We start from the raw sequence: 144,179 nt of genomic DNA, 5'->3' as shown, positions 1-144,179 counted from the left end.
GAAGGAGCAGCAAGCACCCCTACCCCAGGGAGGAGCCGCTGGTGGGCATCACGGCCCCTGCCACCCTGGCCTGCCCCCAAGGAGCAGCTTTCAGACAGCGTGGCCCCTGCAGCCCGGGGGAGAAGCCAGCAGGTAGGCCATGTAGCCCCACCACTCTAGGCTAAATGCTGCAGGTTGCCTCCACTCCTCCCCTAAACCTCCTTGCCCTGCACATCTCCCAACCCTCTTCCCTGACTCCTGTATCCCAAACCTGAGCCCTGCTCCCCCAACCCTGATTCCTACACCGCCACACTCCCAGGCTCTAGCCCTGAGCCCCCCAAACCCTCAGACTCCTGCCTTGAAGGACCTGAGCAACACCATGTAAGTCTTCTAGTTAATAATAATTAAAATAATGAAAACAACAAAGAACCCAGATATATGAATGATAGATTTGTTCTGCCACCACTTCTCCATCTGTCTGGGAGAAGTCTTCACCAATTCCACAGTGCTTTGCCCATTTATTAAGGCCAAAGCATGCACAAAGCACAGGGCCAAAGTATTGGAAACATGTACAGTTAGTCAAAAATTAGTGTGAATATGTTCAGGATTGATTGCATCTCTTTGGAAAACTATGTATAGAAAAAACAGCAATAAAGCAGATACAAAAAAACTGGAGTATTTTACAATAATTATGGTTGACAAAATTAAGAAACCAGAACCAGGGGATCTGTCACAATATTGGTGCATATGAATAAGCCACATTACAATTTTAATTGAAATTAAACATTTGCACAGGCAAAAAGAGAACAGATCCCAGTAAGTGAACCTGTAGTGAAGTAAGTGCAACTCAGTCATTTTTGTAATCAATGGCAATGCTTTTAATGTCCTATGTTGTCTCTGTCAGGTATATTTTAATTTCAGTTCTTGGTTTTGTCATCATTGGTTAAGCCAATGGCTACTGGTAGCATTTACTTTAAATATCCAAAGTATGAATGAGGACATATTTATTCTTCCAAATCTATTTTATAAATGACAATGTAACCTTGACCTTGATTCCACCACAGATAAAATGCTAGTAAGTGCACAGTTGCTCCAGATTTTAAGCCGTTGAATAGAAGTAGGAAAGTAGTTAGAAAGTGTTTCATAAACACACCCATTTCTCCTCCACAGCTCAGAAACTGAAGTTCCACTAACCCATTGGACTGGTTCTGCTCTCTGATGTTGTCTTATGGTGTAATTTCATTGAGAAGCAAAATTACTCCACATTTATACCAGAGTAAATCAAAACAGAATCAGGCCTATCTTCTGCAGGTCCAACAAGAATAGAAGCTGGACAGATTTTATTCAGAATCCAATAGTGTTCAAAAGTCAAGTTTATACTAAAATAAATATGAGGTGGTGAGTTGAAATGTCTTTCACTTTCACAATGTCTAAACTTATTTACTAGCTGTCTATGATTCTGTTTATGGTATTTTCACAATTATTTGTGTTCAGTAATCAAATATGTGACTTACCACTGGTTGGCTTCCTATTTAAGTTGCTGTTTAGTACTCAGGAAGGGTACCAAGAATGGAACCATCCTTCTTACCACCACATCAAATATACCTGCTCTTTCATTCTTGGGCTTCTCTAGGAAGACTGCTAACAAGGATGTCCAATGCTCATTACGCTAGTGATTTTTGTGACGTGAATACACATCTTCTAGATACTGAATCAGGACTACTGAGTCATTTTATATAACCAACTGGATAGGTACCTGATAATATTTTCTGATCTAAATTAGATTTTAACAATCACCTAGAGTTAAAAATCTGAGTATCATATTTAAAAAAATATACTTAGGTACAAATAAAGAAGTTAGGGTGGATTTTTTTAAATTTTCTAAGGACTTAATCAGTTTCTTCTCTCGCCTCCTCTAGTAGATAATAAATAATATGTGTGTCTCCTTCCAGACACATAATCTTTTAGGACAATGAAATAACACATTTCATGTTATGATGTTGTTTTTGCTTTCTCAAGACTAAGCTGGTGGCGTTGGCTTCAGATTCAGGTAATTTAAAATTCCAAATGTTTCCTTAATGTGGGACAAAATGTGACATTTTGAATACTACAGTTTTCAGCTTTTCTTTCACACTGAAAACTAGTGCAACGATGACAAAAGAATGCTTATCTAGAGCCAAAAGACCCATAGCTGAGAAACTGAGAGCAAGGAGTAAAATTGCTAACAATGCTGGGAGGGTATCTTAATCCATGAGCTGACTTGACACTAGTAACGGTAACAGAATCTGACTTTACATGAATCTGTATGAGAAGATTATATGACCCCATAACCATAGTATTTGAGCAACTCACCATATTTAATGTATTTGAGGTAGAGAAATATTATATACCCCATTTTGGAGATGGGTAACTGAGGCACAAAGAGATTGTGCACTTGTCCTGTGTTCATTGCACTGTTAATACAAGTCCTATTCAAGAAAAACACCTTACCTCTAGTGGGTGGTGCTTTTTAACAGGAGTTGGTAGTTTGTTGGGGTATAGCAAACAGGATCTAGTTATCACAACCCATCAACAGGTAACATAACTACTTGTGCTTCTTTTATTTTGCAGTGTGACTACATTAACTCTGCAGTGAGAAACATAGCCCAAGTGATATGCCCAAGTTCAGGTAGTCTGTGTGGACCAGGAGTTTGAACCTGGGTCACACCATTCCCAAGCTAGAATCTTAGTAATCTTTCTTTTTCTTCCTTGTGAATAAACCAAGGACCTCCGCAAACTGGATAGTAGTAAGTCTTATATAAATGGAAGTTTGTATTCAGAACAAGACTTGAATGTTGCCCTGTGTTTAGCAATTATCCTATTTTTTGGTGGCTTGTTTGTTTGTTTTTACCAGCTTTCCTATTTTAAAATGTAATTTTAATGAGTGTAATAGCAGATGTTTTTCCTGAGGAATAAGAGATATCAGTCTTAAAAGCAGAGACATCTGTACCTCCAGGACATTTATAACACTGAATCTGCTGCTAGTGACACTTAGAGACTAGACAGCAGGAAGTCTAGTGTAGATTTTATCCACTTCATCTGTTTTATCAGTTGCATTAGCTGATTTCTAGAGGACTGACATGATAGACTGGGACGCAAATTCATGCAGATGTTATTTTAATACGCGTTTTCTTATTGCCAATTCCAGCCTTCATTTTTTATTATAGTATCTTCCTGTATAGTTCTAGAAATGGCTAGTTGTCTCTGTGCAATCAGTGTGTGTGTCTGTCCCTCTTACAGTGGCTCGGCATCTTATTTTTTACATGAATTCAAGCAACCTGCCTTGAATAAAAACACACTCAGAAGCATCCTTACTATTATTTGAATGTAGAGTCCCAATAAATAAATATTAACTGTTTGGTAAACCAGTTATTTAAAGGCTTTAAGCCAACAGGATAGAACCTAACAAGGAAAACACCACTTTTAAGAAAGTGCTAGAAGATTTAGTTATGAGGAATTAATCTTCTTTCTTTTTTGCTTTGCTTCCTCTAAAATGAGCAAATATGTCTCTTCTGAATTTTGCCTGAATATGGAAGATTTTTTTTTTTAAATATCCTCTATTTGATATAAGCATCTCCATGTTGTAAGTGTAAGGGGACTGTTAGCCCCATACTAAAACTCTGTGGGAGTTTTTGGTTCTCCAGCTCCCAGTATCAAAAGGGGAAGGGTCCATGAGAAATCAGGGCCCTGAGACTGACAGACCCCAGAGACAATAGAAAGCAGCCAACACTCCAGCTCGGCCTGATTGACAGGTTGGACAGGCCAGTGAGGAAGGGGAGAGGCCAGGCCCCGTCCTCCCTGTGAGCTGGGATTGTTCTGGGTCTCTCTGAGCAAGGAGAGAGCTGAGAGACTGCTAAGAGGAGCAAGCTGTGTGGAGAAGAAGTCCTGCAGCAACAGAGCCAGGCACAGACAGCCCAAGGAGTGCAAGCTGTGCTGAGGGGCAGTTTTGCAGCAACAGAGCCAGGCACAGACAGCCCAAGGAGTGCAAGCTGTGCTGAGGGGCAGGTTTGCAGCAACAGAGCCAGGCACAGACAGCCCAAGGAGTGCAAGCTGTGCTGAGGGGCAGTTTTGCAGGAACACAGCCAGGCACACACAGCTCAAGGACCGCAGACCCTGTGCTGAGCAGCAGACTGGCAATGCTAAGAGAGCCAAAAGGGATAGAGAAGCAATGCAAGGAGCTGGAGACTGGCAAAGCAGTACAGCCTGCAGCTGGGTGTGGTGAGCAGCTGGAACCAGCAAAGTGTGGGGAGAGGCTCTGGGCAGGGAGATATCACCAGCCAAGAGGCCCAGCAGGCCAGACTGGGAGAGGGGTCTGGCCACTTAGAGCTTGAGGCTGTGTGGTCACTGCCAGAGCAAGCGTGTCCAGCCTGCAGCCCCCCTGCAGCACATCCAGGGCCTCTAAGGGGCCTATAAGGAAGAGACTGTGGACTGTCCTTACACTCTGCAGGCTGCTGTTTTGATGTCCCTGTGCTACAGAGCAGGGCTGTGTGTTCTCATTTAACCATTCTCATTTTTTCTTATTCTTTTCTCTTTAATCAGTTGATGTTTAATAAATTGTATTTGCTTTGAACCTTATGCATTGATCATTGGGCCAAGAAAGCCTGCAGTGTGAAGAGAGCACCCCGGAGTGGGGACACCCTAACTCCTGCCCCTAGTGACTATAAGGTCGGGGATTAAGCCCCAGGAAACCTGGGCCCAGCCTTGTTGGGGTTTTGAGGACTCTGCTACTCAGGAGAGTGGAGTGGGAGCCCTCAGGATCAGGGCTAGGAAGTGGGGTAAAGGAAGTGGGAGCAGGGACTCAGATCCTTTCGCTGGTCCATTTCACCGGGGTGGTATAGAAGCCAGGAAAGTTCCCCACAATAGCGGGACCATTCCCCCACTTACATACGGTATTCTGAGCTCATTCTCCAGCAAAGATGCCCCTAAGTACAATGTTGGGACAAAAAGGCAACAGGTGGTTTGAGAGAGACACAGGGGGTTTTCACCTGAGAGCAAATAATCAAATCAAATAGGTTACCTACATTTCATTTTAAGATACTTAAAAATGAAATGTAGGTAAGCTGCAGTCCCTAAAGCCCCTGTGTGCTGCATTCCAGGCCGTCTTTTCCTGGTGGGGAGGTGGCTCTGCATACTGCCATTCCTCCTCCGCCCACCCTGCCCCCCAGAGCTGCATCACCACAACAAACGCCACACTGTGAAGCTCTGTCCCAGCACTGCCCTCACTAGGGATGTTAGATAGCAATGAATTGAATAGTCATGTAGCCACACAAAATGTTATCGGTTCCATGACTATTCAATAGTCCCCAGGGGCAGGGGCAGGGGCAGGGCCAGTAGCCAGTGCACTCTCAGCACCACTCCCACACTGCTGCCTCTGTATTAGAAGTATTGGCAGGTGGGAGTCAGTCTGCAAGGGGAGCCGGTTTAAAAGGCAGAGGCAGCAATGTGGGCGACAACATCTCCTGTCCATGAGGTCTGAGCTCCCTGTGGACACATGCTGTGCTGGCATCCCATGGAGCAGGCTCTGTTCATTGCACGCCTGGGCCCACCGCAGACAGAGGCTGTTCTGCAGCAGCCTCCCGTGGCCCCCTCCCTCCCTCTCCCCACTGCCTCTGATAGAGGGAGCAGTGGGCAGGAGGGCAAATGGCTCACATGAGCTGATATGTGTGGGGAGCTGGCTTGAAATCCAGTTTCTCATGTGTACCGGCTCCTGCCTGCCCTTTCACACTCCGCACTGCTGCCTCTTTATGAGAGGCAGCCATGCTGGGGGGGCAGGCAGCTCTGGTGGTCCGGTGTTCGTGGGAAACTAGATTAAATGCAAGCTCCCCTCAGCACTGGCTCCTGCTCCTCCCCTTGCTGCCTCTGATACAGAGGCAACAGGGAGGGGAGTGTGTAGTTGATAAGCTTAACCAATAAGCCTAAGCTTATTGGTTAATCATGTAATCGACTACACATTGGCATCCCTAGCCCTCAACTTCAGGATCTGCCCCCCAGCTCACATTGGCCACAATTCTTGGCCAATGTGAGCTGCAGGGAGCAGTGCCTGCAAGTAAGCACAGACTGCACAAAGCCACCTGTCCCCACCATCACCACCACCACCAAAAGGGAGCTGCCCCAGGAAAGCACTCTTACTTCAACCCTGTACTGCCAACTCCTCCTAACCCCTAGCTCCTTCTAAGCCCAACCCTGAGCTCCCTCCCACACCCAAAGGACTGCCCATACCCAGGATCCCCACTGCAACCTCTTGCCCTGAGCCCCCGTCCACACTCCAAAGCCCTTGACTGGAGCCCCCTCCTGCACCCCAAGCCTCTTCCACATTCAGATCCTTGAGTTCTTCAGTCCACTTTCCTAACTAATTCTGTTATTTTTTTAAGTTAGCTCTTTTGAAATCAAGAACTTTTCTGGTAGATTTATTTTTGTTTATCTTTCCATTTAGTTAACACTGAATTAGCTTATGCTCACTTTAACTAAGGTCCCTTACAAGATCCTTACTACTCACCAATATCAAATCAAAAATACCAAAATCAAAATCACCTCATGTTGGTGCAGTAACTATTTCAGAAGAAATCTGTTAGTTATCACATCCAAGCAAATCTGGACCCTGTTATTGATAGCACTTGTCCTGGGACATTAAATTCTCTCATAATCAAACAATTCCTAGTGGTATCTATTTCATTAAAAAACATTAGAGGTCTCTATCCATGTCCAAATAGGATCCTGATGGTCTTTAGCACACACCCCAGCACCATATCAAGGAAACCTCTAATAGATTTCTAGTCGTTCACCATGTTGAGCAGGAGCCTCAATTAGAAGATGAATATATGACGGAAATATATGAAGATCAGGGTGAAGAACCTAGAGATATCCCTTGAAATAATTCAGGAAAGATCACACAAATAATTTGACATTTTACATCCAGACACTCACGGCCAGTTGACTAGGCTAATCAATGCAAGTATTCTCAGATCTGCTAAATATGTATGGCAAACCCCTAAATCAATTTCAGCAACATATGAGAGAGCAGACTGCAACTACCTAGTTCACCTCAAGGGATTCAAATATTTCATTTCACATGCAGCACTGGAGTCTCTAGTGGTAGCAACTGCTTACAGTCCAAGCAACTCAGTCTTCCAAGTCCACAACCCAGGAAATAAAAACAAAATGGATGTATCTTCAGGGAGGAAAGATATATTCTTTTGTGAGCCTTCAGTTGTAGATAAGCAATTAACAAATTCCAATGGCTAAGTGTGTATTCCTTCACTGGGATATATTCTTGCACCTAAGGCCATGTCTACAGTAGGAAATTATTTTGAAATTATTAAATTCAACTTAACTCCTAATTTAACAAATTCGAATGATCGTGTCCTCTCTAGAGGGAAGCCTTCTAATGAGTCCAAAACAGCTGTGGCCAACCTGCGGCTTGCAAGATGCATGCAGGTCTTCTCCCCTCCCCCACAGGGTGCAGAGCTCACAAAGCCGCCCCCACAGCTCATGAGGCAGCCCTTGCACTCCTGAAAACGACCCCCGCCTTCCAGCTCCCTGTGCTCACCAGGGCAGGAGAGCCGTCCAGTGTGGCCATTAAAAATGGCGTCTTCAAGATGGTGTCACAGCCATTGGAAGCCTGATGTGGTCAAAAAGCCTCTAAATGTGTTTTTTAAAGGAGCAGGCCTTTTTTTTTCCGCTATATTCACAACTATTTTGGCTCTTTGCCTGTAACGGGTTGGCCACCTCTGGTCCAAAATAACACGTCCACATTCAATGTAGTCTACCTCAGATTTAGAGCCCCCAGTAGCACTATGGGGAGACTGCCAGGAGGGTAGGTACTTCCTGTGGCTGCTTGGCATTGCAAGCTGCGATGCATGCTTACAGGGGCTCCTCTCTACCACTGCATCTCACCAGTCACTGCTCCACTGCCTCCTCTCTCATGGGACACAAAAGGAACGCAGTGGGCATGCACCTTCTTATGCTCTGGTTTCCTGCATGGATGCCACAGCACTGACACCATGGATTCAGAACTGCTGCAAAGCAGTGCCAGGCTCATGGGCCTCGTACTGCACCGTGAGGTGCAGTACTTCCAGCCTACCCAGCAGAATGAGAATGAGGACAAGGAGGACTAGCCCCAGCATGGCCCACAGGCCTTTCTCACCCAGGTCCTGCTGCTCCTGCTGCTGTGCATGCCCCTCAATCCCCTGCATACCATGGAATGCCACTTCTGGCTGAGGGGGAAAAGCTCGTACTAGAGAGACCACATTGTCCTGCAGGGATAAGACGATCAGCTATGGCTGAACAACTTCCATATGTGTAAGGCCATTTTCCTGGAGCTCTGTGAGTGGCTCACCCCTGCCCTCAAATGACAGGATACATGCATGAGACCCACTATTCCCATGCAGAAGTGCGTGGCCATTACCCTGTGGAAGCTTACCACACCAGACAGCTACCACACTATTGGGAACCAGTTCGGCCTGAGGAAATCCACAGTGCTCATGCAGGTAGCCATGGCCATCAACCTTGTGCTGCTATGGAGGGTCATCACTCTGGGAAATATGGACACCATATCTATAGCTTTTCTGCCAGGAGCTTCCCCAACTGCAGTGGGGGCCATAGATGGCACACATGTCCCCATCCTGGCTCCTGACCACCATGCCTCGGAGTTTATCAGCTGAACAGAGTTTTTCTCCATGGTGCTGCAGGCCTTTGTGGATCACAAGGGACACTTCACCAACATTAACATTAGATGGTCAGGAAAGGCACACAATGCCCACATCTTCTGGAATGCCTGCCTCTTCCAAAAGTTGCACGCTGGCATTTTTTTCCCTGACTGTACCATCAAAATCAGAGAAGCAGACATGCCCATAGTGATCCCGGGCAAGGCAACCTACCCTTTGCTCTCCTGGCTCATGAAGCCCTACATGGGCAGCCTGGGCCGCCCAGAAAGGAGGAGTTCAACACCAGGCTGGGCAGGTGCTGAATGGTCATGGAATAAACATTCAGGCATTTAAGGGGGAGGCTCAGGAGACTCCTCACCCATCTGGACCTCATCAAGTGCAACATCCCCTTCATTGTAGTGGCCTGTTTTGTGCTCCACAACTTGTGTGGAAGCAAGGGGGATACTTTTCTGCCAGGGATGAGAATGAGGCTGAACATCTGGCCAGGGAGTTCAAGCAGCCGGACACCAGTGCTGGGAACCTTGGAGGGGAAGCCAGAAGGTGGGTGGGGAAGTGGCTGGTGGCCCACTCCATGCATAATGTCATGCACTCCATCACTGAGGTGAGGGTGGAGAACATGGCCACATGCTGGCATGTCAGCTCTTCCTAGGTAGTCTCTCTGTGCTCCCAGTCAGCCCGGTGCGTCTCCCAGTCAGCGACCCACTCCTGGCACTTTTCCTTGACTTCTTGTATGAGGTAGTTCAGGCAGACCATCTGCTACCTTGTCATCTCCTCTTAGGTGCATTTCTGCCTATGGATCCACTGAGTCGGGTAGATAGAGTAGGAAGATGGAGATGCACCGAGCTCACAGCTACACCAGCTGTGAAGAAAGGTTAAAAGGGCAGTCACCTCAGGAGACACTGTGTATGAAGCCTAGCCCTAATCTCTGAAAGGTTTCAGTTCAGATGATGGCAATGTGCTTCGAGCAAGACTGTATGTTGCCTAGAAAGCCGGCACTTTCCAGCAGAGGCACAGATGTCCCAGGGGAGCATCACAATACTGATGGCCTGGGGACAAGCAGGCACACACCAGGTCCAGCTCTGGTAGTTTCCTGCAGAAAGAGAACTTCTATCCCTGCCTGCTGGAGGAGGGCGAGTTGGGGGAGGTGTGCGAGAGTGGCAGATGCTGCTTGTCAAGAGAGAGTGCTAATGAGTTCCCCTTCTCTTCCTCCTCCTGGCAGATTCCCATGCACAATATCTCGTCCATATCACTGCGCTTGACTGGGAACAAATGTTGCCTAAGTTTGATTATGACCACGGGCCATGTGCAGCACTGCTGTGTGGTTAACTGACCCCAGACTTAGTGGTGGCTTGGCATGGGAAGGTTTCTCACCATGGAGGCTGGTATAAGGCAGACCTCTCCAGGAATCTTGTGAGAAGGACCGAGAGGTTCCTGTATGAGAGTGTCATAGGGCTGAGTTCTCTGGACTGGTGCTCCATTTGCACACATGTGAATAAATGGTTGTGGGACCCCCCCCCCCCAGGCTGCAAGAACAGCGCACAGCCCCTCACAGTCTGTCACCTGCCCTCACTTCTAGATAGGGAAAGGTAAAGAACTCACCTGAAATGCTGTTCTCGGATTCCTCGGAAGCCTCGGAGATGTTCTGGGATGGAGGGGACTGACTCCAAGGTGAGAAGCAGCTCCTGGTTGGCAGCAGGCATAGTTGCCTGACTGGCCGCCTCCTCCTCCTCCTCCACCTTCCTGCAGGCAGGCACTGGGCATTGAGCCACCGGACTCAATGATGGCGGGGGTGGTGACCAACCCCCCCACCGCAGAATGATATTGAGCTCGTCATAGTAGCAGCAGGTGTGCAATGCCACCCTAGAGTGTCTGCTCTGCTCTGTGGCTTTCTGGTAAGCCTATCGCAGCTCTTTGATTTTAATGCAACCCTGTTTGAGAGTCCTGGTGTGCCCTTTCTTGGCCAGGCTGGTGGCGATTCTGCCATATATGTCTGCATTCCTCTTCTTGTTGTGGAGATCCTGGCGATTTGTGGATGCTCCACTTATAAATTCGACCTTGGGGCGGTTATTTTGAAATAAAGTCCTAGTGTAGACCTGGGCTGAGTTCCTCAAAGTATTAGGGTATGTCTACACTAGCCCCCTAGTTTGAACTAGGGAGGCTAATGTAGGCAACTGGAGTTGCAAATCAAGCCTGGGATTTAAATATCCTGCGCTTGATTTGCATATTCCTGGCCAGTCGCCATTTTTGAAATTTACAAGCCTGAACTAACTGCCCACATTTACACGCAGCAGGGAAACGAGCATTCGAAATAAAGCCCTAAATCAAACCACCTGTTATTCCTCCTGCAAGGAGGGTTAGTTGGGTGAGTATGAAACTAGAGACAAGACAATTGCTACAGAATTTGCGATTCCCAGAACATTGTGACTGCAGTTGACAGGAATTCCCAAGAGGGCCAACCCACAACTGAAAACCTGCCTTTTGAAGTCCATGATCTTTTCACATCCCAGATAGATGAGGCATTGTATCCTTTGGAGGGTTCAAGAAGGAACTTTCAATCTCCTCTGTATTCCATTATAGAAGAGAAAGCAGTCAATGGGCTTGTCTATGTTGTGGGGTAATGTGAATTGTGAGGCTATGATTTTTAAAAGATACTAACGTTTGGGCATTAATTGGCCCAGGTAGCCTGTGTCTGAATGCACTTTAATATAGTGCTGTTTCAAACAGCTCTACATTAAAACTGAACAGGGGAATTCTGTATGCACCAGCAGGGTCTATATGTATCATTTAGGGTATGTCTAGACTACATGGCAACAGAGGCATGTAGTCTAGACAGTCCCTTAATGTGCAACATGTCAGTATACCTTAGAAATCACACCACCCCATAGTGTATATTGTTTCACAGTGTAGGTAAGTCCTAAGTCTCCATCTTTCCTCTGGTGTCTTCTTAGAACAGTGGTTCTCACACTGAGGTCTCTGGACCACGACTGGGCGGCAGCCACCTAGCAGGTGGGCCGTGGCTCGAGGCTCAGCCACTCCCCCCAGCAGGGAGCCCACACTGGTGCTCTAGCCCTGCCCCCCCTTCACAAGGTTGGAATGCCAGTTCAGGCTTCCTACGGGGGGGGGGGAGACTCCCCAAACCTCATCACTGATCCGGTTTGCGGGGGGAACAAGCTGCTCTCCCCACACTCCGCTGCCTCTCCCCCTGGCTGGGGAAATGGCAGCATACACAGCTCACTCCTGCATCCTTCCTCCCAGCCAAACCTTGCAACCTCTCCCCCTCCTGTACCCAAATTCCTGGCCAGATCCCCACTCCCAGCTTGCTCCAGCACCCTACCTCACCTGGACCCCGTACACCATCCCTATCCCACTCTCTGGCAGCCCCCACACACACACAAACACACATCGAGCCTCTCATTTTGGCCACACCCCAGAATATAGGGGGCTCACAAATCGACTAACCCTGGGACCCCAGAAGAGTTAATTCATCTTGTGGGAAGCTGTGAACCTTAGTTCTCCATGCCTTCTTTCTTCCTCCTCCCCCACAACCACCACCACCACTGTGGGGCTGGAGCACCAGGGGAGTGAAATGTCTCAGTTGGAGGCCACATCAGTGAGGGCTGGGGTTGGGAGGGTGCCTCTCACTTTTGTGTGACCCCTGACTGATTTTTTTGTGAATCCGTGGCCTCCAACCCAAAACAGTTTCTCCAACCCTACCATAAATTAAGACAGTGTTGAAACCTTTTGGTTTGGACATACATTAGTATCTTACTTTATTTAAAATGAAGTTTGGTAAACAAACATGATAAAGTTAAAGCACTTAATCTGTTTAATTATTTTGATTGTTGTTAATAATATTTCCTTTCTTACCAATAATATGCACTCTCTCGTGTTTTAGCTGTGAATGTATGTTTTTATGCTCCAGTAGCTGAATATGTATAATTTAGTATTTAAGGTATTTAGAGATAAGCAAAAGCATTTTGTCATCATGGGTGGTTGGCTGGTGATCTGCGGAAAGGTTTGTGTTTAGCAGGGTGGGCTACAGGCCAAAAAGTTTAAGAACCACTAGCTTAGAATATTCTCCGAGGGCTCCTGATGCTTAGAGAAAGAGGCTTTGTTTCCAATATAAGAGAAATGTTTCTTCTTTTGCAAACAGTACTCGTTCATTGTTGGGCTAGCTAGTAGCTGCACGTTTGATGCTGCAGTCAGACAACAGAATAGTGGGGCTCGTCTACATTGGCCCCTTTTCCGAAAGGGGCATGTTAATTTCAGAGATCGTAATAGGGAAATCCGCGGGGGATTTAAATGTCCCCCGCAGCATTTAAATAAAAATGTCCGCCGCTTTTTTCCGGCTTTTAGAAAAGCCGGAAAAGAGCGTCTACACTGGCCCCGATCCTCCGGAAAAAGCGCCCTTTTCCGGAGGATCTTATTCCTACTTCAAAGTAGGATATTTAAATCCCCCGCAGATTTCCCTATTACGATCTCTGAAATTACCATGCCCCTTTCGGAAAAGGGGCCAATGTAGACGTAGCCGTGGTGTACTATTCGGATAAGGAAATAGTCTTATTCCTTGAAGAACACCCATGAGTAAGAATTCAGGGAAGCAAGCAGCAGAGTGAACCCAGGCAGCATGATTCTTGTAAGGTTTTATGATGGAAGGTGCATTGGGGAGAACTGGGAGTCCAAACAGAGAGCTGGGACCCTCCACAAACCTGCTGAAGACTCCCAGGAATCTGCTGGCATCTATCCCTCCATGAAGTAATAGCAAGGAAACTCTGTATTCAGAATGGTAGTGCTAGCTTTCCTATGACTTTAGGGGATAATAGTGGCCTGTACATTAAATTGCCCAGAGGAAAAGAAATGAAGAAGCAGCAGTAGAGAGAACCTCTGATCCCTTCAGTCTCGCTGCCACCATTTCAAAAATTAACACACAGCTAGTGCAATGGTCTAGGGATAGCTCAGGGAAGAATTTAGCTCATTATGTGAACTGTTGTTAGAGGGCGTTTACCTACTTGCAGACCTTTTGCTACAGGAGATTATAATAATTTCAAATTCTAGGAAGACAGTCTCCTCTCACCAGCAACAGAAAATATTAATATGGAGTGCATATTTTTTCTTTAATATCATACTGAAGGTAAAATCCGGGCCAAGATTTTTTTTATGTTCAATTGAATCAACAAAGAAACAAGCAAAAGCCAGTGCCAAGCGTCCACTTCCCTCAAAAAGATCTTCGTGACTTGAATTTCATTACTGTGTGACAAATGAAAAGATTACGTGCAATGCCACATTTGAAACAATTCAACAACTGACCTTTTGGCAGCTTAAAAAGAAAAGGCACTGTAAGCAGACGAGAAAAATTGTAAGAGCACATGAGTGAAACTAATTAATTATAATGATGAATTATCAGAGCATATTCTTCATACTTCTGGTGGCAAATTGTGTAATAAACATTAGTCAACATCCAGGATATCATCCAAACTTTTAATGTACTTACATTTTAAGTTACAGCTCCCAACAGTACATACCCCTTACTCTACCCAGAAACACACCTCACTCCTAGCACAATACACTTCAGAGAACACATCACAACCTTAAATTTATCTCATTATGGAGGCCTGCCTTCTAATCACCCCCTTTCCTAAATTTTCATCTTCCACTTCCATGACAAATAAGCCACATTGCTCTCTGTGCTGTTTCTTCTACACAGTTCTGTGATGGGATGGGGGTGGTATTTTATGTGCAGAGCAAACCTGCCTGCCACAAAACACAGTGTATTTGTGTATTATTTTTTCAGGTTTCCCAGATTGGATCTTCAACAAAACCTTGACTCTTTTTTCATAAAACAGAACTGACACTGCTCAGGAGCTCCTGGCACGACTGAGTGCTTTCATGAAGACTGTAATCTTCATTAAAGCAACTGTCGTTATGTTAAAAATTGTGATTTCATGAAACCAGATGGTAGAAGAGCAAGCTGAACAATTCGACCAGAATTGTAATCTTCAGCAAGTCAACAGATCCTCTGCTGGAGATTCTGAACCAACTGTATCATAATACAACTGCTGCTTATTTGTACCAGACCAGGGTTTATGTGAAACTGTTAAGTTTGCTCTTTGATGACTGAAAAGTTGACAGAATACGAATTCTCTTTCACTAGCCTAATCCATTCCCCAGGCATCATGTTAACCCATAGGTCCCAACTTAAGGGCTGTGTCTACACTGGCATGAATTTCTGGAAATGCTTAAAACGGAACAGTTTTCCATTATAAGTATTTCTGGAAAAAGAGCATCTACGCTGGGGCTATGTCTACACTGGCCACTTATTCCGGAAAATCAGCCGCTTTTCCGGAATAACTTGCCAGCTGTCTACACTGGCCCCTTGAATTTCCGGAAAAGCACTGACGATCTACTGTAAAATCATCAGTGCTTTTCCGGAAAAACTATGCTGCTCCCATTCGGGCAAAAGTCCTTTTCCGGAACAGTTTTCCGGAAAAGGGCCAGTGTAGATAGCACAGATTTCTTTTCCGCAAAAAAGCCCCGATCGCGAAAATGACCATCGGGGCTTTTTTGCGGAAAAGCGCGTCTACATTGGCACGGATGCTTTTCCGGAAAAAGTGCTTTTCCGGAAAAGCATCCTGCCAATGTAGACGCGCTTTTTCCGAAAATACTTATAACGGAAAACTGTTCCATTTTAAGCATTTCCGGAAAATCATGCCAGTGTAGATGTAGCCTGGCATGCTGCTTTTCCGGAAAAAAGCTCCGATCGTCATTTTTTCGATCGAGGCTTTTTTCTGGAAAAGACTACTGTGCTGTCTACACTGGCCCTTTTCCAGAACAGTTTTCCGGAAAAAGGACTTTTGCCCAAGTGGGAGCAGCATAGTTTTTCCGGAAAAGCAGCTGATTTCTTACAGTAAATCGTCACTGCTTTTCCAGAAATTCAAGGGGCCAGTGTAGACAGCTCGCAGCTTATTCCGGAAAAGCGGCTGCTTTTCCAGAATAAGTGGCCCAGCGTAGACACAGCCAGGATGTTTGGAAACATTATTGAGAGTATTTCCAAAGTTAGTTTTATACTCCTTGTCTAAACAGAAAACATTAAGTTTAGTTTAGAAAAGAAAAGACTGAGGGGGGGACATGTTAGCCATTTTCAGGTATCTAAAAGGGTGTCAAAAGGAGGAGGGAGAAAACTTGTTCATCTTGGCCTCTGTGGATAGAACAAGAAGCAATGGACTTAAACTGCAGCAAGGGAGGTTTAGGTTGGACATTAGGAAAAAGTTCCTAACTGTCAGGGTAGTCAAACACTGGAATAAATTGCGCAGGGAGGATGTGGAATCCCAATCTCTGGAAATAAATGTCTATCAGGTATGGTCTAGACAGTATTTGGTCCTGCCATGGGAGCAGGGGACTGGACTCAATGACCTCTCGAGGTCCCTTCCAGTCCTAGTATTCTATGATTCTATGATAAACTATTGAAAGATTTTGCATTCCACATCAGTGAATGGAAAAAGGAAATGCAGAAAATGTTCTCCAGAGGCTAACAACAGCATATAAAACTAAGTTGTGACAAATGTCACGCTCATTGGTTAATTTAAAACACATAATGTCATAACCCCAGAGAGCCAACCAACCCTCACGATGTATACTTTGCTTACTTTCAACAGTGACAGAGGTCCCAAAATCATTTTAATTACACCAGGCCTGACTCTTCATTTTCAAAGTCCTTGAGGTTTATGTGATGGCATCATGCACAGACCCAACCTAATTTTCTTGATATTGCACCATGATATATTGTTCCATAATTTGAAGAAATTAATCCTCATTTTTTTCTTATTGGGAAGAAAATGTACTTCTTTCTCTTAATAAACCCTGGAAACTTAGGTCACTTGCTTGTTACTGTTCGTCATCCAATCACTTGTTGCCCCCTACAAGAAGAGATTATTCTTCAGTATACCATTAGAACAACTATTTATACTTTGCTGTAAGTATATGAGTCAGACCATTTTACCTGATCTAGCTGATCTTCCTAATGTCTGATTTAATGGAGTCTAATCATATCAGACATTTTAAGTCTACTCTGTTTGGGAAAATGATAAGCAAATAACCTTTTGTACCAATTTAAAAGATCACAACACAAGCAGCATTTTATCCCTTTTACATTCTCAGTCTGTTCAGTCTAATGTGTCATCCAACTATGCTAATTTTCTACAACGGTCATGGATACACTTCTTGCATACTTGAAAAATGTCAACACTCAGTTTTATAGCATTTGATTTCACACTTTTTAGGGCACTAAACCTTTCAGAATATGCAGCCATCATTCAGGAATGTGTGAAATGCAGAACTGAAGCAGCAATCAAAGTAAAAGGTCAACCTGCAAGACTGATAAACCCATATTATCAACAAAGAGTACATACTTTAAAAAATTAAGAAGCACAATAGTTGCTTACTTCTAACATCCTGTAGTATCATTAATAATTCTAGTACATAGAATCTTTCATGTTGAAACGACTATACGTTGGGTTAAATGCTTTACAAACAGTTGACAGTACTCGCCCCCCAGAATAAAGAATTTACAAAGTAGACAAGATAGACACACAGTAAAAGAAAGGGATAATTGCACACACAGATAATAGTCTCCTTTAGGAGAGTATGGCGACCGTGGTGACATGGACTCCAGCTGTCTACCTCCTATACAGAAGACCAGTATGCTGTTCCCAGTAAAAGACCAGTAAAGCTGCTATTCTCAGCCAAAACTGTCTTTAACTCAGATCGCTATTGAAAGGAGACATACAGTCTTTATGTTTGCAGTGAGATTAGATTTATTATCAATTACATTAAACAAGAATTTGGAGGGATGGAAATTGCAATTCTGAAATTGCAAACATGAATATGGTATTGCCAGGGAGCTGGAGGACAGAGATTCTGGGAAGTCATTTTCTTCTGCAAATTATTTCAATTTTGCTCTTTCACGTTGTGTTTTGGAGTCTGTGAAGCAAGTGAGCACTTCTGTATTCAATGTACTTAGCTTGACTTTTTTGGCTTCTACTGTCTCAAGTAAGATTGATTTAGGCAAGTGCTTAAGGATGTTCCTGAATTAGGCCATAAATTAGGGGGGAGTATTTCAAGATAAGAACATAAAAATGGCCTTACTGGACTGGACCAGTTGTCATGAAGTCAGGTAATTGCTTACCTTCTGACAGATGTCTCAGAAGGAATGAACATTATAAGCGACACTTTGTTGACTGATCCACACCCATTCATCTAGTCCCACCTTCTAGCAATAAGATGTTTAGGGACATCAAGAGCATGGGGTTGCATCCTTAACCATCCTGGCTAATAGCCTTAAATAAACCACTCCTCCATGAACTTATATAGTTCTGTTTTGAACCAGTTATACTTTGGCCTTTGTATCATCCCCTAGCAATGAGTTCCACAGGTTGATGGCATTGTATGAAAAGTGCTTCCTTATATTTTAAACCTTCTGTGTATTGTTTTCCTTGGGTGATCCCTTGTCCATGTCTTATGTGAAAAGGTAAATAACACTTCCCTATTCACACTATTCTCCACACTACTCATGATTTTACTGACTGGTATTAAAGCTCCCTTCTGTCGTCTCTTCTAGCTGAGCAGTCACTTTTTAATCTCTCCTCAAAGAGAAGCTATTACATACCCCTAATCATTTTTGTTGCCCCTCTCTGTATTTTTTCCTATTCTAATTGTCTTTTCTGAGACAGCGTGACCACAACTGCACGAAGTATTCAAGATGTGTATTTTCAATGGAGTTATGTCCTGGCCTTCTAATATTTTCTGTTTTATTCTCTACCCATTTCCTAATGTTCTGTTAGCTTTTTTTGACTGCTGCTGCACACTGACCCAATGTTTTCAGAGAGCTATCCTCACTGACTCCACACTCTCTTGCTTGAGTTCTAACAGCTAACTTAGACCCCACCATATTGTATGTATGTTTGATTGTAACAGGGTGCACAGCCAGTCCCTCTCCCTCTGGGCCTGGCTGCTCTTCCAGCTATGTCCAAGGAGGTTTTAGTGCTGTGCAACACCCATGTCTTTTATTCTTTAAGCATTTTCCCTCCACCCTGTGTCCAACTACATACAGACTTTACAGGTTTTTCATCCTCCGCAGTCTGGGTCAATAAACAGCTAGAAGGCTTCCACCCCTCTCTCTCTGGCTGTCCCTCTCCTTCTGGCCCCTTCCCGGTCTTAGTATCTTCTGGCTCATCAGGCTGGCAGATGTTGCCAATCATCTGGCAGAAGTAAGGGTTTTCATTCGGCCTCATTTAGCCCCCTTGATTGAGGCTGACATGACAGGGACGGATTAGGTGTGTTTGCAGCAGCATCCTGCTACATTTAGATGAACTTTCCAATTGTTTCAGAGGTAGCTGAGTTAGTCTGTAACAGGAAAAACTTAAAAAGCAACAAATAGTCTAGTTAAAGACTAACAGAACATGTAAATGGTATCGTGAGTTTTCATGGGCGCAACCCACTTCTTCAGATGACTGGAGTATTAGAAGTCCAGATCCAAGAAACCAATGTGTTACTTTGCATTTACCAGCATTGAATTTCATCTGCCATTTTCTTCCCCAGTCATAGAGCTTTGTGAGATCCCTTTGTAAGTCTTCACCATCTGCTTTGGACCTAACTATCTTATGTAATTTAATAGCAGCAGCAAACACTGCTCCCTCACTGTTTATCCCCTTTCTCAAGTTATTTATGAATGTGTTGGACAGGACAAGACCTAGTACAAATCCCTGGAGGATCCTGCTATTTACCTCTCTCTACTCTGACAACTGATCATTTATTCCTACACTTTGTTTCCTATATTTTAATATTTTGATCCATAAGAGGCCCTTCCCTCTTATCCCATGACTGCCTACTCTGCTTAAAAATTTTTGGTGATGGACCTCGTCACAAGCTTTAAAAATTAAGTACTTCCTCTGGTTCTTTCTGGTAAACTGGAGGGCTGTGTCTACACTGGCAAGAATTTCCGGAACTGCTTAAAACAGAATACTATTCCGTTTTCAGTTTTTCCAGAAAAGGAGCGTCTACATTTGCAGGCTGCTTTTCTGGAAAAGCCGTTTTTCCGGAAAAGCATCTGTGGCCAATGTAGACGCGCTTTTCCGGAAAAGAGCCCCGATCACCATTTTCGCGATCGGGGCTTTTTTCCGGAAAAGACTACTGGGCTGTCTACACTGGCCCTTTTCCGGAACAGTGTTCCAGAATAAGGACTTATGCCCGAGCGGGAGCAGAATAGTTTTTCCGGAATTGCGGCTGATTTTGTACAGTAGAGCGTAGTTGCTTTTCCGGAAATTCAAGGGCCAGTGTAGACAGCTCGCACTTATTCCGGAAAAGCGGCTGATTTTCCAGAATAAGTGGCCCAGTGTAGACACAGCCCACGAGAGACAGAGGGGATTTGGATTTCTTTCTCACCTTGTGATTCAGGGATTTTCTCACTAGCATGTCTATACTGAGTTAAAGACCCTAACTAATTAGGTTTAAAAGTGAGTTGCATATTTGGCAGAAGAAGCATTTAATCTGCTGTAGAAACAAATAACAGAATTATAGCCACATTCCTGATCCACACAGAGATTAGAGTGGCAAGCTTTTTCATAGGATAGTACTATGAATGGATTAAAACAGTTTTGAAAGTGTTTCCAGTAGTGTAGTTTTCTAAAACAGTTTATAGCTGACATGGCGCTGGCTTAATAGAGCCAGTCAGCTGCGGGTATATGGAGAGAAGCAATTTATAAAATGCTTCCAGTGAAAGGAAATGAAATTTAAAATAAATCACTGGAGCTCTCAAAATAATAAATCCTGGTATGAAAAAAGGCTCAAAACAGTAAATCCAACAAAGGCATTCAGATCCAGAGCTGATACTGTTGTTGAAAAAAAGATGGTTGAAAGTATTAAAGCAGCAGGAAGCCTGACTTGATTTTTTTTTAATTGTATAGTGCAAGGTAAGATTGGCAGGTACATTATATACTGGAAACTCCCTGCTGTGAACTTCGGAGAAATGTCTTTTTATAAACTATCCTTTGACATCTCTCAAGTCATTGATAAGATAAGGTTACTTCCAACTACGGTGAATTTCAATTAGGGTTGGCCATTGAGTGGGGTTTTAAAGGAAGAACCCAATCCATCCTTACATCAAATCAGCTCTTGTCAGGAAGAGATTTAACCTTTCCAAGTGTAAAAAAGCTAATTACAACTTAAAAGTTTAAACTGATAAAGATGGAAGATATTTTAAACTCTTAGGGTATGTCTACACTACAAAGTTAGTTCGAACTAACGAATGTTAGTTCGAACTAACTTTCATAGGCGCTACACTAGCGCTCCGTTAGTTCGAATTTAATTTAATTCGAACTAACGGAGCGCTTAGTTCGAACTAGGTAATCCTCATTCCACGAGGATTAAGCCTAGTTCGAACTTACTAGTTCGAATTAAGGTCTGTGTAGACCCTTAATTCAAACTAGTGGGAGGCTAGCCCTCCCCAGGTTTCCCTGGTGGCCACTCTGGCCAGCACCAGGGAAACTCGTCTGCCCCCTTCCCGGCCCCGGACCTCTTAAAGGGGCACGGGCTGGCTACGGTGCCCGTGCCAGGTGCAAACCTGCCAGCACCCAGCCAGCAGACCCTGCACCTGGCACGGATCAAGCCACTCACCCGATGCCCCCCAGCCCTCCCCCTCTTCCTGGGACCAGGCTGGTGGCTCCTGGGAGCTTGCCCGGGACCGCAAGAGGCGGGCACCCGCCTGGGCTAGTGCGGACATCGTGGACCTCGTCCACAATCTCCGCACTAGGCACAGGAAGGTGTCCGGCTAGGGCAGGAGAGCTGCCAGCCTGGCCAGGAGCAGGAGTGCATGAAAATCAAGGGGGTCCACTGAGACCCCCGACCCTGAGCCCTGAGCTTACAATGGCCGTACTGGGTCAGACCAAAGGTCCATCTAGCCCAGTAGCCTGTCTGCTGACAGCGGCCAACCCTAGGGACCCTGGAGGGGATGTACCGAAGACAGTGACCAAGCAATTTGTCTCATGCCATCCCTCTCCAGCCTTCAACAAACCTTGGGCAGGGAAACCACTCCTACCCCCTGACTAATACCACTCCATGGACCCAACCTCCATGACTTGATCTCACTTCCCTTTAAACTCTGTTCTAGTTCTAGCCTTCACAGCCTCCTGCAGCAAGGAGTTCCACAGGTTGACTCTTTGCTTTGTGAAGAACAACTTTCTGTTACTAGTTTGAAGCCTGCTACCCATTCCTTTCCTTTGATGTCCTCTAGTCCTTCTTTATGGGAACTAATGAAGAACTTTTCTGTATGCACCCTCTCCACCCAACTCCTGCTTTTAGAGAGCTCTATCTTGTCCCCCCTCCGTCTCCTCTTTTCTAAGCTGAAAAGTCCCAGTCTCTTTAGCCTCTCTTCATATGGGACCTGTTCCCAACCCCTGATCATTTTAGTTGCCCTCCCCTCTCCCAGCCTCCCAGTCTCCCCCAGTTTTGTTCAATAAAGACAGATTCCATTTTGGAAGAAACGTTATCTTCATTTTGTACATCAAGAAGAGGGGCTAGGGAAGGGTAAGTGGAAGGAGGTGAGGGAGGAATGGGGCACGAGCCCCCGATGGGGAGGACTGGGCTGGCTCTGCGGGATTCTGGGGGTGGAAGCTCTCCTGCAGCTCCCCAATTGCCCCCTCTCCCCAGATGGCAGCCTGCGGCAAGTGCAGCTGGTCTGATGGCCGAGTGCTGTGATGTGCCCAGTGTGGGTAGTCCGGGCACTCCAAGCCAGGACTGCTTTGCAAGTGGGGCACCCCTGAGAACTGTCTGTCCGGGGTGGGGGTCGGGACCCTTTAAGCACAGCCCTCGGCTAGCCTGAGACAGCATCTCCACCCTCTAAGTCCTCCTCTGATGCCCTGCCAGCACTGCTTCCGGCCATCCTTAAGCCTGGTTCAGGGTCCACTTAATGTGGACATGCTAGTTCGAATTAGCAAAACGCTAATTCGAACTAGTTTTTTAGTCTGGATCCGTTAGTTCGAATTAGCTTAGTTCGAATTAACTAATTCGAACTAAGTTAGTTCGAATTAGCGCTGTAGTGTAGATATACCCTTAGTGTTTAAAAATCAAGTTTCCAGATTATTAAAAATAAGAAGAAACCTTGGGCAGTCTATGAACAACACAAATCTACAAGGGTATGTCTACACTGCAAAGTTAATTCGAAATAACAGCCATTATTTTGAATTAACTTTAATAGAGTCTATACATGCAAACCATTATTTCAAATTTAATTTGAAATAGTGGAGCCCTTAATTCGAATTTGGTAAACCTCATTCTACAAGGAGTAACGCCAAATTCGAAATAGCTATTTCTAATTAAGTGCTGTGTTGACACTTAATTTGAAATAGGAGGTTTCCAGCCCTTTCCAGGGAGTGCTGTTGGCCACTCTGGGCGCAACCAGGAAAACTTACTCTCCTCTCCCCCAACCCCGGAGCCATTAAAGGAGTAGACCCTGGCCACAGTGCCTGTCCCAGCTCCAAGCCTGTCAGCCCAGAGCCAGCAGTGGCCACTGGGGCCCCTGACCCAGTGGCCCCAAAACATGAGCCAGCAAGCCACTGGCAGCCAGCCCTCCACCGCTCCCCAGGAGCAGTCTGCCAGCTCCCAGGAGCCTGACAGGGGCTGGAGAAGGTGGGCGCCTTTGTGGTCCAGGGTGGAGATCATGGACCTTATTCAGGTTTGGGGGGGCCGGCCACAACGTCCATGATCTCCGCACTAGATGGAGGAATGCGGTCGTCTATGGCAGGAGAGCTGCCAGCCTGGCCACCAAAGAACACATGCGAACCTAGGAGCAGGTTTGCATGAAAATCAAGTTGGTCCGGCAAGACCCCCAACCCTGGGCCCTGAGCTTCCCCTCCCCCTTCTTTCCCTTGCTTCCCCCTTCCAGCTCCCTCCTCCCAGGTTTCCCCCTTCGCTCTCCCACCCTCTCTCTTCCCCTCTCCCACCTATTTTTCCCAGTCTCCCCAGAGGTTAATCCCCCCCCCCCCAGTTTTGTTCAATTAACCCAGTTTCTATTTTTGAACATATGTGTCTTTTATTTGACATCAGGAAGGGGGGCTAGGGAGGGGTAAGTGAAAGGATGTGAGGGAGGAATGGGGCATGAGCCCCCATTGGGGAGGACCGGGGAGGCTCTGAGGGCTCCTTGGGGTGGACGCTCTCCCTCAAGGCCTCCTGGATCCTGACAGCCCCCCGATGGACTGCCCAGATGGCAGCCTGCAGCAAGTGCAGCCGGGCTGGTGGCAATGACCCCACGAGATACATTGGCATGCCCAAGGGCAGCTCTGGCTCCATGTGGCCGAGTGCTGTGGTGTCCCGAGTTTGGGCACTCTGGGCACTCCAAGACAGAACTGCTTAGCTGCCCCTCATCAGGTATACAAGCAAGCGGGAAACCCAGAGAACTGTTTGTCCGGAGTAGGGGTAGCGTCCCTTTAAGCACGGAGCTCAGTTAGCCTCAGGCAGCAGCCCCACACACTAAGTTCTAACCTGATGCCCTGCCGGCACTGGTTCCGGCCAGCCTTAACTTCGGTTCAGGGTCCACTCAGTGCGGATGTGCTATTTCGAAATAGTTTTTGTGTATAGATGCATTATTTCGAATTAGCTTAATTAAGTAAATTCGAAATAGCGCTGTTGTGTAGACATACCCTAATTCATTATCAGAACATTTTTTCATTATGTTTCTTCTCACAAACTTCCATGTTCTTTGTCCCACAAGTAACAGTATTTTATACGCACAATGGGCTACAATGGCACTACAAGCACAATTTTGAACCCACTAGAATATTGCAGGCTCTACATTTTTCATGTAACTCAATTTTCTCTGATAAGGTGTGTTTAATGCTCCACCTTTTAATCACATTCACATACTAGCCAGCTTACTAATGAACCTTCTCACATACATAAAGAGGAAAGCCATGTCTGACCCAAAGCTCCCATGAGAAATGAAGTAGATAACCCTGCCTGATATGCAAATAATTCAACTTTATACAATGCCTTTCATCAAGGTTTAAAAAGTAATTTGAAAGTTTGATAGGTAGTAATATCCCCATAGATGGAGAAATCAAGACACTAAGGCGACATCTAGACTGCCCTCTCTTGCGCAAAAAAATATGCAAATGAGGCAAAGCGTGGCATATCACCGGACCTAATTTGCATAATTAATTAGGATCCATTTTTGCACAAGAGGTTTTTGTGCAAAAAGGAGCTGTCTACACAGCTCCTTTTTCCGCGAAAAAACCCTCTTGTGCGAGAGCCATTTTTCCTCTTTTTTTCAGGAAGAACGGCTCTTGAGCAAAAGCCTCTTGCACAAAAATGGAGTCTCATCAATAATGCAAATGGGGTACAGTGATATTCCATGCTTCACCTTATTTGCATATTTTTTTTGCAAAAGAACTGGCAGTCCAGATGTAGCCTAAGAGTATGTCTACGCAGCAGTGTTATTCCGAAATAATAAAGAGAGCGTCTACACTACAAGCCTTTATTTCAAAATAATGTCGATCTGGAAGACTTCTTACTCCAACTCGTGTAACTCTCATTTTATGAGGAGTAAGGGAAGTTGAAGGCAGAGTGTTCTTCCTTCGACTTCCTGCTGTGTAGCCAGTGCCTAAAGCCGAGTTAAGCTATTTTGAGTTAAGCTATTTCAACTTAAGCTACGCAATTGACGTAGCTGAAGTTACATAGCTTAATTTGACTTTAGCCCTGCTGTTTAGACGTGCCTTAAGAGATTTACAAAGAACAATGAGAAACCAGAAGATTCAAAAGTGGTGCAGGGAAGGAGGGATGTTGTCTGAACAGTAGTAAGGAACGAAGAAAAAAATCACTTCATCTACCAAGGATAAATCACCAGGTAGAGTGGCTATGGTAGCTGTGCAACACTGCACAATAAGAACACAACTATTATGACAGGAAGGAAAAAGGAATAACTTATTCAGTGGAAAATGTGGATATTTACTGTACCTGTTGTTATCCATGATCAATTGTTTACGGCGAGGCCCTAAGATACAACTGGATTTGCTCCAGTCCCACGGACAAACACCTACAGGATCTCTATCAGGCATTCTTAAAACTTAAATACCCACCTGGGTAAGTGAAAAACAGATCAGATTGACAGAGCCAGATGAGTACCCAGCATCAGCTTCTTCAAGCTAGGCCCAACAAACAAAATAACAGAACACCACTTGTCATCACCTACAGCCCTACAATTTAAACCACTCCAGCGCATCATTAACAATCTACAACCTATTCTAGAAAATAATCTCCCACTCTCACAGGCCTTGGGGAACAGGCCAGTCTTTTCCTATAGACCTCAACCTGAAGTAAATCTTTTCCAGCAATCACATAGCACAACTCAAACATACTCATCCAGGAACCCACCCCTGCAATAAACCATTGCCAACTCTGTCCACACATCTATACAAGCAACATCATCACAGGACCTAACCACATCAGCCACCACATCACAGGGTCACGCAACTGTACATCCTCCAATGTGATCTATGCTATCAAATGCCAGCAATGCCCTCTCTCCCATGTATATTAGCCAAACTGTACAGTCTCTATGACAAAGGTTTAATGGACACAAATCAGATGGTAACACACAGAAACCTGTGGGGGAACATTTTAACCTGCCTGAGCACTCATTAATGGATTTCAAAGTAGCCATTCTTTTGCAAAATAATTTCAGGAACTGACTACAGAGAGAGACTGCAGAACTGGCCTTCCTATGACTACAAGTGGTCAGTCCTCATTTTTACCATATCTTCATGGTGTTTCCTCAATACCACACTGCTCTTCTAACATTGTACTGGGTAATTGGTTTGCCACGTGTTTAGGGGGGAAGAGTTCCATCCTTTGCACCATCAATACCACTTCCTTCACTATCTACGGGCTCTGGGTTTTTTTTTTCCATCCAAATAGTGATAGATTCCAGTGATAGATGCATTCCAGAGTAAGGGGGCAAATGATCAGCAAAAATATTAATATTGGGAAGTACAAAGGTGTGGAGGTACAAAGGTGTGAAGAGAAGACCCTCTCACCCAGACCCGTGTCCTCACACATTTCAGGACTGGAAACAGAAGATTATTATGCCTCTTTTCCACACCAGTCACAGGACTTTTATCCCTTCCCTCATGATTCATTTGGTGTTGTGTATTATTTGTATTCCTGTAGCACACAGAGTCCTTAATCAGGGATCAGGACTCTTTTGTGTTAGGGTTTGTACACAGTTTGAATTTCTATTGTTGGGTCATCAATGAAACAAAGACATTTCAGCAAGACACTCTAAATTTGCCTTTACGTTTACATCCTCAAAGGATGCTGGGGCATTTTCTTGCCTCCACACCGGATTTCTGGTTAGCCACTATCTTCAGTTCCTGGGCATGAATATACAATGATTTGTACTCTGTACTCATTTACACTTGTACAGATTGGGTGGAAAATGTTACTATTAAGATTTGATAGCACTTTTAACCCATTGTGCACAGGTATGAATTAGAGCATTGTGCAAAGCAGTGGAGAATCCTACCTGGAAGAAAAGAAAGAGGTCTTGTGTCTTTGGAATATTTACATATTTCTTCCATTATATTCCCATCTGTTGTCACTGTAATGTGGCCATTCTTGATCCCAGTCACAAAGACAGATTGCTGTACAAAAGGACAAAGAGAAGTCATCTGTGACTTTGCATTTTAGTATTCTGAATAATTCTTCTTAACTAGTTGTGATTTTTCTCTCTGCAGTTAATTTTTATACTGTCCTGCTCTATAATTTCCATTCATTATTTTTCTGGGGATTTTTTTTTTAAATTTCTTTGCTTCATTGTTGGGGATGGTACTCTGTCAGATTAATAGGTACAAAGTTGTGTAATGTATATTTTCCTCTTGATATATGTGCTGAATCCACTAGGAACTGTTTTTCTCAAAATCGTAATTTTCAAACAAATAACTGTACACAGAAACATGCAATGTTAATGTTCAGTTAGAACATGGCACATGTTACCAATGCAAAGACTTTGTTTATTAAAGAGAAAAAGATTAAGTTCATTGCATATTATCTAGCACGGATGATACTCCTTACTCTCCTACTCATTTATACAAGCAATCTGATAATTAATTAGAGAGAAGATCTTCAAGCTCAATTGAAGGTTTCCAGGAAGATTTCAGAAAAGGATTATTGCTTTTTTAATTAGCTGAGCTCCATAATAACATATTAAAACTATTGAAAGCGGGTTCCTCAGTGCTGCACAAACCAAAGCAATTCAGTATCTCATTTACATTCCTCTCTCAGTCTCTGCAGCAGCTCTATAAATAGAACAGACTATACACAGAAATTTATTACTGCAGCTGATAGCAATTTTCTTTTTTAAAGGTGTCTGGAGGCATTATTCAGGAGGACTCTTCTGGTAGATTTTCCAGCTGAGATTCTCCCTCTCCTGGAACTGTGGGTGGTCAGTTTTGAAGCACACTAATGAACTGTTAAAAACAAAGACTGTCAGCAGAGTTATTTATCATCTTCGGTTAATAAATGCTGGAGTTCTCTCTGCTCTAGATTATTTCCTTTAATCTGATTGTCTGCATTTTGTAAGCAGTGAACATATTTTGTAAAGTCACATTCCTTTGACTTTTTATCACTTAACTTTCTAAGGATTAGGTTATTATCAGGAAAAACATAATGACTGTGGTTTGCCATGGCTCATATCAAGTCTTCTGAAATCAGACCCGTAGGCATGTTTGACCTTATCAAGTGCAGAACAGATGTGTTGGTAACTGCAGTACATTAAGAAATTGTAACAATCATGTAAACCAACCTGTCTTGTTGTCAACTTTATTCCTATTATAAATCAAGAAAAAACAAAATTTTTAATGACAGTGATTTTAATAATACATGATAACCTGAGATTAATGACATACCTTTCTGTGCTTAATATAGCATCTTAGCCACATGCTGGTCTGTCTATTTATGTGCTTATATCACATCCACCATCCTGGTATGTATGTGCCTTACAAATAATGTAGATGAATAGCCTAGCTCAATTACCCAATGTTTGTTTTCCTCCCCCATTCAAAAGCAAATAAGACTGGCTAGAACGTAATTTTTCTCTTATCTTTTTGAATTAATTTCTCCATACATTTCTCAGAAGTTTGCAGGAAGACATGTTGCTTTTCAATATTCTGTTTCAATTTAAATTTCTGTCTTCTTTTGTCAAAGGCTATTTCAGCTATTTCTGTAAATAAGCATGGATTTACATCTCTCTCTCCTTTTAAGACATTAGTATTTTTAATAGTTATTTTAAGCTTTGTTTCTGAAGGTAGGCCCTCAAATACTTAATGAGAAGTTCTGGGAAAAAACCCTGCATACTGTGAAATGAATAGTGAGATAAATTAAAAATATAGCCCGAGTTGCTGGAAGTAAAGTCTTTTAAGTCAAGTAAACTATAAAGCAGTTATTCATTTTCCATGTAAGGCATATTAGCTGGAAAAATGCTTATACCTGAAGCACAAACTAAGAGAAAAGAGTGCTTCAGTAATAAATCTGAGATTATTTGGATTATTATGGAAGTAACAAAAATATTTCCTTTTAATAACATTTTGATATTTATGTTTTTATTTAAATCTATCAGTGATACAGAAAACTGGTTCTGTGAGTGCCCTGGACTCTACTCTGGAAAACTTTGTCAGCTGACAACTTGTGATGAGAATCCATGTGGGAACGGTGCTACTTGTTTTCCAAAATCCAGCCAAGATGTTGTTTGTCTTTGTCCTTATGGAAAAACTGGAATCTTCTGCAATGATGGTAAGAATGATATAATATTTAACAAGTGTTTTGACGTGAATCAGTGAACAGGAACAGGAGGATAGATAGGAATTATTAATGTTAATTAAGTAGATTGGCTTGATTCATATTAAAGATGACAAAGTTTCCACTCTTTATCTTCACCTTTTAAAATCATACAAGGTTAGATCAATACCTGTTCCTGAGATTCACTGTCCATACCGATGCTACTTGTACTTAGGAATTAGGCATTAAAGAAGAATTATCTGTTCTCTACAAATAAAAGCTGCTTATCATATTACAATGGATCTCAAACATTATTATAGACTCATAGACTCATAGACTTTAAGGTCAGAAGGGACCATTATGATCATCTAGTCTGACCCCCTGCACAGTGCAGGCCACAAAATCTCACCCTCCCCTCCTAGAATAATCCTCTCACCTATATCTCAGATATTGAAGACTTCAAATACTTTGAAGACCCCAAGATGCAGAGAATCCTCCAGCTGTGATCTGGACCCCATGCTACAGAGGAAGGCGAAAAACCTCCAGGGCCTCTGCCAATCTACCCTGGAGGAAAATTCCTTCCCGACCCCAAATATGGCGATCAGCTAAACCCTGAGCATGTGGGCAAGACTCATCAGCCAGACACCCAGAAAGTTCTCTATAGTAACTCCTATCATCCCTCCACTGACCTATTTCCCACTGATAATGAATGGTCAATTAGTTACCAAGATCATGTTATCTCATCAAACCATCCCCTTCATAAACCCATCTAGTTTAATCTTGAAACCAGATAGATCTTTTTCCAGATAGATTATTGAAAGGGGATATACTGCCCATTTAAGGCCAGAGATGGAACATTGAGAAGCCAGGCTACCCCTATTCCAGGAATTCTGGAGCAAACAAAGGCATATAGGGAGAAGGGAAATGGTCCTGGGGTAATAGCCTACAAGAAATCTTGCAGTTGGGACAAGACTCCCCTCTTCCTCAGCCAAACTAACCATGATCAACTCTGGAAAAGAAGTCTCAGAGGAGTAGCCATGTTAGTCTGTAACTTTAAAAATGAGCAGTCCTGTGGCACCTTAGAGAATAACAAAAATATATATAGTATCATGTGCTTCTGGAAAAGAAGGCAGCATATACTGTGCTTCTTCCCTCATAATGGGAATGACATTAGCAGGGAAAGGACTGATTGTCTGCTGGTCTGTCCCATCACAGGGGAGAAATGACTGGTGGTGTGATCTGGTCTCCAAGTAGGGGAGGAAGGCTGCACCCCAACAGAGATGCCTGGGTGTTAAAGACTTTTATCAAGAAGGTTTTGTTTTGCATTCTTTTGAAAGACATTGGTGCTAGCATGAGTGGAACTCACTGAGAGCAATTTAAAAGGGCCAACTAAGAGAAGTCACCTTTGGAGCCTTAGTCAGCTACAATTGCATTTAAGGAATACACAAGCCTTCAATTGATCATTTACATTGTAGGGGTTTATGGCTACTATTGTCAATCTGGATGATTAAAGGAAACAATAATTCAGGGATAGAAATGAACTGAGCCTGGACTGAGTCTCAGTAATTCTTATCCATGTCAAAACTCTGTGACATCAGAGTTGTAGGTTACAGTGAGAGCAGGATAAGTCTCATTACCTAATCCAGTAAAAGTGACCATGAACCGTAAATTGACCTCACAAGAAAAATAACTACCTATTTTATTACATCATGGATGCAGGGTTCCAACCCTGAGGAAACTATAAAAGTTACTGCAGAGACTGCAAATTATGCTATTAATTATTTCAGTAAATAATTTGAATAAAATGTCACACATTGTCACAAAATGTGGCAGCTGTGATGTTGTGTAATGGGAGGGGGGATCGTAATAAGAGAAGACAAAAATCCTGATTTCTGTTGTGACCAATTCAGCATGCTTGATTTTCTAGTCTCTTAAAGACACACACCCAACAGCCTGCTAAGGATTCTGGGTAGTATAGCCCAACAAGCATTTTCCCTGTACCACGCTATGCTATTATTAGAATGACCAACCTGGCCTATTTTACCCTCTACAAGATGAATTCAACTTCTAAGAATTTAGTGGTAGTTTCATACTTCTGACACCAGAATTGAAACCTATGTTAACAGTCTTGTGAATTACAACTAGTCTCTGTCTTAAACAAAAGTGCAGCTAATTCTAGGATAGAAACCAGCAACCATGTCATTGTTCTCATCAACACTACACACTAGTTTGTAATAAAAAGTAAAGAATACTTTATCCAGTTTAAAACAGATACAATTACTCAAATATGTATTTGGCCATATAACTAGGTATTTCATGAAAGCAAGGCCATGGATTGTAATGGTTTTAAATTGTTAAAGGCCTCAGCATAGAATAATAGAAGTTAAGAATCATTGAAGGTTAGGGTTGGAAGAGACCTCAGAAGGTCATCTAGACTAACCTTCTGCTCAAAGCAGGACCAACTCCAACTAAATTAAGGCCAGCCAGGACCATCAGATCATTCAGTCTGACCTCCTGTATATCACAGGCCATTAACATCAGCCAGTACCTGTTCACTGAAAGTAGAACAAAGTGTTATAGTAACTCAGGGTATGTCTAGACTACATGCCTCTGTCGCCAGAGGCATGTAAATTAGACTACCCAGCATAGTCAATGAAGCAGGAATTTAAATATCCCCGGCTTCATTAAAATAAAAATGGCCGCTGCGCTGTGCCGGCTCAGCTGCTGGGGGCTGCCCTTTGAGTGAGCCCTTCGGTGCAGACCAAGAACGAGAGTGTGTGTGTAAAGGTGGAGGTTTTGTGTGATATAATATAATTTATATCGCATTGTTAAAGTGTTTCTTAAAGTGTGTTCCTCGGCACACCAGTGTGCCACAAAGCAGTCAGAGATGTGCCACAGAGCTATGGTGACCGTATGTCCTTTTTTTTGCCGGACCGTTGCAGATTTAAAGATACCCAATGCTAGCACGGTGCAGCAGCAACGCCTTGCCTCTACCCAGCACCTAAGCGGCTCCCTTGGTGCTTTACTCAGCAGCCAGGGCCGCTGCTGGTGGCACGCAGAGTCCAAAGCTCTGAGCTTCCATGCAGAGTGCGCCAATGTCTGTCAACCCCCTCCCCCCCACACACACACACCCCGCATGCCCCTTCCCTCCTGTACGGCTGCCAGCCCAGCCTCCTCCATCCACAGGCAGCCGCCACCACTGCCGGAGGGGGAGGGTGCTGGTTGGGGTTCAAACCTTGCAAGCCGCTCCTGGGAGCTGCTGTTGGAATTCTGGCAGGGAGTGCGCAGAGCCCGGCTGGAGTGCTGCAGAGTGGGGAACATTCAGTCTCTGTGCACAGCCCTTTCTCCCCCCGCCCCTTCCCACACTGCTGGGGAAGCAGCAGTGCACAGACCCGCTTGCTCTGCCACGCTCTGCAAGCTGGGTCTGGCGGGGTGGGGGGTTTCTCCCCTTCCCCCTGCACTCTTCCTATGGGAGCCAAAGCTGGTGCACAGACTGGACTGCACTAAAATTAGCACTGTGAGCAGCCAGCTCCAGGTCCAGCAAGTGGTCCTGCCCTGGAAGCAGCTGCGGCCAGGGCTGCAGGAACTTTTGGGGCCTGACCACAGACTCCAGCCCTGCAAACTGGTAGGCAAAAGGTGGGGGAGGAGCACAAAGAGAACTAGGGGGAAGGAAGGTGGGAGAGGAAGGGGCTTGTGCTGGGGGGAGGCAGGAGAAAAAAGGGAAAGGCACCAAGGGACTGAGTGGAGGAGAGACAAATGCCAGGGGGCCGAGTGGAGACAATGAGGGAAGGTGTCAGTGGGGGTGGGAGGGTGGAGGGGACAGAGTGATGTTGGAAGAGGAAAGGAGAGGAGAGGGGAGGGATATTGGGGGCAAGAGGGAGGAAGGGAGGGGGAAGGATGGGAGGATGGCTGAAAGGAGGGGTGGGCATGAGGAAGGAGGGGATGGAGCAAGTCATGTATGAGGGCACAGAGGGGCATGAGAGGAACTGGGGAAGAAGGTAGTGAAGGGATGGGCATCAGGGAGAAAGAGGGCAAGGGGATCAGGGACAGTGAGGGAAAGAGGGAGCACCAGGAGGGTGCAGAGGTAAAGGAAGTTGGAGATGCCAGAGGATTCTGGGGGTGAAGCAGAAGGGCAGACACATGCAGGGGAGGGACCAGCACCAGAGGAGAGAGACAATGCAGGTGTGTAGAGGGAGGTGTTAGGAGAGGAGATGGGTAGTTACACATGATCAGAGTGGTGCTACTGGAGGAGTGGGCACAGGGGAGAGAGAAGGGCTGGTGCAGGTCCCATGAGGGCTAAGGGCAGTGAGAAGAGCAGGAGTCAGGACAGCAGAGAAAGGTGAGGGGTTGTGGGAGGGGCAGCAGGCACCAGGGAAGCTGATGGAGTAAGGGGAGGAGACATGGCAGCAGAGAGAAAAGGTAAAGGTTTATAAAATATGTATTAATAACTTGGGTGCCACAGTGGCACATCCAAACAAGCTACATGAACTCAATACTAGTGCACAACACAAAATTCATTCAGCTCATAGGAGGAAAATCTTAGAGGGAACACTTCCCCCAGCCTTTTCCCCCCTCCCTCCAAGTTAATGTGATACAAATTGGGTTAATGCAATTGCAGGATAGTTGCATGAGGGGGGTACGGTGGGGGCCAAACTCATCCCTATTGGTAGGAGGATTATGGGAAAAGTTCTTGGGGGGTTCACACAACACCTTTTACTTCTGGTCATGTGTCCATCTTGACCCGAAGGGTCAGGGGTATGGTTAACAGAGGTCAGGGGATGTGACTAATGTGTCTCTAAATTTGGTTCAGAAAATATGGTCACCATACGTGGATGGAACAGAGTTCAAATGGCTGCCCTTAAAGGGGCAAGCCTTTTGTTTGTTTGGTTTTTTGTTTGTTTGTTTGTTTGTTTTTTTGCTCAACAAAAAAATCCTTTGTGTTTCCCATAACAAAAATTGTTTGGTGTTTCTCAGTCTTAAAAAGTTTAAGAAACACTGTATTATTGAGTGTGTGTTTGTGTGTGCTAGTGAGAGCAGCGCACTGTTGGTTGTGTGGTGGCCTATTCAGCCCATAGGGAGGACAAGGGAGGGTTCTTGGTAAGACAAAGTTCCCCTTACCTACCCACACTGAAGCTCAAGGAAGGGTTGTGTTTGTTCTCTTTTTTTATTATGTGTTTTGGCACAGTTGGGGTGGCTAAGGGGGAGGGTTCAGATAGCATTGTGGCTCTTGTGACAGGTAGGGGAAGATATGGCAGAAAGATCCAGACTGTCCAGCTAAGGGGAACGAGGTTTAGACAGTTATGTGCTATTCCTTGTTCCAGTCCTGTTCCTAGCCTCAATAACACTGGGAATCTTAATACCTGGCCATCAGCCCTGAGGGTGCTGGTGCTGAATGCCAGGTTGGTATCCCACAAGACAGCTCTCATCTATCATTTAATCCTGGATGAAGGGGCTGACCTGGCTTGTATCACTGAGATCTGGCTGGGAGTGGAGGGAAGTGTTGACCTTTCCCAATAGTGCTCAGTTGGGTTCTCGATATAGTACCAGCCACAGCTCGATGGTCCGGGAAGTGGGGTGATGATTGTCTATCAAGATGCCATCTTGGTCCAACAAAGTTTTAGATTCCAATGTTTGTGCCTGATTTTGGGTGGCCAGGAGAGGTTGGGTGTTTTACTTGTATACCATCCACCCCATGGTACAGAAGATGCTCTTCTTTAGCTGGCTGAGGTGGTCTTGGACTTGGCATTGAGCACCCCCGAGGCTTCTGGTCTTGGGGAACTTGAATATTCCTGCCAAGGCTGTCCTATCTGGTCCGGCCCGAGATTTTATGGATTCCATGACGACCCTAGGACTATCCCAAGAAATAACTGCCCCCACACATGTTGCAGGTCATACTCTCGATCTCGTGTTTTGGACTAAGGGTGATAGAGTTCTTGGTATAAGGGATGTGGTTACACTCCCTTTGACATGGACTGATCACTACCTGGTCAAGTTTAGACTATCTGCTGACCTTCCTCTCCACAGAGGCGGGGGACCAATTAAGATGGTCTGCCCTCAGAGGCTCATGGATCCGGAGGGCTTCCTGAGGTCCCTGAGGGATTGTTCACCCATTATGGCAAATGGTCCTGTCGATGTTTTAGTCGATATATGGAACATCGAAGTAGCCCAGGCAGTTGACATGATTGCACCTAAGCACCCTCTTCGGGCTAGTCAAGCCAAGTTTGCTCCCTGATTTTCTGGGGAGCTGATGGCAGCAAAACGGTATGTGCAATGGCTAGAATGCCTCTGGAGAAGAACTAGAGCTGAGTCCGATCGATTGCGGGTTAGAGCTGAATTGCGAGCTTACTCTGTGGCGGTGCTGACAATGAAGAAATGCTCCTTTTCCACCTGTATCGCAGCCGCACAATGCCATCCAGCGGAACTGTTTCAAGTGGTGCAGGGCTTGTTACAGTCTGGCACTCATGGTGAAATGGAGGAGCTCTTGGTGCCCCGCTGTGATCTGATTGCGAAGCACTTTGCAGATAAGATTGCTCACATCCGGTCTGACTTGAACTGTGGCTGCTATGTAAGTGGGGCACAGAATGTGCTCAGCACCCTGCCCAGTCATTTTTCTTTGGAACACTTTCAGCTATTGCAGACTGAGGATGTGGACAAGGTGCTTGGAGGATGTGACCGACCCCTGCCCTTCATGGCTTATTTAATCTAACTGGGAAGGGATGACTGACTAGGTCCAGGGGATTAGTACTGCTTCTTTTAGATCCGGTATGGTTCCCGCCACCTTGAAAGAAGCAGTGATAAAACCGCTACTTAAGAAGCCTTTCCTGGACCCACATGATTTGAATAACTATCGCCCGGTTGCTAATACTCCCTTCTTGGGCAAGGTACTTGAGCAGGCAGCGGCATTGCAGCTCTATGCTTTCTTGAAAGAAACAGATTATTTAGATCCATTTCAGTCTGGCTTTAGTATGGATTTTGGAACTGAAACCGCCTTGGTCACCCTGGTAGATGACCTATGCCAGGAGATAGATTCTCTTGGACCTCTCAGCAGCTTTTGACACCATCAACCATGGTATCCTTCTGGAATGCATAGTGGAGTTGGGTATTGGAGGCACTGTTCTGCAGCGGTTCTGGTCTTACCTGTGGCGATGTTTTCAGAAGATGGAGCTAAGGGGCTTCTATTCAAACCCAGGGCGATTGTGCTATGGGGTCCTGCAAGGCCCCACCTTGTCCCCTGTGTGGTTTAACATCTATATGAAGCCACTAGGGGTATGTCTACACTACAGCACTAATTCGAACTAACTTAATTCGAATTATTTAATTCAAACTAAGCTAATTCGAACTAGTGCATCTAGACCTAAAAACTAGTTCGAATTACCATTTTGCTAATTCGAACTAGCATGTCCACATTGAGTGGACCCTGAACCGAGGTTAAGGATGGCCGGAAGCAGTGCCGGCAGGGCATCAGATTAGGACTTAGAGTGTGGAGCTGCTGTCTCAGGCTAGCCGAGGGCTGTGCTTAAAGGGACCCGACCCCCACCCCGGACAGACAGTTCTCAGGGGTTTCCCGCTCACTTGTCTAACTCGATGAGGGACAGCAAAGCAGTCCTGGCTTAGAGTGCCCTGAATGCCCACACTCAGTACATCACAGCACTCAGCCATCCGCCCAGCTGCACTTGCTGCCATCCGGGGGGAGGGTCAATCGGGAGGCTGCAGGAGAGCTTCCATCCCGAGGAGCCCGCAGAGCCACCTAAGTCCTCCCTATCGGGGGCTCGTACCCCATTCCTCTCTCACCTCCTTCCACTTACCCCTCCCTAGCCCCCCTTCCTGATGTACAAAATAAAGGACACGTGTGTTCAAAAATAGAAACTCTCTTTATTGAGCAAAACTCGGGGAGACTGGGAAAAGGAGGTGGGAGAGGGGAAGAGAGAGGGTGGGAGAGGGGAGGAGGAAACCTGGCAGGAGGGAGCTGGAAGGGGGAAGCCAGGGGAAGAAGGAGGAGGGGAAGTATAAAACTATGGTATGCCATATCTTCAGTATTGTGTACAGATGTGATCTCCTCATCCCAGAAAAGATATTGTGGCCTTGGAAAAGGTTTAGAAAAGGGCAACTAAAATGATCAGGGGTTTGGAACAGGTCCCATATGAAGAGAGGCTAAAGAGACTGGCACTTTTCAGCTTAGAAAAGAGGAGACTGAAGGGGGATATGATAGAGGTCTATAAAAGCATGAGTGGTGTGGAGAGGGTACATAAAGAAAAGTTCTTCATTAGTTTCTATAATAGAAGGACTAGAGGACACCAAATGAAATGAATGGGTAGCAGGCTTCAAACTAATAACAGAAAGTTCTTCTTCACAAAGCAAATAGTCAACCTGTAGAACTTCTTGCTGTAGGAGGCTGTGAAGGCTAGAACTATAACAGAGTTTAAAGAGAAGTTAAATAAAGTCATGGAGGTTGGGTCCATGGAGTGGTATTAGCCAGGGAGTAGAAATGGTGTCCCTGGCCTCTGTTTGTGGAAGGCTGGAGATGGATGGCACGAGACAAATGGCTTGGTCATTGTCCTCAGTCCAGCCCCTCCTGGGTACCTAGTGTTGGCCGCTGTCGGCAGACAGGCTACTGATCTAGATGGACCTTTGGTCTGACCCAGTACGGCCATTCTTATGTTTTTATGTTCTAAGCTCAGGGCTCAGGGTTGGGGTCTCACTCGACCACCTTGATTTGCATGCAGACCTGCTCCTGGGTGGCCAGGCTGGCAGCTCTCCTGCCCTAGATGGCCACTTTCCTGTGCCTAGTGCAGAGGTAGTGGGCGTTGGAGGCTTCCCCCCAAAACTCGATGAGGTCCACGATGTCCGCACTAGACTAGGTGGGCGCCCACCTCTTGCGGCCCAGGGCAGGCTCCTGGGAGCAGCCAGCCTGGTCCCGGGAAGAGGTGGAGGGCTGGGTGGCAGCGGGTGGCTGGCTCATGCCGTGCCAGGTGCAGGGTCTGCTGGCTGGGTGCTGGCAGGCTTGCACCTGGCACGTGCACCATAGCCAGACTGTGCCCCTTTAAGGGCTCCAGGGCTGGGAGGGGGGCAGACGAGTTTCCCTGGTAGTGGCCACCAGGGAAAGCTGGGGAGGGCTAGCCTCCCACTAGTTCGAATTAAGTGGCTACACAGCCCTTAATTCGAACTACTTAATTCGAACTAGGCGTTAGTCCTAGTAGAATGAGGTTTACCTAGTTCGAATTAAGCGCTCCGCTAGTTCAAATTAAGTTCGAACTAGCGGTTTGCCTGTGTAACGCCTATGAAAGTTAATTTGAACTAACGGCTGTTAGTTCGAAATAACTTTGTAGTGTAGACGTAGCCTAGGAGAGGTCAAAAGGAGTTTTGGAGGACAGTGCCATCAATATGGAGGACACCCAACTCTATTTCCCTGTGACATCAGAACCAGATGTTGTGGTGACTGATCTAAACTGGTGTCTGGAAGTGGTGATGGACGGGATAAAGTGAAATGAGCTGAAGTTTAATCCAGATAAGACTGAGGTCCTGTGGATTAGGAGGCCATCTGTTCAGGAATGTAGCATGGTACCTATTCTAAACAGGGTTATCCTCCCCTGAAAGAACAGGTACGCAGCTTGGGAGTCCTCCTGGACCCTTTTTTAACATTTGAGAACCAGATTTCTTCGGTGGCCAGGAGTGCCATTGGGCAACTACATCTGATCCGCCAGCTGCAAACTTTCTTGAACAAGCATGACTTGGCCACAGTGATCCATGCTCTTGCTATATCCTGACTGGATTACTATAATACACTTTATGTGGGGTTGCCTCTAACGAGCCTTCAGAGACTTCAGCTGGTCCAGAATTCAGCTGCTCAAATTTTAATTAATACTCGTTATATGGAGCACACTATGCCAGTGCTCTCATAGCTACACTGGCTTCCGCTATGTTTCTGGCACAATTTAAGATTTTGGTTATGACCTATAAAGCCGTAAATGGGTTGGGTCCAGGGTATGTGAAGGACTGCCTTCTCCCATATGAACCTGCCTGGGGATTGAGGTCAGCTGGGGAGGCTCTGCTCAGTGTTCCCCCACTTATGGAGATAAGATTAACATCTACGTGGAACAGGGCCTTCTCAACTTTTGCTCCAAGGCTGTGCAATTCTCTTCCTCGGGATATTCGCCTGGCACCAGTGTTAGCATTGTTTTGATATCAGGCTAAAGCCACCCTTTTTACTCGTGCTTTTAGTGGTGTTTGAGTTTATATGTGTGTGTTCCTCTTCTCGAGACGTTTTTAGCAGGTTTTATGTCCCTCTGGGGTCTCGTATTTTTACATTTTTATATATATTTTTATTGTGTTTTAAATAATTTTGTAAGCCACCTCAAATATTTTAAATAGAGAGGTGGGGTAAAACATATTTTAAATAAATAATAAATACATAATAAGCAAATGTGCAAATAAAATGTTACCAGTCCATCAAACATTTGTGAATGGGTTTGCAAGTCCGTGGCATGAAAAAGATTGGGGACAACTTCCGTAGAAGACTAAACTATTATGTATTATAAGCAGAGGAGCCTCCCTTCTTCCCCTGGCATTCTCAGAGCCTGTCTCTGGCAGCTGAGCCTATGTAGGTAGCAGGCTGCCTCTACCACCCAGCCAGGTTCTCTTTGGGAAGAAGCAGTTCTATCATGCTGCCTAATGTGCACAGAGGAGCTTCAGGGAGAGAATAACAGAGCTCCCTCTCCCTGAAGGTAATGTGGGGTGGGGTGGGGAGAATGTGGTGGCCAGACTGGACACAGAATGGAGAGTGTCACTGAGCAGTAGAACATGGGGCAATCATGTGCCCTCCCCCTTTTAATTGTGAACCCCCCAGTATGGATACTGCTCCAAATTCACACAGAGAAATGGCAAAGTCTCTAGGGGTATGTCTACACTACAGTGCTAATTCAAACTAACTTAGTTCGAATTAGTTAATTCGAACTAAGCTAATTCAAATTAGTGCAGCTAGACTTAAAAACTACAGGCAGTCCCCGAGTTACGCGGATCCGACTTACGTAGGATCCGCAGTTACGAACGGGGCACTTCCTCTCCCTGGTCTCTAGCAGACCAGGGAGAGGAAGCAAAGCGGCGGGGGAACGCGCGGCCAGCTGACAGCCCAGACACGTCTGGGCTGTCAGCTGGCCGCGTGCTCCGCTCTGCTCCCCCCCCCTCTGCAGACCAGGGGGAGGGGGAGCAGAGCGGAGCACGCAGCCAGCTGACAGCCCAGACGCGTCTGGGCTGTCAGCTGGCCGCGCGTTCCGCCGCTCTGCTGTGCTCCGCTCTGCTCCCCCTCCCCCTGATCTGCAAACTATGGGGGGGGGGGGAAGCAGAGCGGAGCGCGCGGCCAGCTGACAGCCCAGACGTGCGTTCCGCCTTTCTGCTCTACTCTGCTCCCCCTCCCCCTGGTCTGCAGACCTGGGGGACGGGGAGCAGAGCAGAGCAAAGCCGCGGAGCCCGAGGGCAGCAGGATAGCCACGCGCGTCTGGGCTGTCCCGCTGCCCGCGTGTTCCGCCGCTTTGCTCCCCGTCCCCCTGGTCTGTAGACCAGGGGGACGGGGAGCAAAGCAGAGCAAAGCCACGGAGCCCGAGGGCAGCAGGACAGCCACGGCGCGTCTGGGCTGTCCCGCTGCCCCCGTGCTCCGCGGCTTTGCTCCGGACGCCTGTGGTACAGCAGCTGGGGCGCTGCCGGTTGGTCCCGTAGCGCCGCTCTGGGTGCCACTGGACCAACCCAGCAGCACCCCAGCTGCTCTGTCCCAGGTGTCCCCTAGTCAGCAGCTGCTGAAAATGACCAGTGGCTGACTACAGGAAGCCCCTGCCCCGGGCTTCCTGGAATCAGCCGCTGATCAGTTTCAGCAGCAGCTGACTTGGGGATGCCTGGGGTTCTTAAGTTGAATCTGTATGTAAGTCAGAACTGGTGTCCAGATTCAGCCACTGTTGAAACTGATCAGTTTCAGCAGCGGCTGAATCTGGACGCCAGTTCCGACTTACATACAGATTCAACTTAAGAACAAACCTACAGTTCCTATCTTGTACGTAACCCGGGGACTGCCTGTAGTTCGAATTAGCGTTTTGCTAATTCGAACTAGCATGTCCATACAGAGTGGACCCTGAACCGGGGTTAAGGATGGCCGGAAGCAGTGCTGGCAGGGCATCAGATTAGGACTTAGAGCATGGAGCTGCTGTCTCAGGCTAGCCGAGGGCTGTGCTTAAAGGGACCCAACCCCCACCCCAGACAGACAGTTCTCAGGGTTCCCCGCTTGCAAAGCAGTCCTGGCTTGCAGTGCCCTGAGTGCCCGCACGTGGAACATCACAGCACTCGGCCATCAGACCGGCTGCACTTGCCGCAGGCTGCCATCCGGGGGGAGGAGGCAATCGGGGGGCTGCAGGAGAACTTCTACCCCGAGAAGCCCGCAGAGCCAGCCCAGTCCTCCCCATCGGGGGCGCGTACCCCATTCCTCTCTCACCTCCTTCCACTTACCCTTCCCTAGCCCCCCTTCCTGATGTACAAAATAAAGAAAACGTGGGTTCAAAAATAGAATCTCTCTTTATTGAACAAAACTGGGGGAGACTGGGAAAAAGAGGTGGGAGAGGGGAAGAGAGAGGCAGGGAGAGGGGAGGGCAACTAAAATGACCAGGGGTTTGGAACAGGTCCCATATGAAGAGAGGCTAAAGAGACTGGCACTTTTCAGCTTAGAGAAGAGGAGACGGAAGGGGGATATGATAGAGGTCTATAAAAGCAAGAGTGGTGTGGAGAGGGTGCATAAAGAAAAGTTCTCCATTAGTTCCCATAATAGAAGGACTAGAGGACACCAAAGGAAAGTAATGGGTAGCAGGCTTCAAACTAGTAACAGAAAGTTCTTCTTCACAAAGCAAAGAGTCAACCTGTGGAACTCCTTGCTGCAGGAGGCTGTGAAGGCTAGAACTAGAACAGAGTTTAAAGAGAAGTTAGATCAAGTCATGGAGGTTGGGTCCATGGAGTTGTATTAGCTAGGGGGTAGAAATGGTGTCCCTGCCCAAAGTTTGTGGAAGGCTGGAGATGGATGGTACGAGACAAATGGCTTGGTCACTGTCTTTGGTCCATCCCATCCAGGGTACTTAGGGTCGGCTGCTGTCGGCAGACAGGCTACTGGACTAGATGGACCTTTGGTCTGACCCAGTACTGCCATTCTAAGCTCAGGGCTCAGGGTCGGGGGTCTCAGTGGACCACCTTGATTTTCATGCAAACCTGCTCCTGGGTGGCCAGGCTGGCAGCTCTCCTGCCCTAGACGGCCACTTTCCTGTGCCTAGTGCGGAGTTCGTGGATGAGGTCCACGATGTCTGCACTAGACCAGGTGGGTGCCCGCCTCTTGCGGTCCTGGCCAGGCTCCCGATAGCCACCAGCCTGGTCCCGGGAAAAGGCGGAGGGCTGTGGGGCATCGGGTTGCTGGCTCATGGCGTGCCAGGTGCAGGGTCTGCTGGCTGGGTGCTAGCAGGCTTGCACCTGACACGGGCACCGTTGCCAGCCTGTGCCCCTTTAAGGAGTCCGGGGCCGGGAGGGGGGCATATGAGTTTCCCTGGTGGTGCCCAGAGTGGCCACCAGGGAAAGCTGGGGAGGGCTAGCCTCCCACTAGTTTGAATTAAGGGGCTACACAGCCCTTAATTCGAACTAGTAAGTTCAAACTAGGCTTAGTCCTCGTAAAATGAGGTTTACCTAGTTTGAACTAAGCGCTCCGCTAGTTCAAATTAAGTTCGAACTAGCGGAGCGCTAGTGTAGCGCCTATCAAAGTTAATTCGAACTAACGTCTGTTAGTGCGAATTAACTTTGTAGTGTAGACATACCCTAAGGTACCAGACCAGTAAGAAAAAGATCTGTAAACCTAAGAAACTTGGATACATAGAGAACTAGATGATTTGTCCAACATTTGCTCAGGTCCTTTTTTTTTTTTTTGTCTTTTGAAAAATACAATGAAAATGGACATGCTTTATTTGAATCATTGCTCAGGGGGGCTGAGAATGAGGGGTTCAGTATGCAGGCTGCCACAGGACTACCTCAGCCCTCTGTCACTGCAGCTACTTAAGGCCAGGTGAGAAATGCCTCTCCATGTATGCTGCAACTTCAGCAGGCACAGCTGGGAGAAGGGTGTATGTCCCCTGGCTGGGGCAGGTCCTGCTTCGTCTACCTCCTGTGTTCCCCAGGCAGAGTGAAGAATACAGCAAACTGCATTTTCCTCTCACTCCGTAATGAAGGGAAACAACCATGGATGTTCCCATAAGAATCATGGGGGAACTTCACCCCCTCACACACACACACAGTATTCCCTCTAAGCCTGGCAGCAGCACAGTTTCACAGATGATTAATCAGTCCCACCCATTTTCCATGCCCTGACTGAGTAGGTGGAGCTGATTCATCTCCTGTGAAGCTATGCAGCCACGCCCCTTAGAGGGAACACTGCCCTTCCTAAAGTAGTTGCACCCCTAGCCAGCTCCTTTCACCTGCCTAGTCTCTTTTCTGTATGGTTTTATGAGAAGCAATCCCATTCCAAGCACATCCCCTTTTCCTGGCACAACCAAATCCTTACCTTGCTTTAAGCTATGGTAAGAGGAAGCTGAATGCTAAATTTGGTGGTCCTCGCTATTACCAGTTAGGAAGAGCTCTTGAACAAACAGACAGATGGATAGACACGCACAAACTTTCTCAAATATATAAGTGTATACTTCCATTCTGGGAGTTCAATAACTAAATAGACCACTTTCCTCTCACTTTCAGTATTTGTGTGTTCACTAGAACCTTGTAACAGAATTACAAGTTTATATTTCCCTCTTGTCTATTATTTATAACTACTATCTATTTAATTAGCTTCATAAAAATAACATTGTATTTTTGAAGATACAGTCATTTAAATGAAGCATTCACATTTTCCTTTAATTTTCCAAAACAAACCAAAAAAAAAAAAAGAATTGAGTTAAGGACCCAGGCAATGCCAGATAAATGTGCTGGTGATATTCTATGTATTGAAACACAGGAATAAAAGCGCCATCCCTCCGAGTGGTCTGTCATCTATGCATATATTACTAACAATACCTATTTGAAATTACATTTTCTGGTAATATTTGCTATTCTGAAGGCGCCGTATATTTTTAATGTGAAATATATGCCCCCTCCTTCAATGTACTATTCGAACTTTAAAATTGTGAAATGAGAATACAAGCTCCAAGTTACAAAGTTTTGTGGAACAAATCTCTGCAATTGAATTGCTCATATGTAGCTATGTTTGTTATACAATGTCACCTTCAGTAGTGCAAGTCTACAGTCTAAATGTAGCATTTTGTTGACAGTAGATCCCCCAGGGGAATTTCCTTAGGTAGAAAGCTACATAATTGCCAGGTTGAGAGAGACTGTTGGATGATAATCAGAGTTGCTATTCCTTTTATTCAGAGAATTTTTTCCCCCGGCTCATATGCTGTCAGCCCAGTCCTACTGTGCTATCCACTCCATAAAATGTAAAGAGAACACAGTACAAACTTAACAGGTATATCATTAAGGAAGTGGCTAGCATTAAAGGCCCCAGAACAGTTTTTCAAGTAGGGAGAAGGTCTTCAAAGGAAGAACAGAAAAGCAGTTTCCTGCTTTTCCAACTCTCTTTACAGCAGCTCAGCATAAAACCAGCCCATTATTTATAAAATATTTTTTATCAAGATCAGAATCAGGCCTAAGCAATGTACTGAGCTATGGTTAAAGACAGAGGGGCAGATTCTGAATGTTCTTATACTTAGAATGACTAAAGGGACAGTTCCATACTTAAGCTGTCCTGCAGGTATCCCGACTTTCTCTTTAAAAAGGGCAAATTGTCCCATATTCATGGCACTCACCACAGTGATTGGGGGGTTGATGATGGGGGTGAGTGTGCAAGGCTGGTAGAGGGGTGAAGATGCAGCCTACAGGACTGGACACTATCCCTGTTGGTTTACCAGCACAGCCCATGCTGCATACCAGTTCTTGGCCTGCAGGGCACCACCCTCAACTCATTTCTGGTCAGCACTGGCTGCATGTTTCATGCTGTGAGCTGCAGGACTACTGTGTTCAGGCAGTCACCAGACAGCAGCTAGTTACATGTGACCTCTGCTGCCCACCCATTCACCTTTTATGTGTTTTATGCTCTCACTGTCCTCTCTCTGCTTTGCCTCTCCCAGCCCTGTTGCTTCTCAATATCCCCCCTCCAGCAGGGTGCATGCCACTCACGAACAGCCTAGCCAGCAAGCTCCTTTCTTTCCCCACCACCTCTGGCTGGGCCAGCACCCTGAGAAAGCCCAAGACCCTCCAATCCAGGGTGAGAGCTAGGGGGTGCCATGCTCTGCACAATGCTAGAATGGGGAAGCTTCTCTGCCTCTCAGCTAAGCTGTGGTGTGGCAGGGGAAAGCGATTTTCATCATGGTTATGTGCTGAACTTGCAGATGTCACAGCAGCTCCTAAGCAGGGGCTTATCAGATTCTTCAGCTGCATCTTCCTCCTCTCCTGCCCCCTTCTCCACCCACCACACACCACCACCAACCTCGGTCCTGCTCCCAGCTCCTGTTCCTTCCCTCCCACACAGAGATGAAAGGCTGCTGCTGGCCACATTCTGATGAGGATCTTGGCAGAAATCTGGGAGGGGGCATGTGGGCATATCTTGGGGATACACAGCACCAGATGCCAGGAGAGGCAGGTCTGACCTAGGGGCCAGCCAGGCATGGAAGGCAGTCACACACACAGAGACGCACACAGACACACGGGGGAGGAGGGGGGTCTAGGCACGTGTCACACCTCCTTATATGAAGCCTAAGGCCTTAAAGATAAGAATATAAATAAAAAGAATCCAGCTACATAATATGTTTTTTTATCAGGGGGTCAATCAACTTGTCAGGGCCATCCCTGGGGAGCACAGGGTTTGGGGCAACTGCTCCCCAGTTCTTCAGGCGTGTGGCCCACAGCAAACCCCCACTGCAGGCTGTGCCCCCACCCCACTTCTGCTCCTCCCCCACTCCACTCCTTCAGTGTTGGGCCTAGTATTGTTGACCCACATTACACAACTCCAGGTACAGGAATAACGTATTATTCACGTTGCTGGAATTGCACAATTCAGATCAGCTTAGTGCAATGTCTACATCATGCTGAGTCAATGGAAGACACTCTCCTGTCCACTTACATTATTCTGCTCATTAGGGGTCTACCGGAGAGCTATTTTGGTCAATTAGGTGGGTCTTCACTAGACCTGCTAAATCACCCACCAGTGCATTGATCATCTGACATCAATCTGGCTGTAGTGTGGTTGTAGGCCCTGATTCTGAGCTCACACCAGTGTATGTCAAAATAGAATCTAACCCAGTATATCTAGAGCAGTACTTGGGTTGTGATTATAGTCTCTTCCTTTCTCACTTACACAAATACACACCTAAAATAAAGATTCTGGGAACAATCCATTCTTTCAGGTGTCCTCAAAGTAGCTGTCATGCCTACAGCAACTCTCAAGTTATATGTAATATGTTGACAATCTCAGAAGTACATTCCTCAATGTGGTCTTCTTTTTGTGAACAATTCTGTTCCAAAACATGTCACTTCTGTCTAAGATATTTCTATGCTGTTCCTCACAGTAGTGTCACTAAGCTTCTAGAGTGATGTCTCTAAGAATGATTTTAAAGCTATTTGATAGTGTCCATCAAATTCAATTGTGAAGCAGATATCAAAATACGTGACATACCTGCAGTCTCAGAATGTTCCCATCTATATTTAGAAGTGCATTGTATTTTTGTTGAAGCTGTTTAGCCCATCTGTGTTATTTATTTGTTTATACATTGTTAGATAGCTCCACCTTGAGTTTGAGCTTCTAAATCTCTATCTAACCTCTTTCCTAAAGCACCTCCCAAATATAGAATTATAAGGAATACTAGTAAAGGGTGAGTGATGACAATAAATTCTAAACAGTTAACTCTACATGTTATATTTCTATGAGACAGAGCTGGTATTAATCCTCATTTTTCATTTACCAAAAACAATGTAAACTATTTTGCAATTTTGTCAAAAGATTTTTACCAGCTCTGGATCAAACACATATCTAAAATGTACCTTCATGTAGTATCTGGTCAATCATATGTATTTGCCTTGTGCAGTGAAGGCAGTCTATTGGCATACATTGTGCTTTCAACATGCAGACCTCTGCAGTCTGGCTTGCACATACACAAATAAATGAATAATGCCCAGACTTTCTTTCTCATATATGTCCCTAAGGCCGTGTCCAGACTCAGGGGTTTTTTCGGGAAAAGTAGCCTTTTCCCGAAAAAACTTCCCCTGCGTCCAGACTCAAGCCGCGTTCTTTCGAAATTATTTCGAAAGAACGCGGCTTTTCTTTCGATGGCGGTAAACCTCGTTTCACGAGGAAGAACGCCTTCTTTCGAAAGTTCCTCTTTCGAAAGAAGGTGTTCTTCAATGTAAAGAGGCTGTCTTCGAAAGAGAGCATCCAGACTCGCTGGGTGCTCTCTTTCGAAAAAGTGGATTTCTCTTTCGAAAGATCCGCCTGCAGTCTAGACGTGATCTTTCGAAAGAGGCTCTTTCGAAAGAGCCTCTTTTGAAAGAAGCCTGCAGTCTAGACATAGCCTAAGTAACAAAGGAAGGTTAGGAGAGTGGGGGTTATTAAAACATATCGCCTAAGAAATGCAGTATAAATACATTCTGAAACTCCCTTACATTTAAATCTTGTCCTACTTCTTACTTGACGAAAGTCAATGCTTGGTCGAAGGCTGTTGTGGTTTTTTGTTTGTTTTTTGTTTCCCTTGTCATGCTCTCACAAAGAAATCAATAAGTACTTCATAGGGGCAGAGAGGAGGAGAGATGTGTCAGTATATCTTTTTCCCATTTTTCCTCATCAAAATGGAAAACCAAAATAATTTAATTTGAGTGAAATAAAATATTTAGAATGTCAGTTCAAAACATAAAGTATCCATACCCAGAGACTTACTCACTGTGGTAAATGATAGAATTTTGGGTATATTTGTTGCCTTTGTGTCAAATAGTTCAGTTGATTCAACACCTCAATATTCAGACAACAGAACAAACTAATCTCTTGAACTGTTTCCTTTTGGGTTCAGTTCAACTTACTACAAACCTAGTCTCCTATTACTTCTTTTTTATTAATTCATAGCCTTCTGCAACACCTTCCTGGGTCCACTCTTATTCATATTTGTGTAACAGAGACTGTTGCTTAACGGAAGAATTTCCTTTATGGCCTTTCTTTTGTTTTTCAGCGTTAAGTAGCAAATTATGTAGCTTGTTCCTAGATACAAGTCAAACCTTCCTGGAACCAGCAGATGGCACCAATGGCCAATAAATCAGTTGTAAAATAGCTCCATTTACAAAGGCTAAATAATAAAGTGGTTAGAGGAATTCAGGTAAAAGGAAGTAGGGTGGTGTGTGTGTGTGTCTGTCTGTCTGTCTATCTTACTAGTATTTATTAGCTTTCAAGATACTAAAATGGATTTCTACACATTCTTGTAAAAATATTTGGTAGATTTCTAATAACACTTCATTTCTTTGTTTATTATGCAGCTATTAATATTACCGAGCCCAGTTTCAGTGGCACTAATGTCTTTGGCTATACATCATTCCTAGCCTATTCAGCAATCCCAAATATCAGCTTCTACTATGAATTCCGCCTGAAATTTCAATTGGCAAACCACAACTCAGCAATACGAGATAATCTGATATTTTTCACTGGACAGAAAGGCCAAGGTAAGTAATGTCTCTTCCAGAATTATAATACAGAATATTCATATATAAATCTGCAAAAGGAAAAAAGTTACTTTAATATTAGTATTTATGTTAAGAAGAATTCCAAATCTTATGCAATAAATAGGAGGGAAATAGGAAAATATTTCTCATTGTGTTTTCTAGCCATGTTTGGGATTAAACACGAGCAGCTACAGTTTGAGATAAAGAGCCTTGAATATACAGGTGCTGGCTGTAACAAGTCAGATCCTCTACGCAGTAGGTGACTAGTAATATGCACCCACCGAAGGATTACACATTGAAATAATGTCATTTTAAAACTTACTCACCATAAAACATTAGGCCCTATTCATACTGCAGTTAGAGTGGTACTAGTGGCTACATCTACACTACAAGGTTTTTGTGTAAAAACCCATGGAGCATCCAAACCTCAAGCACACTTTTGTGCAAGAAAATCTACAGTCAATTGACAGAACAGAGGGCTTTTTGTGGTATAGATAAACCTCCTTCTATGAAGCATAACTCCTTTTTGCGCCACAGCTCTTGTGCAAAAAGGCAAGTGTGGATACTCCATAGGAGTTTCCTGAGTAAAAAGAGCGTATCCAAAAAAGCACAAGTGCTCTGATGGCCATTCTGTGAATGGCCATCAGAGCTTTCTTGTGCAAGAGCATCCATGCAGTGTGGATGCTCTCTTGTGCAAAAGCACATCACAAAAGCGATGCGCTTTGAGATGTGGACGCGCTTTTGCATAAGAAGTTTTTGCGAAAGATCTCTTCTTGTGAAAAAACCCTGCAGTATAGATGTAGCCAGAGTGATTTGATAACTCAGTTATAAAAATCAAAAATGTATGTCAATGTGAATCAGAGAAACCATGCAGGAACTCTGTTAGCAGCAGCCATGCTTTTAAGTATGGTTGTAACTAGCTTTGTGACTTTGTCTCCATTAGTTTCATTTGGGAATTCTCCCATAGTTCTACCACAAAATAACGAGAATGTTAGAGTAAGAAGACATGAGCATTCCTTCTATTTTTAACTCTGGAATACGTAGGTTCTGATCAGGTTAGACAACAAAATTGATGGTGCCCTGGATTTCGCCATTTCCAACCAGCTGGGGACCTGCTACAGCAGCAACAAAAAAGCAAGAAAATTCCTATAGAAAGTCAACGTAGACACAGCCAGAGTTTAGAATTATTAGTTTACAGGAAATACATTATTTATTCCTCGAATACGCTGCAGCATTCATTTCTGAAATTGGAGTTGACCCTAATTTTTGTGCTTTGGTTTTTATGTGTGGTCTTTTTCAGCAACGTATCTTCAGATTTAACCCACTAATTTCAGTCCAGGCCTACACAATTGCTGCTTACTGGTATAACTCTGTACCAACAAAAGAATAGACACATTTATACTGGAAAAGTTCAATTTTCCCTCTATAAAATATACTTGCAAGGGTGCGTCTAGACTACAGGGTTTGTTTTTTTTTAAAGTGGCCTTTTTTAAAAAAAGACTTCACCTGCATCTAGACTGTTTCTGTGTTCTTTTGAAATTACATCGAAAGAATGTGGTAGTTTTTTCGACCGCAGAAAACCTAATTTTACGAGGAATAATGCCTTTTCGAAATTGTTCTTTTGAAAAAAGGCACTATTGAATGCAAACAGTGCTCTTTCGGAAAAGCGGCTCTCTTTTTCAAAAATACTGGGTCAAACTGAGCCACAAGCTCCAACAATCCCAAGAAATTTCCATTCTGCAATGATCTAAATGTGTCATTTGATCCCTGGAAAGGCAGATCACATTCAGCTAACGTTTGAATAACAGCTATAACACTCTGCAAGACATGTTGCCAGTATTCATGCTCCCCTTTAATTTGTTCTTCCAATTTTTGTGTCAATCCAAAGCCCTGTCTTCAATTTAAATATGTCAACATTGAATCTCTGTGAGTAGTGCTATTTTCATGTTGTTCCATTAAAACAGTATTTCGCCAATCACTAAATCCATCTGTAGCAAACCGGGCTGTTGAATGTTTATATGCAAAAAATTTGCAAACAAAACAGTACACAGACCCTGTTGATGGTGAATACAGTAGCCATTCTTGAATGTATTTCTCACCATTTGCTTTCAAGCTGAAAAATATTTTTTGTGGACAATATCTTGCTTGTTTGCCATTGGTAAAAGTCTGACGTGATTTCTCAAATGGCCCAGTGTGGTGGTGACAGTCATTTGGTCCATGATCTATCCAGTAAGCTACATCATCGGTACTGAAATCAACCCACATACCAGGATCTTTTCTCCTATTATTTACAGCATGAGCAGGTTCAGTCTCTGACACATCCACACCTTCTAGAACAATGTCTATTTTACCACCAGGAGTAGGATGATCAGTTGCAGTCTCTGACACATCCACGTGTTCTGGAATGGTGTTTGTTTCACCAAGGGTCAGTCTCTGAAACACCTACAGGTTTTGGAACGATGTCTATACTACTGAGAGAAGATGTTGCTTCTGATGGATTCGCTTTGAAAAATGATGTAAGCTTTGGAAGATTTTGGAAAATTTCACTCATTTTTTGTTTCTTTTCTTCCGCCAGTTTACATTTCTGTGCTCCATTCAGTTGGTTACATTTCATCCTGCCCCTTATCTCAGTTATCTGAATGTAAAAACAACCAAATTACACAACGTACACTCTTTCTATGTATATATATAAGAAAGAAAAAAACCGAATCGAGTACGTATAACTCAGAAGAATCTATCAATAATAAAACATAAATTTATTGTGATACATGAAAGGATCTGATATCCTTGCATTATTTTGATCTACGGTAGTAGCTAGTTTAGGTGGGGATAAGTAATAAAAAGAGAACAGAAAAACAGGGGAAGAGTGTGTAGTGGAGTGTAAGGAAGTCTAACAAAGTTCTGATTTTTCCCATGATGACTATTTGGGTGCTTTTTTTGAAATATCAAATATCAATTTTTTTCAAAACAAAACTTCTTTTTTTTGTTGCCCCTGCTTTGCTGGTGCCCTAAGCACGTGCTTAGTCAGCCTATTGGGTAATCCAGCCCTGCTTAGAATATAGTCCTTGAGCCAGCTTTCAATTCACATGATTTTTCAGACTCTGGCCAATTTGATTTAATCTTTGATGCTGAAGTTTCAGACATGAACAAATGTTTTTCTAATGTTCTTATTCCCCTCCCCTTCTCCCAGTAATTTTGCAATTCTATCAGAAAAGCCATCCAAAGTATCTTAACACATCATTTAAATTTAATATCGCATTGAGCCTATTAACACTATATATGACTTCACAGCTCTTTTGTGCTTTTTTTCTTTTAATGACCTTTCATTTCCTTTATAAAATGTAATTTAATATCAGATGCCTGTGTTAAAGCCCATTTGCTAACAACAATCCACTAATTTTATCATTTCTTGAGGACATTATTCTCAATGGGATGGGGTTCTTGAAACAAAACAAAACAAAACAAAAACACCCAGATGTTGCCTATGTTTATCTATAGTGTGTAGTACAGTGTCCTGAGATAATTGTGTTCAGGTTTCCTAGAAGTGAAGTACAGTACATCCCGGAACAAAAAGAAGTGTGTCATTTCTGGATAATTACAGTGTTCTTTATCCGTTCTTTGCATTTATAATATTACAAAGCTTGGAACATTCCAATTTGAGAGATCACCTTTCTCCCAGTGTGATTCTGCAGTAGTTGTAATCAGCGTAGATGTTTGCACGAATCTTGGGGGTAGGGGAGAGACTATGGGCAGAATGTGCTCCCTGAGGAGCGTTTGCCTTTCCAATTCACTCCACCCTTGCTCCAGAATAGACCAAATGTGCTGACCTTCATAGCAGACTGCAAAGCCTATTTATCAGCCGAGGCTTCTAGGGAGAGGGGTGAGGAGAGGAGCTGTTGGTGAGCACAGAGAATTTTAACCTTTAATCATCTGGTTTGTAATCCCCTGTGTATGTGGTTTAGGATAGGTGGATATATTTAATACTTTTTGTATGGATTGTTTAAAAACATGTTTGAGAAGCAGCTGCAGCTTGGGTTAAATGCTTTTTAATTTGTATATAAATAAAACCAAATGAAATGCACAGAGATGCCATTTTCATTATAAAGTCAGCAGTTGCAAAAAGGCATTGTCTAGAGGTGGGCAATTATTTTTGTGGAGACCACTCCAAGATTTTGGAAAGTGGTGAAGGGCAGCACTTTTCTGTGGAGGGGGTATGAACTCTAAGTGGAGTCTAGGTGCAGACATGCACAGGGGGTAAGAGATTGGGGTGCAGGAGACAGGTTGAGGTCTGAGAGGGAGTTTGAGCAAAGGAGGGGGTTGTGACCTGGATCAGGGTAATGGGGTGCAGGATCAGGGAGAGGGTATGGGTGCAGGAGAGGATCCTGGCCTGCGGGAGGGAAGTAGGAGGGAGTACAGGATCTGGGAGGGAGTTGTGACCTAGGGCAGGGGGGTGCAGAGTGTTTGGATGGTGACCTGGGGAGGCAGCTGAGGTGCAGGGCTGCCAGAGGTAGGCTGTAGCTGGGAGGGGCTTATCTAAGCATATCCTGGCCAGCAGCCCTGTAGCAACCCCCAACTCAGGCTGGGCTCCCTGCCTGCTGTAGCCCCAGATTGCTTGAAAATTCAGTCTGCTCCCTTCATGTGGCTCTCACCTCCAGGAGGGGGAGAGGCTTGCACTGCCCCTGTCCCCCAGGCCAATCTCTCACCTCCTATTGGTTGGTTGTTTCCAGCCAATAGGACCTGAGAGATTGGCTGGGGTCAATTCCTATTAGTCAGTTGTTTCTGGCTAATAGGCTCTGAGGATTGGGCTGTGAGTGGGAGATCACACAAAGCCTCCCGCTCCCTCCAGATCAGAGAGGCACATGGAGCAGCCCTGCACTTAAAATCGCAGGAGTGTCCACAGGCTGGAGAGCCTGTGGCTTGGCGGGCTGGATGTGGCCCGCGAGACATATCTTGCCCACCCCTGATCTATGTAATCCCATGAATCTGGGGGAACGGGGTCATTGTTCTTAATTAGATCCATAAGGTCATAGATAACAGGCTCAACTATCTGTACCAAACAGAACAGGCCCTCTCCAGCTTTTTTTTTCAGAATAGCAGATTATGAATAGCATACATATTGATTACAATATAATAGATATATATTTATCTTATGTTGTCAGTAATCCTTTAATGTTTTTAAAATAATTTATTCTTATTTAACATATGGAATTGTGTTATGAAATAAATATTAAATTAGTGTGTGCCTTTTCCCATGTATGTTTTAAGATGGCTGTGCAGGGCAAATGGACACACGTTTCTTTTGAACACATCTTTAAATCAAAATAATGTATTTTTCTTAGTAATTTTCAGTGCTTCTTAGTGGCTGAAATAAAAAAAACTTTAATTATTTAAAACAGCTCCTTCTCTTACCTGGAATATACAAATGTAGCTGCAATGGATTAAATGAAGTTGCCTAAAACTGGCTGTAACAAAGTATAAGGGTGCAAGGTCCTGTTCTGCCAGCACTTACATACTGTAATTAATTCTATTATCTTGCTATCACTTAGATTGGGCTGATGGAAGTAAACAATATTAGACAGGTGCAATGATTATAGCCTGGAAGAAGAAAGCTACATTATTTAATTGATTGAGAAAGAAATTAATCTCAGAAAATGATGAAGTCATTGGTATAAAGGCAAGTACATGTAATAAAGTGTGAGTTTTGTCTAGATCTGATGTTTGCATCTCAAGCATGAGATTATTTGAATATACTCAGACCAAACATTTGCTCTCAACATAGTTTTTAAAGGAGGTAATGAGAGTCAAGATATAGAAAATCTAAAGCATTGTGTGTTTAAAAGTGACATGGCTAAAAAATAAAAGAGTATGACTTTTCTAGCCAGAAAACTTATATTAACAAGTATACTAAAGGCCAAATCTATGACCAGTATTTAGGGATAGCACCAGAAAATTATTGGAAAATTCAGCCTCTTAGAAATCCATCTTGTGTACATATATCAGTATGTATTCTACTGAATAATAGTCTGACAGATGGCAATATTTAACCCACTGTATTAGTCATTATATTTACAAACTCTAAAAACATTAAATGTGAAATCATTTGCATCTGAGTTCCTCTTTTTAATATCAATGTAAATGAGAAGTAACTCCAAAAAAGTCAGTGGCATTATACCAGTGCAAAAATGGATATGGAAGTAGATAAGACCCTTGTTTGTTTAAGCATTTGTTCAGTAACTAAGGGCATGTCTTCACTATCCATTGTGTTGATGAGCACCCATCGAGCCAGCAAGGAGACAATCAGCTGTCGACTTAGTGCTGTGAAGATACTGCAGAAAGCAGATCTAAGTAAGTTGATTTCAGCTTTTCTACACTATTCATGTCGCAAAAGTTACATAACTTAGGTTGACAGCCCACAGTAGGATAGACAATGCCTTTGAGAAGTAAAAGTGAATTGAAATGGCTTGGTTACCTGGAATCTTATCTGGAAATGTATGTTACTTTAATTTCATTTCAGGTGGGGAAAGAAAAATAAAGTCTGTGTGCTACAAGAGCCAGTAAAATCTCATTGACCTCTGCAGACACATAATAAACATTATCTTTGCCGTCAGCCATTTCATAACATGTGTCATTTCACAAATAGCAGTTGTGTCCCATGCTGCATTTTCTTATAACAAAGAAAACCATCCATCATTGCCTTTGACAGAATGACTAAAACTAGAGTTAGACATAACTGTGCCATAAAAATACAAGTCAGTAAAGCACATTGCTGGGTGAAGTTCATGAGAAAAATTAGTAAGAAGAACTAATGTACTCTGAGATGTCACATTGTTGCTTGTGATAAGTAGCATACAATATGAAATGCCATAATGCCACAGTTTGCATAATTGGAAAATATTAATGTTTCTGACACCAGTAGGATTATAAAACTTTGAACTTGGCTTCGACAGAAAGCAAATTGATTAGGGCGGTTATAGGTGCCTAATTCCCTTTAATATCAATGGGTGTTAGGTGTCTAAATGCATCTGAGGACCTGGGCCAAAATGCATTGTAGGTATTTGTTGGGATTCCCTCTGAGTCTATTTTCAACTCAGCTCCCCAGGAGCTCAGTTTGACTCCAGACTTTGTCATTCAAATATCTTTCTCTAGAATATAGCAGTGCTATGCTGACTTGATCAAATTCAAATGAAGGAGGGATGGATACAGAATAGATCACAACTCCATAGTTCACTGAAACCGTCTCCTTTTATGTACATTACCAAGGTTGTTGCATTTGTTATCTATTGCATCACACATATTTTGATTGGTTTGGTTAAATTGCAGGAATTAATCCTTGTGCAGCATGCACGGTCCACGATGCATGGTTCACCTTCCTCTTTTCCTTTCTCTACAGCAGCGTTTCTTAAACTGTGTGCCATGGCACACCGGTGTGCCGTGATGCAGTTGGAGGTGTGCTGCTGAGATATGGTGACCATACATCCCTTTTTTCCCAGGACTTTCCCGGATTTAAAGACACCCAGCACTTGTGCTGTGCAGCAGCAACTCCCCCCTCCACCCAAGATGTACGCTGCTCCCTTGGTGCTTTGCGCAGGCAGCCAGGGCCGCTGCCGGTGGCGCACAGCGTCCAGAGCTCCGAGCTCCCATGCAGCATGCGCCACTGTCCAGCAAGCCCCTCCCCTCACTGCGTGGCCCTTCCCTCCTGCTGTTGAACAGCCTCTGCCGTGTGCTGCCAGCCTGGCCTCCTCTATCCACAGGCAGCAGCCACTGCTTCCGGAGTGGGAGGGGCGCTGGTTGGAGTCCGTGACCTGTTACTGGGAGCTGCCACCAGAGTCCTGGCAGAGCCCAACTGGAGTGCTGCAGAGCGGGGTACGTTTGGGCTCTGCTGGTGTGCTCTGTGCATGGACCTTTCTCCCCTCCCCCTCCCACCTTTCCACTCCACTAGGGGAGCAGCAGAGCATGGACCCGCTCACTCTGCCATGCTTCGCAAGCCAGATCTAGGAGGATGGCTCCTAATGGGAGCCAAAGCTGGTGCGGGGACTGGAATGCAGCACTAACATTCGCACCACGGGTGGCCCAGCTCCAGGCCCAGCAAGCGGTCCTGCCTTGAAAGCATCTGGGGCCAGGGCTGAGGGGAGGTGGACAGGGCAGGAGAAGAATGGGGAAGGCACCAAGGGACAGGGTGGAGGAGAGATAAGTACCAGGGAGCCAAGTGGAGACAATGAGAAAAAGAGCAGGAGGAGGGGGGGAAGTGTCAGTAGGGGTGAGAGGGTGGGGGGGACAGGGTGAAGGGATTAGGGCAAGAGGAAGCAAGGGGAGAGAGAGGTACTGGGAGAAGAGTTGAAAGAAGGGGTTGGCATGAGGAAGGAGGGGATGGAGCAAGTCATTTGTGAGGGCAGAGAGGGGCATGAGAGGAACTGGGGAAAAAGGTAGTGAAGGGATGGGCATCAGGGAAAAAGAGGGCAAGGGGAGCAGGGGCAGTGAGGGAAGGAGGAAGCACCAGGAGGGTGCAGGGGTAATGGAAGGTGAAGTTTCCAGGAGATTCAGAAGTGAAGACACCTGCAGGGGAGAGACCAGCAGTAAAGGAAAGAGGGTTCGGTGGGGGCCAAACTCATCCCCTGTGGGTAGGAGGATGGTGGAAAATGTTCTTAGAGGGGGTTACTTTTACTTCTGGTCACGTGTCCATCTTTACCCTGATGGACCCAGCTGTCTTTAAAAAGGGGCAAGCTTCCTTTTTTTTTTTTTTGCTTAACAAAAATCCTTGGTGCTCCCCATAAAAAAAAATAATTGTTTGGTGTTCCTCAGTCTTAAAAAGTTTAAGAAACACTGCTCTACAATCTTAATTTATTTGCCACTTATCTTCTAGTTCATTGTAAATAGTTCCCTGGGTGTTCACCCCCTTATCTTAGCTGGCTCAGATATTTTGTTTTCTTGGCCTACTGACCTACTTACTTATATTATTGAGCACAAACATTCTGTTTTCAACCTGATGATCAATTTACCTCCCTTACTCTGTCTTTCAAAAGATGAGGCTTCCCTCCATGTGCAAATTACTCATGTCAGGCTAGACCTCAGCAACAGTGCTACAGTAAATAATGATAATAAATGTTTCCTTCAGTGACCGTTCTGGTACCCTTTTACCTTCAGTGGGGATGCATAGCCATAAATGATGGCAATGAGGTTAAAAACATGATCATTAACAATTCTATCAAGGATCGCGAACCATAAAATAAACCATTTTGCCCTCCAAGTTCTGAGTTATTTCTCAGGGCTAAGGTTAATAACACTATTATCTCTTTTCTTTTTAATATGTTAAACAAGCTGTTATGACTGGAAATACAGGAGGAGCAAATTTGCTGAATGTCAACCTGCCATTTTTACAGCAGCAGTTTTCACTTTCATGAGTGCACTGTTCCTCCATTGACATACGTGTGAGTTTTCCCACAAGCTTCAGCTGAAGAAAGGGAAGTCTCTAAAAAGCCATTTGTCAGTCACCCTGATTTCAGTTATTACACCATGTGGTTCAAAAGACTAGGAGCCTTAAAAGCACATTTTCTATTAATGTTTGCCCCTCAAAATAATGTTTGACTAGACATGGTCTCCAGCCTTTTTAAGCACAAGATCACTTTTTGAATTTAAATGCAATCCAGGATCTCTCTCAAACCCAGGTATCCTTGTCCCACCTCCTTTTACACCTCTTCTCCAAGGCCCTGCCTCTTGTCACGCTGTCCTCCCTCCCCCATCCCTCCTCTCTTCCACCAGGCAGGGGCAGAGGGTTGGGGCACAGGCTCTGGTCTTGGGCTAAGGGATTTGGAGTGTGATAGGGACTAAGCCTGGGGCACGGAGTTGGGGTGCAGGAGGGGGTTCAGGGTACAGGCTCTGTAAGGGAATTTGGATCCACTGGGCTCAGGGCTAGGACAGGGGTTTGGAGTGTAAGAGGTGGTTCATGACTGGGTCAGGGGTTTAGAGCTGGCTCTAGCTGAACCCTGCTTATCTTAGATGGCTCCTGGTTGGTGGTGCAGTGGGGCTAAGGCAGGCTAACTCCACCCTGGCCCCGCACCACTCTCAAAAGCACCCAGCAAACTCCATCCCAACCCCTGTTGTGGCCTCTCTCTGCTCTGTGGAGATACAATAGAGGTTGGAAGAGGGGGCACCCTGACATTATCACTCCCTTCTTCTCCCTACCCTGCCTTGCACAGCAAGCAGGAGGCTCCTGGGGGGGGGGGGCGGTGAGGGGGAAGAGGCAGCTCCAAGGCAAAGAGTAGGAGATGCACAGCAGCAGGGGGAGGGGCAGCTGAAGTGCTGGCACTTGGTAGCCTCTTGGCCAAACCAGTGAGGATCACCTTTCAGAGGCTCCAAGATCTACCAGTAGATCCCAGTCTACTGGTTGGTGACCACTGGACTAGAGCAATGTGGTGTGAGTGACTATCTGAACTCAGTGTTAATTTGTCCTTTAAGTAGTGTGCTAATAAATCACTGAAGAGTCTTATAGTAAGAACATGTCACTTGTGTATGTACAGAGCAACTAATGTAATCTTTTGTAATTTAACTCTTACATTGCAGTTTCATCCTGATTTTTATTTGTAAAAGAATTTTTGAAAGCTTTAAATAGCTATGTGAAACACTGGGCTTAATTATACCTCTCCAATTAAATATAAAAAACGTGAACCGCCTCTTCACTGACATCAGTGAGGCCACACTGTCTCATAGTACCTTAGGTTCTTATTTCTCAATTGTACCAATTATATCAATTATAAGCTAGAGTTTCATTTTTCATAATAAGTTTAATTAAACAGTAATCATGCATGTCATATAACCAGTGACTGTGACAAATTCTATTATTAAGCCACATTCTGAGGTACATAGTCTCAGGTGCAAACTGATTAAATTGGTTTGAAATTGCTGCCAACATTAAACTGCTAACTACCAGTTTGAATAGGTATTGAATAAAAAAGTATGAAAATAAATAGTAATCTGCTATTCCAAGGAAATAACACTCTTCCATGAGCAATGCAATTTTCTACAGTACTTTCCTTCTGTTCCCCCAGCCTCCCACCATAGATGAAGGGTGGGAGAAAGGAAGGACTATTCTGATTTTACTGATGGAGAACAGAGAGACTAACTTTTACAAATCAGGAAATAAGGGAAGCATTGGATGACCCCATCTGCCCCGAATCCTCAGCCAAAAAAAAAAATCTGCAGTTTTTAGAAGTTCCTATGTATCAACTCACAGGGCCAGGGCCCAACAGGATTATTGATTCACTTCAAGACAGAGTCAATTAGGGATAGTTGCTTCTGTTAATCTCACTATGTCACTATTATTACAGGCTTAATACTGCCAGATGATTACACACAGTGCTTTTTTGTGATGGTACTGCCTAGAATGGAGTACCGTCACCTATTTTCCCAGCCCACAGAAAAGGAATGGGATTTTCCCCACGTGTACCGGCACCTGTTTTCCCGGGGGCAGCTCAGCTCTTGATGGAAGCCTGTTCGGGACCCATGGCATCTTTTTTTCCAGCTCCCGGTGTGGCACTGTGGCTCTTAAAGGGGCCGCAACCACATTTTGGCCCCCAGTGCGGTTCTTTTGTTTGGGGTTTTTTTTTTTTTTTTTGCTGAACAAGTTTGCCCCAGAGTACCAGCACCTTTTTTCTTACAAAAAAAGCACTGGTTACACAGCTACTGCAAAATAATACATCAATAAGCACAAGCAGAGCAATGCATAAAAGAGCAACAAGCACTTGGAAATGCTTACATCCCTTCAGTCTATGGGGAGTCCCAGTCCTGTCACCTTGCACCAGGCCACAGTGGATGTGGCTCCAGCTGGGGGAATCCAGGGCACCCTCCGAGGTCTAGGTTACTGGTGAGGCTCACCGGACACGGGATTCCCTACACTAGTTATACTACAGTTGTTTACTGAGTGTGCGCATACTGACCCAATGCCATTCTCAACATTCCCACAGGGCTGAGAACTGCAGTCATGTTATTTATCCCATACTTGGCTCTCAGCTAGCAAGCGTAGGGAGTTGCAGCTGATGAAAGCCGTCTAATAAAGAACATCTAGGCTACATCTACACTGGCCAGTCTTCCACAAGAACATATGCAAATGAGGCACAGCGATGAATATCGCTGCACCTGATTTGCATACTTGATTAGATGCCATTTTGTGCAAAGGGCTTTTGCGCAAGAAAGAACAGTCTACACTGCTCCTTCTTGTGCAAAAACCCCTCTTGCACAAGAGCCATTCTGCCACTTATTTTCAGGCAGAACAGTTCTTGCGCAAGAGGGGGATTTTGTATAAGAAAGTATATTTATGATGGAGAAAAATGCACTGGTAAGTCTTTAGTGCTGTACCGATCACCATACTTGCCTGTTGTGCCTCATCAGTGTAATCACTGCAATACAATGTGAACAAAACATATTTGAAAAATGTCTCAGAGGAGCAGCATGTTATTCTGTAACCTTAAAACAAGGAATGGTCCTGTGACACCTTAGGACACTGGGTTTTATAGAATCATGAGCTTTTGTGGGTAAAACCCAGTTCATCAAATAAGTTGCAATGGACATATATGAGTTACACTGAAACTAAACCTAACTATCTTTTAACAAAGTTTGAGTCCCTAAAACGTAAAAAAAAAAAAACCCACTTCGTCCACCGCTGAAGGGTCAGATAGCACAGTAAAAAAACCAGTGCAGAGTACAGTTTTCTGGTTAATTATTAGCACATTTTCAGTTCACAAGACCACAGAAATTCCTAGATTCTAAGGCTAGAAGTAACTATTCTGGTCATCTCTTGTACAAAACAGGTCATAGGACGTTCCCGAAATAATTCCTAGAGTGTATTATTTTAAAAAGGCATACAATCCAATCTTGATTTAAAAATTGTCATTGATGGAGAATTATCCACAACCCTTGGCAGACTGCTCCAAGGGTTAATTACTCTGATCATTTTATGTCTTATTTCCAGACAGAAGGGCTACATCTAGACTGGCATAATTTTCCACAAATGCTTTTAACGGAAAAGTTTTCCGTTAAAAGCATTTGCGGAAAAGAGCGTCTACATTGGCATGGACGCTTTTCCGCAAAAGCACTTTTGAGCAAAAGCGTCCGTGGCCAATCTAGACACGCTTTTGCGCAAAAAAGCCCCGATCGCCATTTTCGCGATCGGGGCTTTTTTGCGCAAAACAAATCTGAGCTCTCTACACTGGCCCTTTTGCGCAAAAGCTTTTGCGCAAAAGGACTTTTGTCCAAACAGGAGCAGCATAGTATTTCCGCAAGAAGCACTGATTTCTTACATGAGATCGTCAGTGTTCTTGCAGGAATTCAAGCAGCCAGTGTAGACAGCTGGCAAGTTTTTCCACAAAAGCAGGAAAACTTTTGCGGAAAAACTTGCCAGTCTAGACGCAGCCCATGTGACCAGCTTCAACTGCCAGCCTTTGGATATTATAACTTTCTCTGCTAGACCAAGAAGCCCATCATATATATAGTAGCCCAGTGTCTGTGACTCTGTAACGCTGAAATGCTGGCTGTTCCCTCTGGGCGGCGCTGTTGCCTCCCTGGCTGTTCCCTATGGGCGGCGCTGTTGCCTGAGTCACATCCTTCGCCTCCCGCCATGGCACTCGGCTGACTTCTGCGCCATTCAGCCAGGCCGTTGTGGGGGAGCAAGCGATGTAAGTAGCCATTTGGGCGCTGTGGTCCCCATGCAGCAGGAGACGAAGGGGGCAGGGAAGTGATGTACACAGCCAAGGGGCGGGGCCTGGACGAGCATGCATCCCCAATGGAGACAGAGAGGAGAGTGGAGGAGATAGAGAGGAGAACAGAGAAAAGCGGAGAGAGAGTGAGAGGCAGGAGGAGGAGAAGAGAAAGAGAGAGGCAGGAGGGGGAGGAGAGCTGAGGGGGAGGGGAGGCAGTCAGAGGCAGAGAAAGAGAGAGAGAGAGAGAGAGAGAGAGTGAGAGACAGGAGGCTCAGGACAGAAGATCGAGATAGAAAGGGAATAGGACGTGGAGGATTGACCTGAAAATCCCGTCTTACGACAGGCTAATTGGCTAGTTATTAAATATTGGTTCCTCATGTAGGTACAATAATCAAGTCCCTCCTTAATCTTCCATTTGTTAAACTACATTTTTGAGCTCCTTGAGTCTATCGCTACAGCAGTGGCTCTCAAACTGCAATCTTCAGACCACTGATGTTCCACGGCTGCCTTGTACATGGGCCCTGGCTCAAGGCTCAGCTCTTCCATCCCTCTGCAGTAGGGAGCCTGTGCTGGTGCTCCAATCCCACAACTCCCACCAGTGCCGGCTTTCTGCTGGGGAAGAGAAACCCTGAGTCTCACTGCAGAATGTGATTCACGGGGGGAGGGTAGGAGGGAGCGAAGCAGTCTGCACGTTGCCACTCCCCCACCTCCAGGCTGGCTGTTGCTCCCATTGGCCAGAATCGCAACCAATGGGAGCAGCTGGAGGTCACAGCCAATGGGAGCAGCACCTGTGAGTTGCGGAGGATACAAAGCCAGGTAAATGCTCTCCCATCCTTCTAATTCCAGAACTGGCATCCCCATCCCCTTCATGCATCCCAATCCACTGAGACCCTGCACCCCAAGTCCACTCCTGCACCTCCCTCCTGGCCAGACACCCTACCACCAGCCCACTCTTGCACCCCTCCTGGCCAGATACCCTACCCCCAGCCCACTCCTGAATCCTTCCCCCTGGCCAGACACTGCACCCTTCCTTGCTCCTGCACACTCCCTCCCTTCCAGATGCACCACCCACAGGCCTCTCATGAATTCTCCCTCCCAGCCAGACCTCACACCCCCTCACTTCCTACTGCACTCTCCATCCCTATCCCACTCCCTGGCAGCCCCCTCCCACACACTGAATCCCTCATTTTTGGCCTCACCCCAGAACTATGGAGGGCTCACAAAATCTACTAACTCTGGGACCCCAAAAGAACTAATTTGGCCTGTGGAAAGCCTTGAGCCTCTCTTCCCGCTTCCTACCTCCTGTGGGGCTGGAGCACAAGGAGAGTGAGGTGTCTGTTGGTAGGCCATATCAGTGAATGTTGGGGGGGCTTGCCTCTCACTTTTGTGTGGCTCCTAACTGATTTTTCTGTGGATCAATGACCGCCCAGCCCAAAAAAGTTTCCCCAACCCTGATAAATAAAGACAAATTGAAACCTTTTGTTATGAACATTAATTAATATTTTACTTTATTTAAAATAAAGTTTTGATGAACAAACATGATAAAATTAAAGCACTTAATCTGCATAATTATTTGATTTTGAGTAATATTTCCTTTCTTGCCAGTTATATTCCCCTCCTTAAGCTATAGCTCCAGTAGCCTAATATGAATGATTTAATATTTAAGATATTTAGAGATAAGCAAAGGCATTTGGTCATACATAGGAACATAAGAATGGTCGTACTGGGTCAGACCAAAGGTCCATCTAGCCCAGTAGCCTGTCTGCCAACAGTGGCCAGTGCCAAGTGCCCCAAAGGGGGTGGACCGAAGACAATGATCAAGCAATTTGTCTCCTGCCATCTATCTCCAGTCTTTGACAAACAGAGGCCAGGGACACCATTCCTACCCCCTGGCTAATAGCCTGTTATGGACCTAACCGCCATGAATTTATCTAGCTTCTCTTTAAACTCTGTTATAGTTCTAGCCTTCACAGCCTCCTGTGGCAAAGAGTTCCACAGGTTGACTGCTTTGTGAAGAAGAACTTTCTTTTATTAGTTTGAAGCCTGCTACCCATTCATTTCATCTGGTGTACTCTAGTCCTTATATTATGGGAACTAATGAAGAACTTTTCTTTATTCACCCTCTCCACACCACTCATGATTTTATAGACCTCTATCATATCTCCCCTTAGTCTCCTCTTTTCTAAGCTGAAAAGTCCCAGTCTCTTTAGCCTCTCTTCATATGGGACCTGTCCCAAACCCCTAATCATTTGTGTTGCCCTTTTCTGAACTCTTTTCAAGGCCAAAATATCTTTTTTGAGGTGAGGAGACCACATCTGTACACAGTAATCAAGATGTGGGCGTATCATAGTTTTATACAAGGGCAGTAAGATATTCTGGGTCTTATTTTCTATCCCTTTCTTAATAATTCCTAACATTCTATTCACCTTTTTGACCGCCGCAGCACAGTGTGGGGACGTTTTCAGAGAACTGTCCACGGTAACTCCAAGATCGCTTTCCTGATTTGTCGTATCATTTCCAATGTTCCGATATGATTTGTCCCGATTTCTTATGTTCTTATGGAAATGCATAAGAGACTCACTGTAAGTGTCTAATGGCTCAGAACTTCTGAGTCATGGGAGTATTTAACATGCTCACATACTAGGGGCACCAACTCAAGTGTGACAATCCACCTAGGCTATGTCTACACTAAGTTATTTTTGCAGAAGAGGCAATGCAAATGAAGTGCTCATTAGCATTTTCTCATGCTTCATTTGAATAAGCTCTTCCAATGCTTTTTGTGCAAGAGGTTTTTGTGCAAAACCAAGCAGTGTGGACATGTTTACAGGCGTAAGTGTCTTGCACAAAACAGACACGTTTGGAAGAGATTAGGCAAATTAAGTGCAAGAAAATGCTAATGAGTACTTCATTTGCATTGCCTCTTCCGCAAAAAATGTAGTGTAGACATAGCCTGAAAGGGAGCTTTTTAGAAATGGATTGTATAACACAAAGAAAAGCCGCAACAAAATCTCTTTTGTACAAACACTGAAGTACAAATATCTTTCAAAGTCATTTCAAGTAAGTCTGTACAATATGAGATCATATCCCTCTTTGAAAGATCTATATAAATTACTCTTTTTATATGCTTGACCTTAATATTCATCACTGAAAGACATCTTTTTTAGAGCTCTTTAACAACAACATTTGATTGGTCAGAGGGCTCACTCACTACAAAGCAAAGCATATTGAGGCAGTTTGGTCCCTACAAGACTCTGCTGAAAGTAGGAAAGGACCAGTCACAGAAGCTGAGTCTAGCTTCTTTATAAGATAATGCCCTGCAGAGCATTATTCAAAAGGTCCCAGACCCTTATTCATGCAAAAGAGTTAATCTCCAATGACCTGATGGGATATAAAATGGTCTGAAAGGAAGAACTTAATAAAAACATTTTATATTTTTAATATTGTTTCAATTTGCGAGCCCTTCCCCTTGAGCTTTGTCGTTTTTAATTTTTTATCGACATAATCCTAATTTAGGATTTCCCCTTCAAGACAGTTCAAACATAAAAGACATGTAAAAATAAGATGCCCTCCATTAATAGTATGGAATTGTGTTAAGAATAGGCCGTATCACATATACAATTCTAGTAATGGAGTCAGGGAATGCAATTGATGACATCTTATTTTTAATCTAATAATCGGCCTTGAAATACTAGAGGTGCTCTGCTTGGCAGTTTTTCAAACTGTTTTGCTTTTTTCCCCCCACTGAGGCACTTAAAAACATTAATTTTACCAACACTCTACATTTCTCCTGTCCCGAAGAGGTAGGGAAAGCTTTTGCCACTGTTTTTAAAAACAAAATAAAAATAGAGCCACAGTTTACATTGTTCAATTAGATGATCAGATTAACAGTATCAAGACAGTAATCATGGGTAGTCAACAGAAAGGTTTGCCTTGAGCGAATTGGGTCATGGGCCAAAGAGTTTGAGAACCATGGGTGTAGACTAGGCCTCGGATTTCTCCTTGTGTCCCTTGTCTTCACTTATCAATGTTCTATAATTATTAATTACTGATTTTTAGTCATTATTACTACCTTTCTTTTTAATTTATATTTTACAGCTGCCACCGTCCTTCTAAACCAAGTTGTATTTGTTTTCCTTAATTGTGGGATTGTGACATTTTGGGTAATAATAGTCTGTTCTTAAATTATTCCCAATTATTGTTCACGTTTCTAATTTAATTCAACTGCTTTTGGGACTGCCCCTGTTAAGGAACCAAGTTATATACAGGTCTGGACATTATTCTGCTTGAATATTGTAAATGTGATCAAGTCATAATCTCTTGTACCTAAGGTACCTTGACTTTTAGTTCTGTGATCAGTTCCTCCCGAGTATCTATGGAGCACCTTAACCATAAGACTATCTTTCCTCTGAATTGTGTGGACACTCTGGGGCCAAGTCTACATTGCACAGTCTTGCGCAAGAAGATATGTAAATGAGATCAACGATGAATATTGCTGTGCCTCATTTGCATACCTAATGAGCCACCATTTTTGCATAAGGGACTTTTGCGCAAGAAGGAACAGTCTACACTTGCAAGACAGACCTTTCAGTTCTTCTCTGCAGACAGACATTTCAGTTTCATACTGTTTGTTGAAATAGGATTTAAAGTTTAAGGAAACTTGGGAATTCACTCTTGGTTACAGGTGCAGTGAATCAACAACAGTGACTGTTACATCTGCCAGATTTAGTAGGGCATGTAGGCTTTATCAGTCTGCCCTTCAGGCAGAAGGACCTTCCTTTTAAAAAGTTTTAAAGAGACTTCAGAAGATTTGACATTTCTACTATAAGGCACCAAAAATAGTACTGTTAATTAGATTAAATTAAGAGTTAAATCTTTTTAGATACATCATCTTCCTCTCTTGATATATTTCCAATTAATTTGTGGAAATATGCTTTGTATGTCTTTGTCCACATTTAACAAATATGTGTATTTATTCTAATGATTGTCATGATAATACAGTCATGAGATAGGGGCAACAGGTCTCATCATTCATGTGCATTCTAGCCAAGCTCATCTGCCTTTTTGGGGGTTTCCTAAGCAAGGTTTTAGCAATGAAGAATTGGTGCTGTGGTGCACTTACTATAACCCTGCTTAAAGGCACAAGGATTCCAAATTCCCTCTTCAGGATTCAAAACCCCTTGGGTAAATAGCAATGCTGTTCATGTCTTTCCAGGTCTTAATGAGGATGATTTCCTGGTGGTAGGCTTGTGGAATGGCAGTGTGGTGTACAGCTACAACCTGGGCTCTGGCACAGCCACTCTCATTAGTCAGCCACTTGATCTGACACTCAGCACTCATGTGATCCATCTTGGTAGATCTCTCCGAACAGGCTGGTTGAAGGTAAGGCAACATACCTATTTTTGAAAGACAACTATTGAATTGAAAGGGTTTGGTTTTATTTTCCCTAAAGTACAGTATGATCTCTGTCATACCATCAAAAGAAACTGTTAAATAGCTACAGGAAAATAAAAGTTTTAAAAATTGGTTTATTCCTCTGTTTCTTTTTCTATTAATATAATTGGGAATCTTTTGTTGAAACACACCCATTCGGAATAATTTCTTTTGTTGTAAATTGTGTAAATGTTTTTATTGAAAGGTGGACGATCACAAGAATAAATCTGTCACAGCTCCTGGAAAGTTGGTTGGGCTCAATGTCTTCAGTCAATTTTATGTAGGTGGTTACATTGAATACACACCTGAACTCCTCCCAAATGGATCCAAATTTGAGAATGGCTTTCTAGGTAAGGACCTTTTTTAAAAAAAAACCCAACTTGCTAATACCATTTGCATCATAATATTTTAATTTCTATAAAATAATTGTGTAAAATCATTTTTAAAAAGTTTCTTCATATTATATATATTTATTTTCATTTTGTACAGATTACTAAGAAGCATGATGCTCGTAGAATGTTCCCAGTGCTACTAGTATTTTGGTCACGATTAACTGTTATATTTGTTTTAGTAAATTGGAATACACATACAAGTTACATATGTGCCTATAATGTAGAAGCATATGGCTCCTTCAGATCCTAACGTGCCATTTGCACCACTATAAATTTAATTCAGAATGGAGTGAGATATATCCAGTCAAAAGAAACCAGTCTTCTCAAGAACCTGCCTATTTTATTACCTACTATGAATATATTGTAGCGGGTTCGACTCACTTTCCGCACGGCTCTTCCCTCAGGGTGGCTTTGGGGAAGTAGCTAGCTGCTCTGACGCGCCCCTTTTGGGTGTGGTGTTCTCTTCGGGGCACTGCCCTCCGGCAGTGACCACTCGGTCTTGGTCTGCGCCCCCTTCTGGGGGGAGGGGTGGGAGTCATTGTTCTTCCTCCGCTCCTCCTCCAGGGTCCTCCATACTTCCTAGGACCCCCAGTTCTTCTCCCATTCTGCCTGCCCGGCTGCCTCCTGCAACCCTGCCTGGCGGACTTATGGCCTGGGGCTTCCCTGACTCAAACTCCCCAGCCTACCTCAGCTGCCTCCTTGCAGCCCGGACTTTTAGGGCTGCCTCCATGCGAGCCCCGCTCTCCGTGACTGCCTCCTTGCAGCCCTGGTCCTCAGGCCGGGTAGCCTGGGTTTGCTAGGCCAAAGACTCTCTCATTACAGGCAGGTCTCCCTCCTCCTCCCAGGAGCTGCTCTATATGGCCTCCAGCTGGGCCCTCATTAGCTGCCTCAGCTAGGCTTCCTACTGCCTCTAGATCTCAGCCCCTTAAAGGGCCAGTACAGGGCAATGCCCTGCCACAATATGTATTTGGTGATCCTGGCAGCCACCACTTAAAGAAACACCAGGAGACAGCAAAACATGTCACTTGTGCAGCATCTTTATCTTCCCGGTAGAACACAAATCATTTTAGACAGTGCAAGTGCTGAGGTGTTGTTTTGCCATGCAATATCAGAAAACAGGATTCCAATCCTGTTTGCTGACCATTTCACAATATTTATCAAGATGATGTACCCAATTCAGCAACTGAAAAATAGTTGTCCTCTGGAAGAATAAAAAATCATATTTCACATCAATGCTCTGCCTTTGAGGCACAGAATTTTTGGAGTGAATTATGCCAGATTGAGATCTTTCTCTGTTTTGGAGCTTCAGGGGGTAGCCGAGTTAGTCTGTTACCGAAAAAAACAGCAAATGGTCATCTACATGTTTTGTTAGTCTTTAAAATGCTACCAGACCATTTGTAGTTTTTTTCTCTGTTTTGTTGGTTGAAAGTAACGAGACTGTCAGTGACAGGAGAACTAAATCAAGATTCAATGTTTGGTGAAGCTACAAGAATTCTGAAAAATAATTTTCTTTCAAAGGCTGCTACACTGAAAATACCCAAAACCTTTTTGACTTCCTGAATAGAGCTCTTGTCGACGTCTACGTTTTCTTGAAAAATGCTATTGGATTTCTCTCTGACTTGCGAAGCGCAAAGGTTAGGAAATACGATTCTTAGTTAACTTTCCATGTGTGTCATATGTACTGCACTTAGCAAAGGCTGCTGTCAGAGGCCTTCTCAGGTCCGTGGAAGACATTTTGACAGGCAATCTTTGCTACTTCTTTGGCAGTGTAAAGGAAAAGGAGCATTGTGAATGCAAGAATGGTGCAGAGCAGATGATCAGTCCTTGATGAAACAAGGTAAAACTAAATGACCTCATCTTCAATATGTTCTTTGGTGCAGTAACTGGTGGGAATTGCTTCCGGCTTATTTCAACAACTCTGAAAATAAAAAGCAGAGTACAAAGTATAAGAGAAAAGGATATGCAGTTCCTTTTATTCTTCCATGGTGTGCAGCATATGCTGATTTCTTTCAGTCAGAAGTTTCCAGGATGGTCAATCTGTGGGAGAAGAACATGGTTGTGGGTTTGCTTGTTTGTTTTCCTGAGAATTCTCCTGAATAAAGACAGAGTCAGTGAACAAGACTGCATGCAGACACCACCCAGCCTGAGTTTCAGAAAAACACCATAGGAGAGATAGCAAATTGGTTTCAAGTCCAAACACTTCATTTCAGCTAATCTCAAGTGGACTGTCCTGAACTAGAAGGATTTTATCAGGGAGGCAGGAAATTCTATTCTGCAGCAGTAGATAAATCACTAAAGAAACTGCTGCTGAAGGACAAATTGTTACAAGGTATGAGTGGGGTTGCTTCATCCTTTAAACAAAGAGACTCGATATTAGAATACTGTTCTCTGACTGAATAGTTACCCTATTTTGATCCCTCAGATGAGGAAAAAAAGAAGATTTGCAATCAATCGGCCAGATATCATGTAGATTTCAATTTACCTGAGGCTAAACCAAGATAAAGCAAATCAGAGGTTTGATGAGGCAATCACTGCTTTGAAAAGAGATGGCTCACAAAGACAGAGATACTCACTGCTTCCTAAGGTTATCATGGCTTTTCTAAGTCTACTATGGGATCATGTCAGCACTGACATAAAAATAAATCTTTAACCTAAATCTTCTTGGTTGCAGCCCATTACAATCTACAACCCATCTTGGAAAATGATCCCCCAGAGACCTTAGGAGAAAAACCTATTTCTGCTTACAGACAGCCCCCTAACCTGAAACACATTCTTTCCGATAACCATGCCACACAACCACATCATAAGCCTCCAGGAACCCAGCTGTGCAACCAAAAAAGATGCCAACTCTGGCCACATATCTACACTGACAAATTCATCACTGGAGCAAACAACATAAATCAAAAGGTAATTTGACTGCACATCTAGTAATTTGATCTATGCCATCAAATGCCAGCAGTGCCCCACTGCTATATATATTGGACAAACTGGACAGTCTCTATGGGAAAGAATCAATGGACACAAATCGGATATACGTAAAGGGAACACACAAAAGCCTGTTGGTGAACATTTCTGCTTACCTAACCATACTTTAACAGACCTGCAGGTGGCTGTCTTGTCACAGACCAGCTCCACAAGCCAAATACATAGGGATGGATTAGAATCTCACTTCATGCAGAAATTCAATTCACATGCTAATGGACTCAATCGTGATATGGGCTGGTTAGGACACTACCTACTTCATAACCACTGAAGGTGCTAACAGCTCTGTGAGTGGTATCCTTCCTGTCTTAGCATCTATCTATCTACTTTGATCTGCTTAGGTTTAAGTACCCATTCTCCAGATACTTAATGATGCTCTGTCTCATACCCCCCTTCCTTTTTCTCTCCCCTCTCCTATTTATTTCGAGTTTTCATATCCCCTACTCATAACTCCAGTCAGCTGAAGAAGTGGGCTGTGCCCACAAAAGCTCATGATACCATCTACATGTTTTGTTAGTCTATGAAGTACTACCATACCATTTGTTGTTTTTTTTTCAAGTTATAACAGACCTTAACATATCATATGTTATCAGGTCCTCTGCCCTAAGTCTTCTTTATTCAAGACAAACTAGTTTTTTTAAAATCTTCTCTCATAGATTAGGTTTTCTAAACCTTTTATCATTTTCATTGCTATCCTCTGGACTCCAAATTTGTCCACATCTTTTCCAACATGTCCCAACCAAAATTGGACATAGAATCGTAGAACAGGGAAGGACTTCAAGAGGTCATCAAATCCACTCCTCTGCACTCATGGCAGGCCCAAGCAGACCATCCCTGACAAATATTTGTCTAACAGGCTCTTAATAATCTCCAATGATGAAGATTCCACAACCTCCCTAGCAATTTATTACAGTGCTTAAGCACCTTGACAGTTAAGAAATTTTTCCTATTCTCCAAGCTTCCTTGCTTCAATTTAAGTCCATTGTTTATTGTCCTATCATCAGAAGTTAAGGAGAACAATTTTTTTCTCCTCCTTATAACAACCTATTATTTCCCAAAAACTGTCCCTCTTGATATTCTCTCTTCCAGACTAAATAACCTCAGTTCCTCAATCTTTCCTCATAGGTCATGTTTTCTAGACCTTTAATCGCTTTTGTTGCTCTTCTCTGGACTTTTTTCAATTTGTTCACACCTTTCCTGAAATGTCATGCCCAGAACTGGACACAATACTCCAGTTGAGGCCTAATCAGCACAGAGTAGAGTGGAAGAATTACTCTGCATTTTTACTTACTCCTGCTAATCCTTAGTCCTACTGAGGTCTCACCACTGCCAAGTGCAGTCAGACAATTACTTTCCATGTTTTACATACAACACTCCTCTTAATACACCCCAAAATGATATTAGCCAAGGGGTCGACAACCTTTGGCACATGGGCCATCAGGATAATCTATTGGCAGGTCACAAGAAATTTTGTTTACACTTATTGTCTGCAAGTGCTCCCCCTCCCAGCTCCTAGTGGCTGTGGTTTATCATTCCCAGCCAATGGGAGCTGCAGGAAGTGACCCAGGCTTCAGAGGTGAGCTGGCCACTACTTCCCGCAGTTTCATTGTCTTGAAATGGCCACTGGGAGCTGCAGGGATCCATGTCTGAAGATAGTTAATGTCTCGTGGCCCATCACTGATCACCTTGATAGGCCACATGCCAAAGGTTGCCAATCCCTATATTACCCTTATTTGCAACTGCATCATATTTTTTATTCAGTTTCAATTTATGATCCACTAGAACCCCTCAGATCTTTTTAAGCAGTTCTAATGCTTAAATCATTTACTCACCATTTTATAGCTCTGCGTTTGATTTTTCTATCCTAAGTGATGCTCTTTGAACTTGTCTTAAATGCATTTCATCCTGTTGATGCTAGACTAATTTTCTGATTTCTCAAGGTCATTTTGAATTCTATCTGTGACCTCCATAGTGCTTGCAATCCTTCCCAGCTTGGGGTCCTCTACAAATTTTATAGTTTCTATTCACTTGGGAAGGGGTCCAAAGTCTTATTAAAACTAAGATATATCACATCTACTGGTTCCTGCCTATCCACTAGGCCAGTAACCCTGTTAAAGAAGAAATTAATTTGGGTTGACATTTTTTCTTGACAAATCCATGATGCTATTACCATCTAGGTGCTTATAAATTCATCATTTAATAACTTGTTCCAATATCTTTCTCGATAATGTTGTTAAGCTGATTAGGCTACAAGGGCTATTTGTTCCCCTTTTTAAAGAAAGATACCATGTTTGCCTTTTTCCATTACTTTGGGACCTCACCCATCTCCAAGACTTTTCAAGGATACTTACTAACTGTTCCAAGATTGCTTAAACTAGTTCTTTAAGTATTCTAGGATTAATTTAATCAGGTCCTAACATCATCAACAAATCTAATTTATCCATAGACTTTTTCAAATCATCTCTCTCTATTTTGGCTTGTGTTGCTTCCATCTTGTTAATTTTAATTGTGTGAAGTTGTCTTTTCTAGTGAAGACTAGAGCAAGATAGAAATTAAACACCCCAGCCTTCTTTATGTTGTCAGTTATTAGCTCTCCTTTCCTAGGAAGTAGGTGACCTACACTTTCCTTCATCTTTCTCTTGCTCCTCGTGTATTTAAAAAACCTCTTACTGCTGTGACATTACTGGATTCTAATAAGAAAATGCAGATCATTATTGCACCCACTATTGTGTGTTTGCCCCAAATTCTGTGCAAAGTGAGTTATGGGAAGTGCATAATGAAAGCTTGTGTGTTAGATTAAACTACAGATTCAGAGCAGACTATCAGGGATAGCTCTCTGGAACAGCTAGCTTATAGCTGTGCTCATCCGCTCAGGGATGGTATTTAAAGGTGCGGATACCCCAAACAGTATCTAATCACCTGTTTGTGATCTCTCAGGGAAATGGTCGCTTAAATAAAGACTTAAATTAAATAAGGTTTAAAACCACAAGACTATATTATACTAACAACAAATTTAGATAACAAAACACATATACATCGAATGAACATGGGAGGGCAGTCCCCTCAATGTTCCTTATACAAATACCAGAATCTTCGATGCAGCGACGATGGTGGGGTTGCTGGTGACCTATAAGCCGTTGGCTAATGTAAAGCCTCGGGCAAGGAACAACCAGGCGTCCCTCGACAGATGTCTCGATGCTGGCGACCTGCAAGCCTTGGGCTAATGTAAAGCCTAGGGCGAGGAACAGCCAAGCATCCCACGAAGGCAGGTTGAGTGCGAAGACGGCTGGTTCGCCTTCCGCGAAGTCGTCACATCTCCAGGTCCTCTTCCCGCGCTTTGGTGCAGCTGGATGTCGATTGATGCTAACCCTCTGGACTAACCTAATCTTAACTAAAATAAAACCCTACCTAATCCCCGATGCGCCCGCCATACAGACACGAAGATGGCCGATAAGCGAACCACGACGCAGCCTGACGGACACACACGATGACAATAACTAAAACTATACTAAATACTAAACTACACTAACTAAACCTAATCTCACCTAAAAGAAGCAGGATAAAACTATAGGCCTTCCGCCCAGTTTTGCACCTGGAATCTAAATTAATTCATTCACACTTCGAATACCAAGGATCAAGACTAGACCTACACACACACATCTAAGCTAACCTAGAACTTAAGCCCGACGCTACAGGAGCCCGACGAACCCAACGCAACAGAAGCTGCTGTGTTGCACAAACTTATATACCCTAGGTTTATGAATATTCATTAAGGTTCCAAGTTTGAACTGATTGGCTAATCAAAGATGCCATTCCGGCATACTTTAAAATGATTGGCTAACTTAGTCATAACAAATGCATCTAATTAAGTTTAAATCCCAACAGGTATGCATCTCATTACCTCTGAATCTCAACAGGTATACATATGAAACGTGTGCTACGTGCCATTCTTACATACAGTAATGGAGTCTCTGATTGACATATGAAGCAGACATTTTGGTTAACATATATGGATGATATACATATTGATTAACACATTAGTCATATACAGATATACATAAACAGTCACAGTTCTGTTACAAGCATTTACAACAGGCTCATTTTAACAAGATAGTTACATTTTCATTCAAGTATAATTACATTAAAAATTGATACATGCACTACAATTCTGGATACATTTCAATTCTGTTACATGTGCTTTTCTGATTTTGTTTGTGCTGCTCATATGCATGTATAACTTTTGTATATAAAGTTATGAATATGGACTCTGTACTTGTATTTTAAATATTTTCTGTCTAGGAGACAGCAGCAAGTGTTGATCACTTTTTGTGAGCTATTCAGTGAATAGCTATACTGCATGGACAATGGCCCTTAAGTATTGCCAATAAACACTTGAGGACTTATGCTGGGAACCTGCAGACCAGCAGGGACCCCATGTCTATTTGCATGGTACAGGTTAGTTGAGCATGTGATAAGATCCATTTTTGTAGGTACTATCACTCAGGAGAACAGTGGATTTCCCTGTGAACGGGCAAGATTATAAAAGGATCCGGGGGGTTTCCTCCATCTTTGTCTTTAATACTGCTTTTGACTTCAGAAGCATCCTGCTATGAACAGAGAGCCCAGAAGGATCTGTTGACCCTTCCTAACAAAAGATGCACTCCAGAAACATTTAAGCTAGCAGTTTATTATATCTGATAAGAGCCTGCAACAAGAACTTTGTGATTGATGTATGTAATGTGCTTTCTTTAACCATTCTACTCTCAATCTTTTCTTTCTTTTACTAATAAAGTCATCATTTAGATTTTAGAAGCTAAGGGATTGGTACAGCAGACTCTTTTGAGTAAGATGTGAGATATAAATTGACCTGGGACTGTGGCTAATCCTTTCCTTCTTTTGGTGGGGCCATCATCCTAACTCCCCTTTGTGCCAGATGGGTGTCATACCTCCCCCAAGTGACTAGTGCTATTTCTTCCTAGTACATGTCCAGATCATAAAAGACCTAATTCAGCCCTAAGCAATGGAGCAGTTGTATATGTATAGTTACAATACAGTGACTGACACTTACACTTCAGATAGGTTTGTGTAGACTGCAAGCTCTTTGGGGCAGAAAATTATATTTCCCATATGTTTTACAGCACTGAACAAACCAACGGTGCTGAATAACAACTACATGATAGCACCCGAGTGAGGTTCTAAACAATGGCTGTTTCTAGAGAGACTTTTGCTTCCTGTGTACTTGTGTGCTTGGCCAGTCGGGATGCTTGGAAAGTTGAGCTGAGTAGGCCGGGAGAGAGGCCATTCAATGGTCTTGGTAGAACACATATTACATCACCAACAAAGAACTAAGCAGCACTGCACAGCACAATACACTGTGATACATGTGGTCCTATACTCATGAAGGTCATAACTACATACCTCAATTCTCAGCTCTGTTGATTGCAGTTTTTGGTAGTCCTGCCTGATAATACATGGATTTTTTCAGTCATTTGAGTTCCAGTTAGGGTAAAGGCTGTTAGAGCTCACCAGCTGCTGAAACAAAAGTGAGCACGTTTTCTGACAGAACATTTGTATAATAAGTATATTGGGAGATGATAAATACCTACTTTAATTCTAAGAATATCACAAAATCATATTCTGAAGACTTTTTCTTTGCTGTTTTCTTATTAATATAACCAACGCTGAAGTATTCAAGAGAAAGGAGATAAAGATAAAGGAGGCCAAAAAATGAGGGAAGCTAAGAAGAAAATACCACCATAAACAAATAAAAGCTGCATCTTTTTTCCAAAGAAGATGGAAAGTAACCAAACAAATAAAGCTAAGCTAAGGACTAAGAGGGCAAGTTGCCTAAGTAAGGCCTATCCCTCATTTTGGGGTGTTTTGCAGCCACACTAAGCCCAAAAGAACTTGGGGAGTACCCTTTCAGGGTATAAAATGTCTCCTTTGGAGCATGGTCATTGCAATTTTTCTAATCCCTTATGGGGTACTATCTAAGCTTTGAACCTGTGTAAAGGCTGGGCTTATATATCACAATTTATGGGGTAGGGGTTGAAAATTCAGAGACTAAGAAGAGTCTGGAGATAAAAATAAATAAATAAATAAATAAATAATAAATAGAAAAGGGAATATATGACCACTAGGATACATGCTACATTTATGTCCCAGTTTTTGATCTCAGGGGATTTCAAATGGTTTACTTTAATTTGATCCCAGAGGTCAGATACTGATCTGTGATCGGGGCTTAGATGGTTTCATTTTAGTCCTTATCTTGTCCTGTCCAAACTTGTCTGCAAACTGCCCCACAATTCAGCTCAGTCGGTAGCCTCTGCTCAAAAGAGGTCAGAACTGAGTGAGCAAGGGAAATGCACATCAGAACTGAGCGCATTCATTAGCAAAGGTCCCTGAGCGAGTTTACACAGCACTTGCCCCCACTGTTCCTGGCTCAAATTGTTATTGTTAGTACCTTATCAACACCAAATTGATTTTCTTAAAAAATAGGAAAATCTAAACAAGAATTCAGTTGAAATCATGAGGCCAAGCAAAGGACTCCCTGGCATACCTAGCAACTGCTTTATTTACATTTGTTCTGGAAGCTGTTTCTAAATTGGATGTTTCCCAGGTAACTATACAGTTAAACCATAGGTCACCAGGAGTGCTTCCTTATTTTCCATGATGAACTTATCAGATCTTCAGAACTCATTGTGCTTTCCTTAAGTGTGTACCGTTTACATACATCTCAGGGAGGGGTTTAGTTGGTATTCTAGCAGGATCTGAGGGAACAGAACATGCTTTATCTGTTGCTGACAAATAGCAGAAACATTAATTAGGCTTGTCTTGAACTGGTGTTGAGCAAAAAATAACAGGATTAAAAATATTCCAAACAGTCATCAAACTAGGGTAAATTTAAATTATCTATCATTCTAAAATTACATATTAGGTGGAAATATTAACAAAACTGCGAAAAATCTTCCCCTAAGAAAACACAGGGGAAAGGTGTATATAAAAAAAATTATTAGTTCATCTTTCCAAAAAGCTTAAGCAAGGATTATATTGTTCAATACCAATACTTCATTCTAGATACAAATTTTTGTTACACTATCGCAAAATTAAAGGAAAAAGTTTTACTTTGGTGTTTAAGGTTAGGTACCTATGTAAGCCTATATTTAGATATCTACCGGTAAATGAAAAAAAATCTGATTTTTCAGAAATGCTAAATATCTGCAACTCCAATGATTTCAGTGGTGGTTGAGAATGCTCAGCATGTTTTCAAGTCAAGTCATTTATTTATATGTCCATCTTGTAGGCACCCAAGTTTGAACATTCTGGCCATAATCATTCCGCTGTCAGAATGTCCCATTTTGTTAGCAGTGCAGTATGACTGCATCCTTGCTATGTGGATCACTTGGAACTTGAATGGGTAGGGGCAAATGATCTGGATCACCCTCCTCTCATGCCCAGCTGTGAACTTTGAACCCTTTGGAATGATAGTGGCAAAATCAAGATCAGAGTGGCTGATGATTTTCATCAAAACTCCACTGTCATGCCTGCCTTTTCTGGTACTCACTCAATTTAATTAAATTCACTTAAAGCCGGCACCTAACACCTGAGAAATGATCACAATCCATACAGCTTTTGCAGTCTGGCACAAAGTTTTGAGAATGTCTAAGATGACACACGCCCTACTCTGCACTCTTATTTATATAGGCCCCCTCATCACCCAACTACTCAACAATATGAAGAACTAGATGTGAAAATTCTACACAAGTTGTAATTCATTACAAAACATGGTCCTAATATCCTCATAGCACACATCAGTAGATATCTGAGAATCTGGCAAATCAATAAGGGGGAAAGCTAACTGTAGCACTTAGAGTGCCTGTCTTTCACTTACTAAATGCCAGCAATTGCCTGTGTCACTGGAGTATGGAAAGATCCTGTGCTCTGTCAGTTCTTAGTAGATAAATAATCTGGACCAATGGAGAAATCTAAGACTATACAAAGTAAAATATCCTGATCATGAATGGGTGCATATATTCAACCAAATCAAAAGTATATTTATACATTTTAAACATATAGAAATTCCACTGTATTCCCAGCAAAGGCATGAGGCCTGCATGGATGCATGCAATACCTATAATGATGATGATAAATACCAGGCTGAGGCAGACAGTGGAAATATTTAGCATGTTCTCTATAACTTTTCAAAGTGCACAAATTCTAGCAGCTGGATAAAACTCCTTGACATCCGTCATGTCTTTTCGTTGTAAATTTCCTTCCTCCATGATTTCAACAAATCATGCACAATTTAAGATAGGGCCTAATCCCTGCAGTCTTGATCACCTACCATTTCAGTGAATGCAAAGGGTGTTCAGTATCTCTCACACTTAAGTGCTACAAGCCAGGTTGAAAAAGGGATGCGTGCCTGCACAAAGTTAAACTTATTAACTACAGCAATTTAAAATTGGACCTGTAGTTTAAATCACTATATGTATAGGAGTAGATCAGAGGTAACATTTTCAAAAGTGTCCCAGGCCCAGATTTCTAAAGGTACTTAGGACCTGCTCTGATCATCACTCCATGTCCTAAACTGATATACACAGATAATGCCCATTTGGAAAAGTGACATGGGCTGCGATCACAAATGTAGTTAGGTGCCTAAGTTCCAATGAAATTTAGGTGCGCTAAATACCTTTGAAGATCAGGACTTCAGGTGCTTGGGGCTAGATCCACAAAGGTACTTGTTTCTTTAGGTGCGTATCTCCAACATCATGCAGAAAGGTCCTCTCATGGATCTGTAATCAATTCAATAACAGGGGAAAAATAGTAGCAATAAACGGTCAGTTTTCAGATTGGAAAGAAGTAAATAGTGATCCCTCTAGGAGATGTACTAGGACCAGTTCTGTTCAACAGATTCATAAATGGACTGGAGAAAGGGTAAAAAGTGAGGTGGCAAAATTTGCAGACAATACAAAATTACTCAAAATAATTAAGTTCAAAGCAGGATGAGAAGAGTTATGATGGGATCTAGTGACTTGGCAACAAAATGACAAATGTAATTCAAATAAAAACAAATAAAAGTAAGTAATTCTTCCTACAATGAACAACCATTGGAACTCACTGTCAGGGGATGCAGTAAAAGCCAAATTTATAAAGAACTAGATAACTTCATAGAGGCTAAGTCCATCAGTGGCTATTAACCAAGTTGGGCAAGGATGCCACCCATGCTCTGAATGTCTCTAGCCTCTGGTTGCCAGAAGCTGTCGGTTCATGACAAAGGTTGAATGAGTCAGCGATTGCTACTTCTGCTCATTCCCTCTGAAGCACCTGGCATTGGTCACTATTAAAATAGGATCCTGAGCTAAATGACCTCTATTCTGACCCACTATGACTGTTCTTATATTCTTATTAAAGGGCCACTGACATTCTCATAATCTCTGCTCTGCTGCTACCCAACTTTATAGGTACTTACATTTATGCTAGTGGGCATGCACAAAGCTGCTTAAGTCCTGACACCTCTCTATAGTTAAACTTTTCCTAGACCTTCCTCATACCTAAATCCTGGGGGATTCTCAAATTAGGCATTCTTCTCCTATCTCACCCAGAGGCCCAATCCAGTAACCATGCTCAGAATATATCTAACTCACACAAATGCCAGCTGGAAAGGGAGTGGGAGGGAGTGTGTCTCAGAAAGCCTAGTAGCTAGTACACTCACCTGGAATAAGATCCCATTTCAAAATTATTGATTTGGAGCAGGATTTTGAATCTGACTTTCCCACATCTCAGATGAGTATACCTGCTACAAAGCTATGAAGTCAAACTCTCTGGCCTATGAACTACTTAATTATTACACAAAGTGGAACAGCTTCAACAGGGAATTGTGAGACCCAATCCAAAATACTTTATAGCTGGGGCCACTCAACCTTTTGCATAGTAAACACACCCATACTCCTCTTCCTCTTGTTTTGACTTTGTATTTTGAAACTTGCTTCCTTTTCTTTGTTTCCCAGGCTGCATTTTTGACATAGAAGTTCGCACTGGAAAGGATCACCAGTTTAAACCACTAGGGACTCTGGAAAGCCATCCCAATGCAGGTCGCAGTGTAGGACAATGTGAAGATTCCCCATGTAGTTTAATAAAATGCAAGAATGGAGGAATATGCATGGAAAGTGGCTCTACTGTTTAGTGAGTATAATGTTATTTCAGTGTAATAAACCATGAAAGTACATTAAACGCTATATCTGAATGTTTGTAGAGTGAATGTATTTGTTTAGTGTCTTGAAAACAAAAATGGAGACCCATGTTACTTATAAGTAAAAATATATATGTTGGAGGACACTGGCTTAGGGCCTACTTAAGATACACAAAGCATGTCAATATTTTTAATTCTAGAGTACTAAAATAATAAATATTGTTTGTGTTGCCTGGTACTCTCTAAAGTGCTAAGCATTGTCTAACTCTGCTCTGGTAAATATTAATGAAAGTTTTATCAATCACTTTAAATGGACCAGTGATAGACTAACCCTGGGTGATTTTGAAAATTCTAGTTGTTAGTTTTCTGATGACATAGCCAAACATGTATTAGGCACTTCATAAAAACAAGTAAAGATGTACTGTTGTCTTCAAGAGAGTATACTCTAAATAGAATATGCCTCTTACAGCCCTGGCTGAGGGTCACGAGGCTGTTATAACTAGACCCAACCATTGGACTTTCCATCATGGTTTCACACCACCTGGATCCAAGCAGTGTCCAAAAGTTTTTGGCTTTTAGGGCACACTCTCAGGACATAAACTCCAGGTCTGTGATCCCTGTTTGGGATATGAGATCCCACAATCCACCTGCCTTTGACCCTGAAACTAGTGTGTGTTCTTTTGGAGTCCATAGCTGTAGGCATTCTACATTATAGTTTTTTAACTCTCTGGAGACTCAGTGCAGTTAAAGTAAGAAGCATAGGCATCACAAAGGAACAACTTAAACACATGTTACTCATAGATACCAAAAGAGTTATAGAACCTGACAAAAGAACAAACTTGTGAACACAATATGCCTTAGTATAATCTCACCCCCTTTTTGTGAGTCTCTAAGTTTGATCCAAGACCTTAAGGGAGGCCACATCCTCCCATGTCCACTCCTCCTACTGAGTCTTGTTGTTCTAGTGATTAAATGGCTCCTCTTGCTCAGCAAGCATGTCACTTTTAAAAGTAGTTTGTGACTTTCCTTCTGCTGAAATATTCAAGGCTGCGATGCCATATGGGATTGCTGACACAGTCATTAAAAATCAATGGCTATGGCTGTACAGGGTAGAGTTATTCAGTGTTGATGATTCTTTGATGGCTCTGTTTCAGTTCCCCAAACATAGCCTGTTTCTATTCTAAAATAGACATTCTAATCCACACAGAAGGTTACAATCATAATTACTATATAATAAAGATGAATTCATATGTTAGTACTGACATATTCCTCAAACTATTACAATGATAAATCAGGTAAAGATAATAAACAGCTGAAAAAAAAACTCACAAAACTGTAACAGACAATGTGGGCAACAACCATATCATCAATAATACAGATGCACACCAGGGTGGTTTTGTTAATTATGAGGTCGGGGTTTACTTTTTATTTTTCTTCCACCCCAGTCTCAAAGGCAAGGTGGTAGAAGTGAGATTTTGGCATATTTTCTGATCAATCATAGACTTCCTACATAGCCTTAGGCAAGACAGTTGTTTCTCAGCCTATAAAATGGGGATAATAGTTATTCCTCACCTCACAGGGCTTTTATATTTAATACAAAATACATTTTGAGAAGAATTTAGATACTATACTAATGAGGGTCATGTAAGTACCTATGATAGAGTAACAGAGTCTATCTATAGAATATTTCATGATTACCTAGCCATGCCAATGTTATACAATTCTTAGGGTGAGCTGTTTTGTGCGGACATGGGTCATCTTTTAGAATTCATTATTGCTGCTCTCGGTCAGCACCCATTGCAATGAACCTGGATTTTCCAACAGTTTATAACTCAGCTGTAAAACTTTTGCTCCTGAGAAAGCTTGGCTTTAAAAGTATTTACTGGTAGAAGAGGATTAATTTTTACTCCCAAATGGATGCTTTGGTAGATACTCAATATAATTTTCAACAAGGATGTACTGATTTAAATCACTGAAGACAATAGGACATGGGAAAAGGGCTACATACATTTTACATTACAAACTCTGTGTGGGGGCACTGAGTATGTAAAATGTAGCCATACAGATCCAGAAAATCAGACAACAATGTAGTAAGTGGGGAAAGAGTTGCACACCTGCCAAAGCTTGTGCTGATGTTTTATCCCTATAATCCTGCAGAGTAGCAGTTTATTTGCGATTTAGTGCTGGTTGCTGAGCCATAGAGCATCTCTGTTTTGAATGTCTCGCCCATACCAGCACAGTGCAGGATCTTGTCCGATCTCTCTAGAGCTACAAAATCCTATTCACCTACATTTTGCTCTTTCCGAAGAGCAAAGCCTCAAAGTCATTGTAAAGCTCAATTTTCACGTATAGCAGCATATTTGAAAAGAGGTCAGTTGCCAGCCAGAAAGACACGAGTGACCAAATAAGTGGGCTGAAGCCCAGAATCACTGGCAGCATCCTCCAAGTTGCCCACTTGCAAACTCTCTGCTCCGCAGCTCAGTTCTGAGTTACATACCCTTGCAATATTCCTGCGGGGCACAGAGTCTCTGGCAAGTGCGTGCATGTGCGTGTAGGGGGCAGCAATTGAGGAACATTTGGAGAGAGAAAGTTGAGGTGCTGTTGGGAGGGGTACCAGTATTGGAGGGTTCAATACTATGGGGATTTAATGTACATTTTAACATTTTTAACAATATTTTTAACTCCAGCTTAGTTTTTGTTTTGTGCTGGTGCTACGGTGAATTTTCACTTGTCATGGTGTAAACTGAAATGGAATAAATGTGCCCACTGATGTTAATGTCACTCAATCACTGTCCAACCTTCAACAGTTTTAAACAAGGTTGGGGTTTGATATAAAAGACCTCAGCCTGTTTAGTACCATGGCAAAAAGATTAGAAAATCCTTTGATTAAAGACACAGAAAAAGCAGAAAAAACAGTTAACGCATTTCTGATGTAAATCCAACCCATCTGCATCAATGGGCAATGACAGCATCTGTATCCCTCTCTCTGGCCCCTCTGCTCAAGACATCTTTCAAGTTTGGGATGAAGAAGGTCTGGGGGCTAAAAAGATGGTGTGGGGGCAGGGATGGCAGCCATGATAGTGAAGCTTGCTTCTGTAGGCAATTTTTCTATCAAAATTAATGTTCTTTAAAGACCCAAAAAGGAGTGATGGGTAAAATAGTCCACCCCCATTATTTTTGGCACTAATTAGGTTAATTTCCAGCCCATCAATACTTGTTCAATGATTTCAGACACTATCCTTTCCTTGTCTACCAAATATGATCATAATATAAGTCTATGATTATATCAGAAGGCCTTTCCGTTTGGATGAATTTAGTCTCTTTTGCACCTTTGCCCATCAACAGTTATTATAGTTAACTGACATATAAAAATAATGAGTGGCACCTTAGAGACTATTAAAAATATATAGGATCATGAGCTTCTTTATATGAATTATGAATTCCACTCACTTTTCACATGCCACTTCATAATTAGGGTAAATGTGCAGGACCAGTTATCACAACAGGCCCTACATATCTGTCTCTTATGTGTATTTATACATACACGTTTTTCTTCTTGGAATCATAGAATACGAGGACTGGAAAGGACCTCGAGAGGTCATCAAGTCCAGTCCCTTGCCCTCATGGCAGGACCAAATACTGTCTAGACCATCCCTGATAGACATTTATCTAACCTACTCTTAAATATCTCCACAGATGGAGATTCCACAACCTCCCTGGACAATTTATTCCAGTGTTTGACTACCCTGACAGTTAGGAACTTTTTTCTAATGTCCAACCTAAACCTCCCTTGCTGCAGTTTAAAAGCCCATTGCAGCTTGTTCTATCCTCAGAGGCCAAGATGAACAAGTTTTCTCCCTCTTCCTTATGACACCCTTTTAGATGTCTGAAAACTGCTATCATTTCTCCCCTCAGGCTTCTCTTTTCTAAACTAAACAAACCTAATTCCTTTAGCCTTCCTTCATAGGTCATGTTCTCTAGACCTTTAATCATTCTCGTGCTCTTCTCTGGACCATCACCAATTTCTCCAAATCTTTCTTGAAATGCGGTGGCCAGAACTGAACACAATACTCCAATTGAGGCCTAACCAGCGCAGAGTAGAGCGGAAGAATGACTTCTCGTGTCTTGCTCACAACACACCTGTTAATGCATCCCAGAACCATGTTTGCTTTCTTTGCAACGGCATCACACTGCTGACTCATATTCAACTTGTGGTCCACTATAACCCCTAGATCCCTTTCTGCCGTACTCCTTCCTAGACAGTCGCTTCCCATTCTGTATGTATGAAACTGATTGTTCCTTCCTAAGTGGAGCACTTTGCATTTGTCTTTATTAAACTTCATCCTATTTACGTCATACCATTTCTCCAATTTGTCCAGGTCATTTTGAATTATGACCCTATCCTCCAGATTAGTCGCAACCCCTCCCAGCTTGGTATCATCTGCAAACTTAATAAGCGTACTTTCTATATCAATATCTAAATCGTCGATGAAGATATTGAACGGAGCCGGTCCCAAAACAGGCCCCTGGGGAACCCCACTTGTTATGCCTTTCCAGCAGGATTGTGAACCATTAATAACTACTCTCTGAGTATGGTTATCCAGCCAGTTATGCACCCACCTTATAGTAGCCCCATCTAAGTTGTATTTACTTAGTTTATTGATAAGAATATCATGTGAGACCATATCAAACACCTTACTAAAGTCTAGGTATACCACAGCCACCACTTCTCCCTTATCCTCAAGACTCGTTATCCTATTAAAGAAAGCTATGAGATTGGTTTGACATGATTTCTTCTTTACAAATCCATGCTGGCTGTTCCCTATCACCTTGCCACTTTCAAAGTGTTTACAGACTATTTCCTTAATTACTTGCTTCATTATCTTCCCTGGCACAGAAGTTAAACTGGTCTGTAGTTTCCTGGGTTGTTCTTATTTTCCTTTTTATAGATGGGCACTATATTTGCCCTTTTCCAGTCCTTTGGAATCTCTCCTGTCTCCCATGATTTTCCAAAGATGATAGCTAGAGGCTCAGATACCTCCTCTATCAGCTCCTTGAGTATTCTAGGATGCATTTCATCAGGCCCTGGTGATTTGCAGGCATCTAACTTTTCTAGGTGATTTTTAACTTGTTCTTTTTATATTTTACCTTCTAAAACTACCCCCTTCCCACTAGCATTCACTATGTTAGTCAGTCCTTCAGACGTCTCGGTGAAGACCGAAACAAAGAAGTCATTGAGCATCTCTGCCATTTCCAGGTTTCCTGTTACTGTTACTCCCTCCTCACTGATCAGTGGGCCTACCCTCTCCTTGGGCTTCCTCTTGCTTCTAATATAGTTATAAAAAGTCTTCTTGTTTCCCTTTATTCCAGTAGCTAGTTTGAGCTTATACTGTGCCTTTGCCTTTCTAATCTTGCCCCTGCATTCCTGTGCTTTTTGCCTATATTCATCCTTTGTAATTTGACCTACTTTCCATTTTTTATATGACTCCTTTTTTATTTTTAGATCATGCAAGATCTCGTGGTTAAGCCAAGGTGGTCTTTTGCCATATTTTCTATCTTTCCGACACATCGGAATAGCTTGCTTTTGGGCCCTTAACAATGTCCCTTTGAAAAACTGCCAACTCTCCTCAGTTGTTTTTCCCCCCAGTCTCGATTCCCATGGGACCTTACCTATCAGCTCTCTGAGCTTACCAAAATCCGCCTTCCCGAAATCCATTGCTTCTATTTTGCTGTTCTCCCTTCTACCCTTCCTTAGAATTGTGAATTCTATGATTTCATGATCGCTTTCACCCAAGCTGCCTTCCACTTTCAAATTCTCAACTAGTTCCTCCTTATTTGTTAGGATCAAATCCAGAACAGCTTTCCCACTGGTAGTTTTTTCAACCTTCTGAAATAAAAAGTTGTCTCCAATGCAGTCCAAGAACTTATTGGATAGTCTGTGCGCCGCAGTGTTATTTTCCCAACATATATCTGGATAGTTGAAGTCCCCCATCACCACCAAATCTTGGGCTTTGGATGATTTTGTTAGTTGTTTAAAAAAAGCCTCATCCACTTCTTCCACCTGGGTAGGTGGCCTGTAGTAGACTCCTAGCATGACATCACCTTTGTTTTTAATCCCTTTTAGCCTAACCCAGAGACTCTCAACACTTCCGTCTCCTATGTCCATCTCCACCTCACTCCAAGTGTGTTCATTTTAATGTATAAGGCAACACCTCCTCCTTTTTTTCCCCTGTCTATCCTTCCTAAGCAAGCTGTACTCTTCCCACCAAGTTTCTTGATGCCAACAATGTCATAATTGTACTTATTTATTAGCACTTCCAATTCTTCCTGCTTATTTCCCATACTTCTCGCATTTGTATATAGGCATCTAAGATCCTGATTTGACCTTGCCTCCCAGTTTTCCCCGACTCTCCTTTCTCTCTGTCATTGTAGCCCACACTTCCTCCCATTTCCGATCCATCTCCCAGGTCCCCATGTTCTCCACTTACCTGTGGGCTTTGCTCACCTGTCCTTGTCGAACCTAGTTGAAAGGTTACTTAAACCTAGTTTTTAGTGTTACTTCCATTGTTTCCTAAACAACTGCACTCCCTGAATCCACCTTGACTACAGAAAATATAGCACCTTGACAAAGTGGCAGTTCTACTGCTCTTGTGTGATCCTTGCCAGGATACAATATCTTACAGTACCAACTTACACAGGCTCTGGAGATACTTCACTCTCTTAAAATCACCTATAGTCCTCTTAAGAGGGGGTCCTTTGGGAAATTTGGTTTGTGTTCAAATATTTTGAGTCTCCTGAAAATGATTTCCCTCTGGAGATTGTTTTGTTGTTGCTGGTTTGAGTTATTTCTGCACTTTGCCCACACTTTCACATGGAAAGAATTTGCAGTGCAGTTAAATTGGAGATTCAGTTGCTATGGGGATTGTGCTTCAGATTTAAGTAGCAGCAGAAATGGACAGCATTTTCTGTGATCTTTTAGTTAAATTTTACATTCCAGTCAGCACTAAGGCAGCTCCCTATACTTTAAGTAAACAGATACCCACTATTTGAAAAATGACATGTTTTATTTTTATTTTTAAGGCACGGTCATACCTGTCCATGTTCTATTTACAGCACATTAGCAGTCCAAAGTCACATATGTTAGCAAATCATAAATTTGAAGAGTCTATGGTGCCTTGCATGATTCTTGCTGAAATAGGGAACAAAGTATGTTTTTGCCTAGGACAAGGGACTTTATGCTTCTCTTAAAATGAGGAATTTGGATTTTGGTAATTAGAAAGAGCCCTTTTGGATCTGATTGCAGGAGTGGGGCCTCTTCATTTATAGATGGAAAAGCAAAATAGAATGCCTACATTTCATTATTACGATTGGAACTAGTAGAAGGTTTCTCTTTTGTTCAGTATGTTTAATAGTTAAGGAAAAAATAATCCTTACTCTCCTTACGTGATGTCCATTCATTTTAACAACCATAGTGCACAAAGACAGAGAAGTACAAGATTGATATACTCCCAAACTGGTTTAGATGAGTCTATTTCACCACTTACTACTTCTGATCAGTAAAGATCAGTTACCTAGATGACAATGGGACTTCTGTTTCAGGTATTACATCTACTTGCCTTTTTTGTGGTGTTTCTTACTCTAACCAAAAGCTGCCATTTGAGTAAAATCAATCTGCTTTTTGCTTACACAATGAAAAATAAAAAGAAGCCACATGCTTTGCTGAGGTAATTATTTTAGAAGCCATTATTTTCTTGTTAAGTGTCAGTTCTGTAGCCCTTCAGAATGTTCTTTGTTACAAGTGGTGATGCTTTCTTTCAGGATGCATTTCTCTCTCCATGCTTCATCTTTGGTTGACTATCTTCCCTCACTGTTCTGGGTCAGCATTCCCTCAACATGAACTCACTTTGACTAAAAGATCAGTTTCTGAATTCAATATCTTTCAGATCCATTAAACTGAGAGTCATGTTTTTGTTTGTTCTTTGAACCTATACTGTTTAAACCTCCTTTTTCCTTTATGCTGCTTTTCCTGGGTGTTGCAGTGGCAGCATGGAGAGTAGGGAGAACCTCTTCTTATGCCACAACAGGTTCCAGCTCCTCATCAGGGAATCACCAGTGTTCCCAGGCCAATGTGTCTGGTTCAGCCTCATGTCCTCTTCTCAGTGCAACATACCAGTAGAGTTCCAAAGAAAGCCTCCCAGAAGCATCTTTATCAGGTGTCTGAATCACTTCAGCTGGGTCCTATCAATCTAGAGGCAAAGCAGCTCTACTTTGAGGCTCTCCTGAATAGCTGAGCTGTTCACCTTGACACAAAGGCTACTTCTACACTGGCAGCTTCTTGCGCAATAACTCTTTCGCGGAAGAGTTCTTGTGCAAAAAACTCTTCCAGAAGAGAGCGTCTACACTGGCATGTGCTTTTGCACAAGTGCATTTTAACCATAGGGCTTTCTTGTGTAAGAAATTCATGTTGCCTGTCTATACTGGCCTCTTGCACAAGAACAGTTGCACAAAAGGGCTTATTCCTGAGCGGGAGCGTCAGAGTTCTGGTGCAAGAAGCCCTGATTTCATATATTAGAACGTCAGTTTACTTGCGCAAGAACACGCAGCCAGTGTAGACAGGCAGCAAGTTTTTGTGCAAGATCGGCTGCTTTTGCACAAGATCGTGCCAGTGCAGACACAGCCAAAGAGTAAGCCCAGCCACCCAGTGGAGAAACCTCATATCCACTGCTTGTAATTGTGATCTAGTCTGGTAGAGAAAAAGCTGTGAGATTTACCTTAATCTCATTCCGAAAATAGGCTAGTACTGACTAAATCAACTCAGCTTTGACCTTTTGTAGGATTATAACTTTATTGCAATATGCTTACTCTGGGTTGACTCTTACCCAACAACTGTCCTAGTAATTTCATATCACAATATAGTTGGGCTTTTTTGCACTTCTGTGATGCTGTGTAATCTGTTTGATCCATAGATTGTTTCCAAGTTCCAAAATGCATACATCATAAAGGAGGTTCTCAGGGAGGAGGGCACAGGTTATAGAACCCTAATTAGTGCAGATTGCAGTTTGTGTCCTGGCCTAACACAGATGATGTATGCCTACTATTCAAAAAGTAATGTACAAAGCTGCTTACTAATAAATCATACATACTTCTTGACATCCTTCTAAATTCCCTTCACAAAATTATGATAAATATTTAAGCACCTTTTACCCTAAAGAGAAGAAATCTGCAGTCAGATTGCATCAATGTATAATAACGTATGAATCATGCTGACTGAGTAAAGCCCTGATCTCATGACTTTTAATGTTTAAACAGTGACTCATTTCACCTGTTGCACTTTGAGTAAATATAAAATCATCCATGGGATATCTGTTTGTCTGTGATTAACTATGACTTGTTTTCTTTGATTCACATTTCTATCTAACAAAACCCATTTTAAGGCTGCTCTGTGTTTAATGCAAGAAGATGTGGTCAATGGAAGAAGCTTTTCTAAGAAATTCAGAATAAGCCATAAGGCACCAGGGACGATATTACATCTTGTAATTTACTGCCATGTAGGTGCAAGAAAAGGCATAATGTTTGCACAAGATTCTATGATGTAACATGCAGACTTGATATAAAATTAATAGAAGTATTCTAAAAGATACTGAATAGATTAGGTACTTTAGCTATGGGTCCCAATTTGGCAGTGCAGTACAGAGCCCTAAGATGTCTTCAAACAGGACTTGTGCTGCCTACTTCAAGGCTGAACTTGGTCCCTGATACGTCAAGTTACTGTATGTGGATATTGACACTATGTTTTAAGAGTGCTGTCAGGTAGGTAATAGAGATGGATGAACTGGTTCAGAAAAGTATGTCATCTTGAAATATGAACCAAAGTGCAAATGTAACAAAACTTGAAACTTTCTGAGACTTCTAGGATCCCTCAGTCCAAAGTGATCTTTTGTTTCATTCCTTTGGGGGTAGTGTGGTTGAGAGCTCTTTTCTCCTTTTAATGGGCCTTCTCTTTCTCTGTCTGACCTGTGCAGCACCTCTCTCAGAAGGAAGGCCCTCTGCAAAAGTTCAGAGTTGCCCATTGGGCCCCAAAGGACATTTGCAAAGTTTCAACTCTATGGAAAAGAATCTACAAATACAGAGACTTTCTGCACTCCAGAATATGCTATCACAAAATTAGAGAGTTATGGAGAATGGGTCCACAAAGTTTCCCTCCTCACCCCAAAACATATAGAAGCAGAATAGGAAGCGACTGTTTAGGAAGGAGTACTGCAGAAGGAGATCTAGGGGCCATAGTGGACCACAAGCTAACTATGAGCCAACAGTGTGGTGCTGTTGCAAAAAGCAAAAAAGAAAAAAAAAAAGCAGACATGATTCTAGGATGCTCTAACAGGAGTGTTGTGATCAAGACACAAGAAGTCATTCTTCTGCTCTATTCTGCACTGATTAGGCCTCAATTTGAGTATGGTGTCCAGTTCTGGGCACCACATTTCAAGAAAGATGTGGAAAAATTGGAGAATGTCCAGAGAAGATCAACAAGAATGATTAAAAGTCTAGAGAACATGAACTATGAAGGAAGATTGAAAGAACTGGGCTTTAGTTTGGAAAGGAGAAGACTGAGAGGGGACATGATAGCGGTCTTCAGATATCTAAAAGGGTGTCACAAGGAGGAGGGAAAAAAATTGTTCTCCTTGACCTCTGCTGATAGGACAAGAAAAAATGGGCTTAAACTGCAGCAAGGGAGGTTCAGGTTGGACATTAGGAAAAACTTCCTAACTGTCAGGGTGGTTAAACACTGGAAAAAATTGCCTAGGGAGGTTGTCGAATCTCCATCTCTGGAGATATTTAAGAGCAGGTTAAACAGACATCTATCAGGAATGGTGTAGATATATTGGGTCCTGCCATGAGTGCAGAGGACTGGACTGGATGACTCTTGAGATCCCTTCCAGTTCTAGTGTTTTATGATTCCAATGAGGAGTGCATTAACCTGCACCATTGGCACTAATCCGTAGAGAAAGAGAAATGAGGAACAATGGCCTGAGAAATCCAGGCAGTAATGTAGTAGCAAGCCCTCTCCATTTCCCTCTCTGCTCCCTAGAAAACAAAACAAGAACAAGATGTAGATCAAAGCCTTGGTCTGCAGGATGATGGGGAGCTTAGTGGTGAGTGGAGTTGATGTGATACCGATTGTGCAGAGAGACTGGGCACCGGCAATGGTTCAGATAAGGTAGTTAAGCATCAGTCACTGAAACTGAATTGTCTTCAAAGGTCTGGTAATTACTCATCAGGAGAGAGAGACCAATCCCAAACACTTTTTCACTTTCCTCCCTAAAACATGGCCAATTTTGAATAAGGTTCCAGAGCCAAACTGTGGTATAGGAGCGGGCAATAAAATGACAGCAGCTCATACTAGAACAGAGGTTGACAAATACCAACCCTGGTGGACTGCCACTACTATGTTGACATGTACCTCCATGGATAAGGGTCTTTGCAGCTCCCGTTGGCCCCATATCATGGCTCCTGGTCAATAGGAGCTTCAAGAACTGGCGCGGACTAGGACACTGCTTTCTGCAGCTCCCGTTGGCTGGGAACAGTGTTCCGCGGTCAACAGGAGCTGCAGCTTAATATAGTGGCAGCCCACCAGGGCTGGTGTTTGTCAACCCGTTCTAGTTGAGCTTGAACCAGAATCCTAAATCCACACAACTATGAACTTCGGAAAAGACTGGGATTCAAATCTAAAATGAAATTGCTAAGCTAAGGCACATATTTCATATTTTTTTTATATAGGGTCACATATGTTCATGTCACTGACATGTATAGAAGAAGGAAGCTGATTAAATTCAGTCCAGTGATGCCTGTAGATTTAATCCCATTTAAATGTAGAGCTAGTATTTTATTTTTATGTTGCAAGAAAATGTTCTGAGATGTGTGTAAAAACTATTATAGTGTGAAGGGAGGTGGGGGAGAGAAGAAAATCCCTTCTATGAGTCCCAGAAAGTGCAGCCACAGCTTTCAGCTTTTCAGTTCACCATAGCACAAGAAACAGCATTTCTATCTGCCACTTAAGAAGCTAAATTATTTTCTCTCCTTAATGGTTTCTATGCATCAAAGCATAATGGTTAATAGAGAGAGAGAAAATACCTTAATGTTAAACTGTGATGGATTGAGGAGCTTGTGTTACTGTGAAGTCCTGTCCTCTTTTCTCCTTAATTTTAAGTAGCTGTTTATCACTGTGAAAAGGTTGAAGGCAGTGGTTTACTTACCTGTTGTCCTTTGTCCTGAAGGTTTAAAGAAACAATAATAGCAGTGCTGTGTCATGTTCACAAACTGTCTAGGAAATGAATTATAGTTACAGATCATTCCTGTGATAAAGGTATAGCTCTTGCCACAGTTTCAAAGACTCCTAGATGTCGTTTCCCCAGAAACTGTGAGCTGATTGGTGGAGACAGTGTAGCTCAGTGAGTCTGAATAAATGTCGAAAAGGGACAAAAATACAAGCCTGAGAAAAGAACCAGTCAGAATCTAAGTTCTATACTTGGCCTTGAATTCTACAGGCAACCAATAAAGTACTTCCATTTAGAGAAGCAACTGACATGTCATATCTGGGACAAAATGGACCATGAAGAAGAGCTCTGTGTACAATGCTTAATTTGAAATGAAAGTGGGACAGGGCTCAAGTGGGGCAGCTGCTAGTGGAGGACTCAGCTCTGAAGGCCAGCTACTGTGCAGAAGTGAGGGTGGTATGCTATAGAATTGCCATCCTTACTTCTGTGTTGCTATTGGCAGAAACGCTGCCTTCAGAGCTAGGTTAGCAGTGTGGAGCCTGCTGTGGCTATGAACTGCCAAGTCAAGAGATACCAGGGCTCACCACAAATTAAGCACCGTCTGTGTAGGTCACAAGTTTGTCTCTCTCACCAACAGAAGCTGTATCAGTAAAAGGTGTTATCTTCCCCACCTGGTCTCTCTAATATCTTGGAACCAATACAGGCTATAACACCCTGTCATAAACCTGCCACTGGATGATATTTAAACCATTGACAATAATACTGCTTTTAAGGAGAAGGAGAAACCTCTGTATCAAGTAAAGTACATTCTGCGATTTCACAGTCTGTACCAACACTCCAACTGACGTTCATATGGACAACCACCAGAGCAGGATGTTTGACATGAGTGATTCCCCAGCTCTAATTAAACACTGAGTGGATAGGGAGAGGCTGTCAGACACTCATCTTTTCTCAGGTTCCCTTAATTTGGACAATTTAATGATGGCAGAGATTAATTACAGCAGCTAGCAACTACACAACTTGTGACAGGCCTCGCTCCCCTGCAAACCTCCATATGGTGGTTGTCCACATGAACATCAGTTGGAGTGTTGGTACAGATTGTGAAATCCCAGAATATACTTGACTTGATACAAATGCCCTCTCCTCCTTCAGACACTTTCCTGGATCCCACTTCTGCTGAGCCTCAGAAGAATTCAACCAACTCTAGCTGAGTGGTAGCCGCAGAGGCTGAACTTACTACTTTTCCCTCACCCCCACTTCATTATTTTCCCTTTCCCCCTTGTACATTATTACATTTACTTTTTATGCCATTTCTCCATTTAGAGTATAAACATTTTGGGGTAGAGACCTTGCCTTCTTGTGTGTTTTGTATAGCATCTACCAAAAAGAAGATTCAAGACTGACTGGCATGTCTGGATAGTAATAGCACAATGCAAATAATAAAAATTAAAATATCCCATTAAATACAAACAGTGACCAAAGCTGCTAGATGAAAACAAATTAGAGGTAAATGCAGGCTAATACTGTAGTTTAAAACTAAGCTCCTAAACACAGAATCCAACGAGACTTGGCCACTTGGACTCACTGAAAACCTCCAACTGAATGTATCAGAGTTTGAAAATGTTGACTGCAAATGTTACTGAAATGTTGATTTGTTCAGGTAATAATGGATTGTTTCGACTTTTATGTACTGTAGCTGTGACTGTCCCACCGAATGGAAAGGAGCGTTTTGTACTGAGACAGTATCAGCCTGTGATCCTGAGCATAACCCATCACATCTATGTAGGAAGGGGGCTACCTGTGTGCCACTGCCTGATGGATATGCATGTCACTGCCCTCTAGGAACCACTGGCACCTTCTGTGAACAAGGTATGGCAAAGCTAGTAGGTCTTTTCCTTGATTACCCAAGTGTGGGGTTTTTTCCTCCAAAGGTTGAGTTTTTATTGCCATGTTTTATGTAGGAAGCAAATAAAATAATTAATGGCAAGTAATAAAAATAGAAATGTTTTTGGTTTCACAACCCTTCTGGCCACTGTTCTCTCTAAGACTTTCTGTCCATGAGCAGAGTGAGTTTTGTCTTGTGCACCAATATTGAGGTCATGTGCCCTCACATTCTCTCTCTCTGATAACAATTTTAAATATATTTAAAATTGTTATGCAAGAAAAAATACTAAAACCACAGATAATTAACAAGGTGCATCTGCACTCATGCTAATCAATAGCAAAGCTCCTGGGGGGTGTTGGGATGTTGCCTTTATGAAATGTGCTAATCTCATCTGAGGAAGTGGGGTTTGCCCACAAAAACTCATGATACTATATATATTTTTGTTGGTCTCTAAGGTGCCACAGGACTACTTGTTATTTTTAAATTTACAGACTAAACACTGCTACTCCTCTGAGACTTTTACTCAGAAAAGTGGCATTTCAGTGCTTTCCAAGCATCTGAATGTACGAAACAGTATGCAAAATAGCATGATCATAAGACACCCTCATGTGTCTGAGAAGCCCTTTGCAGATAATTCATATTAAGAAGAAACTGCTCTTTATTTGATTTTGCATCTTGGTAAAAAATACATTTAAAAAAATCAATACATGTAAATGGCCAAAACAAGCACTAATGTAGGAGCCACACTTCATAAGGCTTCATACTCATGCATCCTTTGTAAGGCTTTCAGAAAATGAGTGCACTTTCAGCACTGTGAAGCAGCATTATAGTCTACCTAGCTTTACTTCCCCTCATAGCTCCAGGAGTGCTGTACCCCTAGGATCTAATTCTATGTTCCCATTGATAACGATTTAAACATTCCTATTAATTTCAATGGGCATTGGTTTAAGCCCCAGGATTAGAGTAAGGATAAACAGGCAACCTGTGAATACATTCATATACCACACAACATTAAGAGTTATTAGCTGCCACTCTCAGAGGGGATGTCTATTCTACCGTGCCTTCCCAACTTCACTGATAGGCTTTGCATCTGTCTGCAGCCTTCTGACCCTTCCATAAAAATGTCTCCCTCGGTTTTCCTCAGGCCTCTCTCTCTACGACTCCTTTGAAGGGTTTTTGTTTGTTTGTTACAGTACTTATTGAAGCTTACATGAATCCACATAGCAAACTGTGAGCATAGAACTGACTAGTCACACCACTCTCTCTGTGATTTGGGGTCAAAACTGAACTGCACAACTCAGGTGCAAATTTGCAGATTTAAACTCTGCTCACAAATCATAGAATACTAGGACTGGAAGGGACCTCGAGAGGCCATTGAGTCTAGTCCCCTGCCTTCATGGCAGGCCCAAATACTGTCTATACCATCCCTGCTAGATATTTATCTAACAATGGGATACCACCTTCTGAAAATTCACTACTAAATCCTTTATCCCCTGTGAGAACATGGCTTGCAGCACTGACTGCTGCAGTTGCCTTTCAGAAATCTTTGTATGAACTCTTAAACTTTGAATTTCCATCTCATTAGGGTTTCTAATTGTGATGCCATCTGGATTCAGGACAACAGAGATAAAGGAAATATGCTTCACACAAAGCAGATAATTTAGCTTGTAATAAGTCCAATGTACCAGGACTCCAAATGGGATTGCTCTTTTTGCAATGTGCAGTACAGCAGGTACTCGTGCCCAAGCCATAGAAAACACCCAAGAGAAACTGTGTTCTTTATAGTTTGTTATTCTCTTAATAAATTCTCATCCTGTAACTGGAAAGCACACAGGAAAGCATCTGTTGTACTGATAGATTTTCTTTGGCTTTGTAGGATCCAGAATTATTATACTTGGCCAAAACCCTTTGACCTGCATTTCACCTTATTCTGGCAGAGTAATGAATTATCATTTTTAAAAGTACATTTTTAATTTTTAATGGATGACAAACTGTTGAAACCCAGCTGTTTATCAAGATTGAATATCTCTTCCTGGGAATGATGGTGTAATGTTGGCTCAGAAAGGAGGAGTGAGAACATATGAAACCTTTCAACGAGGTGAAGCCAGTAGCAGCCAGGGCTGGGTTCAATATTTAGGAGTTCCTTTCCATCGAGCTAACACCAAACAAGTTCAAGTCCTCATCCAGTAACCTGGGAAATTCTCACACTACCCCTGCGGCACCCCTGAGAAGCAATGCATCCCCACTTGGAATCACAGAATCGGAGTGTAGAAAGGAAACTTTTATTAAAAGGGTGGGAAATAACATGGCATTCATTTGGAAAAACACTGCAAACAGGGTTCATAAACATAAACCATGTGTAAAAGTACCACCCTAATTAGGTTGGTCAGTGTCCTTTTCCCCTTAAAATAGGAATTGACTGTCTAGGAAGGAGTACAGGCAGTCCCCGACTTACCCGGATCTGACTTATGTCGGATCCGCAGTTACGAACGGGGCTGCCCCGGAGGACACGGACTGCGGGACCTCGCGGTCCTGCCGCCCGTGTACTCCGGGGCTTTCTCCGAGTCTCCCTGGTCTGCAGACCAGGAAGACGCAGAGCAAAGCCGCGGGGGGGGGGGCTCGGGCAGCGGGGCAGCCCAGGCGCGCCTGGGCTGCCCCGCTGCCCGAGCCCCCACCCCCCCCCGCGGCTTTGCAAAGCCTTGGGGAAGCCGGCAGCGGGACAGCCCAGACGCCCCACGGCTGTCCTGCTGCTGGCGTCCTCAGAGGCTTTGCTCCCCGTCTCCCTGGTCTGCTGGTCTCCAGCAGACCAGGGAGACTGGGAACAAAGCCGCGGAGGACCCAGGCGGTGGGACCGCGGTGCGTCTCGGTCCACTGCCCGCGTCTTCCTGGTCTGCTGGGGTGGGGGGGGGTGCAGCTAGTACGCCCCCCCTCCAGCAGACTAGGCTTTTCTCTGGACGCCTGTGGCAGAGCAGCTGGGGCGCTGCCGGTTGGTCCCGCAGCGTTGCTCTGGGAGCTACTGGTCCAACCCAGCAGCACCCCAGCTGCTCTGCCCCAGGCGTCCTGATTCAGCCGCTGCTGGTCAGTTTCAGCAGCGGCTGAATCAGGACGCCTGGGGCAGAGCAGATGGGGTGATGCTGGGTTGCTCCAGTAGCACCGAGGAGCGGCGCTACTGTAGCAATCCAGCAGCACCCCAGCTGCTCTACCCCAGGCGTCCCCAAGTCAGCTGCTGCTGAAATTGACCAGCGCTGACTACAGGAAGCCCGAGGCAGAGTTGCTCTGCCCCGGGCTTCCTGGAATCAGCTGCTGATCAGTTTCAGCAGCAGCTGACTTGGGGACGCTTGGGGTTCTTAAGTTGATTCTGTATGTAAGTCGGAACTGGCGGTCAGTTTCAGCAGCGGCTGAATCTGGACGCCAGTTCCGACTTACATACAGATTCAACTTAAGAACAAACCTACAGTCGCTATCTTGTACGTAACCCGGGGACTGCCTGTACTGCAGAAAGAGAGCTAGAGGTCATAGTGGACCACAAGCTAAATATGAGTTAGCAGTGTGACACGGTTGCAAAGTAAGGAAACATGATTCTGGGATGCATTAACAGGAGTGTTGCGAGCAAGATATGAAAAGTGTTTCTTCCACTCTACTCTGCACTAATTATGCCTCGGTTATGTGTCCAGTTCTGGGCACCACATCTCAGGAAAGATGTGGAGAAATTGGATAAGGTCCAGAGACAAGAAACAAAAATGATTAAAGGACTGGAAAACATGGCCTATAAGGGAAGACTAAAAACTGGGCTTATTTAGTTTAGAAAAGAGAAGACTGAAAGGGGACATGATAGTAGTTTTCAAATATCCAAACGAGCATTACAAGGAGGAAGGAGAAAAATTGTTCTTCTTGACCTCTGCTGATCGGACAAGAAGCAATGGGCTTAAATTGCAGCAAGGGAGTTTTAGATTGGACATTGGCAAAAACATCCCAACTGTCAGTTAACCACTGGAATAAATTGCTTAGGAAGTTGTGGAACATCCATCACTGGAGATATTTAAGAGCATACTAGACATATCTATCAACGATGGTCTAGATGGTGCTTGATCTTGACACGAGGGCAGGAGACAGGACTTGATGATCTTTTGAGGTCACTTCTAGTTTTAGTATTCTATGATTAAGGTTCTTAAGTTGAGTAATTTAAATGTCCCCCTCACATGCCAAACACTGTACCCTCGGCCGTTACCCTTGGTCATAACAGACCCAGAATTCAGAGGTGCATCTGAAGAGTTCACCTCCAATCCTGGGTGGCGGAAGGTAAAGAGGCATCTTACTCTTTCGGTGGGTTGTTTGTCATCCACTACTCACTGCTGTCTTCTGCTGCCCTGCTGGTTGCTCGGTTATGCCTCTCCCCCGCAGCCCTGTTGGCTGTGCATCAAATCTCTCTGTGGTGCCCAACTGGCTTCTTATCACATCTCTCTGCCACTGCCCTGCTGGTCATCAGTAAACATCTGCTGCTATCCACTCTTGGCTGTGACTTCTGCCCATTAGTCTCAAGTGATTTCAGCTTCCTGTGATTTCAACTCTTAGCAGACAGGGTAGAAGAAACAGCTGCATCACAATTAATATAAGGAAGAGGCTCTTACTGATGCATATTTAGCTCTCTTCTTTGAGGTACACTTTTAAACAGGTACAGACAAGCCACACATCACTGATGTATCAGGTTGCCACCCTCTGTTATCTGGTTACTGCCCCTTACCTTGACAAAAGGGGGCTTATTTACTGTTCTTCATGCTGTCAGTTTACTATGCATTATGCTGTCAACTTTGACCCGGTCCTGAACCTAGGTCGGTATGTACTTTATTTCTGGGGTGGTAGTTTCCAAGATGTTTCTTAGCAAGGCATTCTGCTATAACCCTCAGGAATGTGCTTGCAGCCTGTGTCTGGTACCTGTACCTGGTACTTTATGCTTGATCTGGCTTATACTATTTCTCTTTAGCCAAGACTCTTTCCTGCCTGCAGTTTCACGGAGCCAAAGTCTTGAACCCTAGATTTCAGACCTTCTGTTTTTATGTTACAGGCCTTTATTCAGGCCTGCTGATTTAGTGTTACAGACCCTCAATTTACTACAGCTGGCTCCCTCTAGCACCATCTTCATGGGGGGCTGGGCAGGGGCACAGTGGGGAAATGGCACAAGTGGGGCCTGAAGCAGTTCCCATTGGCCCCATGCTCCCTGTGGGCCCCTCCTCACTGCCTCTATACTGCCTGCACTCCCCCTTCCCACCGAGGGCGGGAGATATTTAAGAGTAGGTTAGATAAATATCTATCAGGGATGGTCTAGACAGTATTTGGTCCTGCCATGGGGGCAGGGGACTGGACTCGATGACCTCTCGAGGTCCCTTCCAGTCCTAGTATTCTATGATTCCACTGTTTGCGGTGGATACCCCAACCACCGCAAACAGTAGCTGCTGCTGAAGCGGCTGCTGTTCATGGTGGCCAGGGCTGGCCACAGGCAGGGGCTTCTCCAGCAGATAGTAGCTGCTGCTGCTGCCGCAAACAGTAGCTGCTGGACTCAGTGCAAGACTTGTGCTGATCTCTATGCTTCCGCATTTTAAATTTAGTAAGAACCTGCGGCTCTTACTACATTGAAAATGCAGAGCTGTAGCACAGGTAATTCCCAGAGCTGGCATGATCTGGTCTGCTCAGTGCCAGACAGCAGAGCAGTCTTGAAAATGGACTATACGATTAGCCTGATAACCGTATTTTAACATCCTTAATCTGTGGTCACCTACTGAGGCAGATCACATATGTCTCAAGACAAAAGGAGGCTTCTGGTTATAAGACAAAGGGTAGCAGAGGTAGAAAAGACAAGAGATTGGATGTTATGGAGAGAGGTCATGTGCCAGAGAACAGAGAGAAGAAGTATTATCCTGCCCATGAAATTCTTCACTGTCATGTAGGAAATGAGTTAAGAAATGTGTACAGATTAATTTATTTTGTATAGATCAGTGCATTCATCATGCTACCAAGGAAAAATAATAGTCTTTTAGAATCTTGTGCCAATTCTGTCTGTATGTCTGCTGACTCTCTATGATGTACCTCATAAGAGGTAAACACTTAACCTTTGGTGGTATTCTGGGGAAAGAATTGCTGGAGAGGCTAGGGGGAGACAGTACAGTTTTCAAAGTGTAACCAATAGGACTTCAGGAGTCCTCACTGGAAGAGGGCTATCAGACAAGAGGTCTGTACCTAGAATATGCATATACAGAGTGACAAAGCCAGTGCCTAAAGTCTGTATAGCCTAAGCAAGCTGAGATGTAGTGGGATTCAGGATTTTGATCCCTCACAGCATGTGGCATTTTACCTGATCTTTGAAAATATTAGTCAAGATAAATATGATAGTTAAACTAAGCCTGACAACACACAGATACCATATCCAACAAGCATAAATAAGTGTTTTGACGTGAAGAGTATCAAACAAATGTTTATAGTTACCCATTTATTTTGTGAATAAGGAAATTGAGCAAAATGCATTAAAATCAATACATAACTATATGTGAATGTTCTGAAAAGCATTTTGACAAACAGAGGAGCCAGTGATACTTCTAAGAGTAAAAAAATTTTCCCATCTGGAAGTGGGATGTGACACTACTTGATTAAATGATAAAACTTGGGGGTGCAAGGACATAACTGTACAATAATAAATCAGCCACCTTAGAAGTTGTTACAAAACCAGAAAAAGCAGGATCAGCTATGAAAAATACTCTTATTACTTGGATGGGACAGCTCCTGCCAAATTTGACTCTGGCAAACTCTCATTGAGTTCACAGCCTGAATAAGCACTGTGTGTAGATACTAAGCAAAATCCTCAGAAGAATGCATAAAGAAGAAAAATCAAAGCATATTTTTAAAAGCAAGAAAAATAAGTTAAATTCCTTTGTTACAGGCTTGAACAAACTATGAACATCTTCAGTGATGTTGCACACCCTCAATCAGGCCCCATCAGAGGGTGGGCCAGGAGGGCCATTTGGCCCTGGCCTCAGGAGACAAAGGGGCCTCAAATTTTGACCTTTTTTTACCACGTCATTTCCATTTCAGACAGTTAGAACAGAGGCAGCAAAAGAAGCTATGTATACCTGCAAAAAATGGATTTAAAACAATTTTTCGGTCACATCTGAGTTTTCATCTGACTTACTAGAGTAGCTGCTATGATTAGTGACTATGTTATAAAATACCGTTTACAGTTTTTCCATCGTTTAGAGGTTTTTACAGTAACATAATTAATTACAACTTTAAAGTGATTTTGCTTGGTCTGAGGGTGAGTTTAACCTTTAAATTAGACATTGATCTCTGTAGAGAAAGTTTTTGTATTCATGTTTTTTCTTATGTGCCTTTGTAAATAACAATCATATAAAGCTCAGTAGTAAGCCATCTCTTCATCCTGTTTTAGATTCAGCTTTCAAGGCTTTTGTGCTAAACTTTTAATTCTACTTGTTTAATAAACTTTATATCTAATCTGGCAATCGCCCATGTTCATGTTCATGTTCATAAAAACGCACCAGTTATTAGAGGAATTTAATAATGGGAACATGTTAGCAGATGAAATTTTGAGACTTTGAAATAAGGATATAAGGGCCATAGTAAATAATACCCCCAAACAGTTACATAATATTCATTGTGACATATATACAATTAAAATTTTGTATAACCAATATCCTTTAGCAAATTAATTTATTGTGTTACTTCATTTTAAAAGAACATCTTTTTAAAAATGAACATTTGAAAGTCGTGTAAGAGATGGTGAAAGCAGCAGAGTGAAGCAGCAGTTAAGAGTTTAAAGCCAATAATATCATTTCTCATAGAAAAGATGCCTTAGCCATTCGACGGTGACCATACTGACCGTGACACTTCCCATTCTGATGATGAAAACTTTGTACCTACAAATGACATTTCAATGCCACTGCCTCGAAATGAGGTCATTAATCAAGACACAGAAATGCCAACAATAGTGATAGATGTAGAATCTACGCTCAATTTTAGAGACAGTGCAGGCAGAAAATGAGCATCTCCGAGATGCTAAGGAGCGAGAACTTATGACTAACACAGGATACAGTGTAAAAACAGTGGCATCAGAACCTGATATTGGACTTCTTGATAAAAATTATGTTGCTCAAACGCAGTTCTCTCTCAAAGTTAGTTTTCAGATTCCAATACACTGCGATGTACTGAGAATCATGATCTTCCTATTTGTCTGCTGACAAAAAAAATTTCCAAAGGGAGAGAGCTACACAAGAGACTGGCTCTGCTGGAGCATGGAAAAGCAGGCACTGTATTGTGTACCCTGTTACTGTTAAAAATGAAATACTTCAAATGCATCAGTACTGTTTGATCCATCCAGTTGGAGATTCAGCAGAGGTTGGAGAGGTTGAAAGACTGAATACCTGCACAGGAAACTTCATTATTACAAAGATAACTATGTTACATGAAAATCAGCTAGGAGAGCAGCACTAGCTCACAGTACAATTGAAAACTTACCCCTGTGTGAAATAAACACACACACTGAAAACTGGAAAAAACTCCTTGAGCGCATATTGAATATCATTCTTTTTCTTTATGAACAGGGATTGGCTTTGTTTGGTTCTAGTCAAGGTATCAGTGACCCTACAAATAGAAACTTTCTTGGTATACTTGAGCATCATAGCAAGTATGACCCACTTTTATCAGGCTGTGTTAAGTATATTCATAAATCACAGGAGAGCAGAAAAAGTATGCAAGCCCATTATCTGTCTACCAGAATACAAAACTAGTTTAATGGGCTGTGTGGAACATTTGTGCAAACAACATTTCTTGAAGAGATACAATATGCGAAGTACAGTAAAACTCCAATTGTCCAGCATCCAGTGGTCCAGCACTCCCAATAGCCCGGCACCAACTGGAACTCGGAAGTGCTCCGGTCAGTTGGACAATTGGAGCTGCTCTGCACCGCTTCCCAAAGTCTGTCGCTGCCGCTACTGAAACTGACCAGTGGCAGACTTGAGGAAGCTGCGGAGCAGAGCAGCTGGGGTGATGCCAGGCACCGAGCAGGGGGTGAGGAGCAGCACTGTGTGACCAACCGGGCAGCACCCCAGCTGCTCTACTCCACTGATTCCCCAAGTCCGCCGCTCGTCAGTTTCAGCAACGGTGAACTTGGAGAAGTGGTGCAAAGCAGAGCAGCTGGGGTGCTGCCGGGTTGGTCCCACAGCACTGCCCCTCACCCCCCTGCTCAGGGATAACTACTGCAGTCTGGGGGATGGGAAGCCCACTCCACTCCCCTCCCCTCCTGGAAACTCTCGGCAGTAGCGTGGGTCTTCTCCTGCCTTCCTGCAAAATGGTGGAGGGTTTGCCCCTCGCTGTGCCATTCCCCGCCCACCCCCCAGACACAGTGTGGGTCCCGGCATATCCATTACAGCCCCCCCGCCGGAGTACCTCCCGATACTCCAGCATATCCGATAATCCAGCACCATCTAGGTCCCAAAGGTGCCGGATTTTCGGAAGTCTACTATACTTTTAAATTATTATTGATGAAACTCCAGACTGTACCCATAAAGAACAGATTACTTTGATTGTTAGGTATGTTAAAACTGCAGGAAGGTCAGTTGGAAGAATGATTCATTTTGTTTGATAATTTAGTGAAAAAAACTAGAAAAGAAATTGCTGCTCGTGTATTAGAAATTCAAGAAGGCTTCAAATTAAATTTTCAAGTCTGCATTAGCCAAGCCTGTGACAATGGATCCAATATGGCTGAGAATTACAATGGAGCACAAGCAGTCCTTTTTGAGCAAAATCGAAACTATTCTCTCCAGCTGTGGCACTAAATCTTGTCAGTGTTGATTGCACTGAATCATACAAGGAAGCAATCACTTTGGAACAATCCAGAAATTGTATCTCTTCAGCAGCAGTCCTTGAAAGTGGGAAATTCTGAAGCAGCATCTTCACAGCATGTCAACAACAAGATGGTCAGCACAAATTGATGGCATTAATCCAGTTGCATGGCATTTGGACTCTGTGAGAAAGGCTTTAAGTGAGTTTGAATCTCTTACTCTCACAGCACAGGCTCAGACTGAGCTTAAGTCAATTCAGAAGTATACATCCAAATTTGAATGCATTTTAATATTGTCCATATGGATGAAGCTGCTATAAATGGTCCACAAAACGAATCTTTTAATTGAAACATGCAATGCTACATTAGAGGTTGAGAGAGATAACATTGAACGATTTTTTAAAGATATTCAAAAGATGTGATCAATGTGATCTTTTCTGAGTACTAATCAGTAGCACAGTGTATTCACATTTCAGCTGAGTTTTCTACCAATCAAAGCCATCTCAATCTGATGCAGAAACACATTATCGAGTCAATTTTGTTGTTATTATTGACTCCATCAAAACTGGCCTTACATGTCAATTTGAGTCACTGCAACAAATTTGTATCCTTTTTGGATTCTTTTGGGAGTTCACAGAACTAAGTGATGTAGATCTATATTCAGAGGCTGAACAGTTTCAACAAAGGTACAATAATGAAATTTCAAGAGATCTGTGACAAGATTGTCTTCCTGAAATGTATACATTGACCAACTTTAAAACTGGACTGCAAGCCAAAAGAACTTCTTAAAGAAATATTCAATCTCAGCCTGTCAACTGTATTTCCTACATAATTGCATTACGTATTTTTGTCAGGCTCCCTGCATCAGTGGTTTTAGTTAAATGCACATTCAATGTGTTAAAACAAGTAAAGAACTATCATTGTTCTACAATGTGGCAAGAGTGTTTGAATGGGCTTGGCAAGTCTTAAAATTAACAGTGAAGTTGCACATAAATTAGATTTTTTTCTTCAATTATAAACAAGTTTGCACTCGACAAAACCAGAAAAGTATTCCTAAAATGAAGAGTTTTGCTTGCAGTGGAAACTAACAATTAAAGTTACATTTTAATATACATGCTGTTGGTATAATTACTTAATTGTTAATAAATAAATGTCTAAAGTGTTCATTTTCATATATATATATATATATATATATATATATATATATATATATAATTTTTTTTTTAGTATGACCCTATGGATGAGAAGTTAGATACATTGGAGGCTTAGGGCCGCTAAACTCAAAGTGGCCCGAGCCTCTGTCATTCTCCGATTCTCCAAGAGGGCCTGCCCTCAATTTTTATTTATGCAAACAGGATCAGCACTTACCAGGATCAGACCCTATGTAGCCATAGGTAAAGTGAGTTTATGCTTTATTTGTTGCTTAGAAAGAGCTGTAATAATGAAACGAGAAGGGCCAAATCATGCAATGCTTGAGTATTTCCTTAATATTACCCCCATCATTAGGACTTACTTAGAATGCCTCAAACATTGTGACTCAAATACCAACAGATCATTATGGTCTAATGGCTTTAATGGTCACAGCTGTGATAGTGATACTGGTACTCTATGAAACAAGAAACTGAGCCCAACCCCTGGAGTGCACAAAAAATGCAACCTTAATATTGTCAGGAGCTGGCACTGTACCAGTTCTCATTTACCTAAACCCTTCAGGACTAGAAACATGAAAAAAGAAATTAAGCAAACTTCAAAATAGTCATGATGTTTTACATAACACCAAAAGGAACTGAATGTTAATAAAATATTGATTGTATCATTTAATTACAACTTAGAAAATAAAAGAAACAGGCAGTACTAAACTATGTAGAGCTTAAGAAAATAACTTTAAATTGTAGCTTAGGATAATCAAAATTACAGGCTGGTCACTTATACCACTGCCTTTAAAACAAATAAAAGACTCCAATTCCCATCACTTCAGCTAAAAGGTAGAGGAGTCTGGTACATAACTGCATGAAGGATGGGCTCTAACTAGATCAAACAGAACCAGAATTGCTGACATACACATTTTAAAAGGTTGTAGAGGAGTTCTTAAAGAGCGGAGGGGCCCACAGTTTGAACACACACATTGCTTAGGGGAAGATTGATTAAACAGGATATTATATATCCTAGTAGAGTATACAGGTTGATAAACTATGGCTATGTCTAGACTGCAAAGAAAAGTCGGGAAAAGATATGCAAATTGCGAACTGCAATTTGCTTATCTTTTTTTGCTTGTTTTCCGGAAAAGGCTTTTCCGACATTTAGCCCGTCTACACTTGGCCAAATTTCAGAAAAACCTCCTCTTTTGGAATATCCCTTATTCCTCATTGCTTGAGGAATACAGGGAAGCTGAAAAAACATGTCCATTTTTTCAGAAACTGTTCCGAAAAAGCAGATGCATTCCTTGGACGTGGCAGAGCTTTTCCGGGATACCTCCAGTATCCTGGAAAAGTTCTGAAGTGTAGTCATAGCCTACAGGTAGGTACAGAAAAGAAACAGTCAAAGGAAAAGAGTCCCATTCAGTTACACCACATGAAGGCAGAAAACTAAATAGTGACAAATTTTATAGGTGCATGTATGCAAATACGAGAAGTCTAAATGTATGCACTTGAACGAGAGGTATTTAAATGAGCATATGATGTAGTAGGCATCACAAATTTGTTAGAATGTTGATAATCAATGGGACAGAGTAATACCAGGATACAAACTATATAGGAAATGACAGAATCAGGTGTGGGAGTGGCATCATATGTGAAAGCAAGCTTAGAGTCAAACAATACAAATCTTAAAATTACTCATAGTTGTGCCATTGAATCTCTCTGGATATAAATTTTATGCTTGAATAATAAGTATAGCAGCTGTAAGACACCACTGACCACCTGACCAGGGATGGTGATTCTGAAATGCTTAAACAGATTAGGGAGGCTACAAAAACAGAAATAATGGAGTATATCAATTATTCTCACATTGACTGGGAACATGTCATGTCAGGACAGAATACAGAAAAAACTTCTAGACACCATTCATGACTTCTTGTGGGAGCAGCTAATCCTGAAATTTGCATAGAAAAAGGCAATTCTTGATTTAGTTCTAAGTGGCACATGAAATGTGGTTCAAAAATATATCTTAACTTCTTGGTAATAATGACCATAATGTAATTACATTTAATATACATCTAGAGGGGAAATACCAATGAAACCCAAGAAAATAGAGTTTACCTTCAAAAAGGAAAATTGCACAAAAATGAAGTGGTTAGTTAAATGGAAATTAAAAGGACTAATCATGAGAGTGAAATGCCTGCAAGCTGCCTGGAAATTTTTAAAATAAGCACTGTAATAGACACTCAAGCTATATGTCTACAAATAACAAAAAATAAAACTTATAAGAGGACCAACAAATCCCCATCATGACTAAACAAGTGAGTGAAAGAGATGGTTTAATAGGATGTCAACAAGACATCCTATTAAAAATAAAAATCAAATCCTACTGAGGAAAATAGAAAGAAGCACAAACTGTAATAAGTGTCAAGTATAATTAGGCAAGCCAAAAAAGCAACTAGCAAAAAACAAAAAAAATCCAGTTAGTTTTGCAAGTAGATCTGAAGCAGGGAGTCTTTGACTGGACAATCGAGGTGCTAAAGAAGCTCTCAAAGATGACAAGCCCATTGTGGAGAAGATACATGAATTCTTTGCATTGATTTTCGCTGCAGAGGATGAGGGATAGTCCCACACCTGTTCAATGCATTTTAAGGGAAAAATCTGAGGAATTGTACCACATTAAAAAGTGTCAGTCGTGGTGTTTTTGGAATAAATTGATAAATTATATAGTAATAAATCACCAGAATTGGATGGTATTCACCCAGAAGTTGAGCAAAAAAATCAGACTGATTTCAAAACTACTAACTACAGTATGTAATCTATCACATGAATCATCCCCTGCACTAGATAATGGGCAGATAGCTAATGTGATTGATTTTATATAAGGCTACAGATGCAATCCAGGCAATTACAGGCCAATAAGACTAATTTCTTTAGCAGGCCAATTAGTTGAAACTATAGTGAAGAATAGAATTATCAAGCAGAGATGACCACAATGTGTTGTAGAGGAGGTTGTTGGGGGATTTTTGGAGGGGGGGAAGAGGTAAAGGGAAATCATGTCTCATCAAAATGGGAGGTTCCAAAGAGGACAGAGAATGGCTGTTCACACTAGTGACAGATGGCAGAAAAAGGAGCAATGATTTCAAGTTATAGTGGGAGAGGTCTAGGTTGGAAATTAGGAAAAACTATTTCACTAGCAGGGTGGAGGAGCACTGGAATGGTTTAACTAGGGAGGTGGTGGAATCTCCATCCCTTGAGGTTTTTAAGCCTCAGCTTGACAAACCCCTGGCTGGGTTGAATTAGTTGGGATTGGTCCTGCTGTGGGCAGAGGGCTGGACTTGATGACCTCCTGAGGTCTCTTCCAGCTCTATGATTCTAAGAAGCACTGATGCTTCTCTGACAAACCTATAGGAGTGTACTTGTCTTGATCTGTTAACATTCCTCTGGGTTCCTCATAGACTTTAAGGTCAGAAGGGACCATTGATCATCTAGTCTGACCCCCTGCACAATGCAGGCCACAGAATCTCACACACCCACTCCCCGTATCTCTCAGGTATTGAAATCCTCAAATGGTTTAAAGACCCCAAGATAAAGAGAATCCTCCAGCAAGTGATCTGTACCCCATGCTACAGAGGAAGGTGAAAACCCTCCAGGGCCTCTGCCAATCTACTCTGAAGGAAAATTCCTTCCTGACCCCAAATATGGCAATCAGCTGAACCCCGAGCATGTGGGCAAGAGTCACCAGCCAGACACCCAGGAAAAAGTTCTCTATAGTAACTCCTATCATCCCTCCATTGGCCTATTTACCACTGATAGTGAAAGGTCACTTAGTTACTGGCCAAACAGTGTATAATCTAGACATAGTTTAGGAGATTCTTAAAAGAATGGTGGTAGCTGTACACTCAGACTATATTACCAAGATACCTGGTTGTAGTATCTGATACTTTGTTCCGGGAACAATGGTGTAATATGCAAAAAGACACTGTAGATGGCAGCATGGGAGAACCATTGTATATGGCTTAAAAAATAAAGCAAATTTAGGGAGCCCTGCAGAGCCACAGATATCCATTGTATATCCACAGATATCCACATCTGCAGATGTGGATGCAGATACCTAAAGATGTAAAGTAGATATCTGTAAATTTGCAGATACAAAATTTGGATCCACAAAAATGAGCTATGGTCATCCACATCCGCAGATACTGATACCACTGGATATAAAGTGGATATCCATAGATGTGGATGCAGATTTGGATCCACAAAAATGAGCTATGGTAATCCACATTCGCAGATACTGATACCACTGGATATAAAGTGGATATCCATAGATGTGGATGCAGATATCTGCAAGTAACTTTTGCGGATGTGAATAAAAAAGTTGTATTTGTGCAAGGTAACACACAAAATCCAGATTTGTTCAGCAACATGCTACCCTTACAGGGAAATTACTGGACTGTATGTTGTGATCAGTACATGCAGATGCTGTGGAAATCAGATCCCTGTATCCTCAGATATACACATAATAATAATTTTGTTCATGCACTGTACAATATCAATGGGCACATTGGAAGATTACTATTTAACATAATGGGTACTTAAATAGCTTAATCAGGTACTTCTGCAACATTAATTACAAATAGTCTTAATTTGGTTTCAAGGTAGCATAATGGAAAGATAACTCTATTTTGGGAATCAAAGTAATACAGCTAATAAGTAGACTGTTTATCTATGTAATAATCGTCAAAGTCTCCAGAGCTACAAACACTGATTGTCTATGTTGCTCAAAAGAAAAAGATAGCCAACCTAACAGTATCTTGCATTGCTATACACCTGACTTAATATGCTCAAATGCTCCCCCTCCACCAGGAAAAGGAATTCCCTGATAAACAAATGAAACAGACAACAATCATGAGCTGGACTGGCATGTTTGACACCTCAAATGTGGTTCTAAACTAGCTCAACACTCTCTTATAGTGTTTGTTAACACTGGGAGCTGAAAGAATCCCTGGCCCATGGGCAAGCTGGTGGGAGGCCAGCTCTGGGCTCCTGGAAGGGGCAGGGCCTCAGGTAGGTGGGGCAGGAAAGCAAGCTGTCAGTAGTGCCAGGATCCCACTAATGATGTCATCCTCCTGACTGCCAACCCCCAGTGCTGCCCAGAGCCCACTGCTCAGGGCTCTGGCAGTGATGTAAAGAGCCCAAGGCTCTGGCTGCTGTTCAAGTAACAGAGACGGCCAGGAGCAGCAGGCCCTTTTGAATCACCAGGCCCTGAGGCAGTTGCTTTCCCACCCACCCCAATTGGTGGGCCTGTTGCAACTAAAACACTACAGAATTGTGTTAATGTATGAGCATCTAGAGAAAAAATGGCTAGCCAAAAAAAAAGTACAACTAGCTAGTCTTTTTTCATTGTCCAAGCGGAGTGATATGAATAACAGAAGAGACTAACCAGTGAAATTAAAATTTGCCTTTTAAAATCCTTATATTTATTAGAATAAAGTCCTTATTTAACAAAAACACACACCAAATTTCCTTACTTATATTATTTTATTAGACCAACTTAATCCCTAATGTGACTACACTGAAGATTTCCCATGATTTTTATTCTGGAAAATGTTTTTTTAAGCCGCACACTGTACCATTATAAATAAGGGGAGGGGCTTATTGGATGGCACAGTAGTTCCTAAGTCCTGGATCTACAGACTGGGACTTGAGGAATACAATAATGTGTTGTTCCAATGCATTTCAGTCATTTAAAAATATAGCTGTATACAATATAGCTGCCGTGAGGAGCCACTTAGTTTATTATTCTGAGACATAAATATTGTCTCTCAGTAACTCATGGAACTCTAGTCCACTCAAGCTCTATAATTCACTGGAGATTTTTGAAACCCAGTGGTAGTATGCAAAAAAAAAAAAAAAAAAAAAACCACCCACACCTCTGTATGGTTGCTAAAGCAATCATGCTTTCCAAGGATAAAACACACTTAAGTTTGGTTTACAAAAAAAAGCATCTAAAGATTCAGGTTTCTCATCCCGACCAGTACATTTATTATTCACAGTGGAGACACGTGAAAAAAAACATATATTTATAAAAAAAGTCAATGTATAATTTATGGTGCAAATAGAAAAAAGTGCTGTCATCAGGCTAAATTCATGTTGTGGTTTAATACTGTACATCAATTCCATGGCGGAAAGGAGGCTGGTGAAAGCCAGAACAATGTAACAGCCTTAATACTGAGATGACCACGGGTGAGGGAGTGGCGCTGAAATGTAGGCATATTGATCTAGCAAAGGGGCGGGGAATAATTTTTGCCGTGAGGAGTCACTTCATAAATTTTGGTAGTGGTCGAGGGCTGGTCCCTCTGGAAGGGGCAGGGCCTCAGAGAAAGGGGCTGTTCCCTCTAGGTAGCGTGGCCCATCCCTGGTGGGGAAGGAGACTTCGCACACTCCCCCTAAGCCAATCAGGGTCTGGGGGGAGTGTGCAAAGTTTTTCACCCTCTGCCCCCGCCCTTCTAGGGGCACATGGCACCTAGTGGAGATCACCAGCTGTTCAAAACAGCTGGCAGTTCCCTCTAGGCACCACGCGCCCCTGGTGGGGGAGGAGACTTTGTGTACTCCCCTGACCCCAGGTCAATCAGGGCCTGAGGGTAGGGGAGTGCACAAAATCATTCTCTACTCAAAGGGCCAGTGGCTCCCTCTAGACACCACACACCCCTGTTGGAGGTAGGGAGCCACCAGATGCTTAGAATAGTGAATGACTTTGCGCACTCCCCTGCTCCCAGGTCTCAACTGGCAGGCGAGCAGCAAGGTGGTTGCAGGACAGATCAAATGGCTTTATGGGCCAGACGCGGGCCACAGGCCATATCTTGCCCAACCCTGATCTAGCATCTCTCTCAACGATCTCATCATGGAGAATTAAAGCTGTGCCCAGCCAATCTACACTCAGAAGAATGGTTGTAGCATCATCATGTTGCCTGACTCCTCAGGATGAATGACTCTGAGCCCCATGGGTCTCACAGGACTAGGAAAGTAAAATTCACATACCCCCAAACCATAGTTATTAAAGCTGACCCATACATTTTAAATTGATTGAAATCTATTACATAATTTATCTCTAGGAGGTGTTTTAAATCTGCAGACGCACAACTGATTGTGAAATAACCTCAGGTCTTATTAATACCATCCTACCCAACTCATTGCCCTGAAACACACATTATGGACTATGAAATCCAGCCTTCTCCCATGAAATTTTTTTTTGGGTACTTTTACCCAATATTATACAGATTTCATGGGGGGGAGGGAAGACTATCATTTCTCAAATTGGGGGCCCTGCCTAAAAGGAGATGTGTGTGGGAAGGATGTCACAAAATCATTTTAGGGGGGGTCATGATATTGCCACGCTTAGTTCTGCATAGCATTTAGAACTCAGTGGACGGAAAGCAGTGGCTGTTGGCCGGGTGGCCAGCTCTAAAGGCAGCATCCTGTCAGCAGCAGTGCAAAAATAAGGGTGGTAATGCCAAACCATGCCACCTTACTTCTGTGCTCTGCTTTCATAACTGGATGGCTTGAGCATGGTGGCTGCTGATTGAGGGCCCAGCTCTGCATTCAGCAGAATAGAAGTGAAGGTGGCAATATCATATCATGCCATCCTTCTACGCTGCTGCAGCTGACAGTGGCTCTATCTTCAGATCTGGAATCCTGGCCAACAGCCGTCACTCTCCAGGTGATCAGCTCTGAAGGCAGCTCCATCACCACCAGCAGTAAGAGTAACAGTACGGCACAGTCTACAGTAACCTTGCAAACCCTCCCCTACCCCCGACTCCTACAGTTACAACATCATAAAATTTCAGCTGTAAATAGCTAAATATCACAATATTTACCACAAGATGTACCATTTTAAAAATCTTATCACTGTGAAATTGACCAAAATGGACCATGAATACTTATTAACATTGGGCCAAATCTTGAGTTCCTTACTTAATTCTTCCTCAAACCACAGTCACTGTTAAATCAAAGCTGGCTCAAGGAATGACTTAGGGAATGCCTACAGACTTTAGTCAGCCAATGTTAGGTCACCATACAGGTACCACAGTAATGACTGTGGTGTCTGTTTTCCACACAATCCTCCTTCTGTCAGTGGAACGTATCCTCACAGGAGAGCTTACACCAACTGAAAAGGGGTCGTGTGAAGGGCTGCCAGGGCTCTTAGCTTCCTACTCCCAGCTGGAAGCAGGGGATAGCCACCATGTTTTTCCATCTCCCCATTCCTTGACAAGAGCAAGAGACAGACACCTGGACTTCTCTCCTCCCCGTCCCACCAGGAGAAGGGAGCATCTGCACAGGCTTCTCAGCTCTCTGGAAGAAAGGAGGAAGCTGGGAAAGTCTCAGCCCAGCTAAGAGTGGGGACCCAGGAGCAGCTGGGTTCTAGTTGGTCAGCTTTCTTGTTAATTTCATGGCTCCAGCATAGAGTGAACAGCTGATGTAAATAGTGCTGTGCATACACAGACACTGCCACACTGACTATACTGACACCTCTCTTTCAGAGGTGGAGTTATGTCAGTATTGTAGGGCACTTACAACAGTGGGCAAGGTCTGTACTGTGTACAGTGACAGTTAGGTAGACATAAGCTGTCTTACAGCAACCTACCTGTGTAGCATATACCAGGTCTTAGTAAAGATCTGACAATTTGGTCCATGACTATTCATTGCTAACAGCCTGGGCTTATCGGTTAATCCTGTCAACTACACACACTCTCCCCTCCCTTGCTGCCTCTGTATCAGAGGCAGCGGGGAGGGCTGGAGGCAAGAGCTGGTGACCATGAGGAGCCGACTTTTAAGCAGGCTTCCCATGAGCACTGGATACTGTAGAGCTGCCTGCCTCCTCCCACACACTGCTGCCTCTGACAGAGAGGCAGCAGCATGAGGGATGGTGGGGGAGAAGCTGGTACATGTGGGAAGCCGTCTTTCAAGCCATCTCCCCACATGTATCGGTTCATATGGAGCCACCTGTGCCCCCCTTTGCTGCCTCCCACAGAGGCAGTTGGACACAGGGAGGCAGGAGCTGGTGCTGGGGGGAGCTGGCTTAAAAGCCAGTTTCCAGTGAGCACTGGGACCACCTGCATCCCCTGCCCTGGCTTCTGCCTCTATCAAGGGCTGCTCCATGGATGCCAGTACAGCCTCTGTCCATGCGGAGCTCGGGCCCCGTGCAAACAGGGGCTACTGCCACCCTGCACTCCTGCCACTCTATTAGGGCAGCAGGTGGGAGCCAGTCTGCGTGGGAAGCCTCTAATATATAGACAGCAGCGCAGGATGGCAGGGGGCTCTTTGGGAGTGGGGCCAGCAGCACACTGGCTGCCAGCTCCATCCCCAGGGACTACTGAATAGTGGTGTAACCGCTAAAATTTGACGCGGTTACACAACTATTCAATTCACAGTAACTAAGATCCCTGTTTCCGATATATGCTATTTACTGCTACTGAACTATTGCTGGTATTGTGTACATCTGCCTTTTATCCCTAACAAAATTAAAACAGCGCAGAGGCAAACGAAACCATGAAATCCAATAAACAGCACCTGTTCATGAAGAATAAAATTTGCCAAGAGCTGAAGCTCATTGAAGATCTAATACAGATTCTCGCAAAAACATCACTGCCAAAAGTAATTCATTTTGGTTTCTATTGAAACAATATTACCTAGATTGAAAAAGTGGGTTGCGCCCATGAAAGTTCACGATACCATCTACACGTTTTGTTAGTCTTTAAGGTGCTACTAGTCTGTGGGTTGTTTTTTAAATTGTTCCTGTTACAGACTAATTTGGCTACCCCTCTGAAGCTCTTTTACTTACAAAAGGTACAGCTAAATGGCAAGTATTTAGTTTAAAGTTGGGTGTATGATAGTGGTGCGCCAGGTGTTAGATCCTGTCCAGAAGTTTCAGTTTCCAATTCACTTCTTTTGAGCATGGGGGCCTAACACCTTACTAATTATTCCCTTTATTTCACACAAGATGACAGTTTCTATAGCATGGCCATCTTTTAATATATCACTTCTAACCCTTCTGCTTTGAAGGTTGCAAGAGTTAGGAGAAGATTCCAGTGAAAGAGGGCTGTTAATAGGTTTGAGGCAACAAGCTGTCAGAGGAAGCTATTGCAATGAAGCTGCACAAGCGGTGTGCTGGGAATGTGCTTAAGCACCCCTGTTTACAGCTGCTGGGAATTGGGCTGCAAGAATCACCCAGAGAACTGCGTTAATGACGATAGCAATCGACAAGACAGGACTTTTGAGAAACAGCAGGATTACCCAAAAGGGCATAGTATGAGGAGCCTACCAGATAATGAGTACTAAAGGGAAAGAAGAATGTGCTTTAGCAATAGTAGTTACATAACAACATGTTCCCAGAACTTTAATTGGTCTATAGTGATTTATTCTCATTATAACATTTAGAGAGGTACTGGCTTCATTAGGTAGCTACTTTTTGAGCTATTTACTCGTAGCTACGGACATAGTCTGGTACTGAAAGGCATGTTTGCTTAAATATATATTGTGCTTATTTTAAATGCAATTAAACAGAGTGAGATGTTTGGTGGCCTAATTATAATATAGCAATATAATATAATAAAGACTGACACAGAAATCCATTTTTCTTAACTGCTCTGGGTTAGAGTATCTCTCAATATGTATGCTGAGTACAAAAATCATCCTATTGCTGCCAAGTCCCACCAAACATTTTTTTTCAAAATGGCTAAGGTGGATTGCTAAGCACATAGCAGTCAGTTCTGCACTTGACATGATTATTTTACATATACTCATCGCAAGAACAAATTTAAGAACTTAACATCGTCTTGATTTTTGGTTTAAGAATTTTCATATACAGTGTTGTTGTAAAATTGAAATTTTATTTTAAACAAGAGCCATGCAAATAACTCAGTTTGAAAAGTTCCATCAAGTTCCTCCCCGAGCACCACTGTTCTCAGATAGACTTAAAGCCACATGATCTCAACAATATGCGTTCCTACCTCCATATATCTGGCAAATCACAATTTTCATGCATGCAGTAGTTAATTTTACAAGATGATGTACACACATTTAGGTTGGTCAAAACCACTCCAGTATTTCAGCTACTCAGTCCTATTGCATTGTGACATGAATGGTTTACTTTCTGAATTAGAAAGGCAATTTATTAGAAATAAATGAGTCTCAGAAGTGTTAGCATAAGGTCTGTTCTTTTTGCAAAATATTCTGTTCTTCTTGCAAAATAGAAAATCATGGTTTTTCGGGTGTTCTTTGGGTGGTCCTTTGACATCATTGCACTTTTTCATCCTTATAAACTCTTTCCTCAAAGGCCCTGTGCCATAGTAATTTTTGTTCAATATAGACTGTGTCCAGCTTCCAGAGCTGCTTAAAGCAGCTCCATTGCCCAAAAGAGGATAAATAGGAGTGAAACTCTCCACCCGCTAGAACTGAGCAGTTTGTGTTCTCAGTATCCGCAGTTTTTGCTGACGTGCTAAAGAAGATGGACTGAACTAAATGAAGTGAAACTGGATGCCTCATGCCACAGCCAGACAGTTGATGTGTGCATGTTTTACCCAATGTCTTCTTTGGTAAAGCAGCATATTTTAACACAGGGTTGAGCCTTACAACCATAGGCATACGCATGGGGTGTGCTGGGTGTGCCCAGGCACACCCTAATGTTTCAAAGGGCCGCCCTGGTGCGCTGGGGAAAGGACACTGCGCCGGGTATGCCGCGCATGCGGGGCCAAAAACAGCAGGTCTTAGGACCCCACAGAAACAGGTGGCAGGGAGCAGCATCATCACCCCGCCTCCCAGGCAAGGGAAGTAAGATAAAACCACCGGGTGGGAAGGTGGGGGGGGGGGGGGGTGCCCCGGGGCAGGGGATCGGGAGCAGCGCAGCTGGTGTGTGTGGGGAGGGTTGGGTCAGGAGTAGCACGGCTGGTCCGGGAAGGGCAGGGTCTGGGCCCAGGGGGGCAGCGTGGCTGGTCTGGGAAGGAAGAGGGCCGGGCCCGCAGGCAGAACGACTGGTCCAGCCCGGGGAAGGGGTAGCCTGGGGGCAGCGTGGCTGATCTGGCCCACAGTCAGGGGGGCCCCGGAGGCAGCACGGCTGGTCCGGGGAGGGAGGGACTGGGGTCGGGGTCAGCACGGCTGGCCCGGGGTTGGGGGAGTCGGGGGGGAGGGCAGCTGGATCGGGGGAGGCCAGGGGCAGCGTGGCTGGCCTGCGGAGGGGGGTCCCGGGATTGGGGGCAGCACGGCTGGCCCGGGGTCGGGGGGGTCAGGTGGGAGGCAGCATGGCTGCCCCCCCAGAGCTGCTTCCCATCCCCCCCTTTTCCTCCCAGCCAACCTGGCGTTCCTCGACCCCACTCCCCCGCCAGCTCTGCTTCCCTCCCTCCCCCCCCCCCTCCAGTCCCTCTCCCTGGTCCATGATCAAGTGTGTCCGGTTTTTTTGGGAGTGGTCTACCTGGTAACCCTACCAGCTGCAGCTCCACAACATGCTCAGGGACAGGGCCTCTCCTCCTCCCCAAGACGTCAGACTCAACTAGAGGCTCCCAGTGAATATTTTTTTCTAGCAGAAGAATAGTTTTCAAGCCATGGGGAAAGCAATATATATATATATATATATATATATATATATATATATATATATTTAAGAACAAGAGGGACTATTAAAGCAGCATGATGAGTGTTTACTAAATTGATAGAAACAACTATTACATATTGTAAAACCAAGCAATGGAAACTCCAGAACAGGGAATTATTTCAATAGCCTTTCATGCTACCTTTCGTATTTCTCTTTTCATCATGTATTTTAATAGCATATATTACATTAATCTGGCTGACAGCTTTAATTACTGCTTTTTAACAACTAGTGCTTGGGAGCACTTCATAGTTTGTGTCATCTTTCTAGTATAGTGGCCAGAAACTTTGCATTTGTGACATTTATTAAAATGTCCCTGTGACGGGGCGGCGAGGATAGCGAGCCCCAACCCCGCACTCCGCACTTGGGCGCCATGGGAGACAGGTGCCGAGACGCTTGAGCAGCTCTGCCGTGCCTGCTCGGCGGCGGTTGCCGATGCAGGCGGGGGCAGGGCGGCCGGGAGCGCAAGCCCCAATCCCGCACCCCACACCGGGGGCGCCACGAAAAACTGCCGCTGGGATGCCCGAGCGGCTCTACGGCACTGGCGCAGCGGCGGTGGCAGGCGCAGGCACAGGAGCCTCCCCGACGGGCCGCCCACGCACTGGCCCGGCCCTCCCCCAGGGGGCATGCGCCGGCGTCCCGGACCAAGGGCGCCCGGTTTAAAATCCGGGTGGCCAGGACACAGGAGGGGGGAGGAAGCTCCGGTGGTACAGCCAACGGACAACCGCCGAGAACGGCGACGTGGAGGCAGGATCGACGGCGGACCCCGGACGAGCAACCGAGAACCCCTGCGGCCAGAGTGGGTGAGTCACCCCTGCCACCCCGCCGAACCAAACTGAGACATACGGACCCTAAAGGGTCGGAGGAAGCAGCCCAGGACGGGGTCGGAAACCCTGGGTACCGGTGAGTTGCGGCCGTAGCCCCTCCGGTCGGGCAGCGCGTCTCGGACGCACTCCGTTAGGGTCCTGGGCTGGGACCTGGAGAGGGGGCGGGCCCAGGTCCCCCTCCACCCCGGTAGGTTACTGGAGGACTACCAAAGAGCAAGATAAGCGTAGCCTAATGGCCCCCCCTCCCCGAGAAAGGGGGCTGGAGCGTTACAGTCCCTAACCATTTTCTCTATCTAGTTATGTATACTGTACTAGATCCCCCACCTGGTTCTCTGTGTTGGGGGTTTTCATTTAATAAGTTTGAATGTATTAAAGAGAGATGGTCATATTTTGAATACAGTTATACCAGTGTAAATCCAAAGCAATACTGGGTTAACTGGGATCAGGACTTGGCACTTAACTTGTATCATTGCAAAGATGTGAATTATTCAGATAAATAAATTGAAGGCGTTTCCTCAAAAGGTAATAACTATAAACTACAAAAAACCTAAGAATGAAGCCAAAGACCAAGGCAAAGGCAAGGTATTGTTATTACTATGTGTACAGAAGGGATCCTCAAATAATTATACTGATTTGTCCACTGATTAACCTAACTATGCCTCAAATGTTAAAAAATGACTATATTTTCATAGGAAGAAAAGCTGAAACGGTTTGGAACAAAACAAACAGAACAGTGTGAAAGCATTTGATCCAGCCATGTTTATTGTGGGTACGGGAATGACGACAACTAAGTGCAATAACAAATCAGAGTAGCAGACCTGTGTACAATTCTTAAGACTACATCATATCTTCTTATTGTCTGAGACTGCTCCATGCCATTATATTGCAGAATAATTTGAGCTACAGAGTGGTTCAGTGTAATTATCCAAAAGTACTTTATAAACATCAGAAAAATTCCTGTATTAAGTTTTGCTTTGGTATGGGGAAGAAGAAACTGCTTATTAGTACTTCTGGAAAAAAAATAGCTTGAAACTTAACTTTTAAAAGATTTTAAAATTATAACTAAGCTTCCCTGAAGCTGAAGTCTACAGAGTTCTCATTATGTAGAAACTTTAGTGTGAGGATCATCAACTAGAAGCGGTTATTGAAAATAATATACCAAAAAACAAAACGACACAGCATACTTTTGCTAGTGATTTTAAATGTGTGCTCAGGTTATATTTTGTCTTGTGGAAGGAGACTCATTGAAAGAATTGTACTTACAAGCCACAATTGTCTACAGAGAAGCAGTTTTACCATGATATTTTCCCACCCCTCACTAAATGTAAAACTTTCATAAAAGATATGTTTATTCTTGTATTTTCCAGCCTTATCCATAAGTGACGCATCTTTCAGAAGTAATGAATCATCTTGGATGTCATTTGCTTCCTTTCATATCCGACACAAGACTCACATCCAGCTACAATTTCAGCCCATTTTGGCAGATGGTATCCTTTTTTACACTGCCCAACACCTTAGCCCTCGATCAGGTAAGGACATTGAGAAGTTTGTCCACAAGAACTGGGTGTCTCTTAAAAAGGGTGCTTTCTTAAAAAGCAGAAATATAAATGTAAACATAAACAGTAGAAATGTTCAGTCTTCATACTAGTGTTCAACTTCCATTTGAGAGGTTGTGGCTTTTGGACTTTTCAATCAAGCTCATGAAAAGTGGCATAATGTAACAAGTTTGGGGTGAATACAAAGCAAGTATGTAGACTTTTTAAGAAGCACAAGTATGGGAGAACTACTTAATGGAGATGGTCCAACAAATATACATTGAAGAATTTAAATAAACACATTGAAGCCAGTCCCTTAGCTGCTATACTCTTGCATATGCTACAAATGGAGTTATGCCGATTTACATCAACTGAAGATCTGGTCCATTATTGTTAAGACAGCAAAAATAAGGAAATGCAGAAGTTAGCTGAACTGAAGCTAAGAGAAAGTAAATTGACTACAGAGAGCTCGTGAAGTTCATGAAGAGTTTAAGCATCTATTATACCTAAAGACGGATCAATGCTGACAACTTTGCTATTGCTAGAAAAAATATTTACCTAAGTAAAACATGAGTCTTGTACTTGCTAGACAGGCAGAATGATAAAATTAGAAGCATCCAAGTACAACTGTTTTACTATGTATATAAATATTAGCCGACTTACTTGGCATGGCCCAGGTCCTTCAAGGCTGGAAGCTGGCGGTGTAGGGGGTAGGGATAGCAGCGTGTACTACACAATGAATTGATAAGCCTAAACTTATTGGTTAATCCTGTCGGCTACTAGCTCTGATATAGAGGTGGCAGCACAGAGGGTGAGGGGGGCAGATGGGAGCCAATATGTACGAGGAGCTGGCTTTTAAGCAGCTCTCCATGTATGCTGGCTCCACAAACTCACCTGCTCTGATAGACAGACAGCAGCACAGGATAGCAGGGGCTTCGCTGGGAGTGCAGCCAGAATGCATTTACTGCCAGCCCCACCCCCAGGGACTATGGAATAATTGTGTATCATTAAAATATGATGTGGTTACATGACTATTCAATTACATGCTAACTAACATCCCTCATGTGAGTGCAGGAGTCAGGTCAGGGCCTTGGGGATGTGGGAGGTAGTGCAGGAGGCTGGGAGTAGAGGATGAGAAGGGGCTCAGGGCTGGGGGGTGGAGGAATTCCCATCCAGCATGGCCCTTTTCTCTCTCTCTCCAGACCTCCCCATCTGCCAGGGGCCTTCTCTCTTCCCCCAGATACTTCCTGGCCACCAGGGGTCTTTTCCTTCCCCTCCTCCCAGTGCTATGGCCAAAGGGCAGGAGGAGAGGAAAGGATTTGGGGCAAGGGGGCAACTCACCTAGTGTGCTGGCAGGCAAGATGGCAGAGCCTCAGCCCTACTGGCCACTCCCATAGTGGTATGGCTGCACCCAATGGACACTCTTCAGGACAGCTCCTCCCCTGTGGGCTCACTGCCCCTAGTGGCCACTTTCATAGCATGTCCCACTGAAAAGCGGCCTCTCCCTTTTCATGCTATGGAATACAGTGCTGGGGCTCCTTGTTCTCCTGGTACAACCAAACTCTGACCTTGCTTTAACTTAGAAGAAGGGGAAGCTGCATATCTGATTTGGTGGTCCTAGCTCTTACCATTTAGGATGAATTATTGAACAAATGGACTCAGACAGACAAACTTCTAAAATATATATACACGCACATTTAAACCTTAATAAGTTACAATTATGTTTTACAGGAGTATGGCATAAAAATATATTTGCCAAGTAGTGTACATACATTTTCAAACCTAGTCTTTTAATTGTATATGGAAATTTACTTTATTTATATTTTATATATTTTCATATTTATACTACACTCCTCTAGTGTCTTTCACAATTTTTAGAAAGAAACATTTCATATGACTGCATAAGCTATTAACATTAAAGCATCAGTGATATTTTCCAAACAATACATTACGCAGAAATATGGATTTATGTACTAGAAAATAAAGTTTGTCATATTTTTAGATTCCTTTCTTCAACACCTAAAAGATTTTAGAATTTTTAAATGTATTCAGCCATGTGCACAAATTTTACCACTTTCTCATTCCCTGCACAAATGTCTTCATATCAGGTGAGACTGATATGGGCATCAGGTAATAGCAGCTCCTGTACAAATTATGACTCCAATATAGAAAAGTGGTTTCAAAGAAAACAGATGGCATAATGTGTAACACAAACTTTTTGGGGGGAAGGGGAGCGTGCTAAGAATGTTTATAATCGGCATCTTTTGTAAGTTTATAATTAAAAAACTGTCTGGGATTCTACATGAATATTTCCTCCCATTCAAATCAGATAATTTCACGTGTCAAAAGATCTTAGAAAAATAGAGAAAAGAAAAAAAAATCCAAACTTTAAATCGTTCCAAAGAAATTTAAAAAAAATTCTCAAGGCCATGATAGCAGCTGGTAAAGACAGATATTAACTATCCCTTTGGAAGGATGAGAGGAAGTGAGCTAAGAGATTCTACTGACTTTTTAAAATTAGGCTGCATCTGGTTTGCCATTAGTGATAATATTTAGTCTGTACAGGACAGAACTTTTCTTAAAACCAACATCCCAAGCCATGCAAATTTAATTTCAAATGTTTTTCTCAAAAAATACTTTTCCTTTTTCTGAATAAAGTTGCTCTCTATGGAGCAACTTAATTGCTTTACAGCTTTCATACCACCTATTCTCACTGCACTGAAGTTGGGAAGAGTTTAGAAAAAGCTAATCTTGCAAGCTCTTTACATATCCCTTCATATAATCCCATCAAATCCAGACAGAATTAGACTAATGAAAGACTCAGAAGTATTCTTAGCAGCCAACAGATGTGGAAGGGCTTTCTTTTGCAGCTTAGTTTACACAGTGCTTTATATAATGCCTTTTCTTTTTATCTAGTTACGTAAGATTTAATAAATGACTTGGTTGTATAAGGCACAAGACATTTTTCTAAAATTCCTAGTCTAATGGGGAATAATTGAAAAGCTTCTCTTTTCTAGTCTTCTCTCTCACTACAATGGACTGTTCTTGAAAAGAAATCACCTCTGACTTCACAACTAATTTAGAGATGATTGTGACACATAGGCTGTCTCACTGGCACAATTGTATAAGGGCTGTTATTACCAGAAGCAAATGCTGCACAGGAACAAGCAAACTCCCTGCCTCTCATGTTAAAACGATAGTGGGGGAGAAAATATCCATGAGGTTTTTCTTGTAAAGTTTTCTTCCCTTTTTATTCCCTCACTAGAAAGGATCTGATTTACTATCAGACAGCCCGGGCAGAGTCTGGCCAACTAAGCCTATGAGTCTCCTGAATGGATCGGCAGAAAGTCATGCCTATCTGCATAGAGGTTTTGTGCTCCACTGTTGGCTTCATGGTTCCTGTGCGCCCTTCCTCTGAAAGTTCAACTGTCCCATGGCCATCCTTTTATGGCTGGGTAAGACAGGGAAAAATTGAAACATTCTGACAATATCCTTTTAGCTATCCGCACCTCCTACAAGGCAGTAATGCACCGACTATCTCCTTGTCGTTGTGCTTTCTGCAGGTGATTCAGCATTGCAGTATGGCCCCAGCACTTGGCTACACTGTCTTGTGCACTCTTTGAGATGATTCTGCATTCACACACTTATGGGTAATGCACTGTCTGATGCAACCTAACAGTAGAACCTTCCCCGAGCAGTTTCATTTTATAGCACATATCTCTGATCCCTCCTGTTAATGCCTCCCAATGTTCTGGGATTGAACAAAGGGTCCTGTGCCTTCTACTGCCTCAGCTCTTTTCACTGCTCATCCAGATAAATGATACTATAACACTGAGAAAGGAGGTGAATGAAATGTGAATATGCAGTGTCATCTCAAGGAACTTATTAAAAGTGACCTTCATTTCTTTGAGTGGTCTCTGCATACTCTCAACTTAATGGTAGTTTGAAAAGCAGTGCAGGAAACTGAAAAGAGTTCTAATTATATAACAACTGAAGCCCCATGATACCAAATCTAACATCCATTCTTCAAGCCAAAATCCAAACCATATTGTTTTGTAAAGAAACGGATTAACTTCCAAGTAGCAGCCTTACAGAGTTCCCCAAAGGAACATGGTTTAGGCGATAAAAGACAATACCACTGACCTAGGAGAATGAGATTTTACAATAGTGAGCACAGGGAGTGCAGCTAAGTTGTAACATTCAATAAAAATGTTGTTTAAACCAAATGGAAATAATCTGAGCAGATATAATGTGACCTGTATGATTCTGAATACAAGAAACAAGTAACCAAGAGGACTTCCTAAAACCTTTACTTCTAGTTAAATAATACACTAAAACCTTTCTAGTATCTAAAGTATCTAGTAGTCTCCTTTATTAGAATGGAGTTTTGGGGAAAATACTGGTAAATCAATTGGTCTGATTGGTATGAAACTAGATACCACTTTTGGCAAAACACTAAAATCAGGTGCAAGATCCACCCTTTGTATTTATGAAAAATTGAAAATGGCAGATCAGTGAACTGTATGTCTTGATGACTCACTCTTCAGGCTCATACAATCATAATGTTGGAAGAGACCCAAGGTGGTCAGCAAGACCAAACCCTTGCTAAAAGCAGGACCAACCCCAATTAAATCATCCCAGACAGGGCTTTATTAAGCTGGGACTTAAAAACCTTTAGGGATGGAGATTACACCTCCTCTATAGGTAACCCATTCCTGTGCTCTACCACCCTCCCAGTGCAACAGATTTTCTTAATATCCAATCTAGACCTCCTTCACTGCTCCTCACTCTATCACCTGTCACAACTGAGAACATCCTCTCTCCATTCTCTTTGGAACTCACACTCTCCCTGCTTCACGCAGCTGCTATCAAATACCCCCCTCAGTCTTCTCTTCTGCAGACTAAATAAGCCCAAATCCCTCAGCCTCTCCTCGTAAGTCATGTGCTCCAGCCCCCTAATCATTTTTGGTACTCACCACTGGACTCTCTCCAATGTGTCCACATCCTTTCTGTAATGGGGGCCCCCAAAATTGGATGCAATACTCCAGATATGGCCTCACCAATGCGAAATAGAGGGGAATAATAACTTCCGTAGATCTGCTGGTAATGCTCCTACTAACGCACCCCAATATGCTGTTAGCCTTCTTGGTTACAAGGGAACGCTGTTGACTCATCCAGTTTCTCATTCACTGTCATCCCAGGCCTTTTACTACCGAATTAGTGCTTAGTCAGTCCCTAGTCTATGGCTGTGCTTGGGATTCTTCTGTCCCAAATGCAGGACTCTGGCACTTGTCCTTGTTGAATTTCATCAGATTTCTTTTGGCTCAAGCTTCCATTTTGTCTAGGTCACTCTGGACTATCCTTGCCCTCCAGCATATCTATCTCTCCCCCTGGCTTAGTGTCATCTGCGAACTTGCTGAGGGTGCAATCCAGATCATTAATTAAGATGCTGAACAAAACCAGCCCCAAAACCGACCCTTGGGGCACACCACTTGAAACCAACCACCAATCAGACCTCAAGCTATTGATCACTACTCACTAAGCCTGACAATCTAGCCAGCTTTCTATCTACTTTACAGAACATTTATCCAATCCATGCTTCCTTAACTTGCTAGCACAAATACTGTTGGAGACACTAATGAAAGGTTTGTTAAAGTCAAGGTATGTTAAAGGCAAGGCAAGTGAAAGTGGGAGGGATAGCTCAGTGGTTTGTGCACTGGACTGCTAAACCCAGGGTTGTGAGTTCAATCCTTGCAGAGGCCATTGGGGGGGGGATTGTCAGGGATGGCACTTGGTCCTGCTGTGAAGGCAGAGGACTGGACTTGATGACCTTTCAAAGGTCCCTTCTAGTTCTAGGAGATAGGCAATCTCCATTATTTTTTTTTAAATTCACCACCATCCCAATATCCACAGAGCCAGTTACCTCATCATAGAAGCTAATCAGATTGGCCAGGCACGATTTGCCCTTGATGAATCTATGTTGACTATTCTTGATCACTTTCCTCTCTTCCAAGTGCTTCAAAATGGATTCCTTCAGGATCCTCTCCATAATTTTTCTAGGGACTAAGGTGAAGCCAATCAGTCTGTAGTTCCTTGGATTGTCCTCCTTCCCTTTTTTAAAGATTTTTTTAAAGGCACTGCATTTGCCTTTTTCCATTTGTCCAGGACCTCCCCAATTGCCACAAGTTTGAGAAGATAATGGCCAATGGCTCTGCAATCACATCAGCCAATTCCCTCAACATCCTTGGCTGTATTACATTTGGCCCCATGGATTTGCGTATGTCCAACTTTTCTAAATAGTTCTTAAGCTGTTCTTTCTCTACGGAGGGCTACCCACCTCTTTCCCATACTATGCTGCCTCGTGTAATAGTCTGGGAACTGATATTGTCTGTGAAGACAGAAACCAAAATAAAAAAGCATTGAGTACTTCCACTTATCCCCAAATTATCTGTCACCCATTTACCTACCTTATTCAGTAAAGGTCCCACACCTTCCCTGACCACCCTCTTATTGCTAACATGCCAGTAGAAACCTTTCTTGTTACCCTTCCCATCCCTTACTAGCTGCATTTCCAATTGTGCTATGGCCTTCCTGATAATTCCCTTGCATGCTCAAGCAATATATTTATATTCTTCCTTATTTGTCCAAGTTTACACTTCTCGTAAGTTTCCTGTGTTTAAGCTCACCAAGGATTTCAGTGTTAAACCAAGCTGACCGCCTACCATATTTGCTTTTCTTACTGCACATGGGGATGATTTGTTCCTTTTAACCATGTCATGCACAAATAATTATCTTTCATCAAAGAATAATACAGTGAAGGAGCTGCCAAAATAACTATTAAAGAAGGGATGTCAGGTATGTGTGTGATGTTATCCGGCATCACCACAGGGGGCACTACAGCCATCCTGAAAGGTACGACTAAGTAAAAGTCTTCTGACAATCGTGTACATGGCACCTGTACACACATATATGGGAATGCACATGAGCAATCGCTCAAAGAAGAATACACAGCATAAGCTTACACAGCTTACTCCTTGTAGGCCATTGGTTTGAATTCAGTCTAAGGCAGGAGGGACAAATGCCATTACTCCATGATAGCATGAAAAAGTTTTGTCATCCTAGTCTGGATTTTTTTTTAATGTACATTACTATAACAAGATTAGCAGAGTCAGAAGAGGGCAAAGATTGAGTGAGCATGTAGAGACAGTCATACCTTTGCAGCCTCAGTGTGTGAATACTGATTTTCACCTTGAATAGTCATACTTGTGCTCATCAGGTTAATATGCTAAAAATAGAATGGAAGTACAAGTTGAGGAACAAGATAGCCACCTCAAGTACAGGGCCACCTGAGAGCCTACTCACAACTGGTGACAGTGAGCCTATCCCCTTGCTCATGCAAGTATGTCTTCTTGTAGTGGGAATCACCCCCCCCCCCCCCGTTTGCAATCTAGATAAACTTAGTAGGACTGCCTCTAAGTGTAAGAGCCATGTAGCAGAGTAGGGAAACGAAACACTTAACTCTAGTAATGCGCGCTCTGCTTCACTTTTTATTTTTTCAGTCCCCACATCATTCTTCAAATGCTAGAATCATAGTAAAGGAGCAAATGACCAAATGCGAACTGGTGACAGGCCAAATGTAAATTTTATATTCACCTAAATGTGACCTGCAAACCTTCTAAAATTGTTTGCCTCCAGTTCAGAGATGGGCAACCTTCGTTAGTGAGAGGACTGGAGGAATGACTCTCCATCATAGTGGGCTGCAAGATTGTCATAACCAAAATGGTCTCCCAGGATACAGTAGTTTTCATAGAACACTAGAACTGAAAGGGACCTCAAGAGGTCGAGTCTAGTCCCCTGCCCTCATGGCAGGACCAAGCACTAGACCATCCTCAAACAGATGTCTATCTAACCTGCTCTTAAATATCTCCAGAGATGGAGATTCCACAACCTCCCTAGGCAATTTATTCCAGTGTTCAGCCACCTTGACAGTTAGCAACTTTTTCCTAATGTCCAACCTAAACCTCCCTTGCTGTAGTTCAAGCCCACTGCTGCTTGTCCTATCCTCAGAGTCCAAGGACAACAATTTTTCTCCATCCTCCTTGTGACACCCTTTTAGATACCTGAAGGCTGCTATCATGTCCCCTCTGAGTCATCTCTTTTCTAAACTAAACAAGCCCAATTTTTTCAGCCTTCCGTCATAGTTCATGTACTCTAGACCTTTAATCCTTCTTGTTGCTATTCTGGACCTTATCCAATTTCTCCACATCCTTCTTGAAATGTGGTGCCCACAACTGGACACAATACTCCAACTGAGACCTAATCAGTGCAGAGGAGAGTGGAAGAATGACTTCTTGTGTCATGCTCACAACACTCCTGTTAATGCATCCCAGAATCATGTTTTGCTTTTTTTGCAACAGTGTCACACAGTTGACTCATATTTAGCTTGTGGTCCACTACGACCTCTAGATCTCTTTCTGCAGTACTCCTTCCTAGACAGTTGCTTCCCATTTTGCTAACTGCACTTGCATATCTAGAATTTGTGAGGTGTGCTGATTGAACCATAGTAATGCTCTGAACCATAGTAACTGAAAGAATTGAACCATAGTTAAAAGACTGAACCATAGTAATGGATGCAGGAGGGTGGGAATGGCTCTCAGTCAATGTTGTGTGCAATCAGCATGCACCTCCCTTCCCGTGTCCTTCTTTTACCTCTGAGTCACTTTAGTAACACCAGTAGGGAAAAAAGTTACATAAGAGGAAGCCAATAGAATCTGCCAAGCCTAGTAATAGTAAACAAAATGTCTTGTGGACCACACACAGAACCCCAATGGGCCACATATGGTCCGCAGGCCACAGGTTGCCCACCACTCCTACAGTTCAATGTAGTTCAATTTAATAGTTCCAGTTACCCCTCACTCTACTATTTATGCTATTGCTTTATAGTCTAACAAAAAAATGTAGAGGGTGCTGCCTAGTCAGCTGTATTTTTGCTACATCCTATAAAGTTTAAAAAGATTTAGGAAAAGTTGTATTATTGTAGCAGCAGTTAGATGTTCATGTTGAATAACAAGTGGATCAAATTTTATCTTTTTTTTATAATACAAGTTATTTAAAGGCCAGCAAATACAAGCCAGGATATTTCCAGGACTTAAGCACTGTTACCTCAGATCACTAGACATGGTAGCATGTACATTCTTTACTTACCATAGGGTACCATAAGTATTAAAAATAACTATCTAACAGCAAACACTAAACTATCTAAGTTTAAGTACCACCAATATACCTGCCACTCTAAAATATGATGTACCCAAATCCTGGCCAACTTGTAATCAAAGTATATTTACAGTGTAGCAACCACACAGGTGTGGCGACATTTAGAAATCCCACAAAGCCAAACCAGTTACGCTTTATACAGCTGTACTACATACAACAGATGCACAATTTCCTATGGCTTCAGGGCAAGCTCCTTATAATTGCTGCATTATCCACTGCTCCACTATCCTCCCTGTTTTAATTTGTAGGCTATTAAAGCCATCCACATAAATGCTGACCCAGTAGCCACTCTCCATCCTCTCTCACCCCCATTTTCCTCTGTAGTGTCAAGTTCTGAGCTGGTGGAGAGCCCACTTGCCTCCCATGTCATGTGGGGTGCTGAGATCAGCCTTGTGGGACTATTCGGCCAATAATCACTATGATGGCCACTGCAAAGAGTGCATTTAAAAAATGTTTTAACTCACAATCGGAATTTCTTTTAGAAATATGAGAGTGAGAATGTGAAGACCAGAAATTGCTTCTTAAGGCATCAACCATACTCTCATAAAAAAAATTGTTAGAAATACACATATTCATTGGGAGAACATTATCTTAAGCCATTCAATTCCATGACCCATCACTTATATCACAGCAATGATAACTGTGTTGAATGCTAATCAATAACTTTGCAATGAAACAAATTATTTTGAGCCCAAATACCACTCCTGGCTGCCTTTACTCCCTGGGCATACAGTATAAGGAAAGAGACAGGCCCCCCATCTTCTATACCCTTGAACCTATAACATGACACTGTGGATTTATCCATAGTATCACAGGTGGCTGTGGGGTAAGGTTGTGGCCTGTTGCTGTATAACACTATAAATCCAGTGCAAAAGGTTGAAGAGAGGCTGAAAGATTAAATTGAAAACCTCCAGATTCAGGCATGATTTGGAATTGCTGACCCTCCACTAGCTGAGCCTACCTTTTCTATCAGTTCCCCTTTGATGTGGATTGCCCACTTCATTATTTCCACTGTTTTCCATGCATAGCGCCAGACTCCTTATTGCCTCTTGGTTGTTTAAATTTGTGACCACAGTCATATTGGTATATTGAACCAGGACATGGCTTCCCGTTGGGTGGGCTGGCACTTTCACAGAGCTGACATGAATGCCTGTGAAGGTTTAGGGTGTGAACCTTTTCATTCTCACTCCAGAGCTCCTGAGTTGTTTTGGTCTCTAAGCTGGCTCTCCAGCCCTCCAAGCAGGCATTAGTTAAGAGAACTATAGGATCTGGAAGGTAGATGAGCATACCTTTGCAATTATATTTATTAGGTGAACTTAAAGGAGTTGAGCACCTGTGCCCAAACCAGTACTTGATCTTTCACACATTCGAAGGAGTGGTCCCACACCTCTAGTGTGAATGCTTGAAGATCTCTATGCATAATACTAGGATTTCTAGCAATTCCATGCAATGTACTATGGTACATCTCTCCTGCAGCTGTAGAGCAAGAAAATAAATTCCTGGCTAGAACTAAAGAATTTTTTTTGGTGCTAAAGATGAAGCCATGATCTGGAGGAGATTCAGTGTTCAAGACGTGGCCAGGGATTTCCCCACACTAAATTTCAACTGAAACATTGATATAAACCTTAAAAACATACATAGTATATGATAATACTACCTGAAAAATTATAAGAAGTTTGAAAAGTATGAACAAAGACTAGCTCTTTCACACAACTGCTGTTTTTATGACAAATGTTGGTATATTCATTTCAGGAATGTTGGCCAATCTTATAATTTCAAATTATGATTTATAAACAGGGTCTCAATGAGCTTTTCATAGCTAGTGATGAGCCAGGAAGGGGGAAAGACTTTTGGACCAGCCTGTATTTACATGAGCTCGCCATCTCTGCCTAGGTATCCAGTAGGAAGAGATCTTCTGCCCATGTAATAAATTTTGGCTGGTGTTGGGTTACATAGTTTACATTGAGTTACATTTTAGTATTGACTACAGGGGTCATGAAACGTTATCTTTATTATGTGAGTGATGGCAGTAGAACTGTACTTAGCCTGTCCTGATTGAGGACATCTTTGTTGCTTAATTTTTCCCAGGGCTGAGCCCTGGCACCTCTAGGCTTGGCAGTTCATAGCTTCAGGACAGCTGGGCTTCTGTTAGTTATGAAAGTAAAAAACTAGCTTGATTCCTGGTACCTCTTTCATTAGAAATAAAACACTGGTCACCCTCAACTGAACCGTACTTGCTAAGCAAGGAGTTTGGATGGTAGATCCCAGTGTTGGCGGGAAAGGAGTTTTGCTTGGTAGTACGGCTGGGCCTAAGTCATGGGCACTATTTGACTTGACTTTCCATACCCCTAATAACTTTAGTTGCCCTTCTCTGTACCTTTTCCAACTCTAATATCTTTTTTTCATATGGAACAACCAGAACTGCTTGCAGTATTCAAGATGTGAGCATACAATGGTTTATATCAGTGGTCCCCAACCTTTAGAGGCTCCCGGGCGCCTGGGGGCGGGGCCACTCATGTGCCGGGCGCCATGGGGTGGGGCCGCATGTCCTGGGGCACGCCAGGGGCGGGGATGCCCTTGCACCCGGCGCCGGCATGTCCGCCGGGTCCGGGTCCGCCTGAGCGCCTTGTGCTGTGGGCCCGGCGCCCGAGCCGCACGCCTGGGGTCGACACCAGCGCCCACATGTGCCCTGGGGCTGGGGCCGCCCGAACGCTGTGCACCAGGCACCGGTGCGTGTCATGCGTCTGGGGCCAGCGCCTCCAGTGCGCCACATGCCGGGGAGGGGGGGGGGGCGGCCCAGGTTGTCAGCGGGTGCGCACAAATGTCCCGGTGGCCGCCATGGCACCCACGGGCACCGCGTTGGGGACCACTGGTTTATATAATAAAAGTGGAGCAGCTTAGATTACCAGACAGATAAGCAAAGCCAATGCTGACAATCTATGTGAAAAGGTTACAAAATATCCATCCTGTGGACTTCATCAGCACACAGAAAGCCTTGTAAGCTAGTCATTGTCAAAGTCGATTTCAGAAGTACTGTTACTTCTGAAGGCTGTTAAAAACGCTGGATACAGTGTATTCAAAAAACCATACCTGTCACATCATAGTCTCTTTAAGCAAGGGATGTTACACACTACAAACTGGAGGCTAGTGTTAAGTGCATTGCTATTTGTTAATCCTCAAGTTGGACACCGATTCTGACCAAGACCAGCAAATGCTTTTTTTTTTTTTTTTGGGCAAGAAACTCACTTGGCTGGTCAGAAGCAAGCAGTGCAAGATTAAGAGATTCAACCAGTTGGAAAAGTGAAGAATTCTCACCACATTCAGAACACATGCATGCATGGCTGAGGAACGAACCAATGCAAATGGATTTCAATTATTAAGTCATTGTATGCATTATCTTGATGGCAGTAGTAGGCCAGTAGATGAATTTCTAGATTATATAAAATATACATCAACTGTATCTGACAACCCACGTTTTAGAAGAGTTAAATTCTTGCAAACTGATCCCCAAAGAGATGTCTCTTGCACATCTAATGGAGATACAAATGTCTCTGGAAGACAGTAGGAAGTGAAAACTTTGTTTAGAGGAAAATGTAACTCTAAACTCTCTTATACGCACTGCAGATGCCATCTACTCCAACAATCACCAATGCAAGCTGCAGAATTTTGAAAGGACACTTAAAAAGCTACCAATTTACTTGTCTTGATTATACTCTTTTTTTCCAGCAAGAGTCCAAAAAGACTGACTGTCTTGGAAAATAGTGAAGATGCACAGGGACTGAAGTTAAAATTAGTCTAATCTGGGAAAACTCGCTGACTTTTTCATGAACGATAATAGGTTGCTGTTTTAAAATTACTGCACTCATTATTGGCTTCGGAAATTACCTACCAAGATGAGACTTATCTAAATAGTGAGGCTGATGGACTACTTTTGCTACTAAGTTTGGAGAACACAATCACTATTCTCTCTTGTAAGTATATCATTGAAAATACTTGGGGCATTAAACAGTGCAATACAGGCATCTGCTACAACAGTAGTACATCTCTGTCCAGCAATGAAAACTACACTTGGATCAATCAGATATCTATTGAAAATATACTGGAAGAAGCAAAGACTTCAATTCAGAATTTGACTAATTAGGGCATTTCTATTAACTCCTTAAATGATTCTTAGAAATTTCTAACACCAGCTTCCAAATTCTCTCGACCTCTATGTAGCTTTTACAAAATGCCTGTCTTATAAAACACTGACAATTGAGGAGAATGAGGCACCACCTGCAATTGAGCTGCTATGTGATCAGGACAGACTAGAGCATTTGAACACAGAATGGAACAGAATATGATAAACAAATGAAGATTTGAATTTAACGTCTTTATCATCACTAGTAGATCAACCCAATTTTTGTGCTGTGTTTCTTGGGATCAGAAAAGCTGGAATTCATCTATTTCTAGTCCCAGTCATAACAACTATGAAGAGTTGAGTATGCGTTTTCCTCATGCTATAGATTTTTGTGTTCTGAAAATAGTCATCTTCTGTGTGATCATGAGTGTATCTTGAGGGACTGGAAGTACGGGGCACACAAGAAGCCACCAAAAACTAATACAGCATTATTAACAGCAGACATCTGAGATTTCAAATGGCTCCGATGCCTCTCCTCCCACCCCCCATATACTTCTGTACCAATGAAAAGGATGGAATAGAACCCAGAGAATCTTGCATGGGAAGGAACACTATCATCCCCATCTATAGATGACAGATATATTTGGATTGGGGTGAGGAGGCTTCTAAGCCCTTTTTAAGAGTGGCCTATATCTTTCTATCCAGAAAGTATTCTTTTGAGGAAAGAACCACTTCCCTAGTGAGTGATGCCATAGTGGCACCCATCTTCAGTAGCTCAGCAACAGTGCCCTTTGGTTCTTAATGTCACAGAGCCCGAGGACACTCTTAGCAGACTCACTGTATTCATCCCTACTTAATTCCTCAAAGAAGGAAGAAAGGAGTAATTGCAACGTCAGGAGAAGATTTTGAGAGGAGAAATTTACACTGACACTCACTCTTAAGAACCTGCTCAGGTTTCAGAGCTAGACAACCCCCCCCCCCAAATCAGTGGGTGAGAGGAAAGACAACTCAGAATGTGACTTTTTTTTCCTGGTTTTTCTTTAGATTTTCATGGTTTTTTTATTCGATCTGTTTTGCAGGCTTTGGGAGTGTAGCTTTCATGAGGTCCTATGAAACTTGTCTTCTTTAGGGTCCGAAGCCATCTTGAGAGTTCGGTCTCTGAATCCTCCCACGCTGGGCCCCATTCCCCCTGAGAGCAGAGAACCCAATATCAGACTCTTTCTGGTCAGCTTGGGAGCAAGGGAGGCTGATTAGAAACCCTGTTTCTTTCCCCAGAGTACTCAGGACCCATTTTAAAATTGGGATGGGAAGGCTCACTTTTGAAGGGGTGCCGTGGATCATACTCCAAGTCAAATGGTCAGGGTCCTCCTTGCTTCTGGAGTCTATTTCAGTTCTGTACTGGTGTGCCTGGTCCATTTTTCCCCTGCTGGAGTGGCAACTGCTTTAGTGAGGAGGGGACCACAACCTCCTGGCCTTGTAGTTGTACTTGTAGTTCTAAGACTTATCAGAGTTGGGGGAAAATGGCAGAACAACTCACTGTCTTCTGAGCCTAAGAATGCTGCCTTATATATAGAAAACCACGTGGTGCTTTCTTGACTGCTCTGCCAAACCTTTAAAGGGCAGAAGAGCTGGCAGGAAGATGCTGTAGTGGAGGCTCAGGGAAAGTTAAACCCTTGAGGAGTTAACCAATCTGGAGAGGAGGAATAATAAGAACACTACTCCCTACTGCCTAAAATACTGTGAAGAAAAATTAAAACAAAAGAGTAAGGGTGGGAGCAAAAGAAACCATCGTCTGCTGGTGTGCAGGCAGATAATCTGGCAGCAAGCAGGAGCAGAAGCTATACAGTACCAAAACACAGATCTGCTTCCATGAACTGCAGAGAGAAGAGAAGCCCAGAATTGCCATGGCCAGAAGTGTCATCATGCTGAGCTGCAGAAACAGAAAGGTATCTTCACTGAAACTAACAATCAAGCAAAAGCATTAAACACTCATGTTTTATCATATCACTATATTATTCCAGGTTTACTGTGGAAAAAGGCGTGGAATGTATACACACCATAGCTTTCTATATTATTGTGCAATTTTCACATAAGGCTTTTCAAAATGTGTATTCTCACCCAAAGAGGAGATGGTATTTGCATAGCACATGTTGGGCAAGATTAGAAGTACAGTGAATAAAGACATCAAACTATGAAGCCATATTCTCACATCTGATTTAAAATAAAACACATTCATGAGGAAGATCTTGAGATTCCTGTATCAATCAACATACAGTGAAGCACTAGATTTAAACAGAACATTTAATTTTAAAGCATGGTAGGTAAAGTAATTCACCTTCTCTCAAACTGACCTTGCATGTCATGACTTGCACATTCACAGCTACATGAACTGTTCCATGAGACTGAGGTGAAACTCTACCTCATCTCCTGCAGCTTTATGAAAGCAATTTGTTAAAAACAAATTCATATCTACTGTAACTCCATTGAAGTCAAAGCATTACTCCTGGGGATATACTGCATGTGACCTACTCAAAGTAACTCAAAGAATCGGACTTAGTTTCTCTAGCAGCTAAATTAGTCATTTATTTTATCCTAGTGAACTATGGCAGGTGATTTCATTTTTAAGCATGAATCTCAATCAACACACTGTATTTAATTTTAATGTAAATTTTACATTGCATTTTAATGTCATTTTTACTGATGAAAGACTGCTATCAAACAGTCTTCCCCCAATGTCATTTATATTTACTACAGATAAGAAAAAAGTTACATTAAAGGAAAATTAAAGTTGCCAAGTCAAGCACTCAAATGTTAGGAAATGCACATATTAAGGTTAACTTTCCAGCCTTGATTTATTCCCATTGTGCACATACATGATAGTCCTTAATTTTACAGCTACATTTTTTCTGCAGGAACTGTGCCTCAACCCAAACTGAATAAACAGTGCTGTAATTTCTTCTCTTGTCCCGCAACTCAATTCCTGCCCATGTTCTCCCCCTTCCTTTTACTCTTCCCCCATCTCCTGCTCCCTTGTTCCCCCCACATACACACCCAGTTCTTCCCCCTTATAATTTCAAATCAGGCTGTTCTTTCCACTCCACACTGCCAGGATGTAGCAGAAACACAGAAAGCAAAGGCGAGAAGGTGTCTCTACTTAATCCCTCTACCTAAGGCCGAAGTCGTCCCAGGGAGATGCAAATGTAAGGAAAGTCTCGATTAGCACCTGAAGCCCTTGGACGAGGCACACTCAGGTGCTCTGGGGATGGAACATGCACAAACTGGTTACAGACAAAAAGGCATAATGCATGTTCAGTCAGACAATTTTCAGGAAATTTAGAAGATAAATTCTAGCAAGCCTCTACTGAACATTTTTAAATTGAAATTTTTCTGAGACTTATTTTATCCTGGCCAAATCTGGACAATTTTTCACAGGGACTGTACGATGCATGTTGTAGATATGAGGGTGTTTCTTGTTTCAATCCCCCCTTCCATCCTGCCAAATTTAAAGTCCCCTTTCCAAAGTGTGGCAACAACAGAGCTTCTCTACCAGTTGTAAGGCTTTAACACACACAAAACCCACATTTTTGCTAATCTCATTCTCAGAAATAGGTGAAATAGCTTTAAAAAAAGTGAGGTACACACCCAACATGGAAAATGATAGCTTGAATGGTTTAAGTCTGGCAAAATTACAAGCAACTAAAAGAGGGTATTAAAACAAAGTGTCAGGTAACCTTAACAATATGAGTTAACATCTATCTAAATAGATAGATATAAACTACCTCAAATTAAAATGTATTTAACATCAAGTAATTTATTTCCACAGGTGATTTTCTATGTATATCCTTAGTAAATGGATATGTGCAGCTACGCTACAGCCTTGGCGACAAGACGGTCATCTTACAGTCTCTTCAAAACATACATACAAATGGAAGTACATGGCATTTCCTTAAAGCAGGAAGAGTAGGTAATGAAGGTTACCTGGATCTGGATGGTGTCATCATTACCCAGAAAGCCAGTGCTGGAATGACTGCCCTAGACATAAAGACAGATTTCTATGTTGGAGGAGTGTCATCCTTAAATCTTGTCAATTCAATGGCAACAGAGAATGAACCCACTGGTTTCAGCGGGTGCATACGTGAAATTATCATAAACAACAGGGAACTAAAACTCACTGACAGAGATCCTACTGATGGTGCCAATGTAGGTGATTGTGATGGAACTGTTTGTGGATATACGGTGTGCAAAAATAATGGTAAATGTCAAATTCAAAACTCAAGCTTTTCTTGCTCTTGTCCACAATCCTGGACAGGGAACACATGTGAACAGTCTGTTTACTGTTCAAACAATAGGTGTCTGCACCAGGCTCTTTGTATTCCTGATCCCATTATATTTTCATACAGTTGTGCATGTACACTAGGATGGTCAGGCTCATACTGTGACAATGAAACCTCATTCTCAACTGCAAGATTTGCAGGTAATTCATACATAAAATACATGGATCCTCATTATGAAGAGAGAGACCTCAAACTTACAAGTGTATCTTTAAATTTTACTACCAGTCAGAGTGAAGGCTTAATTTTATGGATGGGAAAAGCTGAAGATGAAGACAATGATTTCCTTGCAATTGGTCTTACTAATGGGACCTTGAAAGTTGTGGTTAATCTTGGAGAAAGAATCTCTGTCCCTTTAATTTATAGTAAACGTTCCCTTTGCTGCAAGAAATGGCATTTTATTACCATAGCTCAAAACCAGACTTCTGTTAAAGTGTTCCTTGATGAGTATCTGATTCTCTTTGATGATATTGACCCACAAAGAAAATACATTGCTCTAAACTATGGAGGCATTTGCTATTTTGGTGGGTTTGAACTTGACAGAAAAATAAGCATAGTCACTTTAGGGCTTTTTAGTCATCCTCTGGTCGGTAAAATTAAAGATGTGGTACTCTTTCAAGATTCTAAAAAGATTCCATTAAGTAAAGCAGAAGGCTACAATGTTTATGATGGAGACAGGGATTAATTGAAAAAAAAATAAGTTTAAAAAAATCCTCACATACAGATGTGCAGGTTTATGTTCCAGTCTCAACTGGCTAATAGTATTAGATAGAGACTCCTTTTAAGTAACAAGCTTAATGGTATTATGCACGCATGTTAATTGCTTGCTACTATAAACTATCTTTTTATATGGCTGGAAAATAAAAAATGGTCAAATTTACTAATGGGCTACTAATCTCATTTCTAGATAGTTTGAAAACAGAAAACTGATTTTTATAGATTCTGCCTGAAATTGTTTTGTACTCAAACTGATAGTTTACAAGAATGCAAATCTAGCGTTAAAAACATTTGAACCTTATGAGAACAAAAATATTTACTCTTTTACACCTACCACTTTAAATTTTGAAAATTAAAGAACTTGGAAATGTACTTTAATTTCTCTTTTACTATGATGATATAGGTTATGTCTTTAAGATGAAAGTTAACATGCAAAAAGCACCACTGCTTAAAAAAAGGCACTAGAGATTTTTTTCAACATTTCCTAAGTAGACTTACATAAAAAGCACATTTTCTTTTTAAAAGACAGCAGCCAAATTTTAAAAAGCTCATCATCCAAATTACTCATTTAAGCACTGAGGGCTTATCTATATAGGAAATTCACACAGAAGTTAGTGTTAAATAACTACAGCATGAATTTAAAGTGCAATAGCTCTTCTGCGCTGATTCCACTTGTAGAGACACTATTTTGCACGAATGTGTCGTCAAAGCTAGAGGTGCAGTTTTCAGCTGGAAGCCTTTTCTACAAGACACCGGCAAAGCATATTAGAGGGTTGTGATCTGTAGGAGCTCTAACATGTCACACTAACTACCCTTCTGACATTTTCTAAAATATACCTCTTCTACTTCTTGAACCCTTATATTCCGAGTTTGTGTTAAAACAGCCCTGCTTCAAACGGGAATACATTGATATAAATGAGGTACTAGAATGAACCACAAGGGGCAATCAAGAGTGGCATGTTAATGCCCTTTACAAATCATCTTTGGTGAGCTTTTCTGCATTATGTTGACAAAGCCTTAAAGGTATATAATGCAGGGAAAGCTCAGAATAGCTCTAGGAGTGGACACCCTTAATCTGTGTTAGAATGCCTTTGGAAGTGGATTAAATAAAAATGCACACTCATAAGTATGTCCACACTGGAGCTGGAAGAAATAATTTCTCCCTTGATTATACATGATTAGGCGTGTTTCCATCCAGCAAGTGTGCCAAAACAGATGTGTAACTGTGACAGCACAAGTAATATGAGAAGCTAGCCACTTGAGCACGTTACCATCTTGGTTGGCATCATGCTTGGAGTCCATGTATTAGCCTAATGGTGGGCAATAATTTTTGATGGAGGGCTACTCCAAGATTTTGGAATATGGTCAAGGGCCTCGCTATTCTATGATATTAATGGAGGAAGTGCAGAGTCTGGGATGGAGGTTGAGTGCAGAAGGAAGCTTGGGGTAAGGGCTTGGGGGCGCACAAGGGCATGTGGGATCTGGAAGGGGGCAATTGTGACCAGGGGAGGGAATTGGGGTGCAGGAGTTTGGGTTGTGACTTGGGGTAGGCAATTGGGGTGCAGAATCTGGGAGGGGATATGGGTTCAGGAGGAGGCAGAGGGTTTGGCTTATGTGGGGTGGCAGCGGGTTGCAGGGAGGGAGGGAGGCAGAGGCTGTGGTGCCAGAGGCAAGCTCTAACCCAGAGACTTTCCTGGGTGACTCCCAGCCCGCAAGCCAGCACATTTCTCAGGCAGGCTCCTTGCCTGCCCCATCCCTGTGTCTGAACGTGCCCCCATGTGCATCTCTGAATAAGAGCCTGAGGGGAGGAGGAAGTAATTCTTTGCACACTGCCTGTTCTTCAAACAGACAGCTCCCATTGTCCAGAAACTGGCCAATGGGATTGTGCTGGGGAAGGAACAGTGCATGAAGCCTCTCCCCCTCCTCTCCCACAGCTGTGGGACACAAACAGCCTGGCAGCTGCTTTTCTGAGCAGCATGGGGAGCAGGGAATCTGCCTGAGGCTCCCCACTGCGTTCACAGGCCTGATCTGGTGGTATGGGGAGCTGGCTCCAGACTGCTGGCTCTATTTTGCCCAAGCCTGTATTAGCCTAACCTGCCACTTGTCACCATAGCTACCCTTCTCTTTTGAGCATGTTAGCTCCAGAAAAGCTGTGGTTATGTCTGACTGAGCTGGAAATTACTTCTTCAAGCTCCAGTTTCAACATACCTTATGAATATGCCCTTTTAAGGTATGGGTTAATCTACTTCCAAAGAGCACTCAACTATACTTTGTGTGTCCATACAAACAGCTACTCTGAGCTTTTTACTCACTATGTAGACAAGCCCTTGTTGCTATCCTTTTCTTCTCAATGGGAAGTGCTAATGAGTTCTTTTGGAAAATCTGTCCATTTCAAATTAGATGCCTAAAATGAGAGCTGATCTCTTTCAAAAACCCGGCCCTTTATAAGTTAGTTATTAGAATAGCAGAACTTTCTCCATAGATGGGTATTGTCCTGCTAAAATTGTAGATTTTAGGTAATAGATGTTTAAAGCTACAAAGGACACTGATGATTATATAGTCTGACCTCCTGAATAACAGGCCACAGCATTTCTCCCTGTAATTTCTGCATCAAGCCCATAACTTCTAGTTGATCTACATAATACCATTTAGGAAGATCTCTGCTCTTGATATAAAGAGTAGAACTAACGGAAAATGTAGCCCACTGTTTATTTGTTACTATGATTAATTACTCTGTTGTTTAAATTGATGCTTTATTTACAATTTGAATTTATCTAGCTTCAGCTCTCAGCTGGACTAATACAAAAAGAAACATTCTATATTAAAATCAACACACAAAGGCACTAGACTTCAAATGTCGCATTTAGGAAAATTTAAATCTTTTTCACGTGTGTAATTTTAAAACTGTATATATTTTAATGCACAGTCAGATTATATCTAATAATTATGGCAAAAGCCTGAAAAACATTTAATCTCATGGTCTCCTCACCCACTTGTTTAGCCCAACATTCTTAAGTACATGGTATTAGTAAAGAAACAGAAAGACAAACAGACATAAAAAACCAGTCCTCAGGAATGGTGATGGAGCACAGGTTGCCCAGTTTTACTGGGAATTCCTGGAAACTATCTGGAAATAGTATACAAAAAACTAACTACATTTACCTGAGTTTTATTTACACATACACAAAACTGTCTACTACTGTCATCCAAAATCCAGTACTTTTCCCATTTTAATATCAAAAACTTTTAGTCTTAGTTTCTCTTTAAAACTGCCTATAAATCCAGCCTTTGTGGAATAACATCACACACACACACACACACACACACACCATGCTTTATAGAAAAACACTGTAGTTTTCCTTCAGTGTAGGTAGTGTTTTCCAAGATGTGTAGGAGAGTCAGACACAGATCTACCCACTGAAGTTCAATTCTCATGGCAGTTTAAAATCTCAACCATAGACCTTTTATACTAAGAAAGCAAATTAAATTCATTTTGTAAATGCCTAGTTGTGTATTTTAATGAACAATAAAACAGAAACTTGTATTATATTTCATGCGTTCAGTGGCTGTCAATGCCATTTAAGTTTTTAAATTTCAATTGACTGCTAGTAATTTACTGTATAAATGAAATGTTTACATCAAAAACAATAGCGGTGGATTTCTACCTTCTTCCCTTT

At 43.0% G+C, this 144,179-nt stretch overlaps 1 protein-coding gene across 1 annotated transcript; it reads left to right on the top strand.

Annotated features, from left to right (window-relative positions):
- Positions 1-81,631: 81,631 nt before the first annotated feature.
- LOC102456584 (EGF-like photoreceptor maintenance factor) lies at positions 81,632-140,470 on the top strand. The gene is made up of 4 exons (XM_025190966.3): positions 81,632-81,915; positions 95,891-96,063; positions 121,894-122,055; positions 139,278-140,470. The coding sequence occupies exons 1-4, from the start codon at positions 81,893-81,895 to the stop codon at positions 140,468-140,470; spliced, it is 1,551 nt and encodes a 516-aa protein (XP_025046751.2). The 5' UTR covers positions 81,632-81,892.
- Positions 140,471-144,179: the final 3,709 nt, after the last annotated feature.

Source organism: Pelodiscus sinensis, chromosome 3 (assembly GCF_052426305.1).
Source record: "Pelodiscus sinensis isolate ZL-2025 chromosome 3, ASM5242630v1, whole genome shotgun sequence".
NCBI lineage: Eukaryota > Metazoa > Chordata > Testudines > Trionychidae > Pelodiscus > Pelodiscus sinensis.
The sequence above is the reverse complement of the archived record's forward strand: the minus strand, read 5'-3'. Positions and strand labels throughout refer to the sequence as shown.

Bases quoted from the DNA above. Each gene is read 5' to 3' on its own strand.
- LOC102456584 (XM_025190966.3), top strand. From the start codon at position 81,893: ATGGAAAGTGGCTCTACTGTTTA. The intron at 81,916-95,890 runs GTGAGTATAATG...TATGTACTGTAG, and splicing joins GAAAGTGGCTCTACTGTTTA to CTGTGACTGTCCCACCGAAT. The intron at 96,064-121,893 runs GTATGGCAAAGC...TGTATTTTCCAG, and splicing joins TGGCACCTTCTGTGAACAAG to CCTTATCCATAAGTGACGCA.